Genomic DNA, 144179 nt, shown 5'->3' on the forward strand with positions numbered 1-144179 from the left:
TGCCTAATGTTGCAGTAATATGGATTTCCTGTGGGCCAGCTACATTCAGTCTTGAGTGAAGGCATTGAGAGACATAAAATGTGGAAGGTATATTCCCCTCAAAATGCAGGGGGCAACCTATATACATGGACCAAGTACAAGGTCAGAGAACCCAGGGCTGAAATGTAGGGGCCGACAAGAGGCTGTTGGAGGAGATTTTGCAGCGTCTTTAAGAGCCAGTCATGGAACAAAATCTACAGAGGAAACATCCTGGCCTTAGACTGTGTTTTAGAATCATAGCTCACAACGTATCCAGTGCATTTGCCTGGTTTCCATAAAGTAGGATGGTGAGAGAACATTTCACCCACATGGAGTTTCCACTGAGGTTCACAAGGCACCTTTTCTGGTCATTCTAGTTACCGGCTATTTTTCTGGGATTATGAAACATGTGAAGGAAGGAAGAAAACATTCAGTCATCCGTCTGTTTTTTTGCTTACTTTGCATGATAGAATTTTAAACTGTTCTTTTAAATGTTGGCAGCTTGTAGACTGAGATGCTGCAAATCTCTCAGAGAGATTCCGATCATGGGTTAATGAAAGCTGTAAGGAAATCAGCGTGGACGTGTTGCCTTCTATCAGTGTTTACTGTGTGGCATGGAGATTAATTTTCTTTTAATTAGAATAATCAGTGTGGCCTCAATTTCTTTAATGAATGCCAGGTTAAATCCATTACTTATTTCCCAGCTGTGAATGAGTTCCATTCTTCATTAACATTTGCATGTTCCAGAGGTCAGATTTTTCTTTCTTTATGTAACAGGAATTTTTCCTTTTGTTTCATGGTTAGGATATTTAACTTGTTGTCTCTGTCAAAAACTGAACAGAAATAACATTTATCACTGCTCCTTGGGTTGGATTCATTTAGCTTAGGGCAAAACCTACCAACACCTGACAAAAATATTTATACTTAAGACAAATGTTAGATGATTGCTTCAGTTAGGTCAAGCTCAGCACCTGTGCTATGGGCTGAATTGTGCCTCCCACCCTGACCCTTCATATACTGAAGCTCCAACACCCTATTCCTCAGACTATGACTATGTTTGGAGACAGAGCCTTTAAAAACGCTTCATTAAAATGAAGCTGTTGGGTGAGTTTTAATTCAACCTAACTGGTGGTCTTGTAGGAAGAGAAAATTTGAACACACACAGAGACACCAGGAATGGGCACAGAGGAAAGACCAAGTAAGGATACAGAAAGAAGGGGGCCATTTGTAAGCCAAGGAGAGAGGTCTCAGGGGAAAACAAAGCTATCAGCACCTTGACCTGTGGCTTCGAGCCTCCACAACTGTAAGAAAATAAATTTCCAGGGGCACCTGGGTGGTTTAGTTGGTTAAGCATCTGACTTTGGCTCAGGTCATGATCTCACGGTTCGTGGGTTCGAGCCCCGCGCCTGGCTCTGTGCTGACAGCTAGCTCAGAGCCTGGAGTCTGTTTTGGATTCTGTATCTCCCTCTACCTCTGACCCTCCCCTGCTCACACTGCCTCTCTCTCTCAGAAATAAATAAAAAAACATTAAAAAATTAAAAAAGAAAATAAATTTCCATTGTTTAAATCGTACAATCTTTGGTATTTTCTTACAGCAGCCCTAGCAGACTAATACAACATCCAACACCAAGTTTATTATTTCTTTGTTCAAATCCATGTTCATTCATTCTGTGGCAAAGGCATTTACTGCTCACCGAATATCCATATAATTTCCCCTGAAAGCCCTGTGGACCTACATTAGGTGGAGCCATGCAGTAGTTCTGATCTGTGGGTGACACCAATCTTATCCCCTGTCACAGTGGCCAAGGAGGCTACTATTTCAGAGGCAGACCTCCAGGATGGTAGGGGTTCCATCAGGTGCCTGGAAGACTGACTGGAACAAAAGCTCCCATCAACCAGTGTAGAGGATGTCTCCCAGGTGAGAAAGAACTCATTACTATCTTAAGCCTAGGATTTGGAGGCTTTAATTTGTTTCTTCAGCTCAACTGTGTTTATCATGCATGACCAGTACAATCTCCATCCCCTTAGTTCACCTGGGAATGTAAACTTAACCATGTACTTGGACTCTCCTCACTTCATAATTTCACATCTGATAGATCATTAGTCTTTTCCATTCTACTTTTGCAACATTCCACAGATCTGTCCCTACTTTCCATTCACAGAACTGCCATTGTTCCCTCAACAAATGATAGTGATGATGATGACCATTGTTCCAGGCTCTGCTGTAGTGCTTTACATATATGAAGTCACAGAACCTCATAACCTATGAGGTAGGTACTATTATCATCCACGTTTGCAGGTAAAGAGATTGAGGTACAGAGAGTTTAAGTAACTTGCTCAAGTTCACACAATTAGTGAATGACAGAGTTAGGATTTGAATATTGTTAATCTGGTTTCCACTGCTTTTGTTTTTTTTTAATATTTTTTATTTATTTCTAGGAGAGAGAGAGAGAGCCAGCGTGAGCAGGGGAGGGTCAGAGAGAGAGGGAGTCACAGACTGAAACAGGCTCCAGGCTCCGAGCTGGCAGTCAGCACAGAGCCCGACGCGGGGCTCGAACCCACGAACCGCGAAATCATGACCTAAGCGAAAGTCGGACGCTTAACCGACTAAGCCACCCAGGCGCCCCTCCACTGCTTTTGAATAAACTCAGGCATTAATGTCCCTCCAAGTTCTAATCCCAGGGTACCTGCTCATTCTCTTCTCCCATCAAGGACAACCTTCTACCTTGACTACTTCCGACCTCTTACTCTAGTGACAAGCTAGATTGTTTCTCCAAACCAATCCTGCCAACCTCTGTTTCATTGTTCAAGCTCTTCCATCGGAATCACTGCCCTATTTCCCATTCCCTCTCCCCCTTGGTCCTTTAGATCTACATCCTGTGCATCCTGCAATGTCCTGCTCATTTGGTAGCTTTTTTGGGAAGCCTTCTTTGGATCATCTTCATTCAACACTCCTGTAATCCCTTGCCATACTTCCTTTTGGGCACTCATGTTTCATATATTTGTGTATGTGTTTATCTTTCTCCATGAAGTATAAACTGCCTGAGCACTGGGACCATGTTTTCTTTGTCTTTAGATCCCGTCAGTAGATAATGAGTACCAGTGCATTGCACAGAATTGTTGAGCTGTAGGTGTGAATTGTAATTAATTAAAAATGTCCTTGAATGCATTGGTACTTAACAGAATATAATAATGTTATCCCTTCTCACGTTACCACCATGACTTAGAATTCCCAATCACACTGAGTGAAAGTGACTTTGTTAACATCAGAACATTTTTTTCCCCCTTCATTCCTCTATCTGCTTTTGTTTCTCTGATTTGATACTATCATTTCTCATCTGTGTTATGTTAGCAAATTGTTCCTTTGGTTTTTACATTAGAGCTGAGTTTCAATAGATTTCAATTATTTCTTAGCTTTGACTTATTGATTAGGAGCAGTCTTTTATCCTGGTCATACTTTTCTTTTCTTCTTCTTTTTTTTTAATGTTTTATTTATTTCTAGGAGAGAGAGAGAGACAGCGTGAGCAGAGGAGGGTCAGAGAGAGAGGGAGTGACAGACTCTGAAACAGCCTCCAGGCTCTGAGCTTGCAGTCAGCACAGAGCCCAACGTGGGGCTCAAACCCATGAACTGCGAGATCATGACCTAAGCGAAAGTCGGACGCTTAACCGACTAAGCCACCCAGGCACCCCAATGGTGGTACTTTTCAAGAGTGTGGTGATAGACGTTCCAGCAAATTGAAAGAAAAGAGAAGGATGGTGTCCCTGCCATTTTCTCCTGCATATTTCACCTTTGAGCATTTATGAAGCCTCAGGCCTCTTCTCTCTCACAGGTGGGCAGGAAGCTGAAAGGAAAGTGGAGTTTGGTCACTCTTGCTGCAAGTGTTCCTGGCTCAAGTGCAGGATGGAATTGAAACCTGAACAGTATTTTCTGAGGATTCCAAGTGATCATTATTCCTCAAGAATGTATTTGTGTTAATTGAATTCTTACATAGGCACACATTTTCCATGGTATGGCAGCCTTTCTCCAAGATGGCCTCCAATGGTCCTTGCCTCCTGGTATTTATGCTTTTGTGTTGTCCTCTTCCACACTAAATAAGGGTGCAATCTCATGCTTCTTTGTTTATTTTTAAAGTAAGTTGTACATCCAATGTGGGGCTTGAACTCACCACCCAGAGATCAAGAGTCGCATGCTCTATGGACTGAGCAAGGAAGGTGCCCTGGGGAGCAATCCCATGTTAAGCAATAGGATACTGCAAAAGCGATGAGGTATAATTTCCCAGGCTAGATTATAAAAGAAATTTTGGTTTCTACCTTGCTCTAGTTGATCACTTGCTCTGGGGGAAGCCAGCCTCCGGGTAGTGAGGATCTGGACAGATCTTTGGAGAGGCCCATGTGGCAATGAACTGAGGCTTCCTGCCAACAGCCAGCACCAACCTGGCAGCCATGTGAGTGAACCTTCTTGGAAGTCGATGCTTCATTCCTAGCCAACCCTTCAGATGACCGTGGCCTCAAATGACATCTTGTCTTTAATTCAGGAAAGACTGGACCTAGATCAGCGCAGCCAAGTTGCTCCCCAAATCCTGACTTACACAATTTGTGGGAAATGATAAATGCTACAATTGTTTTCAGCTGCTAAGTTTTTAGGTAATTTTCTGTGCAGCAATAAATAGCTAATACACATGGCATGTGCAGTTTGATTTTACCAGTTCTTTGTGAATCCATAGTCTTTTCAGTTCTATTTTTAGCAATATACAGAACATGACCCTTTATATAGCAGAAGTAAAAATCAGTGGCATAAAGGAAAAATCACTATGGTTCAGTCAAATGCTCAGCATAGACAGATTGCCTCAGTTTCTTGCTTCAGTTGTGCCTGGACCCCTGAACTGCCTCATGGAATCCTCCCCCCCGCCCTGCGTCATCGCAAGATTCCTTTGCTCCCTCCCCTTAGCCACCCTTACCCCTCTCTCAGGTGCAGCATTACTGCCATCAGGACTCAGGGCCACCCACTGACCCCAGGTCAACCTGGACCTCCATGCTTCTTACATGTGTTGTCATGCCTGACTGCTCACTGGGGATGTCATGACTTTGAGGATAGTTGAGGAAGATGTTCTTCATCAGTCCTGGAAGGAAAGAAAACATGCTGAGAAGCCCATGCATGTGCAAAACCACCTAAGAGGCCAAATCTTTTGGCAACTGAAAGAAAGGACTGAAAGCAGTGAAGTCTGCATTTCATTGGGTGGGGGGTGGAGTAGGTGGTGGGGAGAACATGAATCATTCACAATGTCAACGGACCAAACTAGCCCCCACCACACACAACTCCAAGTGGAGGACCTCTTCGACACCATTACCTGAATGAGCAGGTGAAAGCATCAAAGCTAACTTGCTTAAGACGGGCCTTACGTGCTGGCATGAGTATCTGCTTGAAAAGTACACCTGGAGGCAAACACAGCTAAGATGAAGTCATGGATGACTTCCCTCTGGCCTTGAAAAAGGTGGCCTGGCCCACTCCTCTCTGTTTAAGAAGGTGCCTCTCTGGTTGACTGGGGAAGTCACCTGCCTGAGACACTCAATCTTCCCTCTCTCCTGTGTTTCCTTTCTCAACCTTCTTCCTTCTTTATGCCCTTACTTACACGTGGGCACAATTATAAAATGGATCTTTACAATTCTGAACAGTGTGTTTGAAGCACTTAGTTAATTAGTGGAAATTCCGCATTGCTTTAGAGGTAAGGAGTATGGAATGCATTTCATGAAATTCTGTAAGGATTAATTCTATTATTTTAGTAAGATAAAAACTAAAACAGATACTTTAAGAGTATGTGTGTTTCCTATAAAATGTTTGTAAACACAAGCCATCACTCATTTAGTATATGTGCTGCCGAAGCGAGCACAAGCCATCACTCATTTAAACATTTGCTATGGATCTATACCATTTAGAGAGAAATGAAAGTTAAAATCTGCATGGTTAATATATTCAGTGTTCAAACCATACTGGGTAATTTAGGCAAGAAAATAAACTGCATCTACTTTGAGTGAATCTGCAAAATCCCATAGTTGCCAAATTTTCACTTAGCTCTGTCTGGCACAGATAGATTTTTGGGAAAGAGGTCAATAATTTTACTATAGGGATATATATAACACTTGTTACTGCTTACCTCAAATCACTTAGGGTTTTAATCTACGGATGCTCACTTAGAATGAACAGGTCAAACTTGGCTAAGCATCCATTGACAGTGGCCTTAGGTGGTCCAAAGCAGTCATGGTAACTTATCTGAGTCCTGGGGTCTAAGGGGCCACAGAAGGTTCTGATTCTTTCTACCCTCCTTGGGAGCTCAGATCTTCTCTGGGGATCATGGTCAAGTCCCGGCCCACTTGGACGGCTCTAACCTCTCTGTCCTAATGTTCTAAGCCCTATGGGATGAGTTAGAAAGCCACCAGCCCTGAGCCTATGGGGCAGGGTCGGCCCTTTGCCCCTCTAGCCCCCCTCCCCCCCTTCCCTGCTGCCCAGGACTGGTAGGTTCAGGCTGGCTCCTAGTAGCACAGCCCGGTTCTGGGACAGAATGGTGCCAACTGCCTTTTCCTATTCCTGGTGTCACTCAGGCGCCTCACAAAGTTGTCACTCCCCATCCCACTCCACCCACACCTGGACAAGAGCTATTGTGTTATTGAAACTGCCATGGGCACTTCCTGGGAACATGGCATTCATCAAACAGAAACCCACAGGGAAAGTATGAACAAATTCTCTAAGTGTTTGCTTCCCCGGAGACTGCCAGCTAGGAGAGTGCCCTGCGCTGCTTAGCGGGGACCCACGGTGCAGGGGGGTGGGCCCTGGGCTAGCACCCCAACTCCCAGTCAGGAGGCCTGTTCCTGCCACTCTCTAGGGAACGTCTGGAAGGGCGCACTCTTCTCCGGTCGGTCGGGCAATCCATCTACCTGCGGCCCAAAGCCCGTTCTTGTGACGTGTTCTCTGACGTGGCTGGGACACCCAAGGAAGGCCTTGGACGAAAGCCCGAAGTGGGTGGGCTTGCTCTGTTGGTCTCTTTCCTTTGAGACCTCCTGCCCTAGGGACCCTTTCTGGGCTTTCTCATCTTCCCTCCCGTGCTCTTGTTCCATGCATCACCCCTTCTCAGCACTATTCCCCCACCCCCCCTCCCCGGGGCCAGCAGGTTTCATCCGGGACCGTCTTTCCCTCCATCGGTTAGGACCGTATGGGCCTCACCCTCTCATCTCCTCCAGGCCCTCCCGCCAGCGCTCCACTGCCTGCTGGTTCTGAGGGAGCGGCCGCTCGCTCCGCACCTGTAACATCCACACCTCATGTCCCGGCCGGCAGCGGGGGAGGCCGGCGCAGCCTTACACAGGGACACTCCGGGTGGCAGCCCCTGGGAAGCATCTCCAGGGTGAGGCGGGCCTGCACATCTGGTCTCAGATGACACAAAGTCTGCCAGCTACAGCTTCAGGCTCGCAGGGCTCTTTCATTCTGCCTGCATTTCTCCGGAACTTTCATTTAGTTGTCAACACTTCAGAATTAGGAGACTTCGCATTAAAAAAAATCTGGGGGCCCCTGGGGCTCAGTCCATTAAGCATCTGACTTCAGCTCAGGTCATGACCCCACGGCTTGTGAGTTCTGGGCACCCCCTCCCCGGCAAGTCTGTGTCTCCTGTCTCTCTGCCCCTCCCCACTCATGCTTTGTCTCTGTCTCTGCCTCTCTAAAAACTAAATAAACATTAAAAGAATCAAAAAACATACAAAATCTGTGTTTCTGGACTCTCTTGAAAACCTGGAGATATGGCCATGTGGAGCCTGAATAGATCTTTGTGGATGTGAAGAACGTTCTCTGTATTGAATGTGCAAATGGGCGGAGTGAGTGCCCTTTCCTGGGTCCCTGAGGGCTGGAGGCTGGGGAAGGCCTTGCTGGTAGAGGTGAGGATCCACCAGGACCCTGGGGGGCTGAGGCCTGGTGCCCATCCGGAGGAAGTCAGGGTCAGGATTCTGTGCTCAGAACCTGCATGCCTGCAACCAAAACACAGTGACAGAAATAGGTGACTGAGTTGCACCTGAATTAACATGATTTCACAATGAAGCCAATGTCAACACTTCTAACCAACTCACAAGCTGTATTGCTCAGGAAGTTTATTGGAGGTCAGGAGAGATCAGTTCTGGGGAGGTGGAGGGTGGAGCTCAGGGCCAGCCTCAGGGGGTGTGTGACCTGACCTGAGCAGTCACAATGCCATGCTTGGAAGGGCCTCATGCTGGGTTTGATGCTCTGTTAATGTTGTCTTGAAATTATTGCTAATCTTTGAACAAGGGCCCCAAAGTTTCATTTTGCACCTTGCACCCTCCCCAGATTACACAGCCACTACTGGCAGAGCTTAACAAAAGCAGAATGCCCAACTTCATCAAGAGGATATATATATTTAAAAATTTTTAAATGTTTATTAATTTTTGAGAGAGAGAGATCTGAGAGAGGGAGCAAGCTAGCACACAAGTTGGGGAGGGGCAGAGAGAGAGAGAGAGAGAGAGGGAGACAAAGAATCTAAAGCAGGCTCCAGGCTCTGAGCTGTCAGCACAGAGCCTGATGCGGGGCTTGAACTCACAAACTGTGAGATCATGATCTGAGCCTAAGTAGGATGCTCAACTGACTGAGCCACTCAGGCGCTACAGACCAAAAGGCTATTTTAGAGACTGGATGCTTTGAAGAGATGCAGTGTAGATGGGTGCACTGCAGCGCTGCTGTTCTGAGCAGAGTGATTTCGTGTAATACTGTGCTAATCAGTAAAATCAGAGAGTCCAGTTCATTGATAGTAGAGCTTGTAGGAGAATGTGGAAACAATGGAACACATTGGTGAGTGATCAGAAAGCTATCGCTGTCTCAAGGAGGGTCCAGGCCACCCCTTCTGTGCAGACTGTTGGGGGTGCGGACCAGAGCCAGCGAGGACCATGTGTGGAGTGAACGAGGTAGGAAGCTGCCATTACTCATAGCCTTTGCACGCAGGGAAACAGCTCCGGATGCCCCTGAGTCTACTCGGGGTCGCTACCTTCCTTCCAAAGGAATACAGTGCAGCTATCAGGCTTCCACAGCGTTAACTCACCGAATGCTTTGAGAACATAAATGCTCCAAATGGAATACTCCTGCAAGTGTATTATATTTGAGTCTTTGGCTAAATTTTCTAGTTCATGTAGTAATTAAAAAGTGACCTTATGTAGATGGTGACGTGTTGAATTGTGTCCTCCAAAAGATGTATTGAAGTCCTCACGCCCAGTACCTCAAAATGTGATCTGATTTAGAAATAGGGTCCTCGTGGTTGTAATTAGTTCAGATGAAGTCATCCTGCACAAGGGTGGACTCTTAAACCAGTATGACTGGTGTCCTTCTAAGAGCAGGGAGGATACTCCCCCTCCCCCCCTCCCCCCAGGGATAGGACCTTGTGATGATGACACCTTGCTGAGGCTACAGGCCAGGTATTGTCAAGGCCTGACAGCCACTACTGGGAACTTGGGAGAGGCGGGGAAGGATGCTCACCTTGCTAGAAGGGGCGTGGCTCTGAACCTTGATTTTGGATTTCTAGCCCCTGGAATGTGAGAGAACAGATTTCTGTTGCTTTAAGGCCCTCAGTGTATGGTATTTTGACACAGCAGCCTCTGGAAACCAGTGCATAGGTATTCCCCAAATATACATTTGTTTCTTTTAGGTAAATTTAGTTCTTCCTAGATGCATTTAGATTCTAAAAAGAGGAGCTCTATATTTTTGAATCTCTAGATCTCACGTTAAGCTCCCCCAATTTTTGTGGCATAAGTAAACTTAAGTATTTTTTAAAGTTTGTTTGTTTGCTTGTTTATTATTTATTTATTTGTTTATTTATTTATATTTAGAGAGAGGGAGTGAGAGAGAGAGAGACTGTGCAAGTAGGGGAGGGGCAGAAAGAAAGAGGAAGGGAGGGAGGATCCCAAAGCAAGACCCACACAGAGCTCAATGTGGGACTTGAACCCACAAACTCTGAGATCATGACCTGAGCCGAAATCAAGTGTCAGATGTTTAACCGACTAAGCCACCCAGGCACCCCTAAACTTCAGTATTTAAAAAAAAAATTTAAATGTTTATATATTTTTGAGAGAGAGAGAAAGAGAGACAGAGCACAAGTAGGGGAGGGGCAGAGAGAGAGGGAGACACAGAATCTGAAGCAGGCTCCAGGCTCTGAGCTGTCAGCATAGAGCCCGATGTGGGGCTTGAACTTACAAACCGTGAGATCATGACCTGAGCTCAAATAGGACACTCAGGGGACTGAGCCACCCAAGCACCCCTAAACTTAAGTATTTTTGATGTATACAGTAGTACAATATACTATAGTACTAAGAAGTGATTTTAAAGTAGCCTGTATTATATTTTAAAAGGGCTGTCATTAATGAGTGTGTAACTACCATAGTGAGTGTGTTGGAATTCTGGAATATAATCTTGGCAGTGTCATTTTTCTCTCCTATTGTCCCTCAGAATTCTCTGTGGACTTGGTCTTCTCTCCTGCTCTAGGAGAAAGAGCTAGAAGCTTTTCTGGTCATTTTCAGAGTTTTTCTGGTCACTTTCCGCTGACCAGACTCGACCCAGTGATGAATATGATCAGGTCGGTAGAATATCAAAGCTTGAACCTTCTGTAAGGTGTTTTTCCTTCCCGCAGCTCTGGTCTTCAGCCGGAGAGGGACCTGCCCCAGCCTGGCGGTGGTGTTGGTGAGGCTCACAGCGGGTGTGGGCCTTCATCTCTCTGTCTCTGCTCAGGGCTTCTAGGGCTCCCCCTCCCGCACTCCCCCCCCCCCCCCCCCCCCCCCCCCCCCCCCCCCCCCAGGCAGCTACCTAGATGTTCAGACCTCCAGGATTTGCAGTTCAGGGCAGGCAGAGGAGGTCAGGGAAGCAGGAAAACTGACTTTTCATGATTCAAAATGGCTGCCCCACAGCTTCATGTTAATCATCACCTTTTCCCCTTGGAACTCACCACTTTCTAACATACTGTACATTTTACTTCTTTGCTATGTTCATTGTTTGTTTTTCATCTCCTCCCACTAACACAGAAGGCAAAAATCATGGTTTTCTTCGCTGACATATCCCAAGCTTGGAAAAGAATGCTCGGCAATCATAGACGCCTAGCGGACGTTTGTGGAAGGAATGTACGAATTCAGGAAAGTGATGTGCATCATCTTTCTGGGCTTGACAGGTGTGGAAAGCTAACTTTTTTTTCTTGCGTCCTTCTGTGAGATGCTGGGAGTTCCCCTCCCCTAGTCCAGACCCGAATTCATATCATGGGGGCTCTCACAGCTCCTCACGTGGGTGAAACATCTCTGTTGCCTCCATGGCTGTTGTCACCCAGCTGCAATTTTTCAGCTGCTTTATGCTGAGATTCCCGAACCTCCATGAGGCCCCTTTGACCAGGATGCATGACCACCTTTGCCTCAGCTCCCCCAGCCCCACCTGGTCCTCTCTGGGGCTTTACTTTTGGTTCTCGGGAAACACTCTTGCTTTCTTGACAAAGGCTGGCAGAGTGGCCCGTCCCCACGGCGCTACCTCTACTTGCTCTGCTGGCCCAGCAGGCAGCCAGCTCAGGTGGCTTCCCTGGGACTGAGTCAGGGGCTAACTCACTGTGCTACCAAGAGGACTGTTGACGCCTACCCCCTGGGGTGTTGAAGTCAGGGGCCAAGCCCCTTCAACTTGCCTTCTTGGAGGTGGATGAGGAGGGGGCCTTCAGCACCCACTCTCTTCCTCAGCTCCTCCCCTGTGAACACCCTTGATGTGAGAGACTGGTTGGTTTGAGGGTTGCATGACCCTTCCCCCACTTCCTTTGTGCAGTCCACATGCTATGTGGTAGTCTCACACCTCACTGCGGCATGTGGTACCTATTGTCATTAGGGGGCTCAGTGAAATGGCATTTGATTCCTGTTACCAGGGCTCACTGTGCCAGGCCCCCCCAGTCAGCCTATAGTACAGAGTCTAGCTGCGTGACTGCCTTCTGTTCTCTATGAGCCAGGTACTATTCCTGTAACAATTTTACTGAGGCAAAGAAAATTTGATATCTTGCCCAGATCAACCAGCTACTAAATGACAAAGCCCAGATTCAAATCCAGGTTTCTCTGACTCCAGGGTCTGATATGGATTTCTGCAGTAGTTAAGATTTTTGTTAGTTTTGACTTGTCCAGAAAAGCCCTAAAAGCAGAACTTTAAATAATAACCCAAACTCTTCCCAGAGCCTTCATTGATTGGAATGGAACATGTTTATTGAAAGTGGGAAATAAAGTTCAGGGTTTACCCATAACTTATAACTCTATGTGGCAAAGGCTATTAGGGGTTCATCAAAATCTATGTTCCCCTTTTCTTTCTGGAGACCTCATGGCTGAACTCTATTTCCCAGGTGTCCTTGTCTTCTGGATCCCTGGACTCAATTCCAGTGTGTGTGTGTGTGTGTGTGTGTGAGAGAGAGAGACAGAGAGAGAGAGAGGGGTTCCCACAGTACACCAAACAAATTTTCTCTCACCAGCAGGGTGTCTGAGAACTCAACTCAGTTCTGACACTGTCTACCTGATATAATATCAGATCTCACAGGTTAAGGGCTCTGTCCTATAATTTTTTAATGTTTATTTATTTTTGAGAGAGACACACAGAGTGTGATCAGGGGAGAGGTAGAGAGAAAGGGAGAAACAGAATGTGTAGCAGGCTCCAGGCTCCGAGCTGTCAGCACAAAACCCAACATGGGGCTCGAACTCAGGAACTGCGAGATCATGACCTGAGCCCAAGTCGGACGCTCAACAGACTGAGCCCCCCAGGCGCCCCAAGGCCTCTGTTCTGTAAGACTGTGCTCATCCCCCTCCTTCCACTCCAACTCCAGATGCCAGTCCCAAACCCAGGTTGTTACCCGTATTTCTTTTTTTGTCTTTTAAAAAAATGTTTATTTATTTGAGACAGTGACAGAGAGCGTGAGCAGAGGAGGGGCAGAAAGAGAGGGAGACACAGAATCTGAAGCAGGCTTCAGGCTCTTAACTGTCAGCATAGAGCCTGATGCAGGGCTTGAACCCATGAACTGAGAGATCATGACCTGAGCTGAAGTTGGATGCTTAACCGATAGAGCCAGCCAGGCACTCAGTCACATGTACTTCTGACTGACTGGCTATAAACCAGAGAAACCCACACCTCCTCAAGTCTAATTTATTTGCTAGGCTGGCCATGGAACTCAGAGAAGCATTTTACTTATTAGATCACCAGTTTATTATAAGAGGATATACTTTAGGAACTGACAGATGGAAGAGAGGCATAGGGCAAGGCGTAGGGAAAGGGTATGGGGCTTCCCTATGCCCTCCCTGGGGCACTGCTCTCCCCAAATTTCCACGTGTTTATGGACCTGGAAGTTCTCCAAACTGTGTCCGTTAGAATTTTTACGGAGGCTTCATTACCTAAGCACAATTGATTAAATCACTGACCATTGACAACTGATTCAACCTGTAGCCCTTCTCCTTCCCCCAGAGGTCAAGAAGTGAGGCCAAAAGATCCAACTTTCTAATCACAGGGCTGGCTTCACTGGCACCCAGTTCCCATCCCCACAGGAGATCCCAAAGCTATCTTATTAACATAACAAAAAGCACCTTTATCACTCAACACTTCGGACATTGCAAGGATCTTGGGAGCTATGAGACCAGAACTGTGGACAGCTGAATGACCAAATATGTATTTCTTATAAATAGAAATCTCACACCTTGCTATTAGGAGTGGCACATATTTCTGAGTCCTACCCAATAGAATGCACTGTGTGCCATTTCCAGCCTGGGCTTATCCCCATACTGTCTTCCAGGCTATCCTTTTCTGAAGGCTTGATTTCAACACCTGGGACCACCTCAAAAGTCACCATTAGAGATGGTAGAGTTTTTGTAGCCTGAGTCTCTCTTAAGTGACTACACAGAGCGAGGCTGCTATGGAGGAGGGCTGTTCATCTACCCAGAATTAATATGGGAGCACAGAATAGACTTCTGTAGTGGTGAAGTCATTCCATATTTTGGGTCTTTGCCACAGCAGTTAGCTATTCCAATTAACACAGGCTGCAGTACTGATACATAACCAGGTGCGTCAGCAGAGCATGTGACTCATGGGCCAGATGGAGACAAGTGCCACATAAAATCCATTCATGGTAGTTATTTCTTAGAAAAACAAATATATTGATTACAGTTTTCCTCAGGGCACCTGCATGGCTCAGTCGGTTAAGCATCCGACTTCAGCTCGGGTCATGATCTTGAGGTTCATGGGTTCAGCCCTGCATCAGGCTCTGTGCTGATGGCTCAGAGCCTGGAGTCAGGTTCTGATTCTGTGTCTCCCTCTCTCTCTCTGCCCCTTCCTCTCTCTCTCTCTCTTAAAAATAAATACTGTGGGGGTAGTTCAAGGAGCCCATAAATAAATATGATCTACATATTATCTTGGCCACATCAGATAAAGCATTACCAGTAACAAAACTCTCTCAATCACATTCCAATTTCTCATTTGTACTAAAAAAATTTACCAAAACTTCCAGGAGGCTTGGCAAAAGGAAGTCATCAGTCAATTCTGCAAATGGAATCATCGCTGCCATGCCCTTGCATGTCTGCTTAAAATTTAATTTCAATCTGGCCATTCGAACCATGTCCAGGGGAAATGTGATGTCTGGAAAGATAGCTCATTAAGCATACAACAGTTCAGCTCCTTAAATAAACTAAATTAATTTATTTGCACACTACTTTTCCCCTGTAGGAAGACAGCCCACATCCCTAGGTTCTTTTAAATTACACCAAGGTTCACACCCTCTTCATGGCCTGTTACATTTGAAAGGATTCTCTGTACCTTCATGACTCGGGGAGAGAGTCACTGGCTTGGCGGGGGCCCTTAGGAGTTGTGTGATTTGGGCAAGTTACTTGACCTCTCTGTATTTCCATTTCCTCTACTGCAAAAGTATGAGTTGTGAGGATTGAATAGCAGATATAAAAGAAGCAATTGTACCAGTGGCTGGCATTTAGTAGTGCTATGTAAGTATTGCTGTTGTTACTACAGCGATAGTATTAATATTCTTCTTGAATATTGACTTTCAGAATGTTGACATGGTTTTTCACCTTCCTCTCTTAATACGCTTGAGTGGAAGCATGTAGAGAGTTACAGCTTATCAAGATGGTATTTTTATGTCCAAATAGCATTTGATATTTAAATATATGTTTTTTTTAAATTAACATATGTAGTCATGTATTTATTCATTAAATTTACTACTTGCCAAATACCACGCTAGGTAGTAGGTACACTAAGTTAATGCAGTAAGCCAAATTATTCTTTGTATTTCTTCTGAGATTTTTCTCATCTAAACCCTGTTGATTAGAAGCCATTTTTTTCCTAGCCTCACAAATTTTATGGAAACACTTCGACTTTGTATCTTAAATATTCAAACTTTTATAAGCTGGTCCTTTCTTGCAGGGCCTTTTCTGTAACATTCTTTAGTCTACTTACTAGGTATTGGGTCTGATTTCCATTAATTAAGAAATCAGCTGACATCTGGTGCATTTGTAGAAGAATGAATAATTCCACCTTTTTTAAAAGTTAGATTTATTTTAAGAAGTTTAATTCTAATTCTGAGTGTGTTATTTTGTATTTGTTTCCTTTTTATGTCCCCTATAAAGTGAAAAACAGAACACTTTTCCTAGGATAGTGGATGATTATGGGAGTCACTGACCAGAAAATGTGGGCCATGAGCCCTGGAAAGTGCCTCCGGCTGGGCTGGCATGCACTGTCACTCTCTCTTTGGGGGTCATGGTGGACAACTCTAGTGCCCAGTGTCGTTCTTCCTTGCAGAGCCTGGGCATGTCCTCATAGTCCAAGCTTTAGTGCAAAGTGACCCTGTTCAGCTACATGAGCTGCTATTTGAGATGAAACTTATTTTCTACCTCAGGTCTGTAAGGTGGAAAGTTCCCTGTAAGCCACAGGGACACACTTTGAAAGGCTCTGTGGGGTGCCTGGGTGGCTCAGTCAGTTAAGGGTCTGACTTCAGCTCAGGTCATGATCTTGCAGTTTGTGGATTTAAGCCCCGCGTCGGGTTCTGTGCTGACAGTTCAGAGCCTGGAGCCTGCTTCGGATTCTCTGTCTTCCATTCTCTCTGCTCCTCCCCTGCTCATACTCTGTCTCTCTCTGTTTCTCAATAATAAATAAATGTTAAAAAAATTTTTAAAGGCTCTGTATTAGTTCCTAGAGTTGGACTGGGTGGCTTAAAACAACAGAAATTTATTCTCTTCCAGGTCTGAAGACTCTAAGTTAAAGAACCAGGACGTTGGCAGGGCCATGACCTCTCTGAGGGCCCTGGGCAAGGATCCTTCCTTGACTCTTCTAGCATCTGGTGGTTCTGGACAATCCTTTGTGTTCCTTGGCTTGGAGCATTACTCCAATCTTTGTCTCTATCATCCAGGGTGTTTTGTGCATCTCTTCAGTCTTCCTCTGTGGGTGTCTGTGTCCCTGTGTCTCTTTTCCTCTTATAAGGACACCAGGCATGTGGATTAAGGGCCCACCCTACTCCAGTATGGCCTCATCCTAACTAATGACATCTGTGATGATCCTATGTCCAACAAAGTCACATTCTGAGGCTCTAGGGAGGATGTGAATTTGGCGGAGTACAGCCTTGTTGCCTTGTGTCATTATCATGCAGCCGGTTTATCCAGCCTGTGGTTGCCACCTTGGTGCTGAAGGGTGAGAGAGAGGGCTGGTGGAGGAAGGAAGTGGTGTGGGGTGGGGGTGGGTGATGAGTGGGAGGCATGTGGTGGGTGGGGGTGGGGTAGGAAGCCACGTGAGTAGCTTCCCTAGTAAAGGGTTGTGATCGAAGGACAGAGCCCATAGAATATGCACCTGGGAGAGGTGGGGAACCCAGAAATCAGGGGGAAGCACTCATAACACCCACTGTGAGCCTAGCTCACAGCCTGGAACCCACCCACAACTACATTCCAGGATTCACAACCCCAGATGGCCCAGCTGACCTCCCCACTTGTGGGGTCTGCCCTGTTCCTTGCCCAGCTCGACTGACTTTACAGGATGGAGGACAGAGCACAACAGGTAGATTAGATTCTTACCCTTTTCCCCAGAAAGCCTCCATATGTCTTGGTTCACTAGAATCATGCATTTACTAGCATTTTTATTTTCTGAAACCATGGCGGTGATTATAATCGCAGTTCCTCGATATATACCGTGACAGTTTTGGAAGTACCTTGAGGCTTATCTTCATTCATTATGTCTACGGCAGCTCTGGGCTTTTTGATAGAAAACCTTTAGAAGGGTTCAGACAGCCAAAGGGCATTTGTGGAATTTTTAATAATTTTCTCTCTCTCTGAGTTGGGTGGTTGGGGCAGAGGACGTTAATGCCATTTATTACTTATTCTGCAGCTATTGCTTTGCTGTCTACATTGAGGGCATTATGCACACTTACTGCTTGGTTCATTTCCTAGGCTGTCACATTATTGTTGTAGCATGGCATTTAACATTATAATTTGGTCTGTTTTTCAAATGTTATATATGCAATTGATGTCTCTGCTCTCTTAAATATAAAAGCTAGAAAGAAATGCCATTCTCTACTTCTCAACATAGTTTTGAGGCGCCTGGGTGGCTCAGTCAGTTAAGCTGACTTCAGCTCAGGTTATGATGTCACGGTTAGTGAGTTCGAGCCCCGAATCCGGTTCTGTGCTGACAGTCCAGAGCCTGGAGCCTGCTTCAGATTCTGTGTCTCCCTCTCTCTCTGCTCCTTTCCCATTCGTGCTCTGTCTCTGTCTCTCAAAAATGAATAAATGTTAAAAAAAATAAAAAAAAAAACCAAAAAAAAAACCCCAAACCCATAGTTTGTTTCCTAGGATCAGTATAATTCTCTACACAAGGTCCTAACAGACCATACTCTAAGTCTCGTTTTGCTTTGTTTTCTAGTTAGTTAATTAGATTTTTTGGTGGTATGATAGATTTACTTATTTATATAATTACATAACTATATATAACCCCTTTATTTTATAATCAAGGTGTTTTGTCTATCAATAAATATCCACTCTTTATATTTCAAAACAGTTGCCAAATTGCTTTACCAGTTCAGTTTGTATGATGAAATTCACACTGTGATTGAAAAGTGCATTTCTTCACAAATTGACATATTTGGTTAGGTGCTTTTGGAGGGATGATGATAAGTCTGAGCTTTTTGTGGAACAAAGCTACAGAAGGGAGAGTAGTTAGGAATGGGACAGCATGGAAGAAGGCTGGGAAAGTTGTCACATATAAGATTGTCCCCCAATGGTCTGTGGCAGTGGCCCTCAACCGCCGCTACATAGAGGAATCACCTGGGAATGTTAAACAGCTCCAGCACCCAGTCCCGGCCTCTGGAGGCTTTGGCTTACTTGGCACGGGATGGACCCTGCATCAGACTTGCCTCCCATGCGGCAGGGAGCATGAAACCAAATATCCAGTAGATGCCATGTATACTTGCTGATTTCTTTCAGAAGCTATCAGTTCTCAAAGCAGAGTAGGGAAAAGGAAAACTACTTTCGTCAATAAACACAAAACTTGGCTACTCTAGATTTCAAAGTAGATTAGCAGTCTTGGGAAGGGTGGGCTCCTATTCTCCTGAGACTCCAAGCTACACCAAGCCCTGCCCTAAACACAGCCCTGCCCTAACACCCCTGCAATAGAACTGAGGGGAGACTGGAATATTCAAGTCAGATTTTATTATCAACTAGGCCAACAGATGCAAAATAAGATCTCAGCGCCGCTATCTATAAAGCCTTAGGTTGGAGGTAGGGGTCACTTAGCTTCTTGTAGTTTGGTTTCCTTGTATTTTTTTTCTTTTCTTTTCTTTTTTTTTACCTTAATTTAAAAATACTTTATTGCTAAAAAATGCTAACCATCATCTGAGCTTTCAGTGAGTCATAACCACTGGTCACAGATCACCATAACAAATGTAATAATAACAAAAAAGTTTGAAATATGGTAATCACCAAAATTTGACAGAGACATGAAGTAAGCAAATGCTGTGGGGAAAATGACACCAAGACTTCTTTGACACAGGGTTGCCACAGACCCTTAATTTGTAAAAGAGTTATTAGCTATAAAGCACAATTAAGCAAAGTACAATAAGACAAGGGATGCCTGTATGCTTTCTCATTAGGAATTGGCTTACAGCAGGATACATCTATCCTACTGGTTGTTTCCCTGGCAGAACCCTAACCAATACATAAAATAATAATACATCTCAGGGGAGACAGAGTAGATCAGTGCTACTATTAAAAACCTAAAAGATGCAGAGAATGGTAGGCCCTGTATCTTTGCACCTATAGCAAAATGGGGGTTCCCGGATGACCAGCTGGAGCAGAAAACAGCTTGAGCGTGGTGGGTCAGCTCAGTATGTGGGGATAAAGTGAAGATGAATGGTTCTGCATTACAGCCACATTTAGGGGTGGAGAAAGAAAAAATTTCCAATGGACAGAACCTCGAGCAGTGCACTTGACTTGGTGTAAAAGAAGTGGCCTAAACAGAGAATATTTATTGCATATATACTGACTCCTAGGCAGTGGCCAATGGCCTGACCATCTAGTTGGGAGACTGGAAGGGAAAGGGCTGAAGATCAGAGACAAGGTCTGGTGTAAATGCTGTGGACTGACATGTGGGGGTAGGCAAAGTGTGAATATCTCTGTATCACACGTTAACATCCATCAGAGCATCCAGCATGGAAGAGGCACTGAACTACCAAGCACACAAAAGGACTCACCCAAGTGCACTGGCCTTTGTCAATGGCTAACACACAACGGGCATAATGGACACATAAGCAAAGTGACCACAAGGGTCATCAGAGGTCCAACAGCAAGGACTCCTGCTTGCCAAGGCTCATCCAACAGGAACTCTTCTGACAGGCAACTTTGGCTCAAGAACTCACTGTTGGTCTTGCTGAAACATTCTCAGAATGCCAGAGCAGTGTAAAGCCTTTTCCTACTCAATCTTCCTTCTTTCCTCCCCTCTTCTCCAGCGGTTAGACCTCTATCAGGGTCTGACTGCTTTCCCTGACTCATGCCACCTCCTTCTCCATTTTCTTTCATGGGCATGTTCCCCTAAAAAATCTCTTGTGCATCTAATCTTGGACCCAAAATAACATACCAGGTAAACTAAATGTGCTCACTATTAAAAATGTATTCCTCGGTTTCACAGGGCCAGAAATTCAGTTTTAATAGTTCAGCAGGGATATTAAAGTCCTGGTGGGAACTAATTCCTACCAAACTCATAAGGGACTGATTGATAAAATAAAAGAGCAAGATTTTCAAAACTGTTGAAAAAACTGCCAAGGAGACCAGATGGATATGCAGTGGAGCTGACAGTGTTCCCATCTCAGCAAGAACAGCTAATTAAAAAGGAAACTAGGTGGGTCACCTGGGTGGCTCAGTCAATTGAGCCTCCGACTTCGGTTTGGGTCATGATCTTACGGTTCGTGGGTTCGAGCCCCACATCGGGCTCTGTGCTAATAGCTCTGAGCCTGGAACCTGTTTCGGATTCTGTGTCTCCCTTTCTCTCTCTGACCCTCCCCTGCTCACGCTGTCTCTCTCTCTCTCTCTCTCTCTCAGAAATAAATAAAAAACATTAAAAAAAAAAAAAAGGAAACTAGGCCCACAAGTAGCCTGGTATGTCTGAAATGTGAAAAAAGAGCTGGCTAGCCAAGAGGTAGAAACCCAAATGTCTATTCACTGATGAATGGGTAACAAAATGTGGTATATCCATACAATAGGATATTATTCAGCCATCAAAAGGAACAAAGTACTGATCCATGCTACAGAATAGATGAACTTCAAAAACATACTAAGTGAAAGACAATAGACACAAAAAGCTACATATTGTACAATTCCACTTATATGAAATGTCCAGAAGAGGTATTCCACAGAAATGGAATGCAGACTGGTAGTTGACAGGGATGAGGAGAAGGGAATGGAGAGTAACTGCTTAATGGGGACAGGGTTTCATTTTGGAGTGATGAAAATGTTTTAGGACTAGACAGTGGTGGTGGTTTTACAACACTGTGATTGTACCAAATACCACTGAATTATCCCCTTGAAATGGTTAATTTCATGTTATGTGAATTTCACCTTGATATAAATAAATAAATAAGTACATACATAGATAAATAGATAGATAGCAAGGGAAAAAATGTGGAAGATTCATCAACCAAAAAACAAAACACACAAAAAAAGATGTTTATAAAAAAATTTCTTTAAAGGAGGATGGGGTGCAGAGGGAGGAGGCTGGTGTTAGGAATCACTATTACATTCACATCAAGCTGTCCAAACCTAGCTAAACCACACTTCTCTATTCTATGGGTATACCTGCCAAGTGGAAAGGTCACCTAAACATCTAGCAAAAAGACCAGAATTCTAGAATTGCCTAACCCTTTCCTGGCAATTTCATCATAAACTGGGGTCATAAATTCAAGGGCCATGTTTATGAACCAAATTTAGGATACCTCCTCCAGTAGGTACTGAAGATATTCCCAGGAACAATGGATTTCACTTTAAAATCCAGGATATTTGGCTGTTAAAACTACAACTCTCTATGACTCTAATACTCAAGGGATTAAAAGAATTCAGCCTCAGAGATTTTACTTATAGTAATAGTAAAACCATAACTGAATATGATTGCATTTTAAAGGCCTAGTTCATTTGCAATTCTGCCAGAGAGTCACAAGCTGCAGCTTCAGTGATGCCTGCGGTCACTGGGGTTAGAGGACTCCCGGTCCCAGGACTGCGGGGACCTTTTATGCCTGTGGGACTTATCTCGGCTCCTACTTCTACCTCTCTGACTACGCCCCTCAGAACGCCCATTGTGCCGGCCAGAATGTGTGTCTGAGCTTTGACACCTATGTCCATCCCTGTTCCTTTCTTCTCTTTCTTTCCTTCTGGATGAGGACCTATGTTCATGCTTAGGCTTCTCCTTCTTCGGCTCCCTCTCTCTGTCTTCTGCTCCACTGCGGCAGATGGTCCTGACCTCAGGAGAGCTGGGATGGTGCCTCCGCACCTCTCTGGACTCTGACTTCTGACCGCTCTCTGAGTTCTTGCTGCTGTGCTTTTTAGAGCCAGGGTCATCCTTTTCCTTGACCACCTTGTTTCTGGGTGATGAAGAGGAGGCTGGCTTCTCTGCCTGTACCTCCCGGTCAGTCTTCTCTTTTTCTTTCTTTCTCCTCTTTTTTCCCCTTTTGTCTTTTTTGTGTTTTTTTGTGGGCTTGTCATCTTCAGAACCCTTAGATGAACTCACTGAGGGGGTGTAAGCCCCGCAGCCCTTCTCCTGGAGTTCTTTGGTCATATCATCCATTTCTACTGAGTCTTTAGGAGCCCGATAGTTAGACACATGATCCACTCGGATAGTTCTTCCTTTGATCTTGAGCCCATTAAAATTGTCAACAGTGAGAATTGTGCTCCTCTGATCTTCATAGCAGAGGAAACAGAATCCTTTGGATTTCCCAGTCTTCTTGTCCCGCACCAGATTAATATTAACAATCTCCCCATATTGTGAGAACACACAAATGATGTCCCGTTCAGTCAGTTCGTAAGGAAGCCCTCCCAGGAAGATCCAGGCGCTGTCCTTATACCCGGAGTGCCAGGACGCCTTATTCGCCACCCCAAGCTGGACCTCACGCTCATTCAGCTCGTTGATCAGCTTCACTTTAGTTAAAAGGTTCATCTCCGCGGATCTGCGCTCAGCACCTAGTCACAGACTTCCGGGCGAGCCTGCGTCGCGCATGCGCAGCCCTCTGGTTTCCTTGTATTACAAATAACCATAGTCATCAACCTTGCAGGCAGGTTATCATGCATGCTTGTGGGAAATTACTGAGATAGCCTTTATAATAAAAAGCCTGACACATAATAGGTGTTAGTGATGGGTAGCTTTTGGTATTATTAGATTCAAACTATTATCAACTTCAGTCATCTATACTCCAGCTAAGACTAGCTCAGGACCTGCTGACCCTGTTGTGGGTCCACAGTTCCCCATGGAGGCAGGGGGAATTAGGTCTAGACATCTCCACTGTGATCACAAGGTCAAGGAAAAACCTTTTCTCCCATCTTCCTCTGTAGCATCTAAAGAATTCAGTTTCTAGAAGAAGGACCTTCCAGATCTTTTCTCTCTTTCTTTGAGAGGATGAGAAAGAAGACATGTGTGTGCGAGCTGGAGAGAGAGGCAGAGGGAGAGGAAGAGACAAAATCCCAAGCAGGCTCCATGCCCAGATCCAAGCCCTATGTGGGGCTCGATGAGGGGCCTGACATGGGACTCAGTCCCACAAACCCGGGGTCATGACCAGAGCTGAAATCAAGAGTCAGATGCTCAACCGACTGAGCCTCCCAGGTGCCTCAAGGAACTTCCAGATCTTGACACAATTGACACTGGGAATGTCAAGTCCTACATGAATGACCAGCTTCCTGTTCACTGGGATGGAGCTCACTGCAGCTCGATGCAACACATAATACAACACAACACAACACAACACAACACCTCCCACAGTCATGAGATGTATTCATGGGAACAGGGATGTTGATTGCTGAAGCAAGAACTCCCGCACTGTCCTCTACAGCGATGATGTGCAAACAGTGTGAAGGCCACATGGCCTCATCAGGAGACGAACATCTTTCTGAGTCACTAGGATCATTTCTAGTATTTAAAGGCTCTATTTTAATCAGCTGTTAAACAGATTCTTCCAGTGCATTTTTATCTTTCAAATTTCTTCTAAAAGTTCCATTGTTCCATTAAGGAAGTTACGTGCTGCCTAAATTTCCTAACAACATAGGACATGGTCACAGATTACTGGCCAATAGTAAACTATTTTCTGGTAATACTCACTAATGCACTTCATTCATTCATTCATTTGTCCATCCATCCATTCATTCATTCCTTTTACTTTTTGACCCCTTTCACCCATTTCTTTCACCCCCACTGCCACCCCATGCCTACCTCTCTCTGGCAATCACAGATCTATTCTCTGTATCTATGGGATTGTTTGGTTTTGCTTTTCAGATTCCACATATGAGAGAGACATACACTTTGTTTTTGTCTGTTCTGACTTATTTTATTTAGCATAATGCCCTCAAAATCTACCCATGTTGTTACAAACAGCAAGATTACATTCTTGTTTATGGCTAAATAATATCCTAATCTCTCTCTCTCTCTCTCTCTCTATCTATCATCTATCTATCTTACATCTCATTTTCTTTACCACTTATCCATCATCAGACACTTACATTGTTTTCATATCTTGGCTATTGTAAATAATGCTGCAATAATATGAGAGTGCAGATATTTCTCGGTTAGTTTTTTTTTCTTTGGATAAATATTCAGAAGTGAAATTTCTGGATCATAGGTAGTTCTATCTTTATTTTTTGAGGAACCTCCATAATGTTTTCCATAGTGGCTACACCATTTATATTACCATCAACAGTGATTGAGGGTTTCTTTTTCTCCACATCCTTGCCAATAACACTTGTTATTTCTTGTCTTTTTTAAAAAATAGGCTTCATGCCCAGCAAAGAGCCCAACATGGAGCTTGAACTCATGACTCTGAGATCAAGACCTGCCTGAGACAAGACCAAGAGTCTGATATTTAACCAAATAAGCCACACAGGCAAACTTCCTTCAATTTTTATTTTTTATATTGTCGAAATATGCTACTTTTAACAGGTGGGAGGTGATATCTTATAGTTTATATTTCCCTGGATTAATGATGTTGAGTATCTTTAAAAATTTTTTTTTAATGTTTATTTATTTTTGAGAGGCAGAGAGACAGAGTGTGAGTTGGGGAGGAGCAGAGAGAGAGGGAGACACTGAAGAGAGAGAGAATCTGAAGCAGGCTCCAGGCTCTGAGCTGTCAGCACAGAGCCCAATGTGGGGCTTGAACTCACGAACCGCGAGATCGTGACCTGAGCCAAAGTTGGATGTTTTGCCAACTGAGCCATCCAGGCGCCCCTAATATAATTCTTATTGTGGTTTGTGTTCAAAAAATGTTTAAAAATACTGACCTCGAGCACTTTTTACTCTGTGATTCCCTGGCCAAAAAAAAAAAAAAAAAAAAAATTCACTGAACGACTCTAGTCTCCCTTATCTGTGGTTTCAGTTACCTGTGGTCAGCTGTGATCCAGAAGTGGATGGTCCTTCTGACAATATGTCAGAAGGTCAATAGCAGCCTAGCAATAGGTCACAATGCCTAAGTCCTTCCCCTCACTTCACCTCATCACATCGGCATTTTATCATCTCACATCATCGCAAGAAGCAGGGTGAGTGCAGTATGATAAGCTATTTTGAGAGAGAGAGAGACATGCATACTACATTCATATAACTTTTTATCATAGCATATTGTTATAATTGTTCTATTTCATTATTCATTGTTGTTGCTAATCTCTTATCATGCCTAATTTATAAATTAAACTTTATTATGGCTAACTTATAAATTAAACTTTATCATAAGTATGTGTGCATCAAAAAACCCCATAGTATATATAAGGTTTGGTACTACACGCCGTTCAGGTGTCGCTGGGGATCTCAGAACATATCCCCTGTGGATAAGTGGGACTATTGTATTTTCTTCTCTAACGAACTGATGTAGGCACACATTTGTGTACTTTAAACATATTTGCATAGTATACTGGCACTAAATGTGGTATACCCGTAGATCTGAAGCTCAGACCAGAAACCTGCTCTAGCTCATGATTTGTGTGTGTATGGGGGGGGAGGGCGGGGGGTTGTGGCAGGTAGATGGTAGGTTGTCAAAGTGGAAGCTTTAGCAGGATACAGAATCACCTGGAAAGAGTGTGTGGATGAGCAGAAAAAGAGGAGAGGGTAGAATCTGGGGAACTATTTACCTTTAAAGCCGGAATATTGGAAAAGGAGCTCCCAAGAGGCACTGCAATGGGACAAAGAAGTGGGAGGGATCCCTGGAGGGTGTTAGCATGGGAGCCAAGAGAGGAGAGAGTCTGAAGAGCAAGGAGTGGCTCAAGATGGTCCAGCATGGCAGGAGGTCAAGCTAGGTAAGAGCTGGAAAGCATGCATTGAGTTGAGCAATGTGGAGCACCCTGGTGACCTTGGTTGGTGCCTTTAGTCAAGTGGTGGCAGTCAGACTGTGAGCGACTGAACGGTGAGTGCAGAAGGCAGACACAGGGTTGCTGAAATGTTTGGCAATGAAATGGGGAGTTGGCTAGACAGGGGATAACTGGTTTGTACCAGAAACAAACTTGACCCTAGTGTTACAGAAAGACAAAATATTCACAAGCTAAGCTTCTAAGAAGGTGTAGGGACATTTTATCTCTGTTACAGATGAGTGAAACTAGGGATTCCCACCCCCTACTCCCAACAGGTTCCGTCCTCTCTTAACAGTCGGGTAAGAATTTCTGGTAATTGCTGAGACCAGATTTTAGAATTATGATGAAGACTATTGTTGCTCTGGTTATTTATACAAGCAATGGTTAAGTTTATTTTGGAATTGTGATTCCAAAATAATTGTATGTGCATGATACAATTAAAAATCCCTAGTGAGAAGGAGGGAGGAAAAAAGAGTATGAAACAGTAGCCAAAAGAAAAAAATCACACGGATAGACCATTAACAACATTACTGCTGTCACTGCATAAAGAATTATGAAATAATGGATTGTATTCTGAAAACAGAAAATGCCATGGGTAACTGATAGAATCCAAAATTACAGATTAAATTTACTCTACTTTCATGATGAAAACCAGACTTGAAATTACTTTTGATTTGTCATTTTTGCTTTACCAAATGTTTGAGACAATTAGGATGTAGGCACCTTACCCCTGACATTTCTTAGTCAAGATTAGAATTCTCTGTTCAGGTTTGTGGGCCTTGGGGCTGTAATTATCACAGCCTCAAGGGAGATTATCAGGTATCGTATAATTATTGTGACATCTTGTCTTTAAGGGGTAAGGAAATTTGCATCCAGAGTATAAGTATTTGTTTCCTTGTTTCCCTGGGGGAGTGAAGAAAGTTGAGAACCCTGATTAAGTCACCTTATCTAACAAACTTTGGGCATAAAGTTCATTTTCAGAGATGAAGGAACTATGTATAATTCCTGAAAGAAACTTACCCCAAATCAGAGAGCAAGTAAAAAAGGTCCAGTTTAAGAAATTGAAAGCTATGAAGAAAGGATATTGACGAATCTTCCTTAGGCTGCTTTCATAGCAGTGAGTAATTGCCTTAAGGTAAAAGCTCATCTCTTGTGTTCTAGAAAATTCTCAGACCATTCAATTCACAGAAAAACCACTCATTGTTTGTGATTGACCAGCATGTGAAAAAACTTGTTTAATGGGTTAGAAATGGAAGTGTTTGCCTTGAACAAAAATGTGTAGTATTGGAGATGAGAAGTATTGCTAGTTTTGCTGAATTTAAATAGTCATCTATGTAAAGGGTCTCAGGATCGAGAATAATCTCCTTATTCCCAAATATTTTGAAAGATGAAATCATGTGTGTGTGTGTGTGTGTGTGTGTGTGTGTGTGTGTGTATGTGTGTGGTGGTAGTGGTGAGTTCACTTCAAGTGTAAATCATGTCCTGGGTGGAGCAAGTGGATTTACAGGAAAAGTAACTTTCATGTTAATTCAATTCCTAATTGCAAGTCAAGGTGACTCATTTGGGTATCTGAACGTCAATGTACTGACTCCTCCCTGGCTATTTTTGTATAAGTTAAGATGCCTAAAACCCTAAGTTTCTTCTTAAATGTCTCTTCATACCTGTCATTTTTGAAGTTGTAAGTGAATGCTGAGTTTTAAGCACAAAGCAAAAAGTATCTTACAAAGTGGGAAAAAAATTGACACAAGAACTTCTCAGAAAGAACTTAGTGAATTTTAATAAATTCTTTGAAGTTGCTCTTGAATGACTGAATTCATTGTCCAAAGACTCAAAGGAGTTGGAATTCGTTGGAATTTCCCAGTCTTTGCCATACTTCTGGATCACAGGCACAATTTTCAAAATATTGGTAGAGCCAGGTCCCAGTGCCAGAGTGAGGGAGAGATTTTGTATAGTTTCTCCTTCTATAATTACTATAATGTTAGCTGTTTTTGTTTTGATTGAAACTTTCCTGGCCGGTTCAGTCAGTCAAAGCTGGTGTGAGCTAAGCTGGACAAGCTTATTCTGTGTGGGGAGACTGTCATTAATTATCTCATCGCTGTCTTCCATCATCTTCCTCTTGGCCAACTAGGTGCTCACCCTCTTGGCTATGTGTTCAGGGTTTAGAATGACCTCCGATGCCCCACGCAGGCGGGGGTGGAGGTGACATGGAGAATAGTCATCAGCCTCTAGGCGCCAATCATGATATTCTAGCTCCTCTGTCTGTGAAAAGTTGGGTGGGGAACCCACTTTGAGGTCAGCTGGGCTCTTTCTGGGGGCAGACACGTTTCAGCATCACCCCCACTAACTGTGATGGGGCTCCAGGGCCCACACCAGCTCCATTCCATTTCACATAATCCCCCACTAGATCCTTTCCGTTCACTCTTCAGGGCCTGCCCCGTCCTGGTGATGAGCTTCAGGTATGGAACTCCTGGGGGAAAGTCCCATCTCAGGCTCTTGGTGAAAACCTCAACCTGAAGGAACAAAGGCTGATTATAAATCTGGGTAGAGCAGACCTGCACATGGGTTGACTGCAGGCTGGAAGTCCAGGAGAAAGTTACTGGTTACTTCTTTTACTCTCTGTGTCTTTATAGCTGTTGGTCTAGAAGCCCACACAGAAACCTCTCCACCATAGAAAATGTTCAGAAGAAATTAACCTGATGGTCTATTTTTCTTCTTCTCCTCCTCCTCCTCCTCCTCCTCCTCCTCCTCCTTCTTCTTCTTCTAGTAGCTATGGCTAACTTGACCAGCTTTTTAAAAAAGTTCATAAAAGCTACTGTGTTTGAGCATCTTTGTGATTTCTTTCAGTTGCCTGGACAGAAATGGAATGTTATGTGCAACAGACATGTATTAGTGTCTCCCTATAATTTTACACACATACACATACAGCTTTCTGTTTGTAACTTCCCCTTCCATCTCTTTGCCTGAAAACCTTATAATAAGCTCATTCATTTGTAACTCTACTTGGCTGCATGGTGTTTTTGGAGTAGAATTGGTGCAATTGCTTTCCCCGGTAGAAAGAGGTAGCTTGGAAATGGTATTGAGAGAGAGAGAGAGAGAGGAAAGCTGCTGGCTAGTCAGGGAATGCAATACTAGAAATGTTAAGACCAGTAAACAGCACTGAGTCCTTTAGAGAAATGTTTGCTGTCTGGATGTCCCCAGCCCCTTAGCTAAGCGATGATCAAGCCTTCTGCCCTTTAGATATAAAGATAGTGTAATGCTCTGCCTATGAATGAACAGACGCATTGTAAGGAGAGAAAAACTGGTCTGAAGAGAATTTCTCGGGCGCTTTGATTGTCTGATTGCACAAACATCGCCTCGTCAATTTTTCTCACAATCCGAGAGAGGAAGTGGCATGAATAGGAATGTGTTTGGAGCTGGAGGGTGGGAACAGGAGGTAGAGAGACGCTTCTCCGCCATCCGAAGAAGCAGGAGGCAAAGAAAATCTTCGTGAGGAACCTGCGGCGCGGACCCTCCCCGCGTCCCTCTCCCGGCGGCGGTCCCCGGTGGCTGGCACCCCCCTGACCCCGCAGCGCGCGGCCGAGGCCGCAGGGGGCGGCGGGTTCCGTGCGCCCCGAGACTGCTGGAGGCGGAAAGAGCAATTCCCCGTCCCCCCGGAGGAGAGAACGCGGCCACCCGCGCAGACGACCGTCTCTGGCCCCAGACCCAAGCCCGTCCTTCGCGTGTCTACACACGGGCGACCGCGCGTGCCGACGCGCACACGTTCCCGCCTCCTCGCGCAACTCCCACGCCCCAGCCCCCCTGGCCGCGGGGCGCGGGAGCCGCCTCCGCGGGGCTGCACCCAGAGGGCACTCCGCGGCGTCTTTAAGGCTGCGGTCCCCGCCCCTCCCTCTTCCCCGCCCTCCTCCGTGCCGCCGGGGCTCCTCCCGACCGCCGCGCCAGCCGGGCTGCCGGGCGTGCGCGGCGCGCGGAGCAGGTGCCGGCCGGCCCCTCGCATGCCGCTGCCGGGCCGGAGGTGGTAGCGGCGCCGGGCGCGCTCCGCCCGCCCCTCCTCCGGGCCGCACTCGGGCTCCGGCGCGCGCGGGGACATGTCGGTGGCGACTGGGAGCAGCGAGGCGGCCGGCGGGGCCGGCGGCGGCGGCGGCGGCGGCGGCGCTCGGGTTTTCTTCCAGAGTCCCCGGGGCGGCGCCGGCGGCGGTGGCTCGGGCTCCTCCCGGGAGGACTCAGCGCCCGTGGCCACGGCGGCCGCCGCGGGGCAGGGTCAGCAGGAGCAGCAGCAGCAGCAGCAGCAGCAGCAGCAGCAGCGTCGCCACCAGCAGGGAAAAGTGACAGTGAAATACGATCGCAAGGAGCTTCGGAAGCGGCTGGTGTTGGAGGAGTGGATCGTGGAGCAGCTGGGTCAGCTGTACGGCTGCGAGGTACCTGGGCGCGGGGCCGGGAGGCTTGGGGGCCCCCTCTCTCGCCTCGCTGTGCCCACACAGGAATTCTCCAGGGCGCCAGCTCTCGGTTGCGCACCTCCCTGACTCCAGGGGACCCAACGCCGGGAGCGAGGCTCAGGGCGTTCTCCAGGGTGCCCTTTGGCGCCCGGGGCGCGACGGTTGGGGAGCCCCCGTCTGGGTCCGGCGCCTGGGTGCCGGGAGAGCTGCGGGCCCCCTTGATGGCAATGGAGAGGGTTGGGTCTGGCTAAGCGCATTGCTTTTTCTCGGAACCTTTCTAGGCTCTGGCTGCAGCCACAGGAAGCGGGGCTCAGAAGGGTTCACCCCAGGTGCGCCGAACCCAACCAAAATAGTACTCACTGCCGAGATCCTGGCAATCCCGGGCTTTTGCGGAGAGGGAGCAGGGAAGGGACCTGAAGGCTGCTTAACGGAGCAGAGAGGTTCTGGGGACCCCAGAGGCTCCCCCTCGGTTTCTGAAATCCCACAGCGACATCGTGAGATGAACGCTTTCTCTTTTGCAGCCAGCCCCGACGCGTGTCCCCATAATTCATCCTTGCATTTACCGAAGCTGCACACGTTGGGCTTTGTTGAAGCAGCTTGCTTTCTTCCTGGCCAAGCTCAGGCACCCCCGTGGGTGGGAGCAGAATGAGAGCCTTTGGCAACCTGGAAGGGTGCCTGGGTGAAAGGAAGGTAGCTTTGCGGGCGGTGTTCGGGATTGCCGGAATCCACCGGGTTCCCCTCCGGCACGCAGGGGCTAGGGTTTACACCTCAAGTCTGAAGGACGTGTATATGCTCGATGTTAGGAGCAATATTTAGAATAATCTGTAACAAACGCCTGCTAGAAAAATGACTGAAGCCAAAACGATTCCCCGTGAGATTCTTTAATAACAGCAATTGTGAATGAAGTATTGTACTTCTCTTAAGGGCGTGGAGTTTGGGAAGGGTGGGGGAATGAAGGGGATTAATAATTAAGGATATGGCTTTAAGTCAAAACCGGGTTTGTGTCCATACTGCTCTTAACCTTGCTCAGCAAGAAACTCACTGGCTTTTCTACTGGTTTGGGGTATTCTGTTTTTCACACATTTTATGGCCTATTGTGAACGCATCCTTTCCTTAAACATTCTCATTGCACAAGGCAACAGGGTTCTTATTACGGACTACTGTTGAATGATTATGATATAATGAAGCTTGACTATGTGACTAATGGGCTTGTAAAAATATATTGTTTCTCCAGTCTGGCTCTTATAAAAAAGCCATTTTAATTGCATAAATAAAAACTAGCCAAAATAGGAAGTGTTCCTGGGATTTTTTTTTTTTTTTAAATAGGAAGTTGGCCAAACTCTTTCAAGAAACACTATGTTTGATTTAGTTGGGATTACTGTTAGGTGGGTGGATGTGCTCCATCTTGCACCCTAATTGGAGGGTCCAATTAATTTTCATTTACTTCATACTGATCTTTATACTCCATTTTGGATTTGGGGAAGCTTTGAGTTAATAGAAAAACTGTTGAAATTAATAGTACTTTAGCAGCGCTCCTTTTATGGAAGACGAATTAGGTGCAGTTGGAGAAACTAGAGAGTTCCAGCCCCTTAGCAGGTTGGCAAATCAAATATTTTTAAAATCCTTCAGAATACTTGGGGAAAAAATGGTGGATTGAATGTTCACTGTATGGAACGTGTAAGTTAGGTACATATTTTAAAGGGTAATCATGACCTTGAATCTTTTCCTTGTACATCTCCTCTCCTATTTTAGACCTTCTGATATACAGCAAACAATGAGAGTTTTGAGAGAGAGAGAGAGAGAGAGAGAGAGAGAGAGCTATGTGCTGCCAGCATGTCATTATAATGTGACAAGAATTCCTCTTCAAGTTGTTTGCTCTGTCATTTTAGGTTGAAGGAATATTGGTCATTGAGAAGGTTGCTGGCAGTTTGTAATTACTAAGCTGATGATACACCTTTATTTCAAAATAAAAAGCATGTGGACTCACAAGTAGCCATGTAAAAAATTGTTTTCTCTCATCTATTTCTCCACTGGAAGGACTCTATTTTTAGCTTAGGTTCCCTGGTCTGGTAGCCTTTCCTTGCTGATAGCTTCAAGTATTTCAGCCTCTGGCTTTTTAATCTAGAAGGACCCTACCCTTTTAGGGAAGGTCCCTTTGACACTTAAAATTGGTAATGTTTTAAATTTTTATTGCATACAATTAACACAGAAAGTGAATTTGCCGGGCCTCAAACTGGCCAGAGGCCTGAGCTTTCTGCCAAGTCAGGGGAGATGATGCCACGTATATTTGATTTCAGAAGAACTTCTATCAGGCAGGTCAGCAGTTAGATGACTTGTCCTTTTCGGAATAGAAAATAGTGATCTTTTGGAGAGGCATAAAGCATGCTTTTCAAAATTAGGAGTGGGAGAGAAGAAAGCTACAGAATAACTTCCTGGCTGTGGTCTTATCTAGCAGTTTGCAGTGGCCAGTTTTGTATGGCGAATAATATAAAGGCAAGCATCTCTGGAGCCCTTGTTACGTGTTAGGTGCTGTTCTCCGCACTTTGTACGGACTAATTCATTTAGTCTTTACAACAACCCAATGAAGAGAGTGCTCTTGTCTCCGTTTTACAGATAAGGAAACTGAGACACAGAGTAAGAGGCCTTCCCAAGCTCACAGAGCTGGTGAATGGCAGGGGGTGGGGGTGGGGATATGAGCCCTGGCGGTGTGGCTTCAAGTCCATATGCTAACCACCGGGCCTGCTGGTAACTTTGCAGGGTCCCGCGCAAGAGAACAGATCGAGGCCCTCATGCTGTATGTGTAGAAATTTTAAGCTAATGAATTTGTAACGAGCATCATTTAAATTTATTCTATCTACCTGCCTGGATATCCCCATAGTGGCTTGGAAGGGTAGGTTTGGATTTTGAATTCTCAGACTTCCCAGGACTCGGAGCTGGAATGCAGTTGGAGAACCCCTTGGCCCAGGCCCACTTCTGTTTTCTTCCCACCCATGGTTTGGCCCCACCTGGTGAAGAGCATTGTGTCCACTCGTACGCCCCATCTCTGTCGACACCCTCTGCCACTCCGTAATCATACCTTTGGCTCAGACCAGTGGCCGGGACCCCCTTGGGAGGACAGATCAGGGAGGAACCTGTTTGTGCCCTGGAAGTGGCTTCATATTCGACCAGGAAATTGTGGGGGTCTGCAGTGGAGCCCCAAAACAGACGGAGGTCACAGCATGGGTGTGCGGGCCCAGATCGTCCCGGGAACTCCACAGGAAGATGGGTGTAGAAGTACGAGAGCCCAGGACCATTGCCCTTCTTATCCAGTCTGTCAACAGTGTCACCAAACACCACCTCAAACAGCCTTTTGGATATAGAGATACATGTGCTTATAGATTCTAAACTTAGTTATGTTGATAGTTATTTTCCATTTCATCTTCTTGTACGGATAGTTAAATTGCAGCTAGGGATTTGGTTATAATGGAACTGTTAGGCTGAATCTACATCCATATTTAAGAATTTCTGTTTTGAGACATTTTCAGATGTCTTCCAAACCCAGACAGTTTTTAAGAGCATTTGAAATCTGGCGTAGCGTCTACTTTGACAAGTATTGCAAGATGGCTTACCGGGTAAGTCATGTCAATCCTTCTCATCTTGCCCAGCATCAAGATAACATCTGTACTTCCAGTTTTGCAGTTTGATTTGCTCTGGAAAGAAAAGCCTGTTGTTAACCTCAGATTATCGAAATGCCTGTAGCAGCCTAGCTGTAAACAAACTTGTGCGCTGAGGGCATTTTCCGGGGTTATCTTGAATGTCTGCTTAGGAGGGCTTTCCCTTAGCCACATTTTAGAAAGTGTTTTCTGGCATATGATACCTTTTCATCTTCTGTGACTCCGTGTCATGCTCATTCTGCAAATCAGTGTTTCTCCAAAGTTTTTGATGGTGACCCTGGAAAGAAATACCCTTTAGATTGTTGCCTGTCACACGGACACATGGATGTATGAAGGACACATGGATTTGCAAAGCATCATTTAATATTGCTGTGTATGCTAAAGAAAAGCATTACAAAGATAATGTAAAATATGACTGTTAATGTTTAAATACAATATTCTGTTCGATTTCATTTTCCAGAACTGCTGGTTGTGACCCTCCAAACTGATTTCATAACACATTTTTGGGCAGTGGCATGCAGTTTTAAATGCCAGAATTAGCTGGCGTTTATTGATCTCTGTGCATCAGGTATGATTCATGTGATCCTAGTAACAATTTCTGATGTTCTCACTTTGTGGGTATAGAAACTGAGTCACGGAGGTAGTAAAAAAGTTGCCTCAGAGCCCCCAGCTGAAATGTGGGCTGTGTCCAGGAAATCAGATGCACCATCACCACGTCACCGTATTGCTTCTCAAGGCAGGACAGGGCCAGGCACCTTCTGTGCACTTGCACATCATGCCTACTCCCCGGATGTGGCCGTTGGAACTTCTGAGTTGACTGATGCTGTGTGGAGGGGGAGACCCCATCATCAGGGACATTGTTCTTGTACCTGGTCAGGCTTCTGGTTTTACGTTCAGATTCTTGTTTTGTATGTCAATTCCCACTGCACAACATCACATTTCCCTGTCATGTTGCTTTGTGGGTACCTCACCCTGGAGATAGAAGCTATTGCTTAGAACTTGGTTTGTGGATTATTTGGTGAATCACCATTTGTTTGGGTATTTGAGAATGAATAGGCTTAAAAAATAGATTTTATTTTTAATCCTCCATAGACTCAATCTGTAAAATATTGAGGAATAAATTAAACACGTTAGAAGTCTACAGGGGCGGCTGAGTGGCTGTCGTTAAGCGTCTGACTTCGGCTCAGGTCATGATCTCACGGTTTGTGAGTTCGAGCCCCATGTCGGGCTCTGTGCTGACAGCTAGCTCAGGGCCTGGAGCCTGCTTCAGATTCTTTGTCTCCCTCTCTCTCTGCTCCTCCCCCACTCATGTTCTGTCTCTGTCTCAAAAATAAATAAACTATAAAAAAATAAAAAAAAAGAAGTCTACAAATACAATAATTCTGAGATGCCCAAGGAAGAAAGTACTTCAACCATTTCCCCTTGGAACAGGGGTTGGGGAGCTGGTGTGGAGGTGGTGGCTAAGAGAGTAATGCTCTGGGGGTGCCTGAGTGGCTCAGTTGAGCATCTGACTCTTGATTTCGGCTCAGGTCTGATCTCATGGTTCATGGGTTCAAGCCCCACATTGGGATCCCCTACTTGGCATTCTTGCTCTCTCTCCCTCTCTCTTTGCCCCTCCCCTGCTTACACTCTCTCTCTTGAAAAAAAAAAAAGAGCAAATTCTTTGAAGCTAGAAGAACTTGAAGTTACATCGTGGCCCCAGCATTTAGTAGTAGTTAGAGAGTAGGTAATTTCCTTTACATCTCTGCTCCTCACCTTCCCCTTGTATATGAGGGAATCACCCTGCCCTCTTCACAGGGTTATTATGAGGACTGGATGGGAAAGACATGGAACATAGTAGCTGGCACACTGTAGTTGTTTAGTCACTGTTGTACTTTGAACCAAAACCAGCCACTATCTGTAGCTTATTCTCTATGATGTGAGCGGAAGACAGGAAGGAAGAGAAAACAAGTCATTCACATCTATTTGGTGATAGAATTTGGAGAAGGATGTGTGGATACCTGTGGTCAGGGATGTTGGTATGTTGGAACTTGAACGTGGGCAAATACTCTCCCTATCATTCCCGTTTCTCCTGATATCTTTCATGTTCTGGAAGTTCCTGTGGGTTTTCATGTATGTATAGAGAAATCAGACTTCAGTTGAAAGGCAGGCTCTATCTTCATTTTCTTTGTAGATGTCCTAATAGGGTAGAGCACAGCTCTTCAACCATGCGAAGCGTTTGTCTGAATGCATAAAAAGAGTCAATCCTTAGAAAACCTTTTACAAGTCCGTGGCACTTTAGTATCGAATGAGTTGATGGCGCTTCTTTATTAGAGTCACAGCTAGAAAAAAATAGATTCGTGGTTTTGTAACAATAATGTATATCCCACTCTTGCATTATTACTGTTTTATTTCAGCATTGTCGAAAAGCACACCCCCGCTTCATTGACTTATTTGCTCCAAACAGGAGTTTACAGATCGTGGTTGCAGCGAATTGATTTTTCAGCTTAGATGGTGAGAATTCCTTTGAGAACCTACCCTTCCTTGCGTCTCCCGCCCGCCCTCTTTTCCTCTGCTTCTGCGGCGTCCCCGACATACCAGTTCTGCCTGTGGCTCTCGCCTCTGACTTGCCTTTGCTTCCAGAGTTTTCTGCTTTTCTCCCTGCTCTGAAACAGCCTCACCGCACACGGCTAAGCTGGCCTAACTGATGGCTCTCCCCAAAAGAGTCTCTCTCTCTAGATGAGGGAAGAGCAAAGCCTGCATTGTTTTTCCCCACGCGGTGCGTGCGCCGAGCACATGGTTTTGTTTTGTAGTTCACTGGCCTTGGCTATTTCAGACCGTCACCTGTCTTTTCATGGCACCATTTCCACTCTTTGCCCTGCCCTCTGGCCCAGTCTGCAGCTTCCTCCTAAGCCAGCCAGTGCAGCCGCCCTTCTTCTCCCCGCCCTCCGCCCCCCCTTCCCTGAGGCCCCTGGACCCCAGCAGGTGCATGAGTCCAAGTCTTCCTCCCCTGCTAGAAACAGCAACAGCAGTCGCCTGCCATGAATGACGCTTCCCTTCCTCAGTTCCGTATTCCCTCTGGTTGCTACTTCTTCGCTTACCATCCATTTTTCTAGATCTTTCTTTACCCATGATAGATGCTGTTTATCCACCACATCTGCCCTGAGCATCTTGCTGTTTCTTAGTCCGGGGTGGGGAGGGGGGGAGGTGGTGTGGGTCTTTACTGACTTGGCCTCTGTGCTCTTCACTGCTCCCCATGGAAGCGTTTGGCTTCTGATGCCGCCCCTCCAGGCCCTCACGCTATTCTCTAGCTACTCTTCCAGCCCCCCTTCTGGGCTTTCTTTCTCTGCCCATCTCTTTAAAGTCTGATGTTGCACAGGCTCTGTCTTTGGGCCCCTGTTCCACCTTCTGTGTTTCTCCCTCCCCCCACCGCCGCTCCTACATGCTCTTTCTGGGTGACACGAATATTCCCGGTGGCTTCAAGTTGCTGTCCATATGCCGACAACTCTTCAAACTGTATTTTTAGCCCAGATCTGTTTTCCGAGGACCAGACGTAGTCAGCGAGGTTTGAAATGGACAGTTCCACCTAGATGCTCCATGGGAGCCTCGTGGTGAACTGGTGTGCAACCGAGCTTACCTTCCTCTGCGAACCTGCTCCTTTTCCTCCATTCCCTCGGTGAATGGCAGGGGCTGCTATCCACAGATGCCCCAGCCAGAGATTTGCTGGCGTCCTCTCTGCTGCCTCTGCCCTGTAGGTCATACCCCACAGTCACGAAGCCTTGTTGGAGCTCGCTCCTCACGGCTCTGCACCCTGGTGCCTGGACTTCTCACTACCCCCTTTCCCCCCCACATCAGTGCAGCCCCTTAAAATGTCTTGCCAATCAACACTTCCATCTCGGGTCTCTCAAATGACTGCCACCATCAGCAGCCCCCTGCTTGCTTCGGCCACGAATACAGCTCCCAGCGGAGGGCCAGGTGATCTGTACGTTTTGTCTCCCACAGTCAAACCTCACAGTAACGTTAGGAGCGGGGTGTGGTATTATCTTCATGTCTTCATTTTGTAGCGGAAGAGACTGAGCCCAGAGAAGTTGTTACTTGTCCCCGTCTAAGCTTGTGTTGACTCCAGAGTCACATCGCCACGATGCTGCCATTGCTCCCAGCAGGTCCATTTATTGAGTGCTTACTGCATACCCCCTTCCTCGCAGTAACTCTGCAAGGGAGGTAAGGAAACTGAGGTACAGAGAGCTTGAGCAACAGGCCCTGGTTAGAGGCCAGATCACCCTCTCGAGTCGCAGAGTCCAGAACGGACACCTGTCTCTGGTTCCTGGGCTGCGACCTCCCCTGGCGAGCCCCCCTCCTCCACCTGCCCCTCACTGTGGTGATTCAAAGTGTTTCCTGAAATCCAGACTGGATCCTGTTATTCCCCAGGGCCTTTGTGACAGAGCAAGAGCCCATAGCTGCAGCAAGCAGGGGCTCGCCCTGTGGTATTTCCGCTACTGAGTCTCGCAGCTTCGTGAAGACAGGACGGCGCGGTCCCCGCAGCCCCAGTCTCTCCCATACCTGGCTGCACTGAGGTGCCCAGTACTCGGCTGGCAGGTGAGAGTGATAGAAACCGGCCCTCCAGCCCATCTTCTGCAACTGTGCATTTCAGAAATACACGCCCCAAATTAACTGCACTAATGTCCTTTGGTTCTGCCTGTGTTACAGGTCCCCTCTTTCATTGTTGACTCAAAGTTTTGGTTCTTCCGCTTGGTTAAGAATTACATCCGCGCGGTCCTTTGAACCTGTGACTAAAAGGAAGTTGTGATGGCACAAAGCACAGATACGGGGGTATGAAAGTCTTCAAAGGGAGTAATCACCGGTTGCTGCCATTCCTCCCTGTAATTTTGATTTTTCTGTATGTACAAGAATCCTATTTTATTTGCACCATAATTGTTCATTTCTCTGAGAGTGGAAATGCTTGCTGGGCGAGGAAGGGGCGAGTGCTTTTCCATCAGCAGATAAGATTCAGAGCGACAGGCTCACGCAAGTTTTAATAGAACAAGGAACGAGAGCCAGGATTCCTGCCTCTGCTTCAAAGTTCTGGCCAATAAACTCTCACCAGGTTTTTCTGAGTCAGCACTGGCACTTTGGAAATCTGTTCCATTGTGTAAAAGCTTAGGAAAAAAGAAGAAGCCAGAGCGTGGCTTAGTCTCCACAACATTACTTTATGCTTGAAGAAAAAATGATCAAAGAAGGGCTTTTTTTTTTTTTTTTTTTTTTAAGAATCCTTAGGGTTGGGGTGCCTGGGTGGCTTAGTCGGTTAAGCGTCTGACTTTTGCTTAGGTCATGATCTCGTGAGAGCCCTGTCTCAGCTAGGTTGCCGGAACATCCTACAAGGGGTTGAAATAAATGCAAGGAGGGCTTTTTTTTTTTTTTTTTTTCAGTGCTGAAAACTCTCCAAAACAAAGAGACACAGATTGATGCTTCCTCCCCNGTTTCAGTCTGTGACTCCCTCTCTTTCTGACCCTCCCCTGCTCACGCTGTCTCTCTCTCTCTCTCCTAGAAATAAATAAAACATTAAAAAAAAAAGAATCCTTAGGGTAAACTGTGGCAGGACCCTTGGAGGGCAGGAGTATTCATTTTTTCATTCATTCATTCCAACAGATATTTGCAAAGATGAGGAAAGCGGAATAAGAAGCCTTCATCCTTTTAAATATTGTAAGAGAAAAGAAGAAGGAAGGAACCTTTCTGTTACAGGAGAAGAATGGAGGCATCCGTATGATTGAAAGCCCTTTGAGGGCAGACCCTAGCCCCTCTTCACAGCTGTATTAGTTAGTGGATTCAGTACATTTATTTACTGCATCCTGGGGATGTGGGGCCTCCTTTACTCAAAGCCTGTTTTCAGGAAAGGGTGTGATAAATTCATTCACATTATAATGTAAATGACTAAAAGCACTTTAGTTTTCATTTGAATAGGAAGTAAGGTCTTAAGTAAGAGAAAGTAATCTTGCATCAGCTGAACTTCAGGAATTGATAAACCAGGGCTGGATCTATTATTTGTGGGCTGTGGGACCTTGTTGGCATCTATGAAATGGATAAAATTAAAACATGTGGGTGGTTTCCGGGATGTCCTGGGAAAGACATTGGCCTGTGGGACTTGATCTACCTGAGCTGCTGCTTAATCAGCTTGATGGCCTTGGCACTGCGAATTCATGATAGACTTCTGTTTTCAGGTTTTCTTCCCTTGTCTGAAAAACTGAGGGTGGCCTAGGTTTTGAAGCTCTGCCCTTTAGAGCTTCTTCACTAAAGGTGGTCCCGCACTGCAGAAAACGAGATTTATTAAAGAGAGGGTGATATTTAAAGCAGTAATAGAAGAGTCTTTCTCAAAGCAAACCCTAGACAAGCATTAGGCGAGTTCACCAAAGGATCATTTAATGTCATAGCCAGTCCCAGTAGCTAATGTGAGAACCTGTCCATCCTTCCCTTGGCATGATCTCTTGTGAGATGTGGCTTGGATAGGAAGAATCGGATTGAGAAGCCTTTTTAAAATACCCTCCTTCTCAGCTGGAGCACTTCCTACTATTGACTTCTAAGTTAAATTTGAAATCTGTTTTTTTTTTTAATTTTTTTACAAATAGTTTATTGTCAAGTTGGTTTCCATATAACACCCAGTGCTCATCCCCACAAGTGTCCTCCTCCATGCCCATCTCCCGCTCCCCCCCCCACACCCATCAGTCCTCAGTTTGTTCTCAGTGTTCAAAAGTCTCTTATGGTTTGCCTCTCTCCCTTTCCCCCACTATTTTTCCCCTTCTTCTCCCCCATGGTCCTCCGTTAAGTTCCTCCTAATCCTCCTATGCGTACAAACATATGGTATTTGTCCTTCTCTGCCTGACTTATTTCGCTCAACATAACCCCCTCAAGGTCCATCCATGTTGCTACACATGGCCAGATATCATTATTTCTCAATGCCATGTAGTATTCCATGGTATAGATAAACCACATCTTCTAGATCCATTCATCAATAGATGGACAATTAGGCTCTTTCCATGTTTTGGCTATTGTTGAGAGTGCTGCTATGAACATTGGGGTACATGTGCTCCTATGCCTCAGCATTTCTGTATCCCTTGGGTAAATTCCTAGCAGTGCTACTGCTGGGTCATAGGAGAGTTCTATGAAATCTGATGGTGCATATCTCATAGGTACCTATCTGTTTTTTAAAAAAGATTTAATTGGGTTAACCTTTTAGAACTGGCATATTCGACTTAAAATTTTTTGGTGTCTAATTAATAATACTGATGGTTGGGAGGGTGCTTTCTGCTCTTATTATTTGTCCTTTATCTTGGCAGCTCATAATTAACTAATAGTGGTATTTATCTTCACTAGTGTTGAGCTGTAAAATGAGCATCTGAGAAGGAAAACAATAGCAGCTTTAGGAAATAACACTTTTATTTTATTATTATTTTTTTTATTAGAGTGAGAGAGAGAGCTAGAGAGAGCACACGAGCCAGGGAGAGGGGCAGAGGGAGACAGCCTCACGCAGGCTCCCGACACAGGGCGCGATCCCATAACCCTGGGATCAGGACCTGAGCTAAAATCAAGCATTAGATGCTTAACTGATTGAGCCACCCAGGCACCTCAGGAAATAAAATTTTGAAAAAGCGAAGGATACAAAGTAGCCTAAATAAAAGGCTGAATAAATTTGTATAAACAAATTTATGTTCACTGGGGAATTTATTCCTGGGATGTCACTTTATAGTTAGTGTCAGAATGAGCATGACAGAAGAGGAAACATAAATTAAAATTTTTCAGGGATAGTCCTGGTGGGAAGCGGAAAACAGAACTTATTGCTATTTTTATTTAAATTTGTATCCAAGTTAGTTAGCATATAGTGCAATAATGATTTCAGGAGCAGAATCCAGTGACTCATCCCCTAGGGGTAACACCCACTGCTTGTTCCAACAAGTGCCCTCCTAAATGACCCTCACCCATTTAGCCCATCCCCCCACCCCAAACCCCTCCAGCAACCCTCGGTTTGTTCTCTGTATTTAAAAGTCTCCTATGTTTTGTTCACCTCCCTGTTTTTTTTATACTACTTTTGTTTCCCTTCCCTTATGTTCATCTGTTTTGCATCTTAAATTCAGAATTTATTGCTTTTAATAATATTTGTTTATTTTGTATGATGATGGAATCCATAAAGCATCACCAGGTAATCCCATTCAGTCCGCAGAAAGGTTCCGTGATAGAAGTAGCTACCTCATTTTTAAAACAACAGAACTGAGGCTCAGAAGGGCTTAGTTCCGCACCTGAGTTTAAATTACCAGCAGGACTTGGACCTGGACACAGTGACCATCAATGTCACCCTCCCCACCCTGGTCATTTGCACCTATTTTTGTATGTTCGGCCTATACATTGGGCAAGGCTCTTGTGCTTAGTTTATCTGATACATTTTCAAGTGTGCTTTCTTTTCAATTGAACAATTTACAGGATCCCATTCTTTTGTTTGTTTATAATTTATTAGATGAGCCATTAACGGGTTTCAGCTATTTCTTTATAGTTAATAGTTTCTTCATCCATCAGTTCCCGAGTGTATATGGGAAGAAGTGTGCTATTTATTTCTTGGATTGTCAACTCTTCATGAGCAGTTAGTATTGGAGCCCTCATGCTCTCCAGCTGTCCACGTAGACGGAATTTTGAGGCTAAAAGTTAGAAATGCACTTTAAATAAAACATTGGTTACAGAGTGGATATTTTATCCTACATGTTTGAGAGCATCGGATATTACCTTTCCCATGATAGAAGTAAAGAAATAATGCCTCTAAATAAAATGTGCAAAGCCCTTAACAACTTCTTTTGCTTCTGATAATGGATATTTTTTCCCTGAGCTGCTTGGCCAATCATCTGTTAACAACTTGTATATTTTATATGTCAGAAGTACAACTGACATAGATGCTTTGTTCATTTCTACAAATGTTAATAGATTCAAGTCTGTTTCAGGCCAAACAGGTAAGGTGTCAAGATTTCATATCAGTAAAGTTGACTTTTCTGCTCAGTTTTTGTGAGTCAATGCTCCATATAACAGTTCTAACTAGTCAACTGGTTTTTCTGGTGTTCGTGATGGGGTGTGGCAGCTCTGACAAGTGAAGAGAAAATGAGTCATTGATTTGGTGCTGAAACATGATTATGCTTGCTATAATGAAAATAGCCTACAAATATTACAACTAAAAAAAAAATAACGTGTACTATCTCTGGTAGACAAGTGCCTTTTGTTAAGCTAGAATATTCCATTTCTTCATCAAACCCCAGATGGTTCAGCATTCAGTACTCTTATGCCAGAAACAGTTTATATGGATGGATGTTTAAATAAAAACGTGTGTATTTTGGTAAACATACCATCATCTAAATGAGCCTGCGACTGTAAAAGCATTTGGCTGCCAGTCACGCCTCTAACCTCTGGGATATTCTCATGTGAAACTTCAGGGAGGGGTAGTGGGTTGGGTTTTATAAGGGAAGAATTCCAAGTTTGAGTTAACTCATTACTCTAAAGAAGAGGAGAAGTTGGTTGATTTATCATGGACATCTTACTGGAAATTGCCTTGCACGAAGCAATGTAAGGCGGCGAAGGAGGGCAAAGAAGGAGATGCAGAGAACATATAAAACATTTAGTGAGGTGCAAGTTCTCAGCTCAGCCATCACGATGAAGACACCGGTCGCTCCGCCTCCATGGGTGGAACGCTGTGAGCTCTAAGCGGGCCTGGTGGGTGTGGTGTGGACCTGGCCCTTCTTCTCAAGGAATTTGGACCATCTTCTTCCTGCCCCCGTTTTATAAAATCAAATCAAATGGAAAAGTTCCTAGATATGGCTTCTTGAGGGTCGTGGACAATAGGCTGTCTCATTTAAAAGATCCCTACTGGTTGCGATCCTGGGGTTCTTTTTACGTGCTTACTGCCCGAGCACAGGGCATCGCCTTATAAGATTGATGCTCCCACCTTCCTGGGGCAGGAATGGGCCTGGTCTGCCCAGATGGATGAGGCCGGTGCCCCGCAGCGTACTTCATTCACAGTGTGGTTGTGAGTCGTCATCCTTGGCTTCCTTTAATTTCCCCTTTTAAATGATATAGCCCTCTCAGGGCTGTTTCGAGGATTATTAATGTTAAAAAACCATCCCAAGAAAAGCACAGAATATTTATGAAAGTACTATTAGCAACATTTATGCTCTTTTTGCCATGATCGATTCTGCCTTATTAATAAAAATATTCACATCGGGGCGCCTGGGTGGCTCAGTCAGTAAAGCGTCTGACTTCGGCTCAGGTCATGATCTCGTGGTTATGGGATTCGAGCCCCGTGTCAGGCTCTGTGTTGACAGTTCAGAGCCTGGAGCCTGCTTCAGATTCTGTGTGTCCCTCTCTCTGCCCCTCACCCACTCACATACACTCTCTCAAAGGTAAATAAATATATACATATAAAAAAAAGACAAAGGTACACCCTTTATCCCCCCAAAACCAGGGGCTTTTAGAATTTTTGTTTTGAAAAACAATTCTTTGATGGGCCTTAGGCCTTGGTTGAAAATTTTGGTCACATAAAACCACACCGGGTTTTATGAATATGGAATAACATAGTGTCTCAGAATGAAAAATCTTGTTGGGCTGCTTTAAGAGAATTGCCTTTTTAGTTCAAGAGAATTATCATCTTGGAGTTAAGTGATAATATATCTGTTATCGTTTAACATTCATTATGGATAAAAATCTTTTCATAGGGTATCTTTCATATGTGCCTAGAAAGAGGGCTGCAAAGATCTGTGATAAATATTAATAGTGCTTTTTTAGTGTCATGGGTAATTTTTATGTCATTTGCGTTTTGTACAGTGAACATATATTCCTTTTACATGAGAAATCTAAAGTTATTTTGAAAAAAGAGGTGGGCGTGTATATCCTGACTGTTGTCACCAGTAAGAAAAGGGCTCCCTCTGCTTAGGATTCTGGGTCTCCCTTGCTCTCTGCCCCTCTCCTACTCGCACTCTGTCTCTCTCTCTCAAATAAATAAATAAATACAAAAAAAATTAAAAAAAAAAAGGGCTCCTGCTCCTCAGTGATGTGTGCTGTCCTGTCTCAGGGCTTTACAATATTAAGAGCAGCCTTCGCTTCTTTTTGAGGCAGCCAGGTGGTTTTTTATTTTTAGTTGAAAATAATTAAGGAAAAAATAAGCTAACAATTTTGTTCATATTCGATTCTTTACAGGATAAGCACCCAGAACGCTTTTGGAAGTCAAGGTGTCCTTATCTTTTTGGGTGGCCAGGATGCCAGGGGAAACAACATTATCAAGTAGGATGCAGGCTCTGCGCGCGGTTTCTTTTGCGTTTGGTCCTACAGACTGCGCTCATTGCCAGATGCTTAGGTGAGCACCTTTCACCCATGCCTCTTGCAGTGGGGTTGTTTCATACATTTGTTATATGATTAGACCGCCTTGTCCATTTCTGCATTCCCTCCTAGGATCCCCTGAACTCCTAAGTGATTTTTTTAAAATCATAAGATTTTACATCATAAGATTTATTATTTTTTTAAACATTCATTTTTTGAGAGACAGAGAGTGAGTGGGGGAGGGACAGACACGCGCGCGCGCACGCGTGCGCGCACACACACACACACACACACAGAATCTGAAGCAGGCTCCAGGCTCTGAGCTGTTAGTGCAGAGCCCCACACGGGGCTCAAACTCATGGATCGTGAGATCATGACCTGGGCTGAAGTTGGATGCTTAACCGACTGAGCCACCCAGGTGCCCCCATGAGATGAACTCTTTGTGCCGTAAAGTTCTGTGGGTTTTGACAAATGCATAGTGTCATGTAGACTGTCTTACGATATCCCATAGAATAGTTTCATCACCCTGAAAAATCTCCTGTGGTTCACCCATTCATCTCTTTCCACTTCTCCCCAGGCCTGTGACAACCCCTGATCTTTTTGGCATTGCCATAATTTTGCTTTTTCTTGAATGTTCTCTAATTGGAACCATGTAGTATATAGCTTTTCCAGACTGGCTTCTTTCACTTAGCAATACGCATTTAGTACTCATGCATGTCTTTTTGTGGCCCGAGAGCTCGTCTGTGTTTATAGCTGAATGATACTCCAGGTGTAAACGTACCACAGTGGACTTGTCCATTCCGCTATTGGAGATGTCTTGGTTGCTTCCGGTTTTCGGCAGTTATAAATAAACCCAGGATAAATTTGTAGGCAGGCTCTTACGTGGGTGTAAGTTTCCAACCCGTTGTATAAGTACGCCAGATGAGTTTTGAGATGCTAAGGACGCAGGTGCTTGGGAGACTGCAGTGAGCCAAGGAGGCGAGGTCCTCTGCAAATTGTAGGCGCTCTACAAACAAATGCGGTAGGTAAATCAGAGTGGGTTCAGCTCACGAGAAGGGCGTCGCTGGGGAGGTGTGGCACGTGTGAACCTGGACCTGCGTGATGAGAGATGACACCAGTTGTGCAAAGATCAGGGAGCATGAGCTTTCTCCCCGGAGGGCTCAGTTACCAGAGGGTCCTGAGGCAGGATGGACCGTGGCATGATTGAGGGACTAGGGACAGAAAGAAATGAGGGATAAGGTCAGGAGTGAAAGCATTATTTTTTCTTTAGACAGAGTACATGTGTGTGTGAGTCGGGGGGAGGGGCAGAGAGAGAGAGAGAGAGAATCCCAAGCAGGCTCTACGCTATCAATGCAGAGCGCTACATGGAGGGTGTGACCTACGTGAACCAGGAGGTCATGACCAGAGCGGAAACCAAGAGGCGGGCACTTAACCGACTGAGCCACCTGAATGAAAGTATTTTTTAAAAAAATGTTAGAGAGAGAGAGAGAGAGAGAGAGAGAGAGAGCGAGAGCGCACACAGGAGTGGGGGAGGGGGAGACAGAGGACTCAAGCAGCTCTGTCCTGTCAGCGTAGAACCCAATATGGGGCTCAAACTCATGAACCGTGAGATCATGACCTGAGTCAAAGTCAGATGCTTAACTGACTAAGCCACCCAGGCACCCCTGAATGCAAGTATATTTGGAAGAACCTCTCTTTTAGCATAACATACAAAGTACACAAATCCTGAGTGGACAGGCAGCTGAATTTTCTCACGTTGAACCCACCTTGTAACCACTATCCAGATCAAGAAATGGAACACTGCTAACACCACAGAGGTCCTAGTGTGCCCCCTTTCCATCGTGAGCCCCGTACCCCACTCCAAGGTAATCTGGTTGACTTTGCCTTTCTAAAGAATTGCTTTTGTTCAGCATTAAGTATGTGAGATATACCCAAGATGGTGCCTGCCAATGAGGCTGCTTCGTTTGGGTTGCCATGGAGTATTCCATGTGTGACTATATCACACTTCTTTTTAATCTGTTCTGCTTTTGATGGGCATTTGAGAGGTTTCCAGTGTGGGACTATTCTGAATTGAGCTGCTGTGAACATTACTGCACATGTCTTTTGGTGAACATATGTTTGTGCTTCTGCTGGGTTATATACATCGTGGTGAAATGGCTGGCTTATGGGGTATGTGTGTGTTCAGCTTTGCTAGGTATTTCCAGATGATTTTACATGGCAGCTGAAAGCACTTATACTGAATCACGTTCCCACTGCAGTATATGAAAGTGCCAGTTGCTTCACGTCATTGTCAACACTTAGTATTCTCCCTTTTTCATTTTAACCATCTGTGAGGTACACCATCATGTTGTGGTTTTAATTTACATTTACCTGAAGTCTTAGAAAGTTCCGTCCCTTTTCATATGCCTGTTGATACTTTGGGTGTCCTCTTTGTGAAGAGCCTGTTCAAATCTTTTTCCCGCTAAAAAGTAAAACTTTGATTTGGGTTGTCTGAGTTACTGTTTTTTGTGTATCCTGGCCACTAATCTTTATACATCCTAGATATCAGTCCTTTGTCAGAAATATGTGTTGTTTGAGTATTCCCTCCCATTTTGTGAGTTACCATTTTTTACTCTTTTGAAGTTAAGTGTCTTTTGATGATAGTTCTTAATATTGTTCAATTTGCCAGTTTTTTGCTCTATAGTTAAGGCATTTTGCATCCCGTTTGAGAAATCTTTGTTTGCTTCAAGGTCGTGAGGATATTCTCCTATGTTATCTTCTGGATGCTTCCTTGCTTTACCTTTTATATTTAGATCGGTAATCTATCTGAAATTGATTTTTGTGTATGTAGGGATCAGGTTCATTTTTTCCCCTCCAGTTGACCCTGCACCACCCATTGGAAATTCCTCTCCCCCATGCACCATAGTAAAAAATTAGGGAAACTCTTCTGTGTGGCTCTACTATAGATTCTGGTGAGTGTGGTTTAGTGTTGGGTTGGGCTTTCCCAATTTCTTGCTCACAATACTCCCATTTCGATTACCTGGCACAATGGCCCATGCACTAAAATGGTAAATGGTTAGTAAATATCAGCCATTGAAGGAGGAGGTCTGAACTTGCCTTAAGGCAAGAGTATTTAAAACCCCTGGGCTCAGGCTCAAAGAAAGGATACTCTGATTTCATTTTAGAAAAGACTTTATTTGGGGCGCCTGGGTGGCTTAGTCGGTTAAGCGTCCGACTTTCGCTTAGGTCATGATCTCGCGGTTCGTGGGTTCGAGCCCCGCGTCGGGGCCTGTGCTGACTACCAACTCAAAGCCTGGAGCCTATTTCAGAGTCTGTATCTCCCTCTCTCTCTGACCCTCCCCTGCTCACGCTGTCTCTCTCTCTCTCTCCTAGAAATAAATAAAAAATATTAAAAAAAAGAAAAGACTTTATTTGACTAGTTAATTATATTTCTTCAAGATGCCCAAATACGGTTTTGGACCCATCCTGCTGATCAAAATCTTAAACTTCAAAGTCCTAACTTCAGACTCTCTCGTCAGTAGTGCTGTATCTATTCAACCATCCAGCCAGCCACCCCAAAATTTCTTATGGGCCTGATACATGCCAGGTATACAGTACAACTATTAAATGATGGGATTCTTTCCAGAGTTTCTGTTTTTAATTTTAGAATATTTGTTGTTTCTTTCTTTACAAGTTAAATGCTTCTTTCTTTGCAAGTGAAATACTCAGTATAAGAAGGGTAATTTTTGGAATTTTCTTCTATTTTGGGGATAGCTTTGTTGTTCTATTATAGTTATTTAAAATTTGTGTGTGTGTGTGTGAGAGACAGTCTGTGCAAACAGGCAATAGGCCTAAGAATTAGAACTTTTGTGTTGCTATCAGAATATTTTAAAACAAATACAACCCTACAAAAGAAAAGAGATTAATTTTTTTAAAGCACATTATTTCCTCTAGTGAATTCAATGAACAGTTGAATACTTTTCTTAGTTTCAGAATTTAGTGCCAGCCCCAAGACCACCTTCAGTGAAATAGAGACATGCATTTTCAAGAGGTTGGCATTGTGCCCAGAAGGGGCCAGTGTCCTTATATCAGATTGTACTACAAGTGGGTGGCATTCTAGGGGCTTCTGTTGCTCTGGTACCTGTCCCTTGGGGGGCCTGTCCATCGATGGCTTTTCCCCAGCCACCATCTTGCTCAGTTATCGTAGGGCCCTGGTTCATGTCACAGGACCTCTCTGTGCCTCGCCTCCCTCCAGGGATGTGAATGACGAGTGGTAGGGTGGGCAGATGGTCCAGGCTGGGGCCAGCCCTGGGCATTAGCTGCTGGAAGATGGGACACTGGAAGAGGCAGCCGTGGAGCTGAGCCATGGCCAGCTCTGCCCTCTGCCTCATCCAAAGGAAACAGACGGGCAAGAGAACAGGGTATTTATGCTGTTGACTATCACTTACATGACAGAACTTTTATTCTCTTTCATATTAGTTAATGTCATCTCTGTTTAGTTTTTATGGAACTAGAACTAAAACTTAGTGGAAATCTCAAGTATCCAGAGGTCACTAATTCTGTAACCTTGGCCATAGCGAAGAACCTGTGAGCAAACAGATGGGTGACTTGGAGAACCAGAGGAGCCGCCCTGGGGTTTATGTTTTTTATTTATCGGAGAGAGCCTTAGGCATGTGGGAGCACATTTACTCTGAACTTTTGCCACAGTTCTAAAAGGCTTGGTCTCCTGGCTTCTTAGCTCACTACGATTTAGAAGCAACGCACTAGCTAGGCTGCTGGATAGAAGTGCCGGGAGAAAGTCTACAAGTGACAGCTGACAGCCTGAGAGGAAGGCGGTTGACAGAGAATCTATAAAAAGCCCAGAAGATTGGAGCCAACTCATAGGAGACAAAAAGAGCTCTATGCCTGGCAGTGGCCTGGAGGGCTGTGTAGCACAATAGAACGTCTGCTCACAGGGCTGACCTGAGTCATTAAGAAAATATTAATTCTGTTGGTAGCCCCGGCTTCAGAAAGCAGGCACGTGAGTAATACATTTAGAGAGATTTTCTGAAAAAGAGTCCAGATGTTGGTTATCTGAAATAACTTGCTTACATAGAACCATTGTTTCCGTCAGGACAGTAAATATTTTCTCTTTCCCTCCCTGTCTTCCTCGTCTCCTCCTCGCCCTCCCACTTCCTGTCTCCTTCTTCTTGCTTGCTTTGCTGCTTTTCTCTCTCCCCTTCTTCTCCCGACTCTTTCCTACCCCTTTCTCCCCCACCGCCCTATGTCCCCTAAGTGCTTCCCCTCCCCACCCCCAGCACAGCGCAGTTTCCCAATTATCTTTGTCTTTGAAGGGCACAAACACCCAGTGGGTTGCTGGTAAATGTTCAACAATTGGTTCTCAGGAAAACAAACGAACGAACCCTGATTTATAGCATTTGAGGATTTCCTTGGTGTGGATACTCCATCCGTGGTTGATTTCAGGCTACTGTGGGGAGGTCACTGAGCGTGGAGCAGGGAAGTGTTTCCTCCATCCAGAGACCATGGATGTGAGTCCCCTCAAGAGGGTGGATAGGAGTGAAATGTGATAAAGTCATCAAAAAGTGAGAAGTTTTGAGTATTTATCCACTAACTTTGGTTTGCCTGAAATGCTACTCGTATGTTTATACAACTTAATTTTTAATGACCCTACTTCATAGCTGGGTCATAAAATTCCTGGAAATTTAACAATTACCTCTCAGGAGCTGTGAGCCCTTTCCAGCACATACCCAACCCCTCACAGGTGAGGGATACTGTACCACCTTATCTGCGTACAACAAGAATCTGAATAAGTCTTGAAGCCAATCCCAGACACTCATAGTTGAAAGAGAGCCTAGCGATCATCTCTTCTGACCTCTCTTTCTGCCACGTTAATTCCATCGGTAGCGCAGTAGAAGGAGAACCCCAGGCTTTCACTGCTCGGACTTTTCATGTCCCAATACAGAACCCACGACCGACGGACACATTTCACAGCGAAGGGACACAGGTTGGTGAGGGTCCAAACCAGGACTGGAATTTAATCTCTTTCTCTGGTTGTTCTCCAACTTCGTTCTCATGAAATTCCTGATTTCATAATTTAGCACAGACATGTTTTATTTGTAGGGATTAATTTAAAGACCCCCCCCATGTCATTAAGTAAAATCAGCAAAGGTTTATTAAATTAAAATTAGCAAATTATTATTATGTGGTAGGTGTTCAGTATCTCCTATTTTTTGATGAAGAATTTATTTTACTGATTCATCACCTACCTATAAAGGATATTTATTATACAGATTTTATTTAACCTATATGTGCTCGTTATATATTTATTCATAGGTATGTATATATATAAAACCTATATGGTGTTCATATATACGTATATACTCATTATACGGTATCTCTGACGTTCAGAACTGATAGTTCAAGTCATGATAGGTAGGGAATGTTGGATTCTGTTGGGCCAGTGAGACAAGACAGGCTTAGAAAGTCTTTCTAACCCTGCGGTGTTGGTGCCTTTATGACATGGTGGGGCTCTTTTGTAAAGCTGTATTTTGGTGTGTGTGTGTGTTTGTGTGTGTGTGTGCGCGCACCCGTGATAATGCAGCAGACCATACCAGGCCTCCCGGATGAGGCCCTATAGTGTGGTGGGAAGGACAGGCCTGAATCTAAAGTCCAGCTCTGCTGCTCACCAGCTGGTGATTATTCTTCGCTTGGTGTTATGGATATTCCTTCTCTCCTGAGGAAGACTTGGTTTCTCACGGGCCTCAAAATAGAAGCTCCTTAGTCTGAAGATAAAGATCTTGGGAAATGCTGACACCTTTCCTGGTGGGCACAGTTGCGGTAACAGGAAGCGGCGGTGGGGGTGTGGGTGCTGTGTGGAACGGGTGGGGAGATGGGCTTCTGACGGAGAATGTGAGCATGGGAGGCTGAGAGGACAGTCAGGCCTTTCCACACCCTAAGAGTCCAGATTCATCCCGATGCCTCACCTGGCTGGGTGGGGGTGCAAGGCCAGGTTGTCACATCGCATGGCTTGCATGTCTCCTTGGTCCAATACGAGCCATATTGTTGTCTACATCATTCCATCAAATCATCTTACGGTCAATCTGGCACTTGCTGTGGCTTCCCTCTTATTATTGATGGTGTGATGAATCACTCCAAAAGAGTGAAATATTTTTTTTGTTTGTTTGTTCTTGAAAGAACTTTAGCTTTACAGAAGAGTTGCAAAGATAGTACGGATGGGTTTTCCCATTTCCCCGTCACCTCTCTACTTCTAAAGTTAACGTCTTATAATGTATGTTTACTTATCAAAACCCAGAAACAAACATTTGTACACTACAGTTAGCCAAACTACAGTCTTTATTCAGGTTCCTCTGTTTTTCTTTTCCCACTAATGTCCTTTCTCTCTGGCGGGACCTAATCTGGATAGCACATTGCATCTAGTGGAGTTTGTCTTTGACTTCTCTCATGTCCCACCCACGCTGAGCCACCTAACCCGGTCCCTTATACCTGCCCTTCTTTTCCATCCTTGTGAAAGTGCCTGGACTTAGCCCCAGCTCCTTACTACTCACATGTGGACCCTGTCATGTTATTGGATTCCCGTCCCTAGATTCTCTGACCTTGTGAGCTGCCCAGAGATGCCAGGTGAACCATCAGAAGATAGACTCCTTTGGGTGACTCAGAACTCTCCCTGAATGACAGCTGAGCTCCCCACACCTTCTTTTCTAACCTCCCAACATGATTTTGCACCACTTTCCAGGTTCAGCTCTGACCTTCTTCTTGAGACCTGCAGACAAGTGGGTCTCTTGCAGCCTCCCTAACACTGCTTCCTATCACACAACTGCCAGCCTTGAGTCCTGCTATGTGTAGAATCTGTATTCCTTACGTGCTTTATCTTATTCAGTCTTCAGGACAGTACCTATGAGGGTGACCACTTAGGAAACCGAGACACAAAAAGGGTAAGTAACTGGCTGTAGTCACACAGCCGGTATATTGTTTTTGGACTGAGACAGTCTGTAGACCTTAGGTTTTTAAGCGCTCTAGTCTCTTGTCTCAAATTCAAGATGGCCCTATGAGTTTTGCTCACGCCATTCCCAATATTCCTTCCCTAACCCCTCCTTTTTCTTAGTGAGGGTCCTAGTCATCCTCCAAAGTCCAACTGAAATTTCATTTCCATGATGGGTTTTTTTTTTTTTCATTTTAAGTTGTAACCAATCTGCTTACCCAGCACTTCTTAGTATTTATAAATCAATTGGAATAAGTTCTGTATCTCTCAACTGCCACTTACCATACGCTTCCTGTGATGTGGTTTCTTATGGATGTGGATCTAATCTTCCCAATTTGATTGTAAGCTTCTAGAGGGCATGGACTTTGAAGTCCAGCAAATAGTCTTTGTTGAATGAATGTGTTTTAAATAATGTGATTTCCTGGAATATCATTTGATAATTAATAGTGAAGAGAGTCTCATTCTATTTGAAACGTATTATTCAGGGCTTAAAATTTGCTTCTGAAGCTGCCATGATACTTAATTATTCTTGACCAAATGATAAAGCACAAATCAACAATAATAATGGTAACTCACATACTGTTTACTACGTTCTGGGCTTTATTCAAAGGCCTTTCCCACATTATCTCTTCATCCCCTTAACAAATTTCTGAGGTGGGTACTTTCACCAGTGTTGTTTCAAATGGGTGGAAACCAGTCATAGGAAGATCCAACAGGAGCACCTGGGTGGCTCAGTCAATTAAGGATCTGACTTTGGCTCACAGGTCATGAGTTTGAGCCCCACATTGGGCTCTGTGCTAACAGCTCAGAGCCTAGAGTCTGCTTCAGATTCTGTGTGTGTGTCTCTCTCTGCCCCTCTCTGCTCACACTCTGTCTCTCTCTAAAAAATAAATAAACATTAAAAATATTTTTAGAAAGGTCCAATACCTCACTGAGTGGCACCGAGGAGCCGGTGGAGCAGAAGGGTTTGTCTCCTGAAGGCTGGGTGTCTCGGATCTGCTTCAGTGGCATCACAAGGGGCATAGAACCCCGCTCTTCTTTTTGTGAAGTCAGAGTGGCCATTTACTAAGGCTACAGAACTTTGATATCCTGAGTGTATTTTTTGAAAATGTGAGTTCATTACCATTGTGAACCTTTATAAATCTTTAACCCCTTGCTCTTTATGCCCACTCAGTAATTTCCTTTGTAAAATATTACTTTACCAATTAAAAGCACAAATGAAGGCAAGCATCCAAGTGTGGAGCTTTTCTAAATGCAAGAAAGTTGCTCTGACATTTTCTGTGTGGCGATTTGGTCCCCCCGGGACAGAGGGTAGGCAATTCCCAGAACTCTTACCTTGTGTGCTTTTCCCTGTTCTAGTGCTTAATCATTTTATAGCTTCTAACTGTGTGTTATTGGGTAACCACAACACACGGCTTTTCCCTCTGTGAGGTTTAAGGCTGGTGTTTTTCTTAGAATTGGTTAAAATACAACCTGGACATCACACCCCTGGCCTGTTTTGGGACACGCAGTTTAACCGCAAGCATACCTGTGGTGTTTTTAACTGATGTTTGACTTGCTGGCCTTAATTGCTACAGTGGGTCCTGAACATTCCAAGATTCTCTCTCTGATAACAGGATCTTCAAACCTGCCACACCTGAGTCAGGAGTTATTCTACTAAAGAAGAATTCAAGAATTTTGGGGGGAAGGGGTTTTCATGGTAGCAGTGAACACGAGGGACCCTGTTGGGCTCCCCTAGGTGACAGGGGTGTGGGGTTGTGGGTGGAGCCCGTGCGATGCCTGCAGCCAGCCCCGTTGACCAGGCTGGACAGGACAGTCTGGAGTTAACTGTCGTCTCTACAGGGGTGCCCATGGCTCCTTGAGTTGCCAAGCCAGGAATTGCTCCTAAAAACCAAGCTTGAGGCAGAATACCCTTGGCACAATTTGTGTCTGGCTCACTTGGCAACTACCTCGCGACTTGTTTCCTGCTTCAATGCTTATCATTCAGTTCCAACTGACCTTTCCCCTTGATTGTCTGTCCAAGGGATGGCAGAAAAACAACATCCTGTTTTTTTCTATGCAGTCTCATTTAAAATACCGAATAGGTAGTGGGACTCAGTAATGGTAACAACTTTCTTAGCTTGTTTGAAGGGCTTGTTCTTGGTCTAACTCACAATCTGCTTCTTTCTGCGGTGTTTTGGTGGATTAGTGGATTGGTGTCTCGGAGCCAGTAGAGTCTTTTATGATCGTCTTCAACTCGTTCACATTCAGACACACCCTTTCATTTTGTACAAGAGGGATTTTCTTTTAAGCTGTTATTGGGAGTGAGGCCCATGTAAGGGCAGGTCCCTGTCATTGCCACAGGGGTCTGTCTAGCAGAGGACTGGATGGAGTGGACCACTCTGTGGGCGAGGAGGTGGGCTTCATACTGACCGATGAGGCCACTCAGGGGAGTGGGAAGCCAGATCACCGGGAACCGCCAGTTATTTAAGGCAGTGCTAGCAGGCACGTGGTCCAGCTTTGGCCTATGTGTCTCTGCCTTTGGGCTTCCTGTGTTCCTCGAACTCCATGTCCTGTTTGCTGCCTTCTCTTTACCAGAAATTCTGATGTCTACGCTTCCCAGCTGGCAAAGTTGGGCCTCACTTTTGTTGCTGAATGGTTTTGTTGTAGAAGTTGCTGACATCACTTTGCCCTCTTAACCTTACTGGTTAAGACCAGTAAGCCAGTCTTTTTTTTTTTTTTTTTTTTTTAATTTTTTTTTTTAATGTTTTATTTATTTCTAGGAGAGAGAGAGAGACAGCGTGAGCAGGGGAGGGTCAGAGAGAGAGGGAGTCACAGACTGAAACAGGCTCCAGGCTCTGAGCTGGCAGTCAGCACAGAGCCTGACGCGGGGCCCGAACCCACGAACTGCGAGATCATGACCAAAGCGAAAGTCGGACGCTTAACCGACTAAGCCACCCAGGCGCCCCGTCCAGTAAGCCAGTCTTAACACTCGGCAGAAAGGATGCAGGCCTTTCCCCCACACTGTGTGTCGGTCAGAATAGGAATGAGTTTTCTGCTCCAAGAGACGCATCTGGTAAGTTCTGGAAGAACTAAGATATACTTGCTTTTGTTGTTTCTGTGAAGCGAACCTAGAGAGAAGAGATGGGAAATGAAATGGTAGTTTGGGCCTATATATGGGTCTCACTTAACGGTGCCTGCAGGCCAGGTTTATATTGGGAAGGGAACTATCTTGGTAGATAAGAAGTGAGAATTGTTGCCAGTGTGACCGAGGACTGGACTCTGTGTATTGACAGCAAGGAGTGTAAACCCAGGGTCATACATGGAGTGTGCCAGGGGCAATGGGGCTTTCATGAAGATGTAGCCATTTCACGGCTAACCATGCCTTCTCTTCTTTCCGCGTTCTCCTGTCCCTCTCTTCCTGGAAGAGGGAGGTAAAGAGTGGGTGGGGAGAGCTACTATAAACGGGCCAGTTGGACCTGCATCAGAACCCCAGCGGCCTGCCTGTCTGGTGACTCTCCCAGTGGGTAGATGGGGACCGACCTTCCCACTGAGGCTCCATCTCCAGCCATGAAGACGGGCTTCTCTTTGCTGCCTGTGGTTTCCCTAATTTCTGTGTAGCCATGTTTTACCTTGCTTGTGAACCTGCTTTCCTCCACGGCTGAGTGCTGTGACCACAGTCTCCTAGGGGGCCTGGTGTGTATGTGTCCTGGCACGGAGGGTGGCCCCTCACCACACCAGAAGATACTATGGGGCTTTTGTGCCCAGGCTTTGTGCCCTCTGTGTCCGTCTGCAGCCTGTGATCGGGGGCTAGCACCACACTGGAAAGGCTTATAGTGACCTGTCTTAGGCCCAGTGGGGAGCCACGTGGGGAGGCCCGAAGGGTCCAGATGGTCTGCCTGATAAGTCAGCTCATGTAGGAGGTTGGAGGAAACCCCAGGTGTGGGCAGCAGAGTGTGTTGGGGCCACAGGGTCAATGGAAGCTGTATGTGGGATGCCGGAGAGGGGCGGGACCAGCTGAGGAATCTCCAGACGCTGGGCTATAACTGGAGGGAAGGGGAGTTCGGGCCGGCAGAGATTTGTTACTTTGCAAATATGCATGACCAGCCCTTTTAGTTCACTTCTTCAATTTAAGTAAAGCCAGTATGATTGATTTATAGACCTACTAGAAGTATCTCAACCAAAGAGATATGGCTAACTGAAGCGTGGAAATAGATGCATTACCTGGATTGCTTTGTTTCCTCTTCTGACTTTTGGAGTCACTCAAGGTAAAATCATACCCGGCCTTCAGAATTATCATGGTGATACAAAATATGGTGTCAGAAATACGACAGAGGATCTTTACGCTGCTGGTGATGGGGTTACTGACCGCAGTGATCATCTGAAAGGAAGATGTTGCTAGGAGTGGTTTGTCTCCATATTCCTGGCCCGGCCACAGGGGATATGGAGGCATCTAGCACATTCTCTGAGGTGTGGACTGTCAAATCTCACAGGGGACTAATTTCTTCATTCACAGGGAAGGAGGAAAAATGGGATCCACGTACCTCTTGGATGACTGGCTCTGAACGCACACAGAGAAGGCAGAGAAGGTTCTTGGGGGGGAAAGTTAGCCAGCTGTACTTGTTAGCTTTCCAGAGTCTGTCTGTCACTACCATTGTAGTCCTCTGAAAGCTCTGCTCCACTTCCTGAAATCCCCTACCAATCCAGTTCCTTCTGAGAGGAAGAGACGCTTGTGGAGTCTGCCTGACCTGAGAGTAAGGCCAGTGTGGGGAGGCCTGGAGACAGACACGGGGAGGAGGGACCGCCCGCACGGAGGCCTTCATCCTCACAGTGGGGGGTGGGGGGACTGTCCAGGTGCAGAGTCCCCCTAAGTGTCTAGACTTGGGGGCATGGCCACAGCGACCTATCTTTCTAAATGGAAACTAACTGCAGATTTACCCTTTGTTAGAGTCAGATTCCTCAAATATCTGTCTCATGTTAAATCTTGTTGCTTTTCAGGCCGATACAGATAATTGGCGCTATCCCTGATGGCGCTTCTACTTGTGAGAGGAAGCAACATTATTATTATTATTTAAAAAAATTTTTTAATGTTTTATTTAATTTTGAGAGAGGGATAGAGACAACGTGAGCAGGGGAGGGTCAGAGAGAGAGGGAGTCACAGACTGAAACAGGCTCCAGGCTCTGAGCTAGCCATCAGCACAGAGCCTGACGCAGGGCTTGAACCCAACTGTGAGATCATGACCTGAGCCGAAGTTGGATGCTTAACCAACTGAGCCACCCAGGCGCCCCCCTTATTATTACTATTTTAGTGGGTGTGATGAAAGCCAAGAATAACACCACACATGGTGTGTGAGGAAGATGAGGGTTGGAGTCACATACTGACTGTGTGAACCTGGGGAAATTCCTTAGCCTCTCTGTTCTTTGGCTTCTTCATCTGTAGAGCTGGTGTTAACGAGATGTTGTGAGAATAACCGAGGTGATCTATGTAATACAGCGTCTATCACAGCATGTAGTAGAAAGTGAGTATTCAGTAAAAGGTTAGCTATTATTATATTTGAGGCCAAGTAGTATAGACTGAAAGAGGCCTGGGCTCCCTCCCCGGATGCATTACGTGGCCGTATAATTGAACCTCTCTCTCCCAGTCTCAGTTTCTTCATCTGTAAAATGGGGATTTTACTTCCAGCTCCATTAAGGGCAGTTATGGGAACTACAGCTGGTAGTGTGTGGGGAAAGCACTTTCCTAAAGCCCTTTGCAGTGTCAGGTACGGTAGTTTTATATTTTACACAGTGTCGCGTGCAAACTCTACACTCGGAGAGAAGCCTCATGAGCTCCTAAGTTTGCCTCTGGTTGTTTTCTCTGATGTAAATGTTGTCCTGGCCAAACAAGCACTTCTTGGAATACTTGTTTTGAGTGTGTGTCTTGAGGACATTTCTATGGTGACTGCAGTGAGTAACACGGGAGCGGGGGTGTGGTCTGTGTAAGAGGAGTGACACAGGGATGATTTCACGGAGGTGTCGCCCTGTCCCCAGCAGTGTGGCTGCGGAAGGGGGGAGTGAGGCGGGCACACTGGTTTGAATTTGAAGGAAGCCAGGCCGCAGGGCCATTTGGAGAGATGTGTTTTTACTGTGGCACAGCGGTCCCGGACCACATCCCCAGGTCTCAGAGGAGGCGACGTAGCAGGTGACAGTGCCATTCTGTATCGTCACTAGGAATATTCGTCAGTGTCCACATTCTTGTCACAGTGCATCTGAAATAAGGACAGAATGTCAAAGTTTAGGTTGATTTGAGTGAAAGGGAGTTAGAGAAACTATAGCTTCTCCCTTAGGTACTAATGGTCAGATTTAAATTTAGAAGTAAGCGTATATGATATATACTTATATATTTATGTGATATATATATTTGTATATATTTTCTAAGCTCTGTCTTCAAAAGTGCAATTTTTGTTAATTTTTTGAGGAACCTCCACACTGTTTTCCAGAGGGGCTGCACCAGTTTACATTCCCACCAACAGTGTAGGAGGGTGCCCTTTTCTCCATATCCTTGCCAGCATCTAGAGTCTCCTGATTTGTTTATTTTAGCCACTCTCACCAGCCTGAGGTGGTATCTCAGTGTGGTTTTGATTTCTATTTCCCTGATAATGAGTTAGAATTGCTAGTAATTCACCCAAGGGACACAGGAGTGTTGATGCATAGAGGCACATGTACCCCAATGTTCATAGCAGCACTCTGAACAGTAGCCAAAACATGGAAAGAGCCTAAGTGTCCATCACCTGAAGAAAGGATCAAGAAGATGTGGTTTATCTGTACAGTGGAATACTACATGGCAATGAGAAAGAATGAAATCTGGCCATGTGTAGCAACATGGATGGACCTTGAGGGTGTTATGCTAAGTGAAATAAGTCAGGCAGAGAAGGACAAATACCATATGTTTTCACCCATATGTGAAACAGGAGAAATTTAACAGAGAACCACAGGGGAGGAGAAGGGGAAAAAATAGTTAAGGAGAGGGAGGCAAACCATAAGAGACTCTTAAATACTGAAAAGAAACTGAGGGTTCTTGGGGGTGGGGGAGAGGGGGAAATGGGTGATGGGCATGGAGGAGGGCACTTGTTGGGATGAGCACTGGCTGTTGTATGGAAACCAACTTGACAATAAACTATCTTTTAAACTATTCTTTTTTTTTTAATGTTTTATTTATTTCTGGGAGAGAGAGAGAGAGAGACAGCGTGAGCAGGGGAGGGTCAGAGAGAGAGGGAGTCACAGACTGAAACAGGCTCCAGGCTCTGAGCTGGCAGTCAGCACAGAGCCCGACGCGGGGCCTGAACCCACGAACCGCGAGATCATGACCTAAGCGAAAGTCGGACGCTTAACCGACTAAGCCACCCAGGCGCCCCGACAGTAAAGTATCTTTTAAAAAAAGCACAATTTTTATTCCCTCTAGTTTCACCTGTTTGCCAGGAGGTGGCTGGCTGCTTTCGGCAAGGCTAGCATTTTAGGAACACTTCTACGAGAGCATTGCCTAGGCTGCCGTGGAACCCCTCTCCACCTTGGCAATGGTTATTGGGTGTTTTCCCAGGGAGAGGAATGCAGGATGACCTTTTTCTTCCTTTCTGCTTCAGGATTCAGGTCCTCCTGAGAGGACACATTTTAATCGCATGATAGAGCATTAAAAAAAATCTTGTCTTGAGTATCTCACTGTGAATTAATGCTGTACTTTTCTGTCACCCTCGCTCTTCCCTTTGGCTCCACTTCCTGTTCCCCCAGGCATCCCGCTTCCCGAGTATCATAATGGTTTCTTGCACATAGTGGTTTTCTTGCTTATACCTTAATTAGGAAAAATGTCACATATAAGCCTAGCTGTCTTGTTTCTAGATATAATAAGATGCTTTGTCCTTCGCCTTGAGTGCACCACGCTGGAGAGCTGAGCCACTGAGGGTTGCTTGGAGTCCGTGTGAGCCACCTTCCCGACAAACAGAACACGCTTCGGGTGTGTCTTTGTTAGCATCCTTCATTAATGTGACTTGATTTATTTTTGATTTGGAGCTATGACAGGTTTTCTTTTTCATTGCTTCTCTAATTCAAGACTTGAAATAAAATTACTTTGTGCAGTAAATGGTTTGCAATATGTTTACCCCTTTCTTCTTCCATAACGGTTACTAGATAAAGTGGGAAATAGAATGCAGGGGTAGAATATGAATTCGTTTTTTGGAAATGCTAAGTCTGATGTGGGTTATACAGCTAAATAGTCTGAGTATAAATGATATTCAAGAAAACGAGGGGCGCCTGGGTGGCTCAGTCAGTTGAATATCCGGCTTCAGATCAGGTCAATGATCTCTTGGTTTGTGAGTTGAAGCCCCACATTGGGCTCAGTGCTGTCAGCCCAGAACCCTCTTTGGATCCTCGGTCCTCCTCTCTCTCACTGCCCCTCCCCAACATGCTCTCTCTCTCTCTCTCTCTCTCTCAAAAATAAATAAACATTAAAAAGAAAAGAAAAAGAAACCTTAACTTTGTTTTTTGACTGAATCCAGCCACTTTCACCAAATTGGTTTGTGTGTATAGATCTTTAGGTTATTGTGGTCGGCAAGGGAACAGCTTTAGTATGGCAGCCAAGGGTACAGACTCTCCATCCAGACCCGCTGGGTTTGAACCTGGCTCTATTAATTCCTCTCTGTGTACCTTGGGGAGCAAGTTATTCAACCTCTCTATTTGCCCAACTGTAAAATGGGAATAATGCAAATGTGTACCTACCTAATAGGGTCATTGTGATGAGCAAATGAGATGATTATACACATACATAATTGCACAATGTGGTACCTGTCACCAGGTAAGCATAATATAATTGTGGATATCTAGAAATACCCACTTAAAGCATAAATATTCTGCTGCTTTGTGGATTTTGGCTTTCATGTTTACCATGGTAACTTAAACTTTTCACATTTGAAAGGGAGTGATTTTTTTCTTTTTATGAGTTTTCTTGGACTATTAGCAAGCAACTGTGGCTAATGTTAGTTACAAATTTTGGTTGAATTCTCTATAGTACAGTTAGTCCTAAAATTACAAAAAGGAAAATGAGTTGGCGAAAATGGGTTTATAAATTCAACTTTATCGCTCTACCTTGGCAGAAAAGAAATAGAATGGAAAATGAAATTTTGTATTTTGTCTTAGGACTTCAGGTGAGTTCAATGTTCAGAAAAGTGCTTCCACACGTCACGGTATATAGAGTCATTACAAACCTACAGCTTAACCTCTAGCGTTGGTTTCTACTAGAGTCATCCACGTAGGGATTTCTGTAGATGAGTAAATAAAACAGTTTCAGTGATTTACGTAAAATCTCATACTGATGCTTACATAAAATCTCATACTATTTATTTTAAACATCTCAAAAAGCTAAAGAGATTTGCTGTGGTGTAATGCTCACCTTTTGACTCTTCACATGTTTCTCAAGGGCTGAGTGGTTTTGCTTGCCAACTTCAAGTAGTCCCTTCTGATCAGGTCAGTGATTCTTCAGGCTTTTGAAGAAGATTGGTTGTTGAAATTTGACGAGCTAAATCAGGCAGGTTAAATATAATTTTCTTCTTTGCTGTAGATGGACCCAGAAGTTAATGCCTGGGCTCTCCAGTAACTAATGTGTGGGTGTAGGGCGCATTGGAGCACAGTGCGTGCTGTATTTGGGGAGCAGGTGTCCTAGACAGCATCTGATGCTCAGCATTCGTCCTGTTAATGATTTTGAGTTGGGGTGGCTCTTCTCTGGAGAAGGGAGGAGCTATCTCGCTTAATGGCTTCTCCTCTAGCTCACAGGCAAGTCCGGTCACCTTCCTGAGAACATGGATGCCTGCCCCTTTGTCTGTGCCCCCACCTCATTCCCTTTATGACCACAGGGGGTGTTTTGCTGTATAACTTGTGTTTTGGTGATATCAGTTTTACACATGTGCTGTACTTCTTTCTGCCAAAGATGTGTATGAGGGACCACTGTTTTGCCTGGGGGCTCTCACCCCTCAGTTTGGGTCTATTTTCTCCATTGGAATGAAAGGCTCCTTTGGGGAAGCTGCTATGCTAGTTTATTCATTATTGTATCTCAGAGCATGCAGGTGCCCTAGAGGATTTGTGAACGAGTTAATGGATGAATGAATTTATGTCTTTGAGCAAACCAAAGCTGGGCACACATGGGCCAGCTGAGAGACGTGTGATCAAGGAGTTATGGTCTTGACCCATCTACCAGGGGTGGGAATGGCTGATTCCCCTTTCATGCCTTTGAATCTTTGGCTGGGCAGCCGGCAACTTCTCTCAGCTGATTGTGTCACCGTTGGCCGGGTTGGCTGTCACACTTTGCTGTAGGCCTTTCCTCCTTTTAATTCCAGATTCCCAGGGGCGCCTGGGTGGCTCAGTCAGTTGAGGATCTGACTCTTGATTTCAGCTCAGGTCATGATCCCAGGGTCATGGGATCGAGCCCTGCATTGGGCTTCATGTTGAGCATGGAGCCTGCTTAAGATTCCCATCTCTCTCTTTCTCTTCCTGCTTGTCTACCCTTCTTGCGCTCTCTCTTTCTAAAATTAAAAAGAAAAGCTAAAAAAAAAAAAAAGAGAGAGAGAACCATCACCAGCAAGTCAGATGATTGATTATGTTCCAAAGGTGATGGGTTTATTTTATTTTACTCTGATGGAAAACCAAAGATTCCCCTACAGCACAGAGACCAGTATATTCAGAGGTCATGAAAAGTGGTTTGGGGTATGTTGGACGTGATGTTCAAGCTAGAGGCTCAGGTCATTTCCTTTGTAACACGACACTACATTTTCCCTGAGGAACACATTTAAAATAACACTGTGGAGGGGGCCCCCAGGCAGCTCAGTGGGTTAAGCGTCCAACTTCGGCTCAGGTCATGATCTTATGGTTCGTGGGTTCGAGCCCCACATCAGGCTCTGTGCTGACAGCTCAGAGCCTGGAACCTGCTTCCAATTCTGTGTCTCCCTCTCTCTCTGCCCCTTCCCTGCTCATGCTCTATTTCTGTCTCTCAAAAATAAATAAAACATTAAAAAAATTAAATTGAAATAAAAATAAAATTAATTGAAATGAAATGAAATGAAATGAAATAACACCACGGAAATCAACTGCAACATGGCACAAATGTGACAATTTCCAGGCATACCTTCAATATCTCCCTTAGAGTGTGCTTGCGATCTCTACACTCCAGTGTGGGGAGGATTACAATTCTTTGGAAGAATAAAAAGTTCACACTTTTGAAATTTCATGAAAGAATTTTAAGGCCAAAACATAGTAGGTTCTCTTCACCTCCAAGGGCAAATTTGATGCTTTACTTGAAACCACATTAGGCTTCTAGTTCAGATCCCCGTCCAACCTTGTGACCTCCTGCACTGAAGTTCTTTCCATCGATGAAAGCTGGTAGGGTCAGTTTGACTCCTGGTGTAGGGGTCTGTGTATAACTCAGCCCAGTCGGGCTGGACTTATTTCCTGTAGCAGATAGAAAAGTTCTCCAGTCCAGCTGGCATTTAGCAGTGATGCCAAGCCAGGTATTGTTACTGGCAGCTGTCCAAGCAACCTTTATTGACGTTCCAATCTTCTCATTAACCTTCTGGTAGATAGACCCTCCAAGTTCAGGGCCATCATCCACATGCGTGTACAACTGGAAGTCTGGGGCCGTGTAACCCAGGGCGAAATCTTTCTGTGACAGTTTGGATTTGGCTGTATCAAAGCTCATCTGAGAGCCGGCAAGCCAACCTTCAAAGCAAAGCCATAGATAGTTGGTCCAGAAAAATCTATATCAACCTTATTGGCAAAACTGAAGCAATTCTGTTTGTAGGAGGCCTTCAATTTCCCACTCTTCTTTCTTATGTTCTATACACATATGGTATCAAGAGTCCGTTTCAACCCTTCAGCCAACTCATTCTGCAAAGAGATTATGTCTTATTCTGTCCCAAAAGGATTGTCTATGTTTCATTTCTGGGTGAAGGGAAGTCTGATCACCGAGTCACCTATACTGTCCTGTACACACGCAGAGCCACTCCTCCCGAGGCCTGGGCCATCTGTCCCTTACTCTCCACCTTGCCAGCTACCTCACTGCTTTCCGGACTTTGTTCAGCTTGCTGGGGGGCCTCTCCTCACAGCGTCTATAGGAATTTTCTAGCAACAATCCAATGTATTCTAGCACTTAGCTCAGTGTCTGACAAATAACACATATCAGCAAGAGACTGTTGGTCAGAAGACACTGAGAGTCTGGCCTAGCACCCTCATGGATGTGTGGCTCCAGCCTTCACTGTCTGAGGGCCTGCAGCCTCCTGTCTGCGATAGGAACCTAACGATCATTTCTAACTCCAGCGGTCAGCGACAGGTCTGCTCACCATGTCAGTCACGATAGGCTGGATTATGTTATAGTCAGGAGTGACCCAGAATTTCAATGGTTAAAAATAATAGCATCTTATTTCTGGCTAAGGCTATGTATCCAGTGTTGACCGATGTGGGGGTTCGGCTCCGTACTGTCACTCAGGGACGCAGACCCATGAGGCTTTGTCTAGAAACATGCTTCTGTAACCGGCAAGGCAGGGCGAGGGCCCTGAGAGGCACCCGCAGGCTCCTACAGCTTCCGCCAGAAAGGGCACACCTCACATCCGCCTCCTAGCTCACTGGCCGAAGCGGGCCTCACTCCACATCTCAGTCCTGAGGGAGCAGCAAAGCACAGACCTACCAGGGACCTGGAAAGAAGCATTAGAATATTCGTGGGATTTTGCAGATAAAGGGAGCATGGCCTAGTTGTTACTGTCACCCTTTGAAAGGTTTGTACCATGCCGCACTCCATCCTCATTTAATATAATTATTTTATTTAGTTAGGGACCAAAGGCATTAATCCCAGGAAGCCTAACAAATGGAGTTTTCCTTCGTGATGGTCTTCCAATTCTCTCAGGAACAATTTCCTCATCTGCTTTGAAGGAAATAACCATCTGTCTGGAGAGAAAATGTCCCACATAATGTAGCGCTGGGTTTCCAAGGGGAGGGATTTACATGAAGAGCCCCTCAGTCAATCAGTTGTTTTATTGGGACCCTCTGTGTGTTTAGGGTTTATGTGGCCTTTAATCTTGGCTCGTATGTGGACTGTCATTGTGTGGATAAGCTCCTGCTTTGATAATCTTTGTGGGAAGCGAAAAGAAGCCTCTGGGGACTAGCGCCTCTGCGCTCAGCGCTGAGCGAGGAGCTGGGGTTCTCTGGTCACGTGGCAGAGTCACTAATAAACAACAGAATGGTAGCTTGAGAGAAGGAGAAGTAAAGGGAAGTGTTGTGCCCGAGAATAAGGTGAGGAGATGGGGGGGTCCCCCAGAAGATTCCGGAAGGCTGAGAAATCAGCCTGAGGTAAAGAGGAGGGTGTGGTCAAGAGATGGTCATAGGCCATATGGCCGCAGGGGCTGGAGCCACAGAGGGGTCCTACCTTGAGCACTCAGTGGGCCACGTCGAAGAGTCAGAATTTTGAGATTAGTTGCAAGTCATCGAAGCAGAGGAATTGAGGAGGTTGGATTTGAATTTTATTATTATTATTTTTTTACTATTGCAAAAGTTTATTTCACAAAAAATTTCGATATGAAAAATGTACACAACCTGATTTTTATATGGTGATAAAACAGGTGTGGTGGAGGGGAGCACTTTCTCTGGTGAACACAGCCGTTGTCTGTGCTCCAGCCAGCACTTCTGTCCTGGAGATGCTCTTCCTTCCCATTCCCACCATTCCCACGTTGTTCTGTTGCCTACTGGTTGCCGTCCGCACGTGTTCATCCATCAAAAGACTCATAAAGGGACCAAGTCCCCCTTGACCATGTCTGCCACCATTTAATCATGACCGTAACTTCTTGCCCGTAAATGTATCCATCCCAGGAGGGGTGTTTGGCTTCTAGTGTCTGCTTGGTGAGCTCAACGATGCCTCAAAACAAAATGCCTTGAATTGTTAAATTTAACTTCTGCTCGATTCATTTGTTAGTTTTTTTACATGCCTTACTTTTTGGTATGATTTACGTTGCCATAGCTAATTACTCTCTGTAGTGTTTCTATTTTAAACCTCAAGTTCTATTTCACACTGAATAACCACATTTAAACCTGACCATTTCCGGTATTTTTTCCTCACACAGAAAATTCAGCAATGTGGAAAAACTGAAGAATATTGTACTCTATCATAGATTCAGACATAGCGGAGAGAGAGAGATCTATTTATTGTCGGGATTTATTTATTTCCTTAGGTGATCGCTACAATTTGTTGTCCTGTCAACATTTAACTTTGCGTGTGTGGATTTAAAGTGCTAAGTGTTTCCCATTTCGAGCAGATTAATCTACTTCTGGCTTTATTGGTTTTATGGTGAGATGATCTGGGTTTTTGAATCTTTTTCTTTTGGTGATAGCTTCATCAGACGATCAGACAAATGTTTGTACAATTTCTGAAGCTCTAAGTTTTGTTCCTAAATGATTGAAGGGAGATTAGGATTTTGAGAAGATCCCTGTGGCTGCTGTGTGGGCCAGGCTGTCAATGCCAAAGGTCAAGAGAGAGTGATGTGGCGGGAGGTGGCCACGCGGCCTGGACCAAGGTGGTGGTGGTGTGATGGGGTGGGGTGGGTGGACGCGGTGCTCTTTGGAGGTAGGATTGCCAGGGGGTGGGTGCGACGTCTAGCAGGAAGGCACAGTGGTCATTTGCTCGGGGCGTGCTGTCCTTCCTGGTGGGCCCTGCTCCTGGGAACTGAGAATGGAAATCAGAAGCCTGATTGGTGGTGAAAGAACAAAGGGAGCTACCTTCTTCTGGGACATTGCAGTTACCCTTTATTCACTCACTAAATTCCTACTCCTTTGAGTTAGTTCTTCTGGATGTAACAGAAATCAGTGTTTGAGAGTCTGTGCCATCCCTTTGCCCCAAAACTGCCAGATGAAGAGCGATGCATTTGAGATGTTTTGTGTTCACTCCCATCCCCTTATATTTCTTTCTGTTGACACAGTGCCCGCTCTGATAGTGGTCATAATGCAATAGAGAAGATTTGCAGTGTTCTTTGATGACTTAATTGACATCCTGGTCCCATTTTTCATGGTCACTGTTATTGGATTTGCGGGAGGACTCTGGTCTCTTGATTGGATAAGGAAGACACCTGGGTGTCCCTGATTGAATTTGGCAACAGTCCTAGTCGCCTTGTGGAGGATCAGGAAAATACCCAAGTCTCATCTGCAATATATTATCAAACCATCTTTTATGTTGGTGCGATTTCTGGTGACGGCTCAGCTCATCATGTTGATATTGATTGTTTTAGCTTTTCTTTCAGTGGCGACATTTTCTGACTGCACATTCTAGGCTGCTCCCTAGGAAGGTAAAACCTTCCTTCAGACCAATATCGAGTGTTTGATTTTCCAGCACACCTCTAGACAGAGTTTGAAAGCCATAGACACCTTAGCATCAACAACCACAGCTTGAAATCATAATTCTGGCTGGTTCTGTACAGAACCTAACAGCTGTCACCTCGCTTTGTCCTAGTTTGTTGAATTGAATGACACATATCTGTTCTGGGTTATAATCCCTGACACTCCTCTACACAGAGCACCTCTGAGGAAAAAGCTACAGGAAGGTGAAGGCCATGAGGGTCGCTCTTCAGCAAGGCCTTCCAGGCTCTAAGCCAGACCTTGGTTTCCCATTTCACTTGCAGGTTCAAGAGGGAAGAAAGATGGTTTTAGTTCAAACCACTTTCCAATCAAGCTGCCTGACCCAGGGCAAGTCCCATAACCTCTTGAAGTCTTCATTTCCTCCTTTGTAATAATGGCACCTATTACAAGGGTTGAGATGAGAAGTAATTAAACTTGTTTTAAAGTTTATGTATTTATTTTTTGAGAGAGAGAAAGAGTGTACAAGCAGGGGAGGGGAGAGAGAGAGAGAGAGAGAATCCCAAGCAGGTTCTGCGCCCAATGCAAGGCTTGATCTCACAAACTGTTAGATCAAGACCTGAGCTGAAGTCAAGAGTTGGTTAACCAATGAAACCATCCAGGCGTCCCTATTAAATTCTTGATTGTAAAAGTTATTGGCATAGTGCCTGGAACCATGGTACTAATAAATATTAATTACTATTATCTTGAGGAAAAGAGGAACGTCTTACTCAAATTTGTACTTCTTGACCAGACCTAGGACTGTACTTTGTGATAATTTGTGTTTTACACAGGCTTCTTAAAGAAAATAAACATATTGGCTCGAAGCTACTCATTCATAGCAGATTTATGGTTCAAGACTTTGTCTTTTTATTATTAATCAATGGGCATAATAGTCCCTACTCTAGAACTGATTTATTAATTCTTAGAGGGTGTAGATAAGGTGGTTACAGAAGCAATCTTCTGGACAGAGGCCAGTAACCCTTAACCACTGAATAATAAAACTTATATTTTAAGCTTTGTAAACAAAGGCATCACCCAGGTATGGTAAGGGATTTGGATCACAACTAACCTTTTCTCTGGCCTGGGTCTGTTGTTGACTTCCTCAGACTTATAGTAGCTCTTGTTGGTAAAGCACTTACCATAAGACTTAAATACATATTTAATCCTTAGCACAGCCCAGTGAGGAAAGTTCTATTATTATTTATTCCCATTTTATGGATGAGGAAATCGAGGTACAGAGAGGGTTAGCTCACACAGCTAGTGATTGGCAGAGCTGGGACCAAAACTCTGGTCTGCTTGGCTTAATGTCTGTGTTCTTGATGTACTCTTACTGCTCGAAGGTGAAAATGATGCTGGATTTGAATATTCCCTTGAAAGCAAATATTTAGTGGGGTGCTAACCACGGGCAAGGTGGTACCTGAGGTCCACTGGAAAGGAGCCTGCTTTCAGTGGCCAGTTACACCCTGTCCCCAGCATTGCTCTCATTTGTTGTGGAGGGAAAAAGAGGGCGAGCCAAACTTTCTTTTGTGTAGATTCTGGTTTGTTGATGTCTTCGGAGAGATTGTTCATTCACTCATTCATTCCTGCCACTCTGCCCGGATGCACTGTAAACTCATGACGGCCAGCGACAGGCAGGCCCGGCATGTGCATGACAATTGCCCAGTCTGTCCGTTCTGCCATTCTCCTACACGGCAAATACGTTCCTTAACACCTTCTCCACTGGCCTTGCCTCAGCTGATGACCTTGCTTTCCCGTTTCCCATTGAGAAAATGGAGACTATTGGAGGGAACTTCCATGGGCTCCCAGTGTCCCCCGGCAGCATCTGTGCCTCACACACACCATGTATCTAATGCAACAGACGAGCTGTCTGCAGCCCAAGAAAGGGACGCTTCCCCGAAGCAGTGGACTCCCCCCTCTTGGCTACTCAGGGATATCATTCTGGCAATTCCTCCTCACTTTCCTGCATCATTCATTCCCATCAGAGTATAAACATGCTATTATTTCTTCATATTAAAAAAAAATCTAAAATCCTTTTTTGATCTCCACTTCTCCCTCTAGTTAGCAACCCCTTCCTTTTCTTCAAAAATCCTTGGGAAAGTTTTCTCTACAGTGCCCCTCCCCCTTCTGCAGGGGCTACATCTCGAGACCTCTAGTGGATGCCTGGGGTTGTGTGTAGTTCCAGACTCTATACGTACTGCTTCCCTTCCCGCTCCCCCCATGCACACCTACCTGTGCTACAATTTAATTTACAAATTAGACATAGTGACAGGTCAACAACTAATAATGAAATAGGACAATTGTAACAACACACTGTAATAAATATTCTGTGAAGGTGCTCTCTTTCTCTCTCTCCCAGTGTCTTATTGTACTGCACTCTCCCTTCTTCTTGCGATGGTGTGAGATGATGACATGCCCCCGTGATGAGCTGAAGCAACAGGAACGACATAACTGCTGTGAAGCAGTGTTAGGTCGCTCGCTATTGACCTGCTGCTGCTGGGTCAGAATGAGGCTCATCTGCTTCCAGACTGCAGGTATTTGAAACTGCAGGTGGTGGGTGGGACAGCCACATTCTTGAACACCCAACCCAGTCCCAGTCTCCCTTTGTGTCTTGAACTGACTCGGGGTTTCCGCCCCAGCAGTGCCCCAAAGGTGCTTTGTTAGGTAACCTTGACTCCCGTGTTGCTCGATCCAGTGGCTGAGTCTCAGTCCTTGTCTTACTTCTAGGGTTCAACGCAGTTGATCATTCCCTCCTCCTCAAGGCATGTACTTCTGGCTTCCCAGGCACCAGTTTCTTTCCATTCCCTTTGCTGGTTCTCACGCATCTTATTTCTACCCATTGGAGGGCTCAGGGATTAGCTCTCAGGCTCCTATGTTTATTGCAGTATTATTTACAGTAGCCAAGATATGGAAACCACCCAAGTGCCCACTGGTAGCTGAATGGATAAAAAAGATGTGGTATGTATGTATGTATGTATGTGTGTGTGTGTGTGTGTGTGTATGTATGTATATATAAATCTTTATCTATATCTGTATATCTATCTATCTTTATCAATATGTGTTTCTATACCTATAATGGAATATTACTCAGCCACAAACAAGAATGAAATCTTGCCATTTGCCATCCACCCAGAGAGTATTATGCTAAGTGAAATAAGTCAGAGAAAGAAAATACCATGCGATTTCATTTATATGCGGAATCTAAGAAAAAAACAAATGAACAATAATGAAAAACAAACAGACTCATAGATACAGAGAACAATCCAATGGTGGTTAAAGCGAGGCAGTAGACAGGTGAGGAGAAGATGGGCAAAATAGGGGAAGGGGAATAAAAGCTACAGACTTCCAGTTATAAAATAAATACATAAGGTGCAGCGATACAATGTAGAGCATACAGGAAGCTAGTTCGTAATATGTAATAACTTTGTAAGTGACAGATGGTAGCTGCATTTACAGTGGTATAATATATATGTATGTGTATATTGTAATGTATATAAATGTGCAGTCACTGTAGTACACCTGAGTCTAATATAATATACTATGTCAACTACACTTTAGTAAAAGAAATATAAACAAATTTCTTGGTAGAAATTTGCTGTTCTTTGGTATCTCACCGTGTAAAGAGGCAGGTTTACTTGTTTAAGTACTCATGCAAATTGAGTACAACTATTGACAAGAAATTTAAAGGTGAGATCAAGCCAGTTCATAAGTAATAATAATTGATCCAAGAGACTCTGTCTCATTTTCTCTCGATTGATGACGGCAAGAGTTATAGAGAGAATTCATGTCTACTCTGTCTGCTTTTTCTTTACTTACTTAGGGCAGTTGCTATTTATAGCCGTTCTTACATAAATCTGCGCAACCATTTTATCTCCAATTCTGGGTCAATTTCAAGAGGAAATTAAGTATTCATGCAATTATAAGAGTCCCTCTTATTCTTATCCTCAATATTCTAGAAAAATGTGTCTAATGGTAGTTCTAGGCCTAAGCATTTTGTTTTGCTCCATAAAAATTCACTCAATAAAAATTCACTGTGCGTATTTGTGGCCCAGATACCATGCTGTGTATGGGGGGTTACAAAAATAAACAAAACACAGTCCCCGCCCTCAGGGAGTTCTTTGTGTGCTAGTGGACACAGTAGACACATGTCTTGATGGGTTTTAATGTGCTAGTGATCATGATGAAATTTAAAATGCTGGTGACTCTAGGGCTGTGGGAGGCCAGGGGACATGACTTCCACGTACTTACGCAGCAACTGGTCATGGGCAGTGGTCAGCCCAGATGACCTTCACCTCATCTCCTCATCTCCTGACGGACGTGCGCTGATTACTGAGCACAGAAGACCTGAGGTCCTTCAGCCTGGTCCCTATGTGGTCTGTAGGACCTGGGTCCATGAGTGGAGAAATGGGACCCTCCTATTCTGGGTTATAGAGGCTGAGAACTAGATTTCTGGTGGACCTCAACTTTCTAAATGAGAGTACCGCCAAGGCCTTCCTTCAAAAGGAATCATCACAATATACTGTCATTTCACGTGCCCAACTACTAGCTGAGCTGCTTGGAACAGCCTGGAGGTTGGCAAGGATTTATGGTCATTCGGGATAACTGGGCAACCATAAATCTTCGACCCTGCTTGCTTTGTAACAACTGAATTAGCTCACTCGTACAAAGAGCCATTGGGACTCAAGATAAATCATTTAGTCAGTCACTCAACAAACAATCATGGAGTGCCCACGAGGTGTGAGGCATTCTGTTTCCTCTCTATGTCCGTAGTTAGCAGAGCAGGAGGGCATCAGATTCTTGAATCTAATTTCTGTTCCCAGGACTTTTCTTTTTTGTTTTTAATTTGCAAGGTTGTTTTGAGTATGCCATCCTCAACCCGAATGATTCCCTGCCCAGGAGAAAGTAAATAAAGATTTGGGGGAAAGATTTGACCATGCAACGCCTCTTTATGGGAATAAAAACACATAAGGGATTTGCACCTTTGTTATTTGCCACTATTTTTTTTCCTTTGAAAAATAGATCCATAGTTCAATCAATTCATTTGTGAAGATTAAAGATGAGGCCTGGCATCCCTTTCTTTCTATGCATCTGCCCTTACTCGGGATCTAAAATGGGTGTCAATTCCAGTAGCGAAAGTGACAGATGTAGGTGGGGTAAGCACTTGCTGTCTTTGTGACTGAGTCACTTGCTGTCTTTGTGACTGAATCAGAATCGCAGAACTGGAGATTTTAGAATGTCTGGAATCATATCGAGGGCTACTTGCCTGGAGTCGAAGGTGAAACACTTTCATAATCGGGGTCAACAGCATTTTGGAAGATGAGAGTTTCTCGGTGTGAGGAAGGTCTGGATGCTCTTTCCCTTCCTACCCCTTTCCCCCTTCACATAAACACAGTTGCCCACCCACCATGGATGGAGGCTTGCTTTACCCTTTGACTTCCCAGACATATGACCTCAGCAGTGAAAGCAGGGAGGTGGAACTCGAATCTCAGTCCAGGAAGGACTATGGCCATGTTTACAAGGATTATCTCGTGCACTTGCTCTCCTCAGGCCTCAGAGAGGTGGGGGTGGGGGAGTATTTTCTTGGGGAGGAAGAAGTCAGAAAAGCCAGCGTAAGAGGCTCAGATCTGCCCTGTTGAGTTCAAGCAGGACCTGCCTCAGATCCAGTTCAGGTGAAGACTGGCCCTGGTGTTTGTCTAGGAAGCGGTGCCCTGTGCCTCCTTCCATCCGCGGCCACTCCCCGAGGACACACCCACCCATCTCTGGCTCCAGAGGGCACTTGGCTTGCGTGTGGAAGGCACTGAGTGTTTGAGTTGACTTGAATGCTTACTGCTTGCCTGGGATCTGCGAGGCTGGGGAGACAGGTGTGGGCATCCCCAAAGGTAAAGGCTTGTTTTATTGGTTGGCAGATTCCCGATTTCCAGACCGTTAAGGGATGTGTGGTGGGGGGCATCCAAGTGGCCGGAGCATTGCTTTCCGTCGTGGAAGTGATCTGGTTATGGCAACGTCCCCCTGTGGCTGCTGTCAATGAGGAGGAGGACTGGCTTTAGGGCGCTGTGTACCCCTGCCCTGGCGACACCACGTCAGGGAGAGAAGCGCTGCTCCTTGATGAGAGGTGGTCAGTGGCTCGGTTCTCCTGCCAGAACTCTATTTCCTTGGCAATCCCACTGATCTTGGCTCAGCCTGTGTTTAAGACCTGCACGATTACAAATGCTGGGAGAGATGGGTTTTTGTGTTTTGACTCATTTTCAAAATGGAGACCCTGGCGGGAGCTGAGGAGCACTCAGGTGAGCACAGCAGCACCGTCTGTTCACAGAGGGTCTCGGAGGAGCAGACGTGACCAGCAACGCTGGCCATGGGCAGGGACAGGTTCTCATGTGGCCCTTGCTTTAGTCAGGACGGAGCAGCCGGCTCTCACTTGTGCAGCTGAGCTTTGCTCTCAAGTCACGCAGTGGTCCCCAGTGTTCCTTAGTGTGGCCACCATTTATTTACCTTTGTCTTGCTCCCCAAACTGCAGGGGGGGGGTCTCGTGTCTGGTTGATGGTGGAATCCTCAGCACCCAGTCCGTAACCGTAGAATGAAGGTGCTAAGAGGAGCATGGACATCAGTGACCGTGCGTGAGGGTGGTTCTTCCTTTTTGTTGCCACCGTCTGTCCTGGAAGTTCTCCCCTTTCTACAAAGACATTCAAAACGGGAGCAGAGGTGTCACTGTGCATTGGCTTGTGGATCCTGTATGGTGCCTGTTACCTACAGAGACTCTGAGCCCCTCCTTCACGTTGGGGTCCAATGGTTCCGGGGGTGGGGGGCAGTGCCCGGGGATCTGCATTTTCACAGGGGGCTTCTGGGACAGGCATTCTGTGAGTCACGACTTGAGAAAGAGCACTTCCCGCAGCTAGCTGCGGAGTGCTCTGGAAACAGGCTCTCCAGGCGGGGGGTCAACAATCGAGGAAGGAGCTCTGGCTCGTTCCTGCTGCTTTAATCACACACCCGGAATTTTCCACATCTTTGATTTCTTTTGTACCTCCCCGTCGAGTCCCGCGGGTACACTTTACCATTCTCCTCGAGGACACTCTATATATTCAGCGGCATGGTTGAAACCAGCTTAAAAGATTGAGTGCTTCCATAGGAGAATAGCAACCGAAAAATGACTAGGCATACAATTAAAAACCAGTGAGGTCTCCAAAGTATCAGCTCTTAAATAAACCCTGTGTCAGCCCCAGGGGACCAGCAGTATATCAAGGCCGCTTCTCAAGGCGTCAGGCTCCTAATTACTTGCTTCTGTGGAACAATTGGCCTTTTTTCCCCCCTCTCCTATAATTTTGAATCTTTCCCTATCCAAGACTAGGTTTATCCTTGGCACCCGAGGGGAGATCTCGCCCCTTCCTGTTCCCAGTCTGGGGAGCGCCCCTTTTCCACTGCTGACTGGAAGGCAGTGTGTAGACTGGTACAGACACTGGCCTCTTGCCCAGACCCTGGCTGCCTGTTCCTTTGAATCACCTCCTTGGGTGTGGATACCGGCTACCCTGTGAGAGGCCTAGAGAACAGCGGTATTTCAGTCAGCCATCTCTGCAGCTCAGGCCTCCAGCTGGGCATTTAGCGTGTTCTCTGGACATGGTTAGTCATTTCCCAAACTTGTCCTAGAGCCCTGAGACCATGCATGTATATTCCGCAGAGGGTGTGTTCTGTATGGAAACTTGGATTCACCTCCTGGGTTCAAGATTGATGAGTGCCTTGGCTGTTTTTTTTTTTTTTAATTTATTTTTCATTTTTTATTAGAGAAAGAGGGGGGGGGAGCGAGAGCATGTGAATGGGGAGAGGGCCTTAGGGAAAATGAGAGAATCCTAAGCTGGGTCATGGTCCCTCAACCCTGGGATCATGACCTGAGCCAAAAGCATGAGTCCAATGCTCAACCGACTGAGCCACCCAGGCGCCCCCTGGCTGCTTCTGATGTGTTGCAGGGCGAGCGTGGGGGTGGCAGAAGGCTCTCTGGCTGCCATCCAGCACTACCCAGAGGCTTCGCCATTCTCTGGCTGCTCCCAAAGTCACTGAAATCAGCAGGGACAAATCTCTTGCTCAGCACTGCTGCATCCTGGAAGGCAGAGAACACACATTGGCATAAAGCCTTATGTATTGGGGTCAAGTTGTCTGAGTTTGAAACTAAGCCCTCACCCCCTCTGTCAAGATACTCAAACACTTCTGAGAAATAGTGGTGATGAGAATATCTACCTCAGTGAATTGTTCATTTTTTGATTCAAAAAATTGATGATTAAGGGCTTACTCTGTGCTGGGCACTGTGAAAGGCACTACACAGTGGACGTCTAGTTTAGGGAGGGAGACCAGCATGTGTAAAATCTGCCAGTGCAGTACATGCAGCAAAGAAGTGCATGGCATTAGGAATGCAGTTTCAGGGGTTGGGAGGTTGACCTTGGTACAAGTGGGACCAAGGAAGTTTTCTCTTAGAAGGTGATTGTTGACTTCAGATAATGTGAAGGGCACACTACACATGCATGTGCAAAGGCCCTGTGGAGGCCTAAGTGGGGAGCATGTTGATGGATTGGGGTTGGAGGGTGGTCAGGGAATTTTGGTTTTAAGGGTGCCGGGAAGCTACGGAAAGGTCCTCGGCAGGGCAGTGACAGATTTGTGTTCTTAAAGTTGCTACGCTGGCTACAGAGTAGAGACTGGACTGAGGGACGAGAATGGGTGTGGGGCAGAGGTTGGAAGAAACCCGTAATAATTTAGGCAAGAGATGATTTAGTGTCGACGAGGGGAGGGGAGGGGTGCTGATTCAGGAGCCATTGAAGTCAGAGAATTGATAGACTTGGTGAAGGAGTAGATGAGGGGGGTAGAGGGAGAGGAAGGGTCCCAGGCCAGGCATCCTGGGATAGTCGCGCTGCCTATACAGAGTAGCCCTCTCTACACGTAAGTGATTATGACGATTGTTAACTAAGCCTGGAATTTGACCCAAGTCAGCTGGGCCCATGTGCCCTGGGACCTGCCCTCTGACCCCAGCGGGGCCTTGAACTAAGAGCTCCTCTCTCCTCTCCCCTCCCTACCGTGTGAGGGAGGTAATGAAAGGAACTTCTGGCAAGTTCTCTTCCTCAAGCAGAATGTCCCAGTGGGTGGCCGTGACCTCTCACCTGTACCCCAGAAGGAACCTGAGTGGAAAGGACCCCTCCCCCTGCTTCCCCTATTGTTAAACCTCGTATTAGTCGGGTGTATTTATTAGGACTGATGAGGCACTATTGACACATTTTTGTGAGGTAAACTTCACAGTTTACATTGGGGCTCACTCTTTGTGTTGTACGTTCTGTGGGACTTGACACTGACGGCGTGTGCCCGCCATCACAATGTCGTACGGCTTTGCTGCCATTACATGCCCGGAGCTCTACCTTTTCATCCCTCCCCTCCCCCAACCCCTGGAAACCACTGATCTTTCCAGTGTCTCCATAGTTTTGCCTTTTCCAAAATGCCGTATGGCTGGAATCATGCAGTTCATAGGCCTTGTCAGCGTGGGCTTCTTTCACTTAGCAACATGTATTCGAGGTTCCCCCATGTCTTTTGGAGTCTTGAGGGCTCGTTTCAACAACAGTCTCTCAACTGCAAGTGCACTGTGCCTGCCGGTCTGTCTACACCTGGAGGCCTCCATATGGGAATTGCAATTTCTTTTCAGTGCCTGGCTTCTCTCCCGCGTGGCTGTTCCTCACCATCGTCTCAGTCGTACTCTTCCGTGCACCTGTCAACCCTGACCACATTTAGCCATAGCAGACTTAGGAGCTTTCCCAAGGTAGGAGGTGGGACCGTGTCCAGAGTCAGTGTTCTGTGCTCAGGAAACCCAGCACCATGGTCATCCGGATTCCCATTGGAATGATCCAGCCATGAGCGGTGTGGCCCCGGCTTGGGTAGTGTGGGAGGGCTGCCTTCTGAGAGCTGAGCTGTAACAGGCACTGGCACCCAGGCACCCTGGGGCTGTTTCCAGCCTAAAGAGTTCTGCTTTGCCCCTAAGCAGTTTTTCTAAAAAGGTGGGTATGGATTATCTTCTAAAAGAAGCCAGTCTAAGCCATATTACCAAACAGATGGGAAGCAGGACATAGCCAAGTGTGACCTTTTAGAGGCTGCACAGCCATTGCCTCTTGCTTTCCTTGGGGGACACCAGCCCTCTCTTGGAACATGCCTTTATTCTCTCCCAATGTCCTCATCAGCTGCCTGCAGCCCAGTAGCAATTTGAGGTCATTGCTGGGCTGCCTTGTTCACATCCTTGACCTGCTGGATCCCTTGTATCTTTTGTTTGATGTACCTCTGAACGTGTGTGTCCACCAGCTCCCCTAGTACCGGCTGGGGAGCTTACAAGTGGTGTTCCCTGTGATGTGGGTGCTGCTGTGGGGGAGCTGGGGGTCTAGAGGGGCCACACTGCTGTGAATCAGCACAGGGAGCATGAAGATGGCGGCCATGTGTCTCTGCAGCCAGAATCTGTAGCGCATCAGCTATGCCCTGGCTGAGAAGCTTGTCCTTGCCGTCTTTATGATCTGCCCTAGCTCTCACTTATTTTTCAAATACCTTATTAGGATAACTACTGCTGATTTTCCTGTCACTTTGGCATTGTTTGTGACCAGTTGTGCACGTTTAGTGTTCATATGCAGAAATGCAGAGCAAAGTGTTATTGTTTCCAGAAAGCTCTACCTCTGGGGATTTTTGCTTTCCTTCCTTCCTTCCTTCCTTCCTTCCTCTCTCTCTTTCTCTCTTTCTTACTTTCTTCTTTCTTTTTTCACTCTCCCCTTTTAATCCTTGTGGTTTTGGACAAGTTGGTGATATGCTAGTCTTTACATGAAATTTTCAGGCATGAGGAGTGAAAGATTCCCTGGAAGAGATATTTACATTAATTTTTTTTTAAAAGAGGGATCAACTGGTCAACCGTGCTCACAAACCTTAGCCGTGTCTGAGGTCATGTTATTGATCACTGAGTTTTGTGCAACATGTCCAGCCCAGGCACCAGAATGCTAGCTTTTTATATTTGGACCCATTTTACAGGAGCGGGAAATAAGGGTTTGGAGGGTGAGGTACCTTGCCCCAGCTCACACAGGTTGTAAGTGGAAGGAATTCAGCTGAACCTAAGTCTGTCTCTCTCCAACCTCCGAGTACCAAGGGGTCCCATTTGTGCCGAGAAGCAGGGAAGATGGAAGTTTCCATTGCTGGATTCCCATTCTCTGTTCTGTTCACCTAAACCCCCTGGGGTCCTTTTATCACAGAAAGATGTGGCTTCATGAGCCATTGAGGCCAAAGGTGGGACACGTAACATTTTTCTTCCCTGACCTTGAGTCCTTTTTTTTTTTTTTCTTTTTTTATTTTATTTATTTCTAGGAGAGAGAGAGAGAGAGAGAGAGAGAGAGCGAGCGAGCATGAACAGGGGAGGGCCAGAGAGAGAGGGAGTCACAGACTGAAACAGGCTCCAGGCTCTGAGCTGGCAGTCAGCACAGAGCCCGACGCGGGGCTCAAACCCACAAGCCGCGAGATCGTGACCTAAGCGAAAGTCAGACGCTTAACCGACTAAGCCACCCAGGCGCCCCTTTTTTTGTCTTTTTAAAACAAATACACAAACGTGTCTGGAGATCTAGGACTGTCTCTCCAGAGATGTTCCTTTGAAAGTGAATTGCTACATGTCGGGTTTCAGGAAGGGCAGGGATTTGGGGGTGGCAGACGAGGAACAATTTACATGGGGGTTGGGCTGGGAAACAGGGTTCAGACTCTGGAAAGCACCTCCCTGGCTTGGCTCTGTGCTGTCCTGATGCTTTCCCACACAGTTCCTGCCCTTAGTATCTCAGTGGCCTCCCCTGACTTCTCAGCCTGGGCAGCCCCTGGTCCTCCGAGTCTGCGACCCAGCGGCTCCCGCCCCCCACCATGCCCACCTGCTGCTCCTGTTTAATAGGTATTGCACTTGACGCCTGCACCTTGTGGAAGGCGCCAGCTCAGCCGGCCTCGGCCTCAGCAACCGCTGTAGCTACACCAATGTCGGTTTGCTCTTTGAGATCTCGATTACCAGTGACCCAAATAAAAAGAGAATGTCTGTTGCGCTACGGCTGCCTGAAGGCAGTGTCGTCTCTGACCAGGAGATCTCTGCTGCCTCCTGTGTGGACTGTTTTCATGCCCTCACCTCCCACAGTCCAGGGTGATCCCAGGTAAATCAGATCACGCCACCACCCAGCTCAAACTCCCTGTGGCTTTTCTCTTGCTCAGAGGACAAGTCAGTCTTTACAGGGCCCCTTTACAGGAACCCAGGCTCCTAGAAGGTTCTCAGATACACCGGGCCCTTGCTTCTCCCCTTGGTGACTTCTCCAGACATTGATGTGGCTCTCCTCACTTTCTTCAAGTCTTTCATTCAGCTATTTCCCTTACCCTGTGTAAAATGCTAGCCTTCCTATTTCCTTCCCTCCCCTCTGTCTATTTTTTCTCCTAAGTATTTATCACTGTTTGCTCTGCTATGTATTGGCCATCTGTGCTTATCGCCTGTCTTCCAAAATCAGGGTTTGATCTCCTCAAGAACAGGTATTTTTGTCAGTTCTTTCTCTCTGACATCTACAAAGTACTTGGCTGGCAGTATGTATTCAATGAATGGATGTTGTGTGGATTTGCCTGGTGCTCTTCATTTTTGATGTAGATGTGCCTCGTTCTGGAATCATCTCACAAGACCAGTAATGTGAATCTTTCTATGAGTCGGTATTCACTGTAGTATGTCATTGGTTGCTAAGGCAGTAGCTCCTCCCTGGGCTGCTGTGACATGAGGCTGTCACAAGTAATTTGCTCAGTGACAGTCGTGAAAAGTACCAAATAAAGCAGGTGAACTATCAAAAACTTGAAATATGTTTTATGGTGTGTGTTAAATCATGTCAGTATTGCTCACTCATATCACATCGTGTTTTCTTGACTGAGAGGAAAGGGGTGACGCTCCATGTGGGGTGCTCGGTGGATGTGGGTGGTGGCAGTGGCTGACCTGTGGCCCTCCCCCTCTCTCCTGCAGCTCAGTCGGAGCTCTGAGTGCTTTAAAAATGAACTTTAGCTGCAGGGTGTGTGGGATAAAGGGAGGTACAGACTTGCTCTTCTGGATGGCAAGAATAGCATCGTCTGTGGGTATTATCTAAAATATACCTTCCCTTAGCCATAGGACAAAGTTTGGTTAGGCTATTTCATTTTTTTAAGGGAAGATTTTGGGGAGATAGTGCTTTTTGGCTCTGAGCAAGCATCAACCATTGAAGCTTATTTAGATTTAAAAATAAGTAGGTATTAGGGAAATGCTAGTAATACGGGATCATACTGTTCACCCAGGGTGTTGGAGCTGGGTTGACCTACACTTGTTTCCGCCATTTTGGTTTCATGTGAGGCCATCCTATTCCAGCCCCTCTGGACATCCAGCGGCCCAGGCAGGTGTACACTTGACCCCGTGCCTGTTTTAACCATTAGGCTCTTCTCCATTCCTTCTGCTCAGCTTCCCAGCTTTTGAGTCTCTATTTGCTTTGTTCTTCATCTCCTGACCTCCCAGGTACCCTCCTCGGTCTTGATTCTAGCATGTGCCCTCTGGCCTGCACCATCGACAACTGAGATGACTTCCCTAGTTTCTTTGTTTTGCTGGAGCACTTCTTCCCAAAATGGGAGGCAAATCTATGAAGACCTAAGACCTGACGTGTCCTGAAGTGTCTCTGGTTTTTCTCTGACCCTCAGTGGCGGGATTTTTTTGTTTGATTGTTTTTTTCTATTTTGTTAAAGTAGGCTCTATGCCCAGTGCAGAGCCCAACGCGGGGCTTGAACTCATGCCCCTGAGATCAACACCTGAGCTGAGATCAAGAGTCAGATGCTTAATGGACTGAGCCACCCAGGTGCCCCCTTTAGCCAGCATCCAGTTTGGGAATTGTTTCCCCTCAGGATTTTAAAATTACTGCCCGCTTGCCTGATGGTGCTGATTCTCTGACAGCCTGCGTGTGACCCGTTTCCTTCTGAAAGCTTCCAGGACGTCCTCTTCACCCCCGATGTTTTGAAATTCCACAGCGATGTGCTAGAGGGTAGTCTAGGCTTCTTAAGTACAAAAAATTTCTTGCAATTTCCAAGGCTCATTTAAACATTTAAATATTATAATATTTAAAAATGTACGACTTGAAACCAAGTATAACTCTTTATGCTTATAGTTCTTCCAATTATAAAATCAAATCAAAATTGCAAATTATCCGTAAAGCATATAACATGAATTTAGTGTGATAGCTAATGTCACTCCTTTTGGGGTTAGGAAGGAGGCACAGCCCTACCCCTCAGTGTCCTGTGACAGATGTCTTGGGCTTCACCTGGTGTTTGTAAGTCACTGAGGAATAAATCTAACAGGTATTAAATCTTTGCCCTTTTTCTCATTAGCCCATGACAATGAATTCAATTCTGTGCGATGCCAGTGTGTAAACACAGGACCGAGTTGGTTACAGCGTGGTCATCCAGACAATTAGAAGAAATAGGCTTGCTTACAAAAATGTTGGGAATTGTCATTGAAATGGAAACATGAGCTGTAAATACTCCCATGGGGAACTCACAAAATCCCTCGAATTCAGCTGGCCTCTGTTCTTTGGCTCTTCCTAAGGCAGTTTCCCCTGTGCTGCGCTGGCAGCAGCAGGGTGTGTGCTCAGAAGTGCTGGCCGTTCCCCGGCTTCACCCCTGCCACCACATGTGTCCCATCTGCCAGTGTCCCAGGCGCTAATCCTGTGGTTCTGCACATCCCTAGTGGAGGTGGAGACTGCTGAGCACTGGGAGCCCCAGCACTTTCAGGGAGCCGCCTGGCTGTGTGTCACCAAGCTTGACAACCGTGATCCGCGATCTGGCTGTTTCAGCTTACTGCCCTGCCCCCTTCACTGTTGTGGAGAGAGGTGAGCGTTTGTAGATTTTAAGAATACAAACACACATGACACCACACTTCACAGGGTTCATGGTGTAAGTTTCCTGGCAAGTTAGAAATGCGTGCATGTGGTATGGGAGTGTGTGTGTGCACATGCGAGAGTGTGTGCGTGTGAGTGTGTTGGTGTATGTGCACATGTGTGTCCACATGAGAGTGTATGCACATGAGTGTGTGAGTGCATGTGTCTATGTGTGTGTATGTGAGAGTTGTATGCACATGTGAGAGTGTGTCCAAGTGTGCACACGCATGAGAGTGTATGTGTGAGTGTGTGCATGAGAGTGTGTATGCACATGTGAGAGCGTGCAGGTGAGAGTTTGCATGTTTGTGTGCATGTGAGAGTGGGTGTGGGTGAGAATTTATGCATGAGTGTGTTATGCATGTATGAGTGTGTGCATGCACATGTGAGAGTGTGTGCAAGTGTGTGCATGTGTTCAGATGAGAGTGTATGCCTATGTAAGAGTGCATGAGTGTATGTGCATGAGTGTGCATGTGTGCATATGGGTGTGTGTGAGAGCATGTGGGAGTGTGTGCATATGTGAGTGTGTGCATCAGAATGTGTGCACCTGTGAGGGAGTGTGCACACATGAGTGTGTGCGCACATATGAGAGATGTGTGCGTGAGTGTGCGCACACATGTAGGTGTGTGTGCATGCGTGCAGGAGAGCGGGTGTGTTCACCTCAGGCCGGCGGCGCGGTGGGAACCCGCGTGGGCTGCATGGGCGCGTCGGGAGCGCGCAGCCACCGAGGCTGCCACCTGCCCGTTCGGGGCGGTGCCTCTTCCGCTCAGCACAGCAGTGTCCCCTTTGTGCTCACAGGCTGGCGGGGCGTGGGCCCCGGGGACGGCTTAGCTCTGAACTGCTTGTTGGTGAAATGCCTGCAAGGCCCTGGATGTGCTCCTTAGTATTGCATCTTTCTCCAGAACTTCTCTGGCTCAAAACCTGGATCGTCTCTCACCTTTTTCCTAGCCCGCATCCACGCAGTTCATTTCCACATTCCATCTGTTTTCCCTCCCTGTTCATGGCGTTTTAAGATCTTTCCGTTCTTGCCACAACTCGCACTAAGGCCCGGTGACTCACCGGGCGCTCTGGGAAGAGCGTGCTTCTCAGCGGCCCCCCGCCGCCTCCCTTCCTCCCCTCCCCAGGTCCCTACTGCGGGCTGGCTGCCCTTTGGCATTTGCCACCCTTGCCCGGGACCCTCCGTGGCTCGTCTCTCCAGGCTGAGGAAGAACGGCAGCCTGCAGGGAGAGGGATTATTTTTTTTTTTTTTTGTCCTTTACAGTGTTTTAAGGAATTGTTAACCAGCCTTGAAAATATTGTGACGTTTTTATATTAAAAATCTGGATTTTCAACTTTTCCTGAAAAGTTAGAAAACGTGGCAGTACTAAGCACGCGTTTCTAACAGGAAGGTCACAATAGGCAGGAAATGGAATGTTCTTTGCATGTTTTCTTCAGTTTGCCGCACTCCCCACTACTCCTCGTAGCAGCCCGGGCCTGCCTTAGCTCTCATTTCTGTTACCCGCCTGCCCACCGTAGGCATTAAAATTGGCAGCATGGACCTGCCTGCCTCCCAGGCCAAGGGCCTTTCTACACCCCATGTTTCCAGCACACATTGTATTTTTTGCCTCCTGTGTACCATTTTGCCTTGTGTGGCTATTGTCCCTCCCCGTCCCCCCAAACCTGTCCAAATCCTGCTATTCCATGAGGTGAGGTGCTCTCCTTGGGGAAACCCTCCCAGGTAGCCCGGGGTGGAAAATTTCCCTCCCCTTAATTAGTAAAGCACTTGGAGGTTTGCCTTTCTCTTTCAGTGCCATTGTCTGTTATTTTGCTTTGAGCTTAGGCTGACAGTCCCTCCTGGGTGGGATCGCAGTGCAGTGCCTCCATTTAATGGTTTCTCAACAGACATAATCACCAGAAAGATGCATAGAAATGGTCAAGGCGCGTGGTCTGTGGGTACCAATGAAAAGGACTCTGATTAGATGGGGGATATGTTAGCTGATGACTTAGCCCAGTGACCCTGGGGAGATTGGTTCACTTCTTATCACCATAACCACTGTTTGGGGATTGATTTTTAATGTGGGGAGATCCTCAAACACAACTAAACTCTGGTAAGAGAGTCAGCTGTGGCTGTGGTTACTTCCCTGTGAATGATGTGATCTGTCACTAAAGTTATTTATTTGGTGATAGTGCTCTATACATCAAATAGAGCTAAAGAGAACGTCAGTCAAATGTGGAATATTTCTACTCTCTGCCTTAAAAATGTTAAATACCAAATATACAAAGAAATCTATACTTGAGGGTATTTTCTTTACGCCCATCAAGTTCCTTTGAGAGAGAAGGAGGCTTTGCTTGCAAATGTCTGGGCCAGGAGCAATGTCAGGTTCTAGGGCAGTCCTGTCCGATGGACTGCAGAGTTCTGCATCTGCATAGGAGCCACTCGCCACATGTGGCCATTGGACACTGGAATGTGGCTAATGTGACCGAGGGACTGAATTTTTAATTGTATTTCATTTTAGTGAATTTAAATTTTTTAAAATGTTTTATTTATTTCTAGGAGAGAGAGAGAGAGACAGCGTGAGCAGGGGAGGGTCAGAGAGAGGGAGTCACAGACTGAAACAGGCTCCAGGCTCTGAGCTGGCAGTCAGCACAGAGCCAGACGTGGGGCTCGAACCCACGAACCGAGAGATCATGACCTAAGCAAAAGTCAGACGCTTAACCGACTAAGCCACCCAGGTGCCCCTTAATTTAGGGAATTTAAATTAAAGTACCACATGTGGCTGCCATATTGGACAGCCCGGATCTTGAGGGCTGGAGAAAATGGGTCCAAAGCAGTGCCCGAGGGAGAGTGGTGTGCAGTCCTATGAGGGGATGCCTTATTGCAGATGCATCTCAGGTGGGTGGGGACTCTGTTTTGCTACACAAGTAAAAGCCCATTTGACCAAATTTGGCGGGGCATCAGAGCTGAATAATGTTTTGCGGGAAGCCCACTGCCGTACTGTTCTGAGGAGAGCATTATTTACTTACTCTTTTATGTCCATTAAGAATCGCAGACACTGAGGGCTGCCCTGGTGGCTCAGTTGGTTAAGTGGCTGACTTCAGCTCAGGTCACGATCTCGTGGTTTGTGAGTTTGAGCCCTGCATTGGGCTCTGTGCTGCCTGCTCAGAGCCTGGAGCCTGCTTCTGTGTCTCCCTCTCTCTTTGCCTTCCCCCACTCACTCTCTCTCTCTCTCTCTCAAAAATAAATAAACATTAAAAAAGACTTATAAAAAAGCATAGCAGATGTTGGGCTTTCCTTGGCCTTGACTCCTTGAGAAGGTTCTATATCTGCTTCCTGTGCTTGATGATGTTGAACCATGACCTAAATGCATACTCTGTGTCCACATCAACTACATACTTTTGTGTCCACACCAAAGTGCTGCCTTGGGAGAGGTGTAGAGAAGCAGGAGAATTCTGTGTAGCTCATTAGATAGAAACTTGTGGTTTATCTTTTTTGCTTGGCTTTTCTTAAGTAGAGTCAGCTAAAACTGGCTGTGGTTACTTTGTCCTTATACGGTGGCAACGGAAGCCACCCAGTGCTGAGGAGGTAATTGAATTAATAGCCACATTTTCCAGAACCCAACCCAGTGTGTGCTGGGATCTTCTCCAGGAGACCATGGCCATCACTTTGGTGGTCATTGGCCTGGGGAGGTTCCCCGTGGGCTCTGTCTACACTGTGGCTCCCCAGCTGTGGTCTGTGTGTGTGGGCTGCTGACTGTTTTATAGCATAGTGAGTTTATTGTTGGTGTTTCAGTCCCCATCCGTCCTTTCACTGTGGAAAGTCTCGTAGACCCTTGAGATCTGTACCACCATCTGTTTGTGGCTTTCTAAATGACTCCGTTCAGCCTGGATGTCATATATACACAAAAGTAGGAAGTGGGGCACAGGTCGCATAGATTGACAGAGTGCCAGCATGGTGGAGGGGAAGAGGTGGTAGCCAGGGAGGCCGGTACCCATGGAGGGAGGGAAGCGGCATGCACATCCGGTGTGGTCTTTCCCAGTGTCCTGACTACAAGCACAGCTTTGGGGTCCTTCCGGTATCCTCAGCCTGGACAGAGGCCACATCCATACCCACCTCCATTTCCAGATCCTCTCCCCTTCCAGGAGGATGGGCAAAGGTATTGTGGAAAGTTCCAAGCTTCTAATCATGATTTGATCTTTCTTGTGACCAGCCTCCATCGCGGAAGCCACCAAGAGTTACCTCATTAGAACTGAAGGTGGTCCTACCAGCCAGGAAATTCTATGTCAGGAACTGGGGGTCAAAGACGAACTGTTAGAACAAAGGATTCTCCTTGCACCCCCATTCATAAGAGCTTTAGGAGCTCTGTGCCAGGGACCAGAGTAGAGACCAATATATACATTCTTGTTATTTCACAGCAGCGTATCATATTCCTCAGTTTCCTACAAACGCTTGGATCCTCTTTTGTGTTGGGATAGGAAAAAAAAGCATTCTTTTTAAAGCACTATTAGTAATGCATTTTACTTGAAAGGAAATGGGGGGTCAGCCTTGCCCCTGAAGACCAGATGATGCAACCGTCAGAGTGGCTAAGCCCTGGTGTCCCTCACCCAGGTCTGCTTCTAGCTTCTGCAGATACTCCTTGGCCATTGCTACAGCAGAGAGGTGCTGGAAAGGAGGTGACTCCTAATGGGAAGATGAAGTGCAAAATTGCAGCACTTTCCTAAGTGCAATTTTACGTCACTGTTCTCAGAATGAAGGTCAGATAACAGAAGTGTGAGGTAGCAAAGATCTCCTTTGGGGTGAAAGTACAGATTCCAAGTTGGTGACATCTTCCACCACATGCCAGCTGGACTCTTTGTCCTCTATTCTGGATTGGGCGTCTTTGGTTGCAGGAATATTGAACGTGACTCCCATTGGCTGAACCAGGAATAGGAATTTACTCAATGGTAGTGGGGCTTCAGAGGTGGTTTGACTCAGTGACTTGTCCAGAACCCTGTTTTCTTATTTCTCCTTCCTCTCTACACCATAAGTCAGGCCCACTCCCTTCTTGGTGGAGTGATGGCTGCCAATAATTTCTGGCTAAGAGCTTCCTCTTTCCACTCACAGTTCAGAAGGGGTGAGCAGGGATGTTTCTTGTGGGAAGAATATCTTTTCCCAGCGCCCGCATTGGCCTCAGTTGGATCTCTCATCCTCTCTTGAGTCAATGACTGGAGCTGGGGTGATCCTGACCCCAGTACCATGCCTCAGAAATCTGCAGAATCAGGTTCCCCAGACGCAGAGCTGTGAAGGGAGATGCTGACCCTGAATACAGATCAGGCAGGGGCGCCTGGGTGGCTCAGTCAGTTAAGGTCCAACTTCAGCTCAGGTCATGATCTTACAGCTCATGAGTTAGAGCCCTGCGTCAGGCTCTGTGCTGACAACTCAGAGCCTGGAGCCTGCTTCAGATTCTGTGTCTCCATCTCTCTGCCCCTCCCCTGCTCACTCTCTGTCTCTGTCTCTCTCTCAAAAATAAATAAACACTAAAAAAAAAAAAAGAAGAAGAAAAAAAAAGATCAGGTAGCCATCAAGCAAAGAGTAGATGTTGGGTAGGAAATTGCAACTCTCACTGCTCTTTCTGTCATCTGCTGACCCCCCGATGATACTCACAATCACAGTTTTCTGCCATCTTTGAAATATTACATTCTACTGCTTTGGGACTCTTAAATCTTCTTTGCTCCCTGTTCCCCGTCCCTTCCTTTTCCCCTCCTTCCTTTGTCTAACCCCTTCCTTCCTCTACTTCCTTTTTCTTCTGGTTTCCCCTTTCTCCCTTCTTTCTCTTTCTCCTACTCTCCCTCTTCTCCTTTCCCTCCTCTTCCAGTTTCGCTTTCCCCTCCAATGTTGATCCCCCACCCTTAACTGATGGTCATTTATTTAAATTAACTAAATTGGTTTGCTGCAATGTAGTTTCTCATTAAATAGAATGCCTTCCCATTTCTCCCCCTGCCCCCCAGGAAGAAGAAATGCCAGAAGTAGAAATTGACATTGATGATCTTCTTGATGCAGACAGTGAAGAAGAGAGAGCTTTAAAGTTACGGGTAAGTAGCTTTCAAAATCTAGAACTTGCCAGCCATGGATGCTTGCATGCACTTGGGTCTCCAGGGCACGTGCTGGTCCTGCCCGTAGCAATGATGCCACCAGGACCTGAGCAATGACAGTCTGCAGAGAGGGAAGCCGTGGAGTGGGAGGTATTCACTGTCAGGAACTGCGTCTCTGATGGTAAAGCATCAGGGAACTTGATAATTTACCATCTTGTTTGAGAACTGTTAGTTCTCAATGGGTATGGACTTCCATGGCCGCATCTCCTTGGAACAAAAGGAGATGTTCTGTGTCCAGAACTAATTCTGTGTCCAGAAATCCATTTGCCAGGGAAGGAGGCGACACCCCACGATTGTATGAGAAGGAGAGCCTCCAAGCCAGAACTGGAGAACCCACACCTGGGACTCTGGTCTCACCGTTATGGATTATATCACCCATGAAATAAGAGTTCTAGATAAGATTGTTTACAATATAATTCCCTTTAATAATGTGTATTTTATTAGAGTGTGCTCACCTGGTAGTATTCTAGCACAACAGTGGATGTTGAGGTATCTCATGTTTCCTTAGTCCAGAGCAATACAACATTATTTCTCTTCCCCAGGAGGTCAAATCTATCATTTTAAAATCTGCATTTGGGAGATTCTAAAACCAATTAACTTTTGACTTGTCATTGCTCTTAATGTTCACTGATAATTACTGTTAATGGCTGTTGGTTATCGCCAATGGCAGATGATCTCTGAAGGCAATTAAAGGACATATTTTAATGTATTAATGTGTTCAATGTGTTAATAATTACTAGTGTCCCTTGAGTGGTGAAATGTTTTGGTTTAATGATTATTTCTTATTGGTAAATTTAGTTGGGAAATGATAGCATCTAGTGATGAATGTTAAAAAATACAAAGCAAGTACTGATTCTATGGAAAATGTAATGACATTAAAAAGATCAATTGAGAACTTGGGGTGTCTGGGTGGCTCAGTCGGTTGAACATCCAACTCTTGATTTTGGCTCAGATTGTGTTCTCATGGTTTGTGAGTTTGAGACCCACATCGGGCTTTGCTCTAACTGCACAGAATCTGCTTGGGATTTTCTTCCCTCCCCTTCCCCCGCCCAAGCTCATGCTTTCTCTCTCTCAAAATAAATTAATTAATAAAAAAAAAATAAAATAGAGAACTTGAAAGGAGCTTTAGCTACCATCAGGCCACCCGCTTTGGTTTCCAGGCGAGGACACTGACCAGCAGAGGTGTGATAGACAAGTGGTTTGTGGTTGAATCAGAGCCAGGCACCTGGCTTTCCATGTCCAGGGTGATTCTTAACCATTTCCTACAGGCTGTCTCAACCTCAGTATACACAGTTTATTATTAACCAAGTTGGTAGCCCAGAGGAAAGGCGTGTGAGTTGTTCTGAAGGGTGCCAGGCAGTTCTTCCCAGGAAGGTACAATTTTCGGTACCTTCAAGATGACCAACAGATACTTAAATAAAGTGTGATTCTAGATTGTCGGTATGAAATCTGAGTTGACCATGTTTAGAAGAATACTGTAAAGATAAAATGATTTTTAATTGCACTTTAAAAATGATACTAAATTTCAAGATAATCAAACTTGCCTTCTGTGTATTTTATTCTAGGAAGCTCTTGTAGACTGCTACAAACCAACAGAGGTAAACAAATTGCTTTTCCTAAATGCCATGTTTGAATTCGTTTTTTTTAATTAAATCAGTTTGTGTATTTTTAAAGCTAAACAACACTTCATAGGCTTGGTTATGTGTATACTAAGCAGTGGTTATTATCCACAAATGAAGTCCATGTTTGAGTAGTGTTAACTTCCTTAAATGTGTGCTGAAATGTGTCTGGTTCGGGAAGACTCAAAATGAATGGAATTGGGTGTGTTGCTTGTTTTTATATAAAAACCAAATTCAAAGGTATTTGCAAGAGGGTTTGGAATCCTTTTAGTAAAAGTCTTAGATTTATAACTTGAGAATTACATTTTTTTAGTATACAGATATGCATTTTCAAGAAGCTTAAAGTGAATTCTGTCATTCAGAAGAATTGCTTTTATTGGATATTAGTTTATTAGATCAAAGCATTTAATATATACTTTAAAGAGTGAAAGCACAGTGTAGAATTTAAAGATTTGATCAGTTATGAAAAAGATTGGTAATTGAAGTCCTTTTCATCTGTTCCTGTAATAAATCAGAGAAATTAAGAGATTCATTAGATGTTTTTTGCAATATCAAAGTGATGGTGGTAGGACTTGTTATTTTTGAAGTGACATAATCACAAAGTGAGAGGGAAGCATACTTTCACAAAAGTGTGTAAGATTTAAATGACTAGGGTGTTTGTGATCATTTGGCTTGAGGCCAAGTACTTTTTGAGCTTCAATCTTACAAGCTCCAGTTTTCCTTTATGTTAATTGCATCTCACAGTCATAGAGGTTTTTAATTTTTAAATTTTAAATTATTAAATATTTTTAAATTAATATATATTCGTAGTTTTAAAAGCCAAAAATGCAATTAGACTTATAAAGAAAAAATAACACTGCCTTTCCCATTCCTCAGTTCCTCTTCCTAAACGTATGTATTTTATATTTGTATATTATATAATTTTATACACCAATACTTTTGGCTGTTTTTCTCTTATTTATTCTTATATCCCCAAATATTCATTTACTTTTTTTTTCATGTATTGGCTTAAGGGGAAATATAACAACTCTTTTACTATCCACATAATTTATTTTCCTCCATCCCCTTAATAAAGTTATTGACCAGTATTTTGTTGAATCAGTGGTCACGTTTATAATATTATGATTTAAAGAAGTATTTTTCGCTGCTAAGCCAAATAGTGAAATATGACCATGGGTCCTTTTTGGTATAGCCCTTTGTTTTTCCTGGAATTGATAACTGTCTTATCTTTTATTTTGTCTAGTACCTATTGCTATTTTTTGTCGAACTCTCCAAGATCTTTGTCAAACATGTAGTATATTTTCGTATGCTCAACCCCATCATTACTATGCCTCCATCTCAGACTTTACCCTTGGCATCCCTGTGCAACAATCTGGAGAAGTTATTCTCTGGATCTACTGAGTAGCTAACTGTACTGAGATTACTGTTCACTGCTGTACTGTTTGTTAGATGCTTTGCTTCCTAAATCTCAGTCTTCCTCATTTTTGCAGAAGTACATTATCTAGTAGCTTTTTGGGAAAGGATACATAGAAGGTAAATTTTTTGAATCTCTATATGTATGAAAATGTATCTTGATTAATAGTTTGGATGGCATAGAATTCTGGGATAAAATTCATTATTAAAATTCAATTTTAAGGGGCACCTGGGTAGCTTAGTCGGTTAAGTGTCCAACTCTTGATCTCAGCTCAGGTCATGATCTCATGGTTCATGGGTTTGAGCCCCACGTAGGGCTCTGTGCTGACAGTACAGAACCCGCTTGGGATTCTTTCTCTCCTCTCTCTGTTCCTCCCCGGCTTGCCCTCTCTCTTTCTCTCTCAAAATAGATAAACTTAAAAAAACAAACAAAAAAACCTCAATTTTAAGGCATCACCCTCTTTTGTCATTTCTAGTGTTAAAAAGTCTGATGTCACTTCCATTCTCAGACCTTTGTATGTGACCTGTTTTTCTCCCCTCAATTAACTTTTAAGATTATCTCCATACTTTGAAATTTTACAGTAATATGCTTTAGTGTGGGTCCTTTTAATGCTTATTTATTTTTGGGAGAGAGACAGCATGAAAGGGGGAGGGGCAGAGAGAGAAAGAGGGAAGCAGAATCTGAAGCAGCCTCTAGGCTCTGAGCTGTTAGCACAGAACGCAATGTGGAGCTTGAGCTCACAAACTGTGAGATCGTGACCTGAGTTGAAGTTGGGTGCTTAACCGACTGAGCCACCCAGGTGCCCCAGTTTGGATTCTTTTTTATTCGTTGCTGGGTACTTTGCAAGCTCTCTTAGTCTAAAGATTTATGCATTTCAGTTCTTAAAAAATTTATTTATTTATTTTTATTTTTATTAATTTCTTCCTTAGTATCCTATAATACTGTCTCTCCTGTTATATAGATGTTACATCTCCTGGATGGAGCCTGTAATTTACCTTTTTCATTTTGTTGTTCATCTCCTTGATTTTTGGTTCTACTTTCTGGAAGATGTCTCTGACTTTATCTTCTAGCCTTTTTACTGATATTTTAAAATTTCAGTTGTATTATCTTTCATATTCAAGTGCACTTTCTTGATCTCTGTTCACTACTTTTAGTATTTCTTCCTTCATGGATACATTTTCTAATTCTTTTTCTCTTTGGGAATATTAATCAAATGTTTGATTTCTTTGTTTTTGCAGTTAAGGTGTTTCTGTTCTCTGCATTGTCTCTGTTTTCTCTGAATCTCACCTTCTTTCTTTCTGTTCTCATTTGTCTTTGCTGATTTTTGGCAGCGTGTCCATGTTTGAGTTTTGGGAGCCAGTAAGCCAATTGAATCTATTGTAATGTGAGCACAGCTTGTCCATTGGCGGATCTCACTATGGAGTGACCAGGTTGCAAACCAGATTATTTTTGCTGGTGTGTGCGTGTGTACAGAGCAAGGGGACTTCTCAGAATGTCAATATCTGAATTTTTTTTTAAGAGTTTGAGTTTCCAAATTCCTTGAAGAGTTGATAGTTTGATTAGAGACCTTATAGAAGGAAGGACAGGAAGGAGGCAAGAGACCTCACCATTAGCTCTTTGGGGAAAAGAGCTTCTTTATTTATAGTTACCTGGGGAATTGATGCAAGGGTTAAAATAATGAGCTATTTGGAGACATATTAAATTGTTGTGAGAGGTTAGACAGGAATAGTAGGATTTAGTTATTAGGTCGTTAGGATTTAGTCATAGGACTTAGTCATCAGAAAGGTGATGGACTGTGTCACTGAATTAACATGTTGTGCGGGAGTGGTAGCGTTGCTGCCGAGGGTAGATCCAGACTGGTAGGTGTGGACATGCCATTTACTCACTTAATCATTCCCTTCTTTACTTCTTGTTCTAGGGGGACAGTTCATGTTCTGGGATTTAGGTAAGAAAGGTTGGACTTTCATGGGCCCTGTTCTTCTCGAGTTGTTGCAATATGTGGGAAGGAAAATATTCACACTTGTGACTGGCCATGCAGTTAAGTGAAGATGTGAGTCTTGCTTTCCCCAGAACAAAACTTTTCCTCATCTGGTTTTTATAAGGAGGTTAAGAGATGAAAGCATGTAATATCTGAATGCACTTTGGATTCCCAAGGAAGAAAGTAGGAAAGGCAGTGGAATTTATAAGTGAAACATCTCTGTGTTCTTTAGCTCCTGGTTTCTAGAAATGGAAATGGTGTAAAATGCTAAGGAATGGCAGATACAATCATTCATCCGTTAAAGGGTCATTTCAGAAAAGGCTGGCTCCTGGCTTATGATGATAAAAACCACAGCGTATTATTTTTCCAGAGCTCTGGAGTTTGCATTGCAGTAACAAGTGTTATCTTATCTGACCCTCACAAGCATGATTTGAAGAAGAAAAGTTGGGTTATCTTGTCTATGACCTGACAGCAGTGAGCAAAGGGAGGATTCAACCCCGGGTTTCTGACACCTGATTTTGTGCTCTTTCTTTCCTAAACTACTTGACAACACATTTAGGATATTAAAGGACTTTGTTCTGTCCCAACTAAGTGCCTACCAATTAATGATGTTCTTTTTAAAATAGTCCTCTCTGGAGATGCTATTTTTTGATCAATGGATTTTACATACAATTTTATGTCACTTTGAAGTTAGAAATGTGAGGAAGACATTGTTGCTGAATCAGGGATATTTATTTATAGTCTCCTTGCAGAGGTGGGGTGGGTGGTGGGAAGACTGAACTTCAAGACCAGAGTCTTATGTCAGCACGAGCACTACATGTGTGTGACTTTAAACCATTTTCTCAATTTCTCTGAGCCTCCATTTCCTCCTCCTGTTGCTTTTGCACTGATAATACTTTTAGAGATAATAATAATAATAATAGCTAGATAATTACTAAGCATATGCGAGGGACTGATCTGAATAGTTTACATGTATTAACTTATTTCTTCTTCACAACAAAGCCGTGAGGCTGACACTATTATTATTGGGTAAGGAATTTGAGACATAGAAGGGCTTGGTCACGTGCCTAAGGTAATATAGTTAATAATTGGAGAAGTCAGGGTAAGCATAAAGCTTGACACATGCTAGTCAAATCTGGTTCTTCATAAGGTAATACTTCTCCATTACATATTATATATGCAAAATGCCCAGTTCACCAAGGATGATCTTGAATTATTCAGTTTGAAGAGTACACTTTAAAGAATCTGCTAATTTCACGGAGTGATACCGTACTTGGTGTGTCATATGCTTTGGGTCCATGGTTTCATTTTATGTGAGACTCTGGCCAATCAGAAAAGAACTTGTATTTTCCCAATTTTGATTCATATTCCCAGCTGTGGACTCCGAATGTCAGATCTTTTCTGACTTGGACCCTTCAAAACAGAGCAGCATAATTGTGGTCACCACACTAATGTGTTTGTGATTGATTAGTAAGAATGGTGTTTTAATTCTTTCCCCTTAAGTAAATGCCATTTGTGACATAGCTAACATTAAAACAGAGCTGGTTTAAATGTAGAAAAACAAAATTTCTATATAATGCAAGAAGAAAAGGAGTAATTTAATTTTGGTTATTACTTGGGTTTGAATGATCAGTAGTGACAGCTGGGTGGACATCATAGAACTGTGAGGTAAGGTGTTGGGGCCAGTGAGCAGGCTAGGAAGGAGCTTCCTTTCCTATTGTTCACTCTTCTATTACATGGTTTTCAAATCTTAGGATCACATAGGAGCACTTCCATTGTACTGATATGGTGGACAAAAAATGCATTTACTATGGGCTTGAGGGCTCTGTCTTACTGTCTGTTAGGGGACCTGTCAGTCCAGTCAACATACCTCTAAAAATCTCCATTTATAGTTAACAACGGCTGTGCCATTCCTCTCTGATAAGTAGCATATTTTTGTGTGTGCGTTTATTTCATTATTTGAAAGAGAGGTTATGATGTTACATATCATTTGAGCAATCAGAGCCTGTAGGTGAATATGCATCAGGGTTTCAGGAAGGCTGACTAAGTCTATGAGTAGGTGGTGAGAGGCATCTCACTGGGTCCTAGTAATTGGCTGGGTCGTGGAAATGTCACGGAGGTAGGATAGTGCAGGAAATGGATGTATAATCATGGTTTGCAAATAGAAATTGACCGGCGTTTCTCGAAAGGCAGACCTGCTTTGTTGTTCTCCCCACAGTGACGGTAAGAAGGCAGGATCTCCTTTCTCCGTGGGGTCATGGTGACTCCATCTAGCTTTTCTGTCCAACTTTTGTGGGGGCCATTGTTAACTTATCCTGCTCACATCAGCTCTCTCTCCATTTAGCATTTTAACCTGTCCTGCAAAATATCGTTCAGTTACGTGTACGCGGAAGTTCATGGAAGCACTCGGAGCTCCTGTTCTGAGATGATTGCAGTGGAGACAAAATATAAACTGGGTATTTACAACACAGATAGGCTGTGTGCGACCAGACCAGAGGAGACGTGACTTGGCATTTCGCTATATTCTCTCTTTTCATTTGCTCAACAAATGTTTGTTGAACATCTATGTGCCTATAACTAATCTAAGGACTTAGATAAAGCAGTGCAGTTGTGTATCCATTTAAAAAAACAGTCTCTCTCGGGGCGACTGGGTGACTCAGTCATTTAAGCGTACGACTCTTGATTTCAGCTCAGGTCTCATGATCTCAAGGTGGTGAGATCGAGCCCTGTGTCGGGCTCTGTGCGGACATCGTGGAGCCTGCTTGGGATTCTCTTTCTCCTCTCTCTCTCTCTGCCCCTCCCCCACTCAACTCTCTCAAAATAAATAAACACTGAAAAGGTCAAAAACAGTCCCTCATAAGTTCAGTTAACTATGGTGAGAATTAAGGATCTTAAAATCAGAAATAAAGGACAGAAATGCCAGGGTGTCTGCTTATCCCATGGTTTTCTAAGTTAGTTACCAAATTGCCTAATGGAACGTGATTTTAGGGGATCCATACTTGATAAAGCCAAGGAAGTAGCCATTTCACTCTGTTTAAATGGGTCAGAGTGACCACCTGCAGAGGATTCTTTTCTTCCGGGCTCTCATGGAGTTTCCTCAAAAAAGACTGCAATTTGGTGCTTGGATGAGGAAGAGAGCTTGAGGGCTGGATTAATGAGTTGAAATACGCCCTTTGGAAGCTGTCACCTTGAGAACAATGTTTCTGAACAGTGAGAGAACTGAGAGCTTTGGAAGTAAGCCTGGGATCAGTGCAAATGACATCCTTGTGGTTGTAGCCATTGGCTAGGAGAGCCTTACTATCCTTTAGCGTAATGAGGCAGGTGAGTAATAAAGGATTGGAGTTTATTGACCAGAAAGGAGTGTAACTTTTCCAAGTGGCCAAAAGGATTTTGGTCCCAGTATGGCAGTTGCTCACCCACTTTCATGAGGGTTCTTAATGCAGCAGGAACCCTCTGCCCAGGGAGAAGGTGCTGGACCTAGCATTTGGACCCATATTTGAGTCTACATCCTGTGCTCTGTCTACTCCTTGCTGCCTTTCTCTGAATTCTTACTAGGTCAGCAGAAGCTCCTCTTTGGAATGTTTATAAATCTGAATAAGATTGTCTTCATGGAAGGGCACCTGGCTGGCCCAGTCGGTTAAGTGTCTGACTTCGGCTCAGATCACGATCCCATGGTTTGTGAGTTCGAGCCCTGCATCGGGCTCTGTGCTAACATCTCAGAGCATGGAGCCTACTTCAGATTCTGTGTCTCCCTCTCTCGTGGCCCCTCCCCCTGCCTCAAAAATAAACATTAAAAACAATTTTTTTTAAAAAAGATGGTCTTCATGGAGGAAAATCAACCCAGAAGGGTTAGGTAAGCTTGCGAAAGACATGCAGTCAGAGAGCAAAACTCTGCATTTCTTTTTTGGTCTGTATTCAGCACTCTGCAAAGTTAGGGAGCAGTGTATAAGCCCATCTTCACTTCTGACACCAATGGTAAGTTTAGGGGGTGACCAAGACCCTACTAAGGTTTGATAATCTGCCGGAAGGACCCAGGGCACTCACTGAGAGTTTCTATGTGCATAATTTCACATTCATACAGCCAATGGCTGCAGATGAAAATCAGCCGAGGGAATGGTACGTGGGGCAGAGTCCAGAAACGTTTCCAACACAGAGGTTCCCCCTGTCCTTTCTTGGTGGAGTCCTGGACGGTGTTGATTCTCTCCACTATGATGTGTGACAATGTGTACAGAGTATCACCACCCAGGGGAGCTCACCCGAGCCTTGATGCCCAGAGGTTTTATTGGGACTTGGGTCACATAGATGCCATGGGCTGCCCACGAGGCCGACTTCAGTCCCCAGTCCCTTGGTGTGATGAGCTGACGTCAGATGACCCCACCCTAAGTCACCTTGTTAGACTCTCCAGCGTGGCCCCCAGGTAAACAAGGTACTTTTATCAAGCAGATATTCTAAGGCCTTAGAGCCCTCCAGGAGCTGAGGGCAGAGACTGGCCCTCTTTTTGGGCAAGGTGACATTCTTTACACTCTTAGGAGCAGGATAACCATGAAGATCGTGTAAAGGATGATGACAACCATAATCGTGACACAAAGAAAGAAGGAGATGCTATTACAGGAAGAGCCTCATGGGTCTGGCTTTGGATGCTTTCCCCCCCAGTAATTAATGATTGTTGTTTTTTTAAAACACATGGTGGAGGAGGTACAGGCTTTAAAGGACAGTGGACGTTTAAGTGGTTGGCATTTTCGAATGACTATTGTGATTTTATGGCCTTTTCTTTTCTCATTAAATTCAGAATGACTGATCATGTTTCAAAAGGTGATCGAGCCTAATTATAAACAGCTCCACATTCTCTTCTTGTGTTTAGACTTACCTGGGCAGAAGAAAGAACACAAATTAAAGGCATTTTGACACGTGACTTTTGGATTTCTATGTCTTTAGCAAAGGGAGTCACAATTAAAACAGAAACCTCACAGTTTGTAAATTCAGTTAAGATTTCATCGTAACAAGATTCAGGTATTTGTAGCAAATAATATTCTCCCTCATTGATCATGGGACCCTTGATAAAATTAGCTTTCCTAGTGATTATAAAGTAGGAGATTATAATGTTCCTGGATTTCCTCCACTGATTATTTACTGTGGTGGGATTGTTTTTGTGGATTTTATTTTACATTTCTGAGTAGTAAGTGTACAGGTTCTAAGAAGTCTATTTGTAAATGAAGGGAAAATGAGGTGCCGGGAAGGTTGAATATGGTGAGGGCAAATTAGCTGGTCTGCCATGTACAAATAAAGGTTAGAATGTGGGTACAAATAATTAGTCCAAGAGCAGCGGTCTGAGTCTCTAAAATAGATTAATGGGATTGCTTTCGCCAGCACAACAAATTAATCTCTAAAGGCAGATAGTCAAGAAAATAAATGGACAAAATAGTGTCAAGTGGTTTTAAGTGAAAGGAAGGGAAAAAATGAAAAACAACCAGGATGCAGTTAAGACCTTCAGTTGGCAGGAGTGGTTATAACACCAGTACCCATAACAGATTCACAAACCTCTTTTCATGTAATGAAAAATAGGATCAGGTCTGGTGTGCACTGTGAGCAAACGAACCTCTCTAAAGATAAGCAATGCTCTCCCCTCCCCCTCCCCCCAAAAGAGGGGAAAATTATCTATTCATTGTGAGGGATATTAGTGCTTGTAGTGCTGAAATGTCAGTGAAGGCAGGGAGCCAATCCATGAGTCACACAAGGCTGGGGACACCCCAAAGCTGCTTGTCTGAGCTGACTCACTGCCTGCCTGTTTGGCCTCCTATGTGACCTGGATATGCAAGCCGATAAAGATTTACAGTGTGACTTTTAAACACTTAGCTGGTTCTTTGCCATTTGGGACGATTCTCAGGTGTTGGCATCACTTTTAAAAGAGGACCTACCCTTCCATTGCCCTTGCCTTATCGCAACGTCAGTGGATTTGGAAATTCTTTCTCTCCCCCTGATCACGCTTTGCCTGATCCCCATGTCCTCTGATGGATGTCGGACTTTCGGGAAGAAGTGTTAGGTAAAGCTCTGTAAAACTTGTGTGGGTTGGCTTGGTTCTGTTGTCACTGGGCAGTGAGACTCTGGATCTGGAGCAGATGGCCCTTGTGAATATGCATTTTTAAGGAAGTAACCGGTGCATTGATTAGGATGACAAAGAGGGGACAGTACACGGGGGAGTCGCTGACCCACGTGGATCCCAACTTTCACAATCTTCACCTGCTGGTTTCTCTTCACTCCACCCTGGGCTCATGTGAGGAGTGGGTGATATTTTTGGGGAAAGCAGGTTCAGCATCCAGACTTCTGCTGGGCGTCCTTTATGGGAGCTTGAATGATCTACACAATCATGATTGGTGACACTACTCACTGAGCAGCGGTTTTAAGTGCATCTTTCAAAAGTCCTTTTGTGGGGAAATACTTCTAATTAGAGGACTACCGCATGAGATCCATTTGTCTTTTTAAATGACTCTAAATGCTTGAAAGAATGACATAAATGTAGTTTAATTATGCACAAAGCAGTGATTTGCAGTGATGCCGTGATTCCTCCTTTTCCAACTCTGATGGACCCATCTTTGTCAAAGCAGTGCCGTATCATCAATGAGTGTAACAGATGAGTCACTTTGAGTGACAAGGGAAAGGTCCCAGACGCCTGGCTCTGGTGATAATTACAGACTGTGTGTCCATCTGCCGCCTCTGGCACAAGCCAGAGCAGGCAGGAGGGGGTGGAAGCTAAAAGACACAGGGCCCAGGAGAGATGGGGGACGAGAACTCAGAGTGTGGCACCAGGACGCCGTGCCCAGTGACAGTGCCACACGGCAGAAACTCCAGGGCGAGGAAGGACCTTCTGTTTTCGCGGCGGCTGCCAGACCAACCTCACAGAGACATACTTAGGCTTTTTGCTTTCTTAGAAGTTGCTCATAAGCCAGGTGGCTGTGTGTTATATAAAGTCGGGTTTACCGGGTCACTGGATGTGTTTCTTTTCTTTCTGTTACTTCTTTGATCGCTGTGTGTGTGTGCACGCATGCATGCGCATGTGTGCACATAAGCATGCTAGGTTCCACCCTTCTCCAAATGCTTCTCGTCTTCCCCAGCTCCACCCCTCCCCCCAACCCCGGTTGTCTAGTTTTCTAGGGCTTCACGGAGAACCTTTAGAATCTTCCTCCGTAGCAGCCAGGGCCAGATGATACTTTGTACAATCCCCGCAACACACACGCACGCACGCGCGCACACACACACACACACACACACACACAGCGCACAAAGATTCTAGTGTCTCCTCTCTCTGCTCCTTCACTTAACTGTCACAGTTGTGTGATTAAGTTATTTTATGCATATATTCCTTTACTCCGTAAACCTTCGCCCAGCACCTCCTGTATATTAAACATGGTGCTAGGAAACCAAAGAGGCATAGGACTCTTGCAATTAAGCAGGAGCGACAAATCTGCGTGTAGATTATCTTGCATGCTTTATAACTGTATCAGTCATGTTTTGCAGATTTTCTTCAGCTCGCTGATTTGCCCAATGTTAGATTTCTGAGATTTGTCCATGTTGACCTAGAAGGCTCTAGTTCATTCATTTTTGTTGCTGTGTGGCGTTCCTGTGCATTGCTGTAACTTACCCATTCTTCTGTTGATACTCATTTAGGCTGTGTCCGGTTTTTTATTATTATGAATAATGATGCATAAAATAACTCTGGATCTGTTGACTCATGTACAAAGTGTCTCCAAAGACTATACCAAGAAATGGAATCGCCCTGAGAGGTTTGCACCAGCTTGTATGCCCACCAGCAGGATTTGAGAATTCTCTTTTAACCTCATCATCCCCATGCCTGGTGTTGCCAAACTGTAAAATTTTTGCCAATCTGATGATATCTTGTCGTTTTAACGTACCTTTCCCTGACTGCGAGGTAGGGAGGTGGAACACATTTTTCTTCCATGTGCTTATGGACTGTGCATGTGTCCATATTTGGGAATTTCCATTTCAAATCCTTTGTCCACCTTTTTTTAAAATTTTTTTTAATGTTTTATTTATTTCTAAGACACAGAGAGAGAGACAGCATGAGCAGGGGAGGGTCAGAGAGAGAGGGAGTCACAGACTGAAACAGGCTCCAGGCTCCGAGCTGGCAGTCAGCACAGAGCCCGACGTGGGGCTCGAACCCATGACCCGTGAGATCATGACCTAAGCGGAAGTCGGACGCCCAACCAACTAAGCCACCCAGGCGCCCCCCTTTGTCCACTTTTGATTTGTTTGTGTTTTTCTTGTTGATTTTTGAGAGTTACTTATATATTGCGGATGGCCATCCTTTGACCTTTATGTAAGCTGCAAATATATTTCACAAACTGTAGACCTTCCTTTGCTTGTGTGGTCTTTTGTGTACAGAAGCTTTACATCTGAATTGAAATCAGATTTATCAGTTACATCCTTCATGGCTTGTGCTTTCTTAAAGATTTGTGCCTAAGAAATCCTTTACCACTCCAGTGTCTTAAAGACTGTCTCCTTATAGTTTGTTCTCAAATTTTTCACTTTTACTTTTTACACCCAGGTATTCAAAGTGTCTAAAACTTCTTTTCGTGTATGGTGTGAAATAGGGATCTCATTTTATATTTGCCATATTGTCCTGGTACCATATATTGAGCAGTCCGTCTGTCCTTACCCCGACTGATATGAAATTGTCTTGGATTGTATATCAAATTTTTCTAATATGTAGGACTTACTTCTGGCTGTTTGTCTGTCACTGCACACGGTCACAATTGCCGGGGCTTTATAATCAGTTTGTAGCAAGGGCCAGGTGAACCCACGATTTTCTTATCCAAACTGTCTTAACTATTCTCAAATATCTATATTTTTGTCAGAAGTTCATTAAATTTATAGATTATTTGGAGGTAAATGTAAGACCTATATGATGGTTTGTTCAGGACACAATAATGGAAACTATGAATCTCTCAGGGTGAGGGACAGGTTTGAGGAAGGGCTAGGAAACAATAAATTTACTTTTGGTCATTTTGAGATGGATGTGCCCATGTGGTGTCCCTGTGGAGACCTCTAGGAGCCACGGGAAGTGCAGGCCTGGCCCTCAGGGGTGAGGGCAGAGAGGAGATCTGAGAATCTAAGGAAAATGGCCTGCAGGGAGACTGCCTTGAGAAGGCTGGGGACCAAGCTTTGGGGAATACCAGCATCCCATCTACAGGTCAGGGGGCAGAAGTAGGTGGCCAGCAAAGGGGAGTGAAGGGAGGAAGTCAAAGACTCGCAAAGATAATATGGAGGAGAGTGGGCAAGCCCCTCATGACAAAAGAGTAGAGAAGAAAAAGAAAAGAAAAAGGAGTATCTTATCAGTCCACACTCGCTAGGTGGCTAAAGACTGAAAAGACTGACAACGTGAAGTGTTAGCAAGGCTGTGGCACAACCAGATCGCTTGTGTTCCGGCTGGCAGGAATGTAAAATGGTATGGCAGCTGTGTTTGTCACTCATATGTCAAGTCATTTTCGTTTAGTTTGGAATTAGACTAAAATGACCTATCCTGGTTGCGTAATAAAAAAAAAAGTCCCCCTCCCCCACCCCGTGCCCCCAGACACCATCGTATAGAGGGAGGGAATTTTACCATCTGTTCCCAGGAGCTGAGTGCAGGTTTCTTATGGCTTTATATAAATGTAGGGTTTGAATCTTGGTCTGAGCACTCAGTAGCTGTGTGACCTGGGCCAAACCTCTAAGCCTGTCTGAGCCTATGTTATAAGACGGTTGTAAGGATTAAATGAGACAGTACATGAAAATGGCCAGGGTGCTTGTTACATAAAAGATGCCCGGTAAGTATGATTGTATCTGAACCCCGGACAGGCCTTCAGTGCCCGTGAGAGCTTGGCCCTGTGCTCAGCAGAACAGAAGGTGCACCTTGTGGGAAAGAATGGTCCCCGGCTGAGTTCATGAGTAAAGAGGTGAATGAAGAACACTCTCTGATACAAAAATAGTGCCCAGGACTGAGGTGGAGGAGGGGCCCAGGGTAATTTAGAAAGGTGTTTATTAAGAGACAAAATTTTCCATTGTTTTAAGGGAGGAGAGTTAGGTGGAGGGAAGGGTAAAGATTTCACCTGCAGCCTGATAGAGGCCATGTTCGAAGCCCAGAGGAGTCAGGAGGTGGAGAAGGGAGAGTTGGAGGAGGTGGGAGGTGGTGTGTTTGCTGCTGCTGCTGCACGCACGCGCGTGTGTGAGTGCCTGAGTGTGAGCTTCTCTGAGTGTGTGTATGTGTGCTTGAGTGTGTGTGCCTCTCTGAGTGTGTGAGTGTGTGCCTCTCTTTAGTGTACATGAATGTGCATGCACCTGAGTGTGTGAGTTTACCTCTCTGAGTGTGTATGAGTCTGAGTGTGCATGCACGTGCATGTGTGGAAGAGGGAGGGAGGTGGTGAGGAAATGCCACAGTAGGAATGTTTTCAAGTCCATTTGGAACACTTCCTGTGTGAAGAGCAAACACTCCTTTGCAGCCCATCGAGAGGGGAAGCGGGCAGAGGCCGGGCAGAGGCCGGGAAGAGGCCCAGTAGGGCCCAGGCCAAGGTCTGTACAGGCCTGGACTGCAGGGCGGACAGTCCAGGGCAGGGGTCCTCGAGGCAGGTGCTGTGGGAAGTGAGCCCCCAGGCCAGGCAGGATGGGAGAGGCCAGCGCGACTTTGTCACAGTACTTACCGCCTTGTTGCTGAAGCCCGGCACGGACAGCCGCAGAGGGAGAGTCATGCGCTCGGCCAGGGTCACTGACGGCCCCTCCGGGAAACATTTGCATTGCTCACAGCCTGATGTCACCCCGTGACCTGAGCACCACGGTTTGGCTGGACGTCGGACACATGCTTCTCATCTGCCTCAGCGGTCACACCTTTCCTTCAGGGCTGTGTGTGGCAGGGTGCATGTGGGTGTGAAGAGCAAGGGGAAACGGCCACGTTTTCCTCAGTGTCTCGATTAGATTTTGTGCAGACTGGAAATATTCTTATCAGTAGAGTCTCCATGATGATGATGATGATGGTGAAGAAGAAGATGACATCAAGTCCTTCTACTTCTTGTGGTCCAGGCACCGGCCCATCTCACATCTATTCATTCATCAAATCCTTAAATCCTTACACCAAGCTTGAGGGTGAGTTTACTACCATCGCTCTCAATTTACAGTGAGGAAAATGAACCATAGAGAAAGTAATTAGCCCGGAAGTGATGCCCAAGGATTTGAACCCAGTCCCCCAGATTTAAAGTGTCCCCCTCTTAACCACGTGGCTACCTGCTTCCTGTGGTGTGTGCAGAGGGTGACTCCCTCTACGTGGGAAGGGACCCGTCTGAGATCTTTTTAGGCATTTGTTTCAAAGGACCCTCCTATGTTTGTAATTCAAGGTCTTTGTTTATCTTCTGTTTCTCTCTTGAGTCACTGTGCAGTTCACGGCCCTGGGGACACAGGGCCCCAGCCTCTTGTTAGAGGCCAGTATGTGAGGCAGTTATTCCAACTGCGGTTCAGGGTCCCCCGGGGTGAGCACAGCCTGGCCCTCAGCGGCCCACAGGACCCCTGCGACAGGGGTGGGGGGGAGCGCTCTCAGGTTGAAGACGCAGGATCTCAGGTAGCATTTTGAAGAGCATTTGGACAAACGCTGCTAAGGTAGCCTAAAAAATAGATGCCATTTATCTCGAAATGATGGGTCAGGGCAATATCTGTTTTCCTTTTAAAACTTCTGCAGTTAGCTGAAATCCTGTTTCCAGCATTAGGAAACCAGAATGGCCAGATCTTACAAACCAGTAGGGAGATGTTTGGCTAATGAACAGTGTACCTTTAAGGAGGGAAGGGGAGGGAGAGGAAGCGGGGCCATCACTCCAGAGCAGTGATTCTGGATTCTAGATTCCTTGTATTAACACAGAGCTTCTCATCTTTCAAAGTGTCTTGGAATTATCACCTTCTTTTAGTCCACCATCCACTGGAAGGGGTGGAGTGGGAGAGGCAAGAGTGGTCCCAGGCCTGGCCCGGCCCAGGGCAGTGCACACGGTCCATCTGCCCATAGGACCCCTGTGCACACACTTAGCGATGGGGCTCCCATCTCATGTTGGCAGAGCCTGTTTCCAGGTCAGGCCCCTGGGGCAGGCCCCTGAGAGCCCCTGTCAGGCAGAACCTCTCTGTTTCTCTGCGTCCCAGCACGTAGGGTAGAGCCTGGCACATGGTGGGGGCCTGGTGCCTATGTATTGAGCTCACTTGGCTTCAAGAGACCTGGGTTCAACTATTTTCTTTGTGAGCTTAGACAATTACTTATAATGAACTAGAACATCCATTTTTCTCATCTATAAAATGGAAACGATAAAATTTACATTAGATTACATATAGTAAAATGTGAACCAGCTACACAGAGAAGACCTTCGATAAATGCTCATTCCCTTCCTTTTCTTTTGATGGAGCGTACCCCATGCCCGACCCTCGTACTGAACCCACATTCACCAGGGGGTCAGCGTCCACCTCACCCATCCTTTTAGCTGGGGATTGGAAAGGTCAAAAGGGAGCCAAGGATGCCCTTTTCTGAGTATTGCAAAACAGCATGTCCTTTGTGGTTAGAGAATCATTTTCTTGTGGAAATGTTGCATCTGGGGAATGACCTTATTCACCCTTTCTGTCTGCACATCCCGGATGTGTACGAGTCATGTGGTAAGAGGCTGAGGCCTGCCTGAAGTTAGCCTTTTTCTTCATGAACGTTCACAGAACATAGACGTATTCTGGGCCGTAAAGCAGGTCTCAAATTTTAAGATTCAAGTCATACAAAGTATATTCTTTAAATAACATAATTAAATTAGAAACCAGTAACAGAAAGATGTCTGGAAAATCCCTAGATATTTGGAAACTAAAGGATACATTTCTGAATAACTCCTGGGACAAAGGAGGAATCAAATATGAAATGAGAAACTATTTTGAAATGAATGAAGTGAAAATCAATTATATCAAAAATTTGTGAGATGCAGCCAAAGTGGTGCTTAGAGGTGAGTATAGAATCCTAAATTTCTGTATTAGGAAAGGTTTCAATAAATGACTTTAGAATCTACTTCAAGAACTAGAAAAAGAAGAGCAAATTAAACTCAAAATAAGGTGAAGAAAGGAAATAATGTAGATGAAAGCTGAAATCAGTGAAATATAAATCAGAAAATCAATAAGGAAAATCAGTGAAGCAAAAGCTTTTTCTCCAAAAAGAGCAATACAATTAGTAAACTTCTAGTCCAAGTGGAAGGAAAGATAAGAGACGAATTATCAGTATCAGGAATGAGAGAGGTGACATCACTATGGTTTCTACTGATGTTATGAACCTCATGCCAATAAATCCAGCAACTTATATGAAATAGACAAATGTCTATAAAGACATAACCAACCAGTACATACAAAGCAAAACAAAAAACTGCAGACCCACGTGGCTTTGCAGGGATATTTTTATCAGATATTTATGGAAGAAATTATACCAACTCTGAACAAACTCTTTCCAAAACTTGAAAAGGAAGGCATACTGGGGCGCCTGGGTGGCTCAGTCGGTTGGGTGTCTGACTTCAGCTCAGGTATGATCTCACAATCTGTTGTTTGAGCCCCGTGTTAGGCTCTGTGCTGACAGCTCAGGGCCTGGAGCCTGTTTCGGATTCTGTGTCTCCCTCTCTCTGCCCCTCTGCTGCTCATGCTCATGCTCTGTCTCTCTCAGAAATAAATAAACATTTAAAAAAAAAAAAGGAAGAAATACTTCCGAACTCATTCTACAGGGCAAGCAGTATTCTGATATTAAAACCAGACAAGGACATAATAAAAAATGTAGGCAATTATTCCACATGAGCCATAGCTACACAATTTCTAAAGAAAATTTTGTCAAATTGAATTCAGCATCACATATATATAAACATCAAAAATCAGTGTAAGTCACCATGTTAAGACACTAGGAGGAGAAGGCCCTTTGTATAATTATGTCCATTGGTACAGAAAAAGCATTTGGCAAAATCCAGTCTCTATTCCTGGTAAAAATTCTCAGCAAACTAGGAATAGGAGGGAAATTCTTACACTCTATAAAGAACATCTGCAAAAGGTATAAGTCTACAAAGAGCTGCTGTAACTAACAAGTGAGTTCCACAAGCTTGCAGGATATGAGGTAAATATATGAAAATCTACAGCTGGCAACAATTGGAAATTGAAATAAAAATATATCCCTTATAATAATATCAACAATATTAAACACTTAGGAATAAACCTGACAAAAGATGTGTAATATCTGTACACGGAGAACTATCAAACGTTGCTAAGAACATTCATTGTTGGTGTTCACAGATTAATTTATAGATTCACTGCAGTCTCAACCAAAACCCCAGGCTGAGTTTTGGGGTTTGCTTGGTTTTTTTTGGTAGAAATTTACATGTTGATTCTAAAATTCTTAAGGAAATTTAAAAGACACAGAATAGTCAAAACAAGTTTATTTTATTATTTAAAAAAAATTTTTTTATGTTTTATTTATTTTGAGAAAGAGAGAGACAGTGTGAGTAGGGGAGGATCAGAGAGAGAGGGAGCTACAGAATCTGAAACAGGCCCCAGGCTCTGAGCTAGCTGTCAGCACAGAGCCCGAAGCGGGGCTCAAACCCACGAACCGTGAGATCATGGCCTGAGCCGAAGTCGGACGCTTAATGAACTGAGCCACCCAGGCGCCCCCAAACAATTTTATTTTAAAAGGTCATCAGAGGTGGCAGACTAACAGTACCTGATTTTAGGACTTTTAAACCTATCCTTAGAATACAGTGCAATATTGTCTTGAACAAAACAAAAAACTCCAGACCGAGTGACTCCACAGAGGAATTTTTTATCAGACAGTTACAGAAGAAATTATACCTACTCTGTACAAACTCTTTCAGAAACTTGAAAAGGAAGGAATACTTCCCAACTCATTCTATGAGGCAAGCAGTACTCTGCTACTAAAACCAGACAAAGACATAATAAAACAAACAAATAGATCAGCAATTCAGGCCTTCCATTCTTAGGTATTTACTCAAAAGAAATGGAAGCATATCCCAGACAAAGACTTTTATATGAATGTTTTAAGCACCTTTGTTTATAATAGCCCTGTAATAAAAACAACCCAAATTTCCATCAACAGGTGAATGGATTAAACCAACTGTAGTATTCCTATACAACAAAATGCTACTCAGCAATAAAAAAAAAAAAAGAAATGAGTTATTAATAAATCCAACAATGTGGCTGAATCTCAAAATAATTATATTGAATGAAAAAAGCCAAAAAAGTAGAAGACTAAAAAGTACATAGTGGTTCCTTTTGTATAAAATGTTCCTTTTATACAAATATGGTTCCTTTTGTATAAAACTCTAGAAAATGCAAATTAATCTAATAGTGACAGCGTATTCCCCGGGAATGAGAAGAGCAGGGGAGGAGAGAGGGATTGCAGAGGAACGTAAGGAAACTTCTGGAGGAACTGAATGTGTCCATTATGTTGATTGCACAGATGGTGTACCTGTGCTGGTCGTATGCCTTAAATATGTGCAGTTTATGACATGTCAATTATACCTTAATAAAGCTGTTTACCAAAAGAAAGTCATTGTGAACCTTTCAGTGGCTGGAGTTTCCATCCGAGCCATTCTACTAAAACTTCCCCAACCAGAGCACAATGGCCCCTTTCTTGCCAACTCTGGCTTTGAATCTGTGTTGACTTTCTTAACCTCTCATTGGGACTTGGCTTGATTGAATGCCTCTTCTTTCTAGAAAAATGTTCTTTTCTTCACTGCTTAACAGCAATCTCTTGGGTTTTCCCTCCTTATTGGTTTCTCCTTTTCAGTCTCCGTGGCTGGCTCCAAAACTTCTCCCAGACCTCACTTGTTAGGAGGCCTCTGGCCTTGGTCTTCAGCCTTCTTTTACTATTTACACTTTCCTTGTCGGTTATCTCATTGAGTCCTGTGATTCAAAGTGTTGTCACCTGCACTGTCCAACAGAATTTTCTGAGATGACAAATATTCTACGACCCCAGTGCCCAGCACAGTGGACACTGGCCATATGTAGCTACTGACTATTTGAAATGTGACCACAGTGTAAATAAGGAATTGAATTTTAGGTTGTATTTATTTCCATTCATTTACATTTAAATAGCTGCACTGTATCATTTATATTATAGAATATAGAAATAAATATTGCATATAAATATACTATCAATATGTATCTATATTTGTATTATTTATATTCATACTACTTATATCTGTGGTTGGGGGCTACTGCATCAATTAACCTTAGTCTAGATCATTGTATTTATAAGCTATGGGTGTAACTCATGAACTGGTCTTGACCTTTATTTTTTTTTTTTTCAAAATAAAATATCAAGGGGCATCACATATAGTAAGAGTTATTTTTTCAAGAAACTTTTATTTCAGTCCTGTGTCTCTGTGGCCTAGGTTCCTCTATGTGTGTGGATCACATGTAGTTTTTTAAGGGGGGTGATTTTTTAGCTGCAAGCCACCGATTTAAATGCTGGTGATGTCTGTTGTTTATGTCTTCACCCTGGAGCTGAGATGCCAAGTCATGTTTATCTGTCTTCCCAAGCTCGTCCTCATGTATGTAAGGGGCACCTCAAGTCTATAAACCTGTTTTGTTCCCCCTCCAGTTTTCCCTCATCTCAGCATAATGGCACCACTTTTCTTCCAGTTGCTGAGGGCTGGTGACCTTAATCCCCCTTTCCCTGTCCCCTCCCTGTTTTACTGGGGCCCCACATTCAGCCTAGCAAGATCTTTTGGCTCTGCCTCTGAAATGGATCCCACTTAATTTCTGTTTTGATTTCTATAATCTTCAAGGCCCTGGCATCCCTAGCCTAGATCTCTGTAATAGGTCCAAACTGGCCTCTCTTTCATTCTTGTCTTTATAAAATCCATTGTTCACATGACAGTCAAAGGGATCTTTTAAAAACCGAAATAAGATGATGTTGCTTCCCTACTTAAAAGCCTCCGTTGGCTTTCCATTGCATCAAGAATAACTTCTCAGCACCTTACTGTGGCCAGCAAGGCCCTGGCAAGCTGACCCTAATACCCTACTCATCTTGTCCCTTCTGTGCCAGGAACACCCACCTCCTTGCTTGTTTCTCCGCAGGGCCTTTGCACATGTGCAATGATCCAGGCTCCCAGACTTTCTCCGATCTGGCCTCTCTGTTAATTTAAATCTCACATCAGATGTCATTTCCTCCAAGGGGCAGCCTTTCTCTGACTAAATTGGTATCCCCAACCCAAGTCTGAGTGATCCGTTTTGGAAGTAAACGAGATATATTGTTACTTACATAGAGAATTTTTGTGTGGTATGAACAAGAGCCATCAGAGTATTTTTGATTAGAGATTCTTGAATCTTCGTTGAGAATTGTCTGTAATCATTAAAATCCTTCTGTGCAAGTCTCTGTATGGGGAATAAATATTAGTCTTGCTCTTTTTTAACTTAGCTGAGCACCTCTTGTGCAAATTTAATGAACACTTTAAAAAATGTATAATACAGTATATTAAGTTGTAGGCATACATTACATTAATATAAAATTTTAGAGGTCCATTGATGTTAATATTATAAATACAAGTTATTTATTGAAATTTTTAATCACTAAGATTACTGCACATCATGATCGATTTTTTGAGAAAACTTGAATTTGATTTAAGTTATCAAATGACTTTTGCCTTGAAGAAGAAAGGTCTGTAGTTTAGGGTATATTTTTCCTTATATTTAATCTTTGTTTTTATAATGAACTTTATGAAAAATATGTTATAGAAATAGTGCAGGAAAATTACCAGTTATTAACAAGATAAATGATAGGATTTATAATTCTGACCTTTGCAATAAAAGAAAAAAAGGAAAATCCATACCGAACTGTTGAAACTTCTTACAGCAGTCATTTGAGTAATAGTTTCCAAAAACAATGAAACTGAAAGTGTGTTTCACATTATACTGCCTATACCACATAGCAGGGGGAGAAATAGGAAATGCACTTAATGCACAAAATGAAAATTGAATATAAGTGTGAAACCTTGACATTATTTTAGAAAACTCTTTAAATTAGATAAAATAGCCCAGAAAGTTAAAATACGGCCTCATTTTACTTCATGTGTGTTCCATTCTGCCCGAGGTCAGAAATGGCAGGGATGAAAATGTTTTTAGCCTTTGACCCCTTTCTGGATAGCTCTCCGAAGAAGAGAATAATCTAAATAGCTGATTCATGCACAGAGATGTTAATTGTGGCTTTGTTTATACTTCTGGAAAGTCAGGAAGCAACCAAATATCCAATGATGGAGAAATTAAGCAGAGTACAGAATATCCGTATAAGAAAGGATCTTATATCCACTGAAGCTAATTTTTGAAAGACTATTTAATGTTGTGGGAGAAAGCTGACACAATGATATAATGCTAAATTGAAGAAAAGGACATATTTATACGGTGTGATCTCAATTAGGCAAAGCCCAGTTTTCATAGGAGAAAACATATTAGTGGTTCATTCTGAGGAGTAATTGTTGCTAGCTTATGTTTTCTAAGTTGTTTAGAAAAAGCACATATCACTTTATAATAGCAAAAACATTACAAAAAAATAAATTTAGTGGCTAACAAAATACTAAATGCTGAAGCTTATTGTGTTTTAGAGCTAGAGAGTAGTTGCAGAGATCACTTGGCCTGGGAGGTCATGACTAAGGGTTGTGATTGGTAGCGGAGTTGAAGAGTAGTTTCTCAGAAGGCCAAGTGGAGAGGAAGATTTCTTAGTGGTTTTGTTCTCAGTAAATTCCCAACGTGCTCAGTTCTGTCATTCACTGACTGCTACTTGCTGATCAGAAAGTCTGGCTGTCTGCCTTGTTTGTGACAAATATAAAATAGGAAGACAGGTAGTTATTACGTAATAAATATGATTTTTGGGGTAGCCAAAAATTTTAAACCATAAGGCAACAGTGAAAGATTCCTGATGGTATAAAGCAGGAACTGTTCTACATTGTTCTTCGCTCTTTGGGCGTCCATCTATGAATAGGGCATGAATCATTTTAGTTGGTCTCCCTCTGCATTACCTTTTAAATTAAATTAGAATAGAAAATATAGGGTGTATTATGTACATTAAGTATTCTTTAAATTTTTTTTTTCAGGTATGTGTTTGTATGTACTGAATTGTAGATATAAAATGTGTTCGGCTTTAAAAAACTGATTTACAGTCAAAACAGTCAAAAGACTCTTGAGATGTAGATCAGTGGTTCTCAGTGTGGAACCAGCAGCGAGTTGCTAGGGAGCTTGTCAGGTGCACATCTCACCCCTCACCCAGAACTCCTGAATCAAAAATTCTTGGGCCCAGCACTCTGCGGTTTAATAAGTCCCCCCTGGTGATTCTGATGGGGACTTACATTTGAGAACCACTGTGCAAGGCTTGCTGTTCTAGATATGGTCCAGAGACTAACTCTGGCATCCCCTGGCAGCCAGTGAGAGATACAGAATTTCAGAACCCCACCTGGGCTGCTACACCCCAACCTGGGCCCCCACCTACATCAGAATCCCTAAGCTCTCTGCGTAATTTGTACGCTCATATTAAAGGTTTATCCAAGGTTGAGAAGACTGACCTAAACCACATGTGACTTTGGAGGCTGAATTGGTAATGTCAGTGACTGAAAACAGCCTGTTTTACTCCCTCAAAGAGAGCAGCAGTGAGAAGGCGTCATGACGCGATGTTTAAGTATGCTTCATTTGTTTACAAATGTCCTGTATTGAACCAGCCAGGGTTAACCCGTCCAACCAAATGCATCAACTACAGTTAATGGCAACTGACCTCAATGACTTCAAGCAGATTTGAACCCCCATTTTAGTAGAGCAAGCCTGTCATATTAACTTCTTCTGCTCTCTTTTAGGAATTTATCCAGGAGCTGCTCTGTCGGATAAGAGGCATGAGGAAACTGAGTCCTCCACAGAAGAAGCCTGTATAATTCTGGCACAGGGTGGACCCTCCCAGAGACGAAGAAGGGTCCTGGGATTTGGGCTTCATGCAGACATTTATTACAGAATAGTTGCCCTTATGAGAACCTTTTTTTGGGGGAGGGGGTGTCTATTAGACATTTATTCAAGAATGTTCCTTTTTTGTTTTAAAAGGGTTTGTTAGTGTCATATTTTAAGAGCAAGAATATCACGACTCTGGTTTCAGCCCAACCAGGGGGTCTCGAACCAGGCAGACATGTAAGAATGGGCTGGGCCAGGCACCATTTTCTTTGAGAAATCAGAAGCTTAACTACACAGGGATGATGGTTTTCTTACAGCTAGTTTGGTAATACTTTTCTTAAGTTGTATAATTGTCTTAGATGTTGAATTTCTTGTATATATCCACACACGACTAAGTCAAAATGTAGATGTGAGTTTTATTTTACATTGATGGGCTAAACTTGTGGTTTTTCCTTTTATTGGAGGTCACAGCACATGTATATTCAAGAGGCCACTAGATAGTCTTCATGTGGCTGCTCCTGACCTTCAACATTCACTTTATGCGCCAAAGTGAAAGAAGTCCGTGTATCCGTTATTTTAATGAGCTACACCACAAAAAGTCGAGTTGGTCAAGGGCTTAATTCATGGACTTTATATTATTTCATTAATTGGGATGCTTTGCCAGGTCACATACTTATTGCCTCGTTTGTGGTATTTTAAAGTTTTATGAACCCTTAATTTGAAGAACTATTCAGATGTCTAGAGAAATGCCCATGCCGAGTGGTGTTTTACAATGGAAAAAGGAAGCACTGTGTAGCAATTCATTCTCTGCTTTCAACCAAATACTGTGTATTATTCTCTCTCCATGAAAGCAGGTCATAAGGAAGTTAGCAAATTAGATATCTTCCTCCTTAGAAGTAGATCTGGTCACTTCTGTGCCTGGACAGCATTAGACCAGAGCAGGTGACCTGAGCGTTGAACACTGTAGAGGTGAGAAAGCCTCACCTTCTCTCAAGAAAGTCAATATAGGAGCATTTGCTGGTTCAGAAGCGGGGGTGGGATGGAGATCACATTTCCGGCTTCTCTCATTGGCATGTGGTGACGATTCTGGCTCCTGGCCCTAATTATGCACCCCAGTATCCCTGCTTGGAGCTCGGAAGGTGTGGGGCGCCTGCGCTTCTCTGTTATATATCAGCTCCTGGAGAAGGATCAACATCAGATGGATGTGGGCTGGGTCAAAGGTCAGAGTAGAAACTCTTCCTTCCCCCCAGGGGGCCTCCACCGCCTCCCCACAGAAGCCCCACCTACTGTAAGATGTCTCCAGGTGGCCCTGTCAGAGGACAGGGGTCAGACATTTTATATCAAGGGTGCTCTGAACATATTTTATTTTTTAAAAGAAGTATGTTTGTGAATTTTATGTATACTGGCAAGCTTTCAAAAATGTATTTAATTTTGTAATGTTTACCAATGATTTATTTACAAGCTATTTACTCAAATAAATGGAACTGCTTACAACTCTGCATACATGTTTCACTGCAAAACACGTTGAAATGATCGTTTTACTCTGAGAGGCGTTCTGCAGCCAGGGGTACCAAGCACTTCTATCTGGCTTTTTGCTTCCAAGGTATTTTCAGGCATTTGATCCTGGTTCTCTCCTGATGAAAGCTGAGTTGCTTTCACACACTCCTGGGCCGGGAAGGAAACAGAAGATGAACTCAGTGCACTGGGTCCTGCCTTGCCTCTATTCCCACCCTCTCTCAGGCTGTGTGATGTGCCTTTAATTAAAATTCCCTTTTCCATCTGATATAAATTCTCAAGAAAATTAGAAATTAATCAGATATTCTAATTATTGTTAGAATGCCATGGACCCTATAAACAGAAAAATACCAGGTTTGCAGGATTTCCATGAGGCCTGACCTGCCCGAGTGATGGGCTGATGAAGCAAGAGGTCTCTGATCCTGCCACATCATACTCTCTCTCCCTCCCTCACCAAGGGCCTGGCGGACCCCACCTGAGCACTCAAGCCACAAGCTTAGACCTCTGTGACTCTCCATTTCTGCCCTCAACATGCCCTCACCCACCAAGCCCTTCCTTTGCGAATACCTCTCGGATCAGCCCCTTGTTAAATTTTGCCTTGATTTCTGCAACCGTCTTGGAATTCTCCGGGTCCAGTCTTGCCTCCTTCTGATCTGTTTTGCACCCAGTAGCCAGAACAATCTTTCTGAAAGACAGCTCTGTCCCCCAACACCCTACTTAAAACCCAAACTCCTCTGCATCCCTTACAAGGAATTGGTTTCTGCCTCTCCTGCTTCGTCTTCGTCTTCCACTAATATCCAGTCCTACTGAATAACTGGGGCCTTGGGAACATGTGTAATTTCTCATCTAAGGCTTTGCAAAAACTGTTGCCTCAGCCTAGAATACTTTCACCATCAATAGGCTCTATCTGGAACGCTGGTTTAGACCCCCTCCTAAGTGTGTCCAGAGCTCCTACTATTTATCCCATCACATTGCATACCTGCAGTTTTAACACTGTCTATTCACCTCCTTGTGTCTTCTCTTAGACTCTTGGATCCTTGAGCTTGACGATGCATCTTATAAATCAAGCACCTGGTCCTGAACTTGGCCCATGAAAGAGATCAATACGCGTTTATTAACTGAATACATATGATAAAAGATTCTTCAAGAAAACTCAACTGTTTATTTCCTGGCTGGAATAGTGGTTCTTAGGCCTGAATGTGCATTTGGATCACCTGGGAAGCTTTAAAAATAAGTTCTGACCAATTTAATCAGAATCTGAAGGAAAGACCTTAGGCATTTTTTCCCCCAAGCTCCTAGCTTGAGTACCAGCTAGGCTATTGGATCATTCTTGTGTAGATGAGTTTGATGTTATTGACCTCAGCTTGCCATATTTATGCTATTATAGCTAATGTGGCATTCGCACATTGACTGTTTCTCATTCTATCTTCTGCTGGAGAGGAATTACAGCCCATCCCTAAGGGGAATGACTCCAAAATATCCAACTTCTAATTCAGTACTCACCTGAGCATTGAGAAATCTAAGTTAAAACTTTATCCACTTAACTGCAATCATAATAATAGTCCCCATTTATTCACCACTGTGCTAAGCGCTTACATGTCTTATCTCACCTAGTCCTGCTATTTATCTTTTTTTATTAATTTTTAAATGTTTATTTTTTAAAATATTTTTAATTATTTCTGAGAGAGAGAGAGTGTGAACAGGGGAGGGCCAGAGAAAGAGGGAGACACAGAACCTGAAACAGGCTCTAGGCTCTGAGCTAGTCGTCAGCAGAGAGCCCGACGAGGGGCTCAAACCCACGAACCGTGAGATCATGACCTGAGCCGAAGTTGGAGGCTTAACCGACTGAGCCACCCAGGTGCCCCCAATGTTTGTTTATTTTTGAGAGAGAGAGAGAGCGCGAGTGCACAAGCAGGGGAGGGGCAAAGAGAGAGAGGGAGACACAGAATTTGAAACAGGCTCCAGGCTGAGTTGTCAGCACAGAACCCGATGCGTGGCTCGATCCCACAAACCGCGAGATCATGACCAGAGCTGAAGTCGGGCGCTTAACCAACTGAGCCACCCAGGTGGCCCGGTCCTGACATTCATCTTTTGCGGCAGATTGCATTCTCCTCATTTTACAGAAGAGAAACTCAGGCACGTTGAACAGTTTACCGGAGGTCACACGGTCACAGAGCTGACATTCAAACCCAGCTGTCTGACTCTACACCCCTTGACCGTTAGGCTTTCCTGCCCCTTGCTGGGGGTTGCTCTCAGTTTCCCCCACAGGAGTGAAAGCCAGAAGCTGCATGTAAGCTGAGCCGAGCCCCCGAGCTGGGAGGCGGGGAGGGGAAGCTCTGTGGCGAGCAGGTGCTCAGCCACGCTCGGGATTTCCCTCGCTCCTGAAAACAGGGGCCCCCAGCCCCTGAGGGGTGGTGCAGCCGGACTCGGTGCCTCACCCCCTCCACTTTCAAGTCCCCTCGGCTTCCCCCCTGACAAAAATCTCCTGGCCTTGGCCTTGGCCTTGGCAGCTGGGCACGGAGGACTTCCCATCACTTCCCAGAGGAAGGAAAATTGAGGGAAAGAACGGTTCAAGGATAAGGATTTTCCATCTCTGTAAAACATAGATACCCGATGTTCATTTACTACCTAAAATCCCCATAAAAGCTTGTGTGCTGTTGGGCCATGAAACTTCCCCTTTCATGGCCCAGGCGATGCTGCCAGTGGTGGTCAGACATTTGCCCCAGGGCTTCGTGCTCAGTTCTGCTCCCACCCAGCCCGCTGAGATTGAGTTTGCCATTCTCTCTGCTGTCGCTCTGGTTGTCCCTCAGCAAGACGCCTGGCCATGAGCCAGCCTCCGGGGTGACAGCTTGGGGAAAGGCAGGCCCCATGGCTGCGGGACACCTCTCTATTCTCACCTATTCTCACATCATTTTTGCTTCTGAGTCAAAGACCGGGGGGGGATTCCCTCCACTTCTCAGGAAAATGTCCCTGAATGCAGCCACTTTGAAGGTGCTGTCTCCCCACCCCCACCCCCATTGTCTCCTCCTTTTCCCGACTTTGGTCACTAGACTCAGGACCCTCCAATGCTATAAAAGGCTTAAGGGCACCTGGTGGGAAGTAGACGCTGTCGATGTAGTACCAGGAACAAGGTGTCAAGGGAGGGGAAGAACCCCTTGTCTGTGGTCGATCTAAAAAAAACAAAAGAATTCAGTGTATTTGGTAATTGGAACTTTGTGAAAGCCATTTTCAAATTGGATGCAGATAGGAATACCAGTAGAAGAGTTTCCTCTTCTTGAATTTATTTTACCCGCAATGATCCTGCAGAGTTATGACCAAGAACTAGTGCTATTTCCTTTGGGATTTGGGATATCACTTACTGTGTGTATGTACTTTGCCTGTGAAAAATTGGGTGGCTTCTCACAGTCATCTATGAGTCAGACCTATCCAGATTTCACGAAGTTCCTTCTACCCCTATTCGGACACAGCTACCAGAAATGTTTCACTTTCTCAGTGTTCTTAGGCAGCTGTGATGTATGTTGACTGAGGATGAATTGTTTTTGTAAGACTGAACCGCTCACCACTTCTCTCGGCTCTGTGGGTGTTCCCATGACAACACAAGAGACAGGCATTTCAAAAGATTACTGGTATTAAAACAACTACAGATTAGGTCCTGGAAATCTGGTTTTCTGGTGCTTTCATTGGATCCATTGGATAAAAAAGACCAGACTTATCTCTGGTATAGAGAGATATACTACAGGCTCTTTAATTAGACAGTTAAGTGACTCTGCTGGATGGCCTTCTTTGGGCTTACCTCGTTCTGAGAGATTCTAGGGGTAGGTAGTCCTCACGAGTATATGAGGGTAAAGAGAAATGCACTTTGAACATCATGGCTATAAAGACCTGATCTCATTTATATACATATTTTAAATTCAGTTTTATAGTTGGTGGAAGACAACTCTACACAGATCTCTTATGTTTCTGCATGTTTTCATTAACATCAGTATTGGAAGTAGAGATAAGTTTCTCCCTCTAGAGCAAAGAGCAGGTAGACTTCTGCCTGTTACAAAAGATGTTTCAGTTCAGAATTTTGTCTCCTATAATACAACCCACGGCAGGTACAACGATCACTTAGCCTTCTTTGCAAACGCCTGTGGAAATTGGCTCTGGAGAAATTGACACCAAAAAGTGTTGCTACTCTGGCTACTGCTATTGTTGTGAATAACAAATTGTCTTTTCTCTCTGAGTGTCAAGTCTGGTGCATTCATGAAACTGTGGCAGGCTAACTTGCCAGCCACAGGAGGGTCAAATCTGAGACCCTATGCAAGTCTAGACAATGGTCATTCTTCTTGGTCTCTTTCAGTATGACTTGTATCACTTTTATAACTAGTAGGTACCTTCTTATATTTAGACCCTAATTTGATGAATCACTTTCAACCAGGTAGGGTCAGGAGTTTCTTTTAAAGAGATTTCATGCCTGCAAATGGTTGTTCTGGAGATAGAATTTACATTCATAAGAGCCCCTTTCTCTCTTCCTCCTTGTTAGCAACAGAAAGGGAATGCTGTCTGGTGCAGGGCAGGGAAATGGGCCGATGGAAGAGAGGCACACCTGCTTCCCAGAAAAATGGCACTGTAGAGCGAAATGGAGAAGACCAGCAAATGGCAGTTCCTGCCTCAAATCTTTCTCTTAAATATGAGCCTAAGTAAAATGAGCAGCACATTATCTCTTGCTATTTTGAAGTTCCCAAATTAAACTCCCAGAGCACTTTTGTGACCATAATTTATTTGTGTATTACAGTCCACCCAGTCGTTCATGAAACCAAAAATAGAACATGAGCTCATGGAATATCTGCTGCTACCAGATTGGCTCTTGTCAGTTCGCAGGGTGATTCACAGCGTAATCCAACACACCCTCTGGGTCACGAGTTGCTTGAGAGTAAGTGATTTACTGTTGGGATTTTCTAGTGTTAGTAGCAGGGAAATGGTCGCTTGCTGTTGATTAGATTAACAAAAGGGGCCATTACTGGCAACCACCCCCCTCCCCTTTCTGATTGCTGTGGATATGGAGAAAGGAACATTTATCTTTTTTAAAAAAATTTTTTAATGTTTATTTATTTTTTGAAAGAGAGAGAGAGTGAGTGGGGGAGGGGTAGAGAGAGGGAGACACAGAATCCAAAGCAGGCTCCGAGCTCTATGCTGTCAGCATGGAGCCCGATGTGGGTCTCAGACCCATGAACCATGAGATCGTGACCTGAGCCAAAGTCGGACAGTTAACCGACTGAGCCACCCGGGCACCCTGGATCATTTATCTTTAAAAAAAAAGAATTTCTATAGCACTTAACATGGAACCTTACTCTTTTTAGCTGTAATCCCCAACAGGGGTGCCCAAAATGTGCAATCTATAGTGTAGGTTTGCATCACTTTAAAAGAACACCCCAAAACCCCAGAGAATTACCTCTTTCTGAAATTGGTGATGAGTGAGAAGTTAAATAAAACCTCCCAAACTGTTTGGAGAAAAAAAAAAAGAAAAGAAAGGCATAGTTTTTTTTTCCACTCTTGAATCATATTTTCTGTTCCAAACATGTGTGCTGAGGACTCTTTGCCAATATCTTTAAGCTAAGTGTTCCTATAGCTTCAGCTCGTGTAGGCTTAGGGGGTCCTCAAAAACCCTGAAACTTTGCAGGAGAGAGAGAGAACAGACTGAGACAGAGGCACACACAGTGCAACAAAGAGGGCTCATGTGTTGGCACACTCAGAGAGAGTGCCAGAAAGAGGAAGGACACAGAAGTGGCGGAGAGGCATGAATGGTTTGGAGAGGAGAGGGTCTATGCTACCACTGGTTCTCAAAATGTCCATCCCTAGAACTGGTGAAGAACCAGGGCCGGGGACTCTGGAGGCCACAGCCATGCAGGGAGCCGGGTTGCCAGGTGTCTGTCCTAGAATAGCTGGTGGCAAGCCCAGCCTCCCCTCCTTGGCCTTGTTCCCCAGTCTCCTGGATTGGGATCCAATCCAATCTGCTTCCTGGATATCCCTGCCCAGATTTTCCAACCTCCTTCCTCCCCACCTCATGCTCAGATGCTCCACTTTGCTGAATTCCTTCCATGGATGATAGAATCTCCCAGGGCTGCTGCCCCAGGAGCAAGTTACAGCCTGCCTGGCAGAGAAGCCTGGAAGGGAGCTGGTCCCACACCCCCAAACGGACATACACTGGCTTGTTCAGGGAGGTAGATTTCAGGTGTCTTTCCTCTTCTGCTTTCAGTGACTGGTTCTGTGCATGGGTTCCCATGATCACAAGCCTTTCGAGTAGATTCACCTCTAACACGCCCAGCTTCACAGTCTATTTCTTTTCTTTTCTTTTTGGCAACTTTATCTTCTATACTAAAATACACATAACACAAAATGTAGCATTTCAGCCATTTTCGAGTGTACAGTTCTGTGGCATTAAGTACATTCACATTATTAGGCATCCATCCGTGACCATCCATCGCCATAACTTTTTCAACTCCTCCAACTGAAATTCTCTGCCCATTAAATAGTAACTTCCCATCCCCCCTTCCCTCACCCCCAGCTAAGCACTTCCCACACCCCCTTCCCTCACCCCCAGCTAAGCACCAAAGTAGTTTCGATCACTCTGAGACTGCCTACACCAGGCACAACTTATAAGTGGAATCTCATAATTGTCCTCCGTCTGGCTTATTTCACTAAGCATAATATCTTCAAGATTCATCCATGTTGTGGGGCACATGGGTGGCCCAGTAGGTTAAATATCCGACTCTTGATTTCCGCTCAGGTCATGATCTCACAGTTCCTGAGTTCCAGCCCCACGTCGGGCTCTGTGCTATGTCAGCAAGGAGGCTGCTTGGAATTCTCTCTCCCTCTCTCTCTGCCTCTATCCCACTCACGCTCTCTCTTCTCTCTCTCACTCAAAATAAAGAAATCAGCAAAAACATTTATACATATAAAAAAAGTTTCATCCATGTTGTGGCACGTGTCAGAATTTTTTCCCCCTCTTTCAGATTCACAGTCTATTTCAATTGCCAACACCATTGCCTAACCAGTGCACGCTGTGTGTGAAAGGGCACCTGCAGAGAGATCTCTCCACACCCCAACCTCTGCACCCACTCACTTCTGCAATCTTGTTTAGGTTATCAAACAAATTTGATAGACAAGCATGTGAATACTGGTAAACAGTCCCTGGGGGAGAAAAGGAAAAGAAGGTAAGAATAATACCTTGTCCCTTGACAAACCACTTCCTTTGTGCATCATTTTTGTTGTTTCCATAGGTGTGCAAAGGAAGAAAGCTATTGTGTTATATTTGGGCTGGGAATTTAAATTCTATAAAATATTTTATGCCTTCTACTAGGCTCTTAACTGTTTTTGCTCATGTTTTATCATGAGTCTCATTTAATCCAAAGTGCTGCTCTCTAATTTATGGTCTTAATATGCCAAAAGTACTAAAGGTACTTCTTTTTAAACTTTTTAAAAAATTTATTTATTCATTATTATTGAGAGAGAGAGAGAGAGAGAGAGAGAGAGAGCAGAAACGGGGGAGAGGCAGAGAGGGAGACACAGCATCCGAAGCAGGCTCCAGGCTCCAAGCTGTCAGCACAGAGCCTGATTCAGGGCTCCAACTCATGAACCATGAGATCATGACCTGACTTGAAGTCAGACACTTAACTAACTGAGCCACCCAGGTGCCCCAAGGTACTTTTTAATGCTACTACACAGAGCAGTTGCATATATAACGTTAGCAGTAGGAATTGCCCCATCTAAGTACTTGCTTACCCTTCTACCACCTGGGATTCAGAATGACTCATCCGCCCATAGTGTGAACCAGAAAAAGCCATGTCTCTAATAAGCCCTGGAGCCTGAAGGCAGAAGCTCCGAAAGAGCTGGAACTCCCACTGTTGCCAACAGTAAGTATCAAATTTAATGTGCATTCAGTGATGACTGTCCAGAGAAGAACAAGCAGAAATCAAGAGGCTTTCAAACCATAACCAATAACCAACCCAATATCTCCTTCAGATACTAACTTCATTACTAAGGGAGTCATAATTTTCATGTTGTCAGTCAGTTTTCGCAAAAGTCCTTGGAGGTTATTCATTGGTCATCAGGAAAGTCAATGTTAATGTCTGCTGTGGATTAGGAAGGATGCTTTGTGACTAATTTTTCGGACGCTTCTATTGAATTGGCTGAGACTGGAAGTTTCATTGGGTTCCACTTAAGGTTCCATAAAAGCTTTTAAATTACCTTTAGGTGTCAGAGTGAATTGTCTCCCCAAGAAGGTGGACAGAGCTTGCCCCCTCTACCACATACCAGGTTTTTACAGTAATGCTGCGGCTCTCTCTGTCCTCCTCCTGATGGTGGCCCAGAGGCTAAGCTCTGTGTTCTGTATTTCGAAAGAAAGAATCCTCTAGGGAACAGGCTTAGAGTTCGTAGAGTTGGTGAGGTAGCAGACGTCAGCTGCTCTGGGAGGTCTCGTGCCCTGCCCCCATCCTCTAGAATACTGCCATCCCCCGACCATGTCAGTGCCAGGGGCCTGGTGATTGGACATCCAGTCTCCCTCAAGTTTCCCCACACATACCCCTGGTAGGAGCCTTAAACTGTAATCATCTTTGCTTTTGTCCATTGAGAGGGAGGACCTGGGTATGTGAGGCTGCATGGGCTAGTTAGGGTCTGGGTATGTGAGGCTGCATGGGCTAGGTAGGGAATGGGGACCACCAATGGCCATTTGAATGTCATAGGCTGCTTACAAACACCTTTCAGTCATCTGCAGCAGCCCTGTGATGTGAGCAGTGGGAGGTTCCATTTACAATTAGGAGCCGAGCCAAGAGAATGTCAAACTCTTTCCCAAAAGAATGAGCAGGGTAGGCAATATAAACTGATGCCATACTTTAGGAGGGCAATCTAGAAATATTTATTAAGGGGCACCTGGGTGGCTCTGTCAGTTGAGTGTCCGACCCTTGATTTTGGCTCAGATCATGACCCCAGGGTGGTGAGATCGAGCTCCGCAACTCAACTCTGTGCTGAGCATGGAGCCTGCTTAAGATTCTCTCTGTCCCGGGGCGCCTGGGTGGCTTAGTCAGTTAAGCATCCGACTTTTGCTTAGGTCATGATCTCGCGGTTCGTGGGTTCGGGCCCCGCGTCGGGCTCTGTGCTTACTGCCAGCTCAGAGCCTGGAGCCTGTTTCAGTCTGTGACTCCCTCTCTCTCTGACCCTCCCCTGCTCACGCTGTCTCCCTCTCTCTCTCCTAGAAATAAATAAAACATTAAAAAAAATAAAAATAAAAATAAAAAGCAGTATATACATATGATTATATACATTTTAAAAAGTAGAAGAATACTTTGTCATCAATAGTTATCTTGGGGTAAGAATATAGGGTCAGGTATTACCAGTTACTGTTGATTACATTCCTGTGGTGTTTGAGAATTGAATAAGATACCTTTGTGCCAGGCGCCTCGCCCAGTGCCTCTGTGAACCTCGCACCTAAGTCCGGGGCTGGTCGAGCATGGTCCTCACTGCCTAGACTGTGTGCTTGGGCCTTGGTGACTGCACAGAGGGTCTGGAAGTTTCCAACAGGCCCTGGCCGAGGTTTAGCCAGAGGCCTTTTTCTCTGACAGAAGAGGCTGACGGTCAATCAGAGCCTAGTTTCTTGATCCTCAAAGGGCTCTGTGGGGAGTGTGAAAAACCGGCACAAAAATAGTATCCAGCTCCAGCAGGAAAGCTGAGGGCAGACCCTGAGAGTGCAGGGGGTAAAACTCATCCCTAAAGACATGGTGAAGGGGCGCCTGGGGGGCTCAGTCAGTTGAGCGTCCGGCTTTGGCTCAGGTCATGATCTCACGGTTTGTGGGTTCAAGCCCCGCGTTGGGCTCTGTGCTGACAGCTAGCTCGGACCCTGGAGCCTGTTTCAGACTCTGTGTCTCCCTCTCTCTCTGCTCCTCCCCTGCTCATACCGTCTCTCTCTCTCTCTCTCTCTCAGAAATAAATAAAACATTAAAAAAGAAATTAAAAAAAGACATGTTGAAGAACTGGGGCGAGGGGGCGGGGGTTATTTTTTGCTCCGAGAATGGTCCGTAGCAGCGGTGGCTAGAGCAGGACCATGATGGCTCCTGCACTGTTTATCTTGGGTAAGTCCGTGCAGCAGCGCGCCTCCAGCCTCTGTGTGTTCCCAGCCTGTCAGCGCCCATGACTACATGCTGTATGTGGAGAGAAACCCTCTCCGGCTCAAGCTTTCACCCAGGGCTGCTGTCATCATCGCCAACCCTTCCCCGAGCAAGTGATGGCGACATCAGCTACCTTTCACTGAGTCCTCCCTATGCTGATGCATTTGGATACAAGCTGTACTTGCCTCATGAAGCCGCTGTGGTCCCTGTTACACAGACAAGGAAACTGAGGCTGGGAGAGGTTAAATAGCCTGAGGCCATACAGCCAGGGGATGCTAAAGATTCCAGCTCAAGGTTGGCCATCTGAGTACAAAACCAATTCTGCTCAACCGTGTGTTGTTTGTAGTTTTATAAATGTAATTTTTTTAATGTTTTATTTATTTCTAGGAGAGAGAGAGAGAGAGACAGCGTGAGCAGGGGAGGGTCAGAGAGAGAGGGAGTCACAGACTGAAANAAAGGATATAGCCCAAGGGTGAGTCTTAAGGAATAGAGGGGTTTTGTCCCATAATGGGAAAGACTGGCAGCCTATTCCAAAAGGGGTGCCCCACCAAAAGGGATGGAGTTCTGACTAGTGGTTACAATTTCTTTCTTCTTCTTTTTTTTAATGCTTTACTTATTTGTGTGAGAGAGAGAGACAGCATGAGCAAGGGAGGTTCAGAGAGAGAGGGAGACACAGAATCTGAAGACAGGCTCCAGGCTCTCAGCTAGTTGTCAGCACAGAGCCCGACGCGGGGCTCGAACCCACGAACCGCGAGATCATGACCTAAGCGAAAGTCGGACGCTTAACCGACTAAGCCACCCAGGCGCCCCTGTTGTTTGTAGTTTTAAATGGAACCAAGATTCCAAGCGGACAGTTCCCTGGGCTGGGAAGCAGGGGCCATCGTGTGCTTTGGCTCCCATCTTGTGATATCAGCCTCTCCAAAGTATGGGCATCTCTCAGTATTGAAAATTAAAAATAGCAAAACTAAGCGTATACTGAGGTAGGCTGTGGGCGCTGGATTAAGCAGTCTGTGATTTGTGTTTGTCGATATGAATATTTCCTTCACAAGGCACTTCACACAGTGCAAATATGGCAGAGAAGGGCCTGGTTCAGAAGAATACCCTAGTGGCTGTGAGATAGAGACCTGCAAGGGAGTGGGTGGGGAAGGGCCTGGTCTTTATTGGGATTTTCCTGTGGGCCTCAGGTGGGCTCCGGGGGGGTCGACAGAGTGAGAACATCTGGATCTGTCACAACCCAGCCTGGTGTCCTCGGGCGAGTGATTCGGCCCAGGCATAGAAGGGAGCAAACGAGCGATTAATACGAAAAGGTCTAGCACCAGATAAACACCTGCAGAAGCAAAGTATATGTTCATCCGATTGGAAGCTTGAGAGGCTGCAAAGATGCAATGCCAATCACTCTCTCGCCCAGCAGCACTGGGCTTGAAATGAGGCCTGCACGCCGCTCACTTTCTATGTGATTTTCAGCACTCTTAGGGTCCTGCCCCTTGCTTTCTTTACCTATAAAGTGGGGCAATCACAGCATTAGATTTTGCATGTGTAAGCCCATTATACACAAAGTGCCTTATTCCTATTCTACAATTAGGAAGATACTGTATGGAGCTACTTAGAATACTTTTCTTGCTCATTTTTGATTTAAAAAATAATGATCTTTGGGGCGCCTGGGTGGCTCAGTGGGTTGGGCATCCGGCTTTGGCTTAGGTCATGATCTCACAGTCTGTGGGTTCGAGCCCTGTGTCGGGATCTGTGCTGACAGCTCAGAGCCTAGAGCCTGTTTCGGATTCTGTGTCTCCCTTTCTCTCTACCCCTCCCCCACTTGCTCTCAGTCTCTCAAAATAAAAAATAAAAGACATTAAAAAAATGATCACTACCCTTAAGACCCTTGTGTTTTCTTCTCCCTTTTGCTTCTTGGTCAGTTCCCATGGTTTGTCTGATTTTGCTAAACGAGGGGAAGCTCAGCGGCGTTGAGAGTGCATGTTAAGTCTTCAAGGCCATAATCAGGAGGTGTTTCTGGAAGTAACACTGGATGGAGCACCTGCCCACAAGGTACAAGCGTCTGTAACCATAGAATTCTCAGACTCTAGAACCCTGTAGTTAGAAGTTTAGACGACCTTAGATGTCTGAAAAAAAATTTTAATGTTGATTATTTACTTTCAAGAGAGAAAGAGACAGAATGTGAGCGGGGGAGGTGCAGGGATGGAGACAGATTCCGAAGCAGGCTTCAGGCTCTGAGCCATCAGCACAGAACCTGACATGGGGCTCGAACCCACAAACTGTGAGATCATGGCAGCAGCTGAACAAGAATCCTAAATCCAATAGCCATCCCGGTGGGCCAAATTCCAAGTGGGAAATGGCCCTCTGAGATTCAAAGAAGGAGAGATGCATCTAACGAGGCACACCTGTTTTCCCCCAGCATTTCTCAGGGCCAGTGTTCTTAAATCAAGGACAAGGTTATGGAATATCATCTTTAATTAAACTTGCAGTCAGTCCCTCTAGGGCTCTGTGCTGTGTTCACCTCTTGAATTATATACTCTAATTAGCAGAGACCTCCCTCTGGCCTCGAGGTTTTATTTGCAGGTCTCTCCTCTCTCTGGCAGTTCCAGTTTCTGGAAGCGTCATCTGCAGGATTTCTTTCCTGCTGCCTCAGCTTGCATTCTTTCCTCTCCCAGCAAGCCGTGGCTGTAAGCCAGCTAAGGGCAGAGCTTTCTCTCTCGTAACCCCCCACCACCTGCCCCCCACCACCCTGCTGCTATTACTCCTGGCCTTCCCTGAATTGGTCCCCAACTGTCCACAGTATTTTAATGAAGATATAGTGAAGCATTTCTAGAAGGAAGGAACTTCTCTTTTTAGCCAGAAAGTCTCAGGGGTAAAACGATTTTTAGGAGAAGAGGAGCCTTCTCAATTAAGCGGGGACCCTGCTGACTTTTCCTCCTAAAATTAGAAAAATCCAGTTGATTTAAAAAATCTTGATCACTCAATTAATCACTGGAAAAGGAACCAGAAAATATGGAGTTTTCTTTCATGTGACCCACATATTAACCCTAAAAGACTTTGGCTTCCTGGAATATCTCTTAGGAAGATCAGCAGTAATTTTTTTAAAGCCATTATAATAAATTAGTTCTGGTGTGCAGAAAAATCTAGGGAGTGGTACCAAAATACTGCTTGGTCTTTGTCTATTGCAATCTATCATTTGTCTATTTATCTACTTGTAATTCTAGATAAAGTCGAAGCCCTGGGAGACCCATGCCTCTCCATCTGTACAGGCAGCTATTAACCTGATATTTATCCTTCCCATCATGTCTTCATAGTTTCACTACTTACGGAGGTTCCATAAACATTACTACATTAAAAACTTCATGCAAATAGTATCATACTCCATTTCTCTATCTGCAACATGCTTTTTACATGTGAGAATTTCTGTCTTAATAGTTGTGGCCACTACATTTATTCTAAGGGAGGTGTCCATTTGCTCGTGGATTTAGGTCAGCTCTGATTTCTAGGGATTACGAACAATGCTATGATGGGCGATGGGCTTGTCACAAATGGGGGTCCGTATGTGTGATTGTCCGCAGGTGAAATGATCATACGAGTTTCGAAAACTCCAGAGCAAACTTTTCAAGCTTTTTCTGGAAAGGATCAGATCATACATATTTTAAGCCATATAGGCCACAGAGCTTTTTTTCCCTTCCTTTAAGTTTATTTATTTATTTTAAGAGAGAGAGCATGCAAGCAAGGGAGGGGCAGAGGGAGAGAATCTTAAGCAGGCTCCATGCTGTCAGCACAGAGCCCAACATGGGGCTCAAACTTACACACCGTGAGAGCATGACCTTAACTGACTGAGCCACCCAGGCACCTCTGTGGATCACTGAGCTTTTGACAGGCTCTGCCACGTCATCTGTCCCTACCACCACCTTCTTTATAACCTTGTAAAAACGTAAAAACCCTCTTTGACTCGAGAGCTGTGCCAGCTGGATTCAGCCCTCATGCTGGCCCAGTGGCCGGCCCTGGTCCGAAGACTGCTCGGAATAAGGCTGTCCATGCTTCTACACTTGCTAGATTTCATCAAATGCTTGAGGTGATTTTGGAGAAGTGCAAAAGCTGTCATCTTCCCTTTTTGCCCAATAGTCCATGATGACTGACTACCTCCTTCCCTTCCTTCCTTCCTCCTGACATGTTGCTTGCACAAACATTTATCGTTTCTTTATACTAGGGAACTTCTTGCTTGCACTCAGATGTTTATCGCTTATGTTTGAAGAAATCTCTAGAATTCTTATAGAGTGGGGCTTACCCCACTTCCAGGACCCTGAGTGTGGCCTGGTCAGGGGTGCGGCATGGGAGCCGTCTCCTGCCTCTGGGAGGCAGAGCTCGGGAGCAGATGCTGCTATGGGCACAAATGGCACTGGCGTTGCTCATTGGAAACACAGCCATAAATGTGCTCATGCTATCTGGCTTACTTAATGGTGCATACTGATTAAGGCTTTTGATTTTTATGACACTCTGGGGGGGAACATATGGGGAATGGAGGTAATCCTGGAAGACAAAGAAAATATTAACACACAACAGTCTTGAAAATATAAAAATATGACAAGTCCTGAGGAGCCGAGTATGAGATCAATGTTTATGATGAAAATGCAGGGTAAGGAGTTTAGAGAAAAATGAGGAAATCCTAGGCGGTGCAGAGTGGGGCTTCGAACAAGCTCACACCAGTCATGCTTGACATGTGTTAAAGTTAGAATTATAATATTGGAAGAATGGGTTGGCTCCGTTGAATCTGAGAAGAAAGTATTTTGTTCTCAGAAAGTCTGTTGACCTGGATGAGAGCTGGCATCACGGAAGACCTGGGAAATTCTAAATGGCCCTGTGACCCTATAGGTGCAGCGTCACCTGGTTTTGTGAAGGACATGGAAAGAGAGGCGGTTGGGATGGAGGCTTCGGGAAGGCTAGGATGGCAGCTGCCAAGCTCTCGGCAACCCACGGGGGTGGAGGAACAAAGGGAAAGTCACCAGAGGCAACCAGGGGGAGCTTCGCAAAACCCAGCAGTTTGGCCTCCGGTGTGGACAGGGAGGTGACTGGAGCGATCCCAGACACGGCCAGGAGAGGCATTTGCCAAAACTTTTTGGCAGTTTTGCAGCCAGCTTGTCCACACTCTTCCACCTGGCCCCCCTGCCCAGGAAGGGACGTTGGCTCACAAGCACGACACTGTGCACACTGTGCGTAGTCGCGCCCGCATTCCGCACTTCCGTCCCCGCTCTTGCCACTTCTTAGTCCACTAACACACAAGGATGCCCCAGCTTGGTGGCATTCCTCCCATGTGACACCAGGCCACCTGTGCAAATGCCACACACCCATCCGAAGGTCCATGGCTTGCTCTGGGTAGGTCAGGCATTTCCCTCGATGCCTCTGACATCATATGGTGGCCTGCTCAGCGGTGCTTAGGGACACCCCACACAGGCTCTGTGTCGCCTGGGACACCAGAGACTGACGGGCAGTCACGATGCCTGCTGGGTTTCCTGGTCGTGTTTCTCCTAAGAACTTGCCAGACTGATGGGAAAGAGCTTCCTCCGTCTCCAAGCCAACAGCGATCATACAGGTCCCGTCTGTCTTCTTCTGCAAGAACACTGCAAGGACAGCCCCGGTGGCAGGGTATTGATTACCTCCTCGAACTGACTCTCGGTGACCTCAGGGCAGCACCATCTTTATTCATTCTGGCTGATACTGAGTGTCTTCCTTTGGTGTCCCGTTTTGAGGCCAATTTTGCAAAGTCTGAAAGCAAAGAAATAGTTTCTTTCCCACGATAGGGTAAGAAATATGCCCTTAGAATTCAATAACTGGTATCAGTGTGGCATTTTAGTGTTTAAAATGTTGTTGGGGTGGGGGCGCCTGGGTGGCTCAGTTGGTTGAGCGTCCGACTTCAGTTCAGGTCATGATCTCACTGTTCATGTGTTCCAGCCCCGCGTCAGGCTCTGTGCCGACACCTCAGAGCTTGGGGCCTGGTTCAGATTTCCTGTCTCTCTGTCTGTCTGTCTCTCTCAAAGATAAATAAACATTAAAAAAAATTTTTTTTAAATGTGCTTTCATTTGATATTCACATCAACTCTATGAGGCAAGTAGGATTATTAAAAAAATATTCTTTTAATTGTTGCTTTATAGATGAGGGATTTAAAGGTTGCAGAGACTTTCTGAAGAGACTTTTAGGCCTTCCCAGAAATGTCTGAAGTTCCCAGAGCTGGCTCATGATGGATCTGGGACTCAGATCCAGATCTTCAACACTTAATCCTGTGATTTTCAAATATTGTTGCAGTCAGGGCCCTTTGGAGAAACAGAATCAACACCACACAAAAACACATGTGCTTGTATCTGTACATGCATAGGTGTCTATGCATTTAGACACGTGTGTGTGTGTGTGTGTGTGTGTGTATAATTTATCCTTTTAAGGAATTTATTTATGTGGTTATAGAGGCTGGCAAGTTCCAAATCTGTTGGACAGAACACAAGGCTGGGAACTCAAGTAAGAGTTAATGCTGTAGTTTTGAAGCAGAACTTCTCTTCTCCAGGAAACTTCAGTATTTTTTGTTTTGTTTTCTAAAAATTTTTAATGTTTATTTATATTTGAGAGAGAGAGGCAGAGCATGAGAGGGGAAGGGCAGAGAGAGAGGGAAACACAGAATCCAAAGCAGGCTCCAGACTCTGAGCTGTCAGCACAGAGCTCTACGTGGGGCTAGAACTCATGAACCATGAGATCATGACCTGAGCCGAAGTTGGATGCTTAACAGACTGAGCCCCACTACGTGTCCCTAATTTTTACTCTAAGGATCTTGAATGGATGGCTCTAATGGATCTGGTTGGATGAGATACACTCAGATTATCAAGGTTAATCTCCTTTATTTACCATCAACTGATTGCAGATAGTAACCACATCTATAAAATACCTTCTCGGCAATACCTAGATTAACGTTTGATTAACTAACTGGGTACTATAGCCTGGACAATTTGATACATAAAACTAACCATCATGACCATATTATAGAAATCCTCCTACAATGTCTCCATTTTGTGGTGAGCAGAACTAAGATCTTAGCACAATGGAATGAAAATGAAACCCAGGGTTTGGGCAATGGCCTGTGCTTCCTAGACAGTGTTTCCCCTGCAGAAAAGGTCTGCATCAAGGTCAGCTTTGGATCCCCTGAACCCAGAATGGTGCCTGGCCATGGTAGGCCATCAGTAAGTATGTGCTGAAGGAATATATGTCAACCCACCTCGTTATCTCAGACAGGAAGAAAATGGAATTAATCATAACTTCTAAGCTGATGGCTTCCAGGTCGTTCTGGCTATAAGAGGTGTACTCTGGAGCTGGGCTGGCAAGGACTGAGTCAGAGCATTCCCACTCACTGACTGTGCCACCGTAGGCAAATAATTAAAGCTCTGTGACCATTCTCCTCATTTGAAAACTGGGAGTGATAATTGTATCTATTACATAGGGTTGTTGTGCAATTAAATGAACTAATGCATGTTAAGGGCTTAATGCAGTGCTTTGCACATGGAAATACCCAATAAATACTAGTTAGTATTTCTATTATTATTTACACATCAACCCTAAATTCTCTTGCTTGAGCCCCACATTCTTTCCCTGTAGGAGGTCCAGAGTTCTACAAATTCTTCTTCCTCAAGTATTTTCTAGATTCCTAGGTTGCTACTGCTTATTGTGCATATCAGAAGCAATGTAACATTTTTTAATTTTATTAATGTTTATTTATTTTTGAGAGAGAGGGCCAGCAGAGGAGGGCAGAGAGAGACAGAGACGTAGAATCCAAAACAGGCTCCAGGCTCTGAGATGTCAGCACAGAGCCCGGTGTAGGGTTTGAACTCACGAACCGTGATATCATAACCCAAGCCAAAGTCAGACACTTAACTGACTGAGCCACCCAGGCTCTCCAGTATGACATTTAAATAATGGATAAAATATTACCTTGTGGAAGAGGATCCCCCCCCCAAATCAAAAGAATCAAAAGTAAGTTTAATACTTTTGTTTGCTTGGGCTGCCAGAGCAAAGTACCACAAACTGGATGTCTTAAAAAAAATGTATTCTCTCTTACTTAGTTCATTAGGCCAGAAGTCCAAGATCAAGGTGTTGGCAATGTTGGTTTCTCCTGAGGGGTGTGAATGAGAATATTTCCTAGCTTCTGGTAGCATCAGGTGTCCCCTAGCTTGTAGATAGCTGTCTTCTTCCTGTGTCTCTATGTTGTCATTGTCTTCTTTCTATGTCTGTCTGTTTTTGTGTCCAAACTTCCTCTTATAAGAATACCACTCATACTGAATTAGGACCCACCCTAATGACTTTACCATATCTTGATCATTGGCAAATATGCTATTTCCAAATAAGGGCACATACACAGGTACAGGGTGGGGGTTAAGATTTCAAAATCTTTTAAGGGGGACACAGTTCAACCTGCAAAACCCAGCTTTCATATTGGGCTTATTGAATTGTAAGCTGTGTTTACACTCTTTCCCTGAGGCCATACCCTATAGCTGAAAAATAAATTGCTACTTCCAAACTGCACTGTGGTATCTGCCCCCGGACCCCAGCCAAATTGATGTTGGGGGCCACTGTGCTGTTATTTTAACATATACTGTGGTTATAGTTTAGCATCTTTTTTTTTTTTTTTTAGTTTAGTATCTTTTTTATAGCGTATCTGCTTATCTTTAGCTCATTTAGTTGGTGGGGCTAGTGCTGAAGGATGGGTTGGAATGAAAAATAGAAACAAAAAGCTATAACGAAGGCTGAGCACACATGATACACTACGCTATTAGCTTCAGAAGGAAGAGAGCTTGCTGAAATATTAGAGATAATGCGAGATAATTTCTTAAAGCATTACTACACGGTTCTTGATTTACATGCTGTGACAAGTTATTTCTCCCACACTATATTGATTCCCATGTAAGAATTAGTTTTGGTTATTCAAGGCCTTTGGACTGAGTTCCTTCCGTGTAATGCTGCCACCATGTACAAGTATAATACTGCGTGCTCTTCCCGCCCTTTTCACGAGTATCACCTAATTCATACAGATGTAGTATCACAAGATATCACCCTGAAGTATAGGGAAGGTGATTGTCCCCATGTGTTTTTACAGGTGCAGTGACTGAGATACAGAGAAGTGAGAGGCAGGGCCTGGTGATCCCATCCTGGATTCATTCCATGGCCACAGGAGGAAGATGGTGGCAAGAGACTGTAACACGCTACTGAGTTCAGACTAACAAGGAACTGGTTCTAAAGCTCTTGAGCAACATGGAAACATTCTTACTGCTGGAAAGATATGAAGTTGCCCAATGTTGAGTCATTCCGCTGAATACTATTTCTCCTTGAAGTGGAAATCAAATGCTTGATAGTGGATTGTCCTGGGGTCTCCTCCTTTCAAAAGCGATTGGCTACAAATTAATTGCCTGACTGAAGTCAGTCTTGCTGTTAATGGAAGATCTAGCTGAATGGGGCCTGTCACTCGAGACAACATGGTCATCACTTGTTGGGAATAGCTGCTCCAGGCACTCTACAGCCTTGCACAAATATCTGTCTATCTTGTCATCATCTTCCCCCAGACAAGATCAGACATTCTCCCTTCCTGCTGCACCTGTCTGGAGGGGACTAGATGCTCTTGGGCACAGAGAGACTTGGAAGCAGGGTGGTGATGAGCAAGGCCGATCAGGAGCCTGTCACGTGCTGGAAATTCTACTGGGTGAATTCACGTGCTGGAGCTCAACCATGAATGATAGTAATGGCCACTGTTTTCTGAGGACCTACTATGGGCCAGCACAGCACTAAGCACTTCCCATATATTACTATTTTTTAATGTATATTTATTTATTTTGAAAGAGAGAGCATGACCAGGAAAGGGGCATAAAGAGAGGGAGAGAGAATCCCAAGCAGGCTCCGCACTGCCAGCGCAGAGCCCGATGTGGGGCTTGAACCCACAGATTGTGAGATCATGACCTGAGCCAAAACCGAGTTGGATGCCCCTCCCGTGTATTACTTCATTGAATCCTTATGACATCCCTGTGAAGCTGGTAGGAACTCTCACTATCCCTTTTCACAAATAAAGCTGAGCCTCAGGGTTGTTAGAGAACTTGCCCAGGAATCCAGCTAAAAGTAGGAAAGCTGGGACATTAACCTAGTTGGTGTGACTTCAAAGCAAGCTCTTAATTAACAACACTATAAAAACATTGAGTGCTTTACAGTCTAGTGGGAGAGACAGGCAAGCCAGGCATTAAGATGTGATAAGGACTGGGATGAGGGCTGTGGAAACAGAATGAAAAGACACTGGCTGGGATCTTGGGGAGGAATCATGGAAGCACTCCTTGCTTTAGGTTTCTAGCTGTGTGCCCTCATGGCATCCTGTGATGGTGAATTTTATGTGTCAACATGACTGGGCCAAGGGGTGCTTGGATATTAGGTCAAACATCACTCTGGGTATTTCTGCACAGGTGTTTTTAGACGAGGTTAGTCTTTAACTTGGTAGATTAAGTAAAGCAGATTGCCCTCCCCAGTGTGGGTGTGCCCCCCCCCCAGTCAGTTGAAGACCTGAACAGAAAAAAAAGGCTGATCCTCTCCCAAGTAAAGGCAAATTCCTTCTGTCTGACTGCCTCTGAACTAGAACTTCAGATTTTTTTCTGCCTTTGGATGAGAACTGAAACTCTGGCTCTTTCTGGATCTCTAGCCTGCTGGTCTTTGGCCTGCAACCACACCATTGGCTGTCCTGTTCGGCTTTCAGACTTGGACTGAAACATTATTAGCTCTCATGGATTTTTAGCTTGACGACACACCCTACAGATCTTAAGACTTGCCCACCTCTGTAATCATGTGAGCTAATTACTTCTAATAGATCTCTTCACACACACACACACACACGCACACACACGCACATACATACATGCACACACACGCACACACACGCACACACATGCATACATGCACACGCACGCACACACACGCACATGCACACACACATACATGCACACACATGCACACGCACACACACACACACACACACACACACCTTCTACTGCCTATTGGTTCTGTTTCTCTGGAGAACCCTGAATACACACCCTGTCACTCCACATCTCAGCATCTTATTACTGCCTGTTTGTGTCTCTTCACTGGGCCACAAACTCTGGGTTGGCGGGGACCAGGTCCGCTTATTCACTGCCGTATCCTCAGCACCTGGTATGGTGTGCGTAAGGTAAGTACTGCAGAATGCCTGTGGATTGACTGATGGATTGAATGAGGTGCTGAGACCCCAAAGATGAGTGGGGATGAGGCAGGAGAAGGTGATGGGGTTGGACACTGGAGAAGGCTGTTCTAGCAAGCATCTGGCTGAGAATGGGCACTGTGAGTCTCGGACATCAGTGATGTCAGCAAGGTTGGAGGCATCAGCAAGAGGCAGGAGGGGTGGAGGTGGATAGTCAGGTCACAATGAGCTTCACGTGCCCGTTAAGCTGTTTGGACTTTATCCAAATGGGGAACCAATGATGAATCTGAGGGTTTGGAATTTATCCTGCAGTATGACCTTGGCTGAGATATTAATGCCATCTGGGCCTCGGTTTTGCTAAGAATGGTTGGTTTTGTTTGTTTCTTTTTGTCATTTGACAAATGAGGGAAATAGCTGCCTACACTGATTCTGAGAACCTCCCCAGGGTAAGGGGAGGAGTGCTGGCAATCTGAAGGGGGCTGGAGGGCAGGGCCCAGTGTGCCTGTGTGGTTGGGTCCCACCTCGCCTCTGGTGTGTGAATACAACTCTGTGACTTCTTTCTGCTCTGAAGAGCAATTGTTGGTAGCAGGTGATAAATGAGTCTCCGGTGGCATCGAAGAGTTAGGGGATGCCTTCTCAGAGCACCCGACATCGAGGGACTTACTTCTGTCTTGGGAGCATCTAGATGAATAAATGATGACTAGGAAGTGTCCCTGGGAATGAATCCCAACAGCATGAGCAAGAGTCTCTGTGTTAAAAGCAAGGGCCTTTGAGTTCCGGGTTCAAAAACCTTGGACCCATTTAAGACCCATGTATCTCCATGTGCTGGTTGGTATTTATCCATGCTCATACTCTACACAGGTCAGCTGCCAACCAGACCTTTTCATTGTTCAAATGTACTGCTCTGTATGGGGATGTATGAGCGGTGAGTAAACTAAATAAATACTGCAAAGCCTTCCAAATCCCTGTTTGTCCTCAGGGGAAACATCTTATTTTTCTGAGCTGGCTTTCCTGAATTATGGTGGGCGGAACAGCACGGACAATGTTTTGGTTTTGGTACTGGCATAATAGAACTATAGCAAATGCTTGGAAACTGCCAGTGGCTTGTGCAGCCTTAGCTGATAGGGATTGCAAGTGACAGGCTGGGGTTTTTAATTTGGGAGCATTCTTGGGAACTTAGACTCTGTTGTTACCCTTATGTGAGCATCAGAAGAATCCAACCTGACTCCTAGAATCCGAATGGGTACTTCAAAAGTCAAACTGATACCATCTAGGATGGAAATGCTACCAAATGAAGACAGAAAAGTATTGTCCAGCCTAAGGCAAGGTTTCTTTTTAAGTTTATCTATTTATTTTTTAGGGTACACTCTACATGCAATGTGGGACTCAAACTCACCACCCTGAGATCAAGAGTCACATGCTCTTCTGATTGAGCCAGCCAGGTGCAAAGTATTTTTTAACTTTTGCTTTTGCATTTTATTTCTTGTGTATTATGTTCCCTGCCTTTCTTGTCCTCTCTGCACCCTCAAACTGGTCTCTGCATCTTTCTTGAACTCCCATTTCTGTGGGTGTCATTTCAGGACAGCCAGGGTGAGGGCCCTGAGAACAAGCAGGTGAATCATGCAGTGAAGGCTACTCACAAATTAAATGTATCTAGCTGCTTATCCAGCGACTGCCACATGCTTAGTGAATAGTCCCTTGTTTTCAAGGGCTGTGAAGCTGAATAAGCAGATGGGTGACAGTTACAAACTATCTAGGCCCCACATGACAGAGACTGAGCACAAAACTCTGAGTGTGGCCCCCAAGAGTTGTAGGAATTCAGAAAACGAGGAATCAAATTTGGGTGGGCAAAGAGGAACACTCATGGTGTTGGGGAGTCAAATGAGCAAAGACAGAGAGGTGAGAGATCAGGAGAAGACCAATCTGGCTGGAGCGAAGGGTGGTAAGCCCCGCAGGTGGACAAGCAGAGAACGAAGCAGACGTAGGAACAGTTGATAGTAGTGTTCCATTGAGGGTGCGTAGAACCCCACTTCTGAAGGCTCATCTAATCTTGCTCTGTCTTTTCTGCTCCTCTATAACTTTATTTAGATCTCCTGTTATAGCACTAACCGGTTGCCTCATAATGTACCATCTGTCATTATTTTCACATGTATCCAAATGTAATTATCACTGATAAGGTCTTAAAGGAAAGAGGTATCAGAATGATCTGTGGCACATGGGAGGTGCTCAATACAGATGAATTAATGTCTATTCTCTCACTGGTAGCACTGAGACTGGCATACTGTGGGCATTCAGCAAATCTCTACTGAAAGTTGGGGTTCAATTGTACTAAGTCCCCAATAGCTATTTTATGTAGAAAGGGATTTAATTCAGGGCATTAGCTGGTTACAAAATTGTTGGAAGGGCAAAAGGAGTGGGATTCTAGGCTTGGCCCCCAGGAATGGCTCCCAGGAGAATGTGACTGCAGGACAGCGACACTAAGTGACCTTCAGGAATCCAGGGAATTGGTAAACCACTGTAGCAAATGAAAGGCGCCAGGTCCTATTCCTTAGTCATACTCCAAGGATCAGGAAATAGCTGTTGCAGATGCTGGTTCCAGGGACACACTGTCTCAGCCTTGGTCCTGGGATCAAAACCCACCATCAAGCCAGCTGGCTGCAAAACGAAACCATGCCTGTGAGCCCTGCATCCTTCCCCACTTAACTTGGCTCCTTATTCAAGGTTGCATGAGTGCATTTGAGTGGTGAATCCCAATCCCTTAGGAAACCCTAGTTGCAGGAGGTCTGGGAAAGTCTGCTTATAATCTGTTCATAATGACTGTAATATACGAAAGTCTTAGAGGAATGTTGGAATAAAGACCAAGTGACCATTTCTATTTCACTAAGTATCTGGAATATTCCTTTCTCCAGTATATGCTATTAAAGCTCGATGCTGGGGGTTGGCAAGAGGGAAAATTCTCATTAGCTTCCTATTTGAAACATATGTGGTTTAATAGACCTACGCTAAAAGGTCCAAACACTCACACTGTCCTCTGTCTCCAATGTGTGCTCAAGGCAAACGCGGTTGGGAGAAATGACTTGTTAAATCAGTCTGGGGCAAGCCACACGATAATTTCTGACAATGGCCGCATTTATGGGCCAGAGACACAGAGTCAGATGGGTCAAAGGCAGCCCATCCATTTCTCTTTCCTTCTCTTCAAATCTTGTTCCCAGACTGCTTCACGAAGACCGAATGGTTGATGGCAGTTTTCATTAAAGCTGAGGTTCTCAAACTTTTAAAAAGGTTTCCAGGAGCCTACATTTAACAGGATTTAGAAGTGTGGCTGGGGGACACCGCACCAGCCTTTGCTTCCCTATCTAGCTCTAGTGCCAGGCAGGTTTAGGGTTTAGACATGTTTCTGAGGGAGGGCAGCCCCATTCACGTGGTGGAAGACCTCTTGATGCTGGATTCCAACCGTATGATTCATGAAACGATGCCTCCACGCCTGCCCACCCCCACACCTAAAAAAAGCACCTGCCACTAAGTTAATTCATTCTTATTGTATAGTGTATAGATGTCCCAGGGCCAGGACAGCCCAGCTCCTTTTTTCTAAATATAAAGCTATTAACTGCTTTTCTTACACCATTGGAAAATATATCCAATAGGAAGAAAGAGAAAAATATCATTGCACCACGCAGTACCATTTTGGCACTTTTCCTTCTCATCTTTTTTCTCAAAGTCATGGGATTCTTAAAACAATCCAGCAACATATATCTACACTTATCTGAGTGACGGCTTTGTCATGTGGGTGTGGAGGTCTTCTCTTGTAGGGACATTACCAGGCAGACATCACTGCTTAACCATTGTAATGTTCATCACTCTCAAGTTTTTGTTTGTTTGTTTGTTTGTTTGTTTGTTTTTGTTTTAACAACTAACTTATAAAAAAAACCCAGTATAGTTCTAGCCCATATTTTTAGGCTATTGCCCATGGTGATAGGTAACATTTGGCCCTCACTATCTGGAAGATCTGAAGAAAGGCCCACAGTCTTCTCCAGTCAACAAAGAAACTGCTTTCTAGAATCACCAAGGGGCCGACTGGGGTCTGCTGGGTGTGAGGAAGTGCACTGCATTAATGAGGGCTTTTGTGCTCCAAAAAGCGTGTGGACAAAGACCGTGCTGAACAGAAAGCATCTCTATAACTCCCTTGACATATGTTCTGCCTCTGCTATGTAAGCCCACAAAAAGTTAGCATATGGCTTTCTTTCTCTCTCCCCAGGGGAAACCACAGGCCGGGGCTCACTCTAGAAAAAGGAGTAGCATCGCTGCCAAAAACTGCCCCTCAGAGGGCTCTTGCCAGGTGGGTGAGTGGGAAGGCCAAGCCCAGCTGATTCCTAGGCTGAACAGCCCACACCCCCTCCCCACCCCCCAACGTCACCGCTAAGGTTTGGGTTTGAGGTTAAATATAGCCTCACGCTTCTTCTAGAGTCACACTTGGGTGTATCAAAAGGGCAAATCGGTCTCCAAATGATTCTCTGGAGGGGAAACAAGAAACCACATCCGTTTTCTCTCCCGGGGCCCCATGGTTTGCAGAGACATAAAAGGTTTGCGATGAACTGGCTTCTTGGATCTTCCGTGGAGACTAACCTGCAGAAATGCAGCGGGGGGGGGGGGGGGGGGGGGGGGGGGGGGGGAGGGCTGTCAAAACCAGCTACTCAGCACTCTCCACTCTCCTCCTTCTCTCCATTTGGATTCCGCCGCCCCCCCCCCCCCCCCCCCCCCCCCCCCCCCCCGTTCCTTTTTATTGCTGACGCGACAGAAGCCTGCAGGAAACATGGGGAAACATGGACCTGGAGAAGTTAATTCAGAAGGAAAGCAGGGGGAGAGGAGAGAGGCCTGAGAGCCAAGGTTTTCAGGTCAGATTAGCGCCATAGACTTCAGTCTTTTCTGAAGTGAGCGTGCAGAGCAGATGCACAGCCTTCCGTCTGTTCTGGTGATAAACCAACCTTGTCTTGATGGCTGGACTTGGACAAAAAACCCATGTGCGGCCATGACAACCTTGCTTCCCTGCCCCACTCAATGGCAAGCACACTGAAGGCACTTTCCACCTGAAATCAACCAGTGAAGGAGGTGTGATATTGTGACTTATAACAAAAATTATATATTTGGTTCTCATCCCTGTTTGGGGCACAGGGCTACTAAAACCCTTGCAATTTCTTTAGTGACGAGGGTGATACAGGCATCTCTTGTTCTATTGATGAGGTGACTTTGGAAAGCATGCCCCTCCCCCACCAGATAACCAAAAGGATGGGGGCTGGTGGCCAGAGGAGCCAACCCTGTGATGCCAGGGTTAGAATTTTCAGTCCCACCCCCTCACCTTGGGGAAGGGAGAGGGGCTCAAGGTTGAATCAATCACTAATGGCCAATGGCTTAATCAATTGTGTCTATGAAATGAAGCCTCTATACAACCTGAAGGACAGGAAGAGAGCTACAGAAGGAGAGCTTCCGGATTGGTGGACACAGGAGGATGCAGGGGGAGTGGTGCCCGGAGAGGGCATGAAAGCTGTGCCCAGGTGAGCACCTGGGCTTGCCATTGGCATTTGAAGTGCATGTCGGGGGGAACATGGGGGGTATTGTTGTGGACTGAGTCCTTAACCTGTGGGATCTGGTGCTATCTCTGGGGAGATAGCATCAGAAGTGAGTTGAATTCTATGACACACAGCTCTTGCGGGAGACTTGCTTGTTGGTGGAGAGTCCCTGGGCCCATCCCCCACACATTAGATTTGGTGCAGAATCATTGCTAACAGATATGTTTGTGGTGAAATAATTTCAGTGCTTTCCAATCTTTTCTGTATCATGGCATGAGTAGAAAATGATATTTGACGGCCTACTGTAGCAAACAGCACAAGCAGAAGGCGAGGCCACGGAGAGATCAGGCCTGTAACCCACCAGGACAAAACAATGGGAACCTTCTTGAGTCCCCTGAGCCCAGTCAGCTGTGTTATCTGAGGGGCAGAGGGCTGTTCATTACAGAGCGGCTTTAAATTCTTCAAAAGACTGACATTCACATGATTGATTCCTTCCTCCCTTCCTCCCCTTTGCCCCTTTTGATTAATTGATTGATTCTTTCCATCATTAATTGAACTCCGTCTTTAGGGAAGGCAGGAAAAAAGCCCGTTAAACAACCACAAGGTAGTGCAAAATGTAGAAAGAGAATGGTCAGAGGGTATGTATTGAAATTTTTTCCTGAATCAGGTTCTTTCAAGCATGTGTTGCATATTGGAAAACTTGGTGCCTTTATGGATGCAGCCTCTGGCCTCGCTCTCAGATTCCGGGATGGAGATCAGGGATCTGTGTTTCCACTCACCCTAGGAAGTCCTCAGTTCACACTTCGGGAAACCTGCTCAAAACAGTGCCACACACCATCTCTTCTCCCTTTATTGACTGAATGTCAGGATGCTCAGAGTCAC

At 44.9% G+C, this 144179-nt stretch overlaps 2 protein-coding genes and 1 long non-coding RNA gene across 3 annotated transcripts in view; 2 read left to right on the top strand and 1 right to left on the bottom strand.

Moving 5' to 3' along the window:
• Positions 1 to 21733: 21733 nt before the first annotated feature.
• On the bottom strand, positions 21734 to 22777 carry LOC120237586 (RNA-binding motif protein, X-linked 2-like). The gene is given in 1 exon segment (XM_039240971.1): positions 21734 to 22777. A coding segment is annotated over 1 exon segment (1044 nt).
• A 7405-nt stretch (positions 22778 to 30182) lies between these two features.
• Positions 30183 to 116336, top strand: PPP1R14C (protein phosphatase 1 regulatory inhibitor subunit 14C). The gene is made up of 4 exons (XM_039240950.1): positions 30183 to 30512; positions 89732 to 89815; positions 91441 to 91473; positions 114758 to 116336. Exons 1-4 carry the CDS (start codon positions 30183 to 30185, stop codon positions 114830 to 114832), a joined length of 522 nt encoding a protein of 173 aa, XP_039096881.1. The 3' UTR covers positions 114833 to 116336.
• A 26254-nt stretch (positions 116337 to 142590) lies between these two features.
• LOC120237561 overlaps positions 142591 to 144179 on the top strand; it is a 2486-nt gene continuing 897 nt past the window's right edge. The window contains exons 1-2 of the long non-coding RNA XR_005529986.1: positions 142591 to 142839; positions 143167 to 143282. This is a non-coding gene — a long non-coding RNA (uncharacterized LOC120237561). The remainder of the gene's footprint in view (positions 142840 to 143166; positions 143283 to 144179) is intronic.

The sequence above is a fragment of the Hyaena hyaena genome, unplaced genomic scaffold (assembly GCF_003009895.1).
Source record: "Hyaena hyaena isolate Hyena2069 unplaced genomic scaffold, ASM300989v1 scaffold_184, whole genome shotgun sequence".
In the NCBI taxonomy this organism is placed as follows: domain Eukaryota; kingdom Metazoa; phylum Chordata; class Mammalia; order Carnivora; family Hyaenidae; genus Hyaena; species Hyaena hyaena.

Bases quoted from the DNA above. Each gene is read 5' to 3' on its own strand.
- PPP1R14C (XM_039240950.1), top strand. From the start codon at position 30,183: ATGTCGGTGGCGACTGGGAGCAGCGAGGCGGCCGGCGGGGCCGGCGGC. The intron at 89,816-91,440 runs GTAAGTAGCTTT...ATTTTATTCTAG, and splicing joins AGAGAGCTTTAAAGTTACGG to GAAGCTCTTGTAGACTGCTA. The intron at 91,474-114,757 runs GTAAACAAATTG...GCTCTCTTTTAG, and splicing joins ACTGCTACAAACCAACAGAG to GAATTTATCCAGGAGCTGCT.